The sequence below is a fragment of the Limanda limanda genome, chromosome 6 (genome assembly GCF_963576545.1).
Source record: "Limanda limanda chromosome 6, fLimLim1.1, whole genome shotgun sequence".
Classification (NCBI taxonomy): Eukaryota; Metazoa; Chordata; class Actinopteri; order Pleuronectiformes; family Pleuronectidae; genus Limanda; species Limanda limanda.
This window is the reverse complement of record NC_083641.1, coordinates 2,753,663-2,897,841: the sequence shown is the minus strand read 5'-3', so window position 1 is coordinate 2,897,841 and position 144,179 is coordinate 2,753,663. Positions and strand designations below refer to the sequence as shown.

General features: G+C 41.6%; 5 protein-coding genes, 1 non-coding gene and 1 pseudogene across 7 annotated transcripts in view; 3 read left to right on the top strand and 4 right to left on the bottom strand.

Annotated features, from left to right (window-relative positions):
* The window catches only part of LOC133003504 (calsyntenin-2-like), a 314,181-nt gene extending 312,055 nt beyond the window's left edge, over positions 1 to 2,126 (top strand). The window contains exons 18-19 of the mRNA XM_061073253.1: positions 1,413 to 1,597; positions 1,835 to 2,126. Of these exons, the coding sequence (XP_060929236.1) occupies positions 1,413 to 1,597; positions 1,835 to 2,038 (389 nt within the window). The 3' untranslated portion in view covers positions 2,039 to 2,126. The remainder of the gene's footprint in view (positions 1 to 1,412; positions 1,598 to 1,834) is intronic.
* Positions 2,127 to 18,349: 16,223 nt separating this feature from the next.
* Positions 18,350 to 67,723, bottom strand: LOC133003502 (SPRY domain-containing SOCS box protein 4-like). Of its 2 annotated transcripts, XM_061073252.1 has the most exons (5): positions 67,440 to 67,723; positions 46,110 to 46,203; positions 30,392 to 31,278; positions 19,439 to 19,604; positions 18,350 to 18,437 (listed from the first exon to the last, which is right to left on the bottom strand). In XM_061073252.1, the coding sequence occupies exons 3-4, from the start codon at positions 31,098 to 31,100 to the stop codon at positions 19,477 to 19,479; spliced, it is 837 nt and encodes a 278-aa protein (XP_060929235.1). In that variant the 5' UTR covers positions 31,101 to 31,278; positions 46,110 to 46,203; positions 67,440 to 67,723; the 3' UTR covers positions 18,350 to 18,437; positions 19,439 to 19,476. The 2 variants fall into 2 exon arrangements, with proteins under 2 accessions (XP_060929235.1, XP_060929234.1); XM_061073251.1 differs by having other exon boundaries at positions 18,350 to 19,604.
* A 7,204-nt stretch (positions 67,724 to 74,927) lies between these two features.
* Positions 74,928 to 85,697, bottom strand: LOC133002857 (solute carrier family 25 member 36-A-like). Its single transcript, XM_061072438.1, has 7 exons — positions 85,286 to 85,697; positions 83,314 to 83,478; positions 82,754 to 82,831; positions 81,139 to 81,239; positions 78,729 to 78,795; positions 77,924 to 78,213; positions 74,928 to 77,834 (listed from the first exon to the last, which is right to left on the bottom strand). The coding sequence occupies exons 1-7, from the start codon at positions 85,324 to 85,326 to the stop codon at positions 77,641 to 77,643; spliced, it is 936 nt and encodes a 311-aa protein (XP_060928421.1). The 5' UTR covers positions 85,327 to 85,697; the 3' UTR covers positions 74,928 to 77,640.
* A 1,958-nt stretch (positions 85,698 to 87,655) lies between these two features.
* LOC133003626 (uncharacterized) lies at positions 87,656 to 90,706 on the bottom strand (annotated as a pseudogene).
* A 1,343-nt stretch (positions 90,707 to 92,049) lies between these two features.
* On the bottom strand, positions 92,050 to 92,122 carry trnak-uuu (transfer RNA lysine (anticodon UUU)). The gene has a single exon. It is a non-coding gene; the product is annotated as a tRNA-Lys (tRNA).
* Positions 92,123 to 100,689: 8,567 nt separating this feature from the next.
* Positions 100,690 to 122,241, top strand: pxylp1 (2-phosphoxylose phosphatase 1). The gene is made up of 6 exons (XM_061072806.1): positions 100,690 to 100,791; positions 103,185 to 103,327; positions 111,248 to 111,436; positions 112,522 to 112,648; positions 118,727 to 118,866; positions 119,705 to 122,241. Exons 2-6 carry the CDS (start codon positions 103,246 to 103,248, stop codon positions 120,715 to 120,717), a joined length of 1,551 nt encoding a protein of 516 aa, XP_060928789.1. The 5' UTR covers positions 100,690 to 100,791; positions 103,185 to 103,245; the 3' UTR covers positions 120,718 to 122,241.
* A 12,731-nt stretch (positions 122,242 to 134,972) lies between these two features.
* Positions 134,973 to 141,514, top strand: LOC133003625 (E3 ubiquitin-protein ligase TRIM35-like). The gene is made up of 4 exons (XM_061073414.1): positions 134,973 to 135,767; positions 138,659 to 138,695; positions 139,058 to 139,126; positions 141,450 to 141,514. The coding sequence occupies exons 1-4, from the start codon at positions 134,973 to 134,975 to the stop codon at positions 141,512 to 141,514; spliced, it is 966 nt and encodes a 321-aa protein (XP_060929397.1).
* The last annotated feature ends 2,665 nt before the right edge of the window (positions 141,515 to 144,179 follow it).

Here is a 144,179-nt window from a genome sequence, read left to right as displayed (position 1 = left end):
CTGAGCACTAAACACAAAAATATTATACAAAATTCAAACTTTGACGTGATGAGATGATCAGAGAATCATCAAAGTCATAACAATTCAACCTGCATATACACATCAATTTGAATGGCAGTCCACTTGTCCAAAAGTTCCTTAGACATATTCAAAACAACAAATGAGAACCTCATCACGGTGCTACCACAGTCAGGAGGCTTCATGTGCTGAGCACCATGAACCTCTGTACAAGATTTCCTGGCAGTGATTAAAGATCACAATCATCAATAGAGGACCCATCTCATATAATGGTTGAAGAGGCCTCTCCAACAATAGCATGAGAAAACATTTAAAAATCAATAGGCTATTACAAAAGGCAATCCCTGTCGAAGAGACCAGAGAACCATGATAACAGCTTAAGAATCGTCAGCCCCAACAACACAAGACAAACACCAGTATTGCAGACACAATGTAGATACTGTTTTTCACTCCTGACCGATGTGTTGGACTCGCTGACATCGCCATCACTAGAGCCATATGCTGCTGGCAAGGCTGATAAACAATACAGTGACAAGATAACGTCACTTCAAGGTCCATTTAGCTCTTGATGGTATCACCATGTCGCTGGAAAATGTCCAGATATAAGCAATTGAAATCATTACTTTTAGTATGATCTTTTTTTCTTATAATTTTGATGAATGAGACAAAATGATCATAAAACATTGTAATTACATGAAGTAAGGAAATATCTAATTAGCAATTACAGGACTCAAAGGAGCTTGACTGTAAAATTGGATGGAGGGATGAATGATGGGCTCTATTCTAACAATCTATCTGTCGAAGTGTCTCAACTACATGGCCCATGTGCATTTAAGATGTATCCAAATCCACTTTCTTCATAATTCAAAAGTGTTTTACATTTAAATAAACCAATCAGATTGCCCTCTTCCATTCCCTTTAGAAGACAAGTGGGTTAGCACTTCTGGAGATTGCTGTTATGGTGGAGCTATTGAGAGAATGCGTCAATGCAGTGGAGTTTGGCCAGTTTATGTATTTTCTGTTTAAAAATGTGGGCGCTGTAAGGGAAACACTGACAACTGCATCAGTCTGAAACTACCATAGACTCTTGGATTAACTTGCTGCTGTTTTTGCGCCGGGTGTAAAATAATAAATGATAAAATCTTAACTGATGAAGACCTTCTTATGGCTCAGGTCCAGGTTTGTGTCATCAGCCTGGCAACCTGTATCTTTTCTATCCTCCCTGGCAGACAGAGAGAGAAAATGACATTTGAAAGTAACAAAACAAGTGCTGGAATGAAATCTCCTGAACCCAACACAAACCCCCCTGATCCAACATATGCAGTTTTCTCTCAAGAGACTTATCTTTCCGTTTTTTTATCTCACCTCTCTTTGTGCTCTCCTCTTGTTTTCAGGCGTACCGAGTGCTGCCACAGTAGTAATTGTGATGTGTATCGCTGCCCTGGTGGTTGTTGTGGTGCTGGGCATCTATCGCATTCACCTGAACCACCAGCAGGAGGTCAGGCTGGAGGACACGGCCAGAGAGGCGGATATGACCTGGACCGACTCAGCCCTGACGATCACCATCAACCCAATGGAGGTAGGTGGACTAAAGGAATGTGGAGAGATACTGTGAGGGGGGGAGTGGAATATATATATGGAGGCAAATAGGAGGTGAAGAGGATGAAGTGGGTGTTGAAATATCTGCGGAGGGTGAAATGGTACAGAAATGCTTTGTTTAGTCATTAAGAATTAAAAGGAAACTGATGATGATTTCTTGCTTTTAAAACTAAGTTCTGATCATTTAGTTTCTGAAACTGAATATTTCTCACCACAGAAGCACGAGCAGCCCCAGGCTGCTGAGGAGGAGGCCAGCGAGGAGGAAGAGGAAGATGACGAGGAGGAAGATGGCGAGGAAGAAGACGACATCACCAGTGCAGAGTCAGACGACAGCGAGGAGGAAGTGGACGTCCAGCTACCCAGGATGCAACGCTCGAGCAAGAAGGGCCAAAACTGGGACAATACAACAATATCTTATTAAAACACACTCACAGTCCCTCACACACACATCCTGCAACACGGCCATACACAAACCTCCAATCTGATGGTTGAGACAAAAAGACTTTATGTGATGTTGATTATCTAAAAATGAGTTAATATGTGCTACTACTGGAAGACACTACACTGAAACACACACACAGACACACAGACACACAAACACACACACACACACACACACAGTGCAACAATTTAACCATCTCCTTGTCAGAAAAATCCCATTTTCTACACTACACTAAAACTGACTTTCCTTCTTCTTAAAGGGACAGTTCGCCAAATTTAGGTGACGTCTTTCCTCTCTCATACCGTCTCCACCACAACTACAGTCTTTAGTGAAATAAAGTTGTCTGATTCCTATTCTGTCGATTAAAGCCCCTGCACCACACATTCAGTTTGACGCTGATGTCCCGCAAAAAAATGCAAAACAGTTTTTATTTAAGCAAACTGAGTTGCAAAAAATCAAAGAAACTCACTATTTTTTTGGTTTGTATACTTCATGTTATTTACCAGTCTTTATTCCAGCCTACGTGGCAAAGCCAGGTGATTTTACAGAAATAGCATATTTTCAATGGTACACAAAAACAAAGCAAAAGAGAAAAAAAAGATAATCTGTAGTCCTGTCGCCGACGTCATGTTGAGATAGCTGAGGGGTCTGAGTTCTGGGAGAGACAGAGGAGTCTCCTTGTACATTTTTATACGCTCCTTTCTTGTAAATACTGAGTATAGTAGGTGACCCTCCCACCCCTCCTCCACCCCACGTTCTCCACCCGGAGAGCCTCCTCCACCTGTACACAACACACATGCCACCATCTTCATATATGTATATGTACACCCCCCCCCCCTCAACCCCTTAGTCTGCAGGAGTCTCAGACACGACCCCTCAGTCCTCTGTGTGTGTGTGAGCTCAGTGTTCAAATCATTCCAGCTGACGGGGACTTGGGTTTGTTAGGATGGATGTGTCACCACCTCTGCATGTAGGCTACATGCAACAGGGGGACAGAGTCCTCTCACCATATGTTAGCAGAGCATAAGATTAGCTCAAATTAAATGTCTCTCTCAGGTGTGTCTCATCACTCTGTGAGGGAAACCTGTCCTGTTTCAATTAATCCCACAATCTCCCAAATAGTCGTCATTAATGCTGCATTGCAAAGATGGTGGAACGTCACAAATCTGTATTTTCTATAATCGGGAATGCAGTGAAATAATTAGGAAGGACACACTCATATCTGATATTGTTGGAAGTCTACTGCAACAATACTGATATTTAACGTTTAAAGATAAAAAAAAGTACATTCAAGATAATATTAGTTTTTCATATGATGAAATTGTGACCAAGCAACGATCAGATCATTGTAACAACAGGTAGATGAGTACATTTTAAACCGTTTACTGGAAAAGCAACTACAGAGTAAATATTAAATATCAAATATTTAAATTTTTTTTTTTCCTAAAAGTTTTATTTATTGAATAGAACTATGAACATTTTGTGAAGTAAGAGTGTATGCGAAACAGCCTGGTGCACTAAAGCTAAATTAATAAATATGTTTTATATTAACAATAGATATAATGACTTAATGTAATGTAAACCCGTGGGGAACTGTCCACACAGTTTCTCTCAACACTACAAAATAGTTTAGCTTGTAAAGTTATCGTTTTGGTTCCCACGACAGGTTCAGCACCAAACAGTTACTAGCTTGTGAACATAGTGGAGCATTTAGCAACTTATGAGACGTTGGTGAAGACAACCTTGATACCAACAAGAGACAGAATACGATTCTGACATTCATCAGATGGACACACACAGGACTCTGGATGATGTGTAAATAGGCAGCTGTTTGCTGATAAATTCACCATATTGGGTGTATGTGGACATTGTCAATGATGTTGTGCTCATATTGTCAGGCTGCTCCCAACTGATTCTGATATATGTGAGGCCTAGCTGAAAGCCTGACTGTTAAATCAGTCAGACTCCAGCATGTGTTTTTTGCCCATAATCCAACATTAATGATGTATTCTGTGGCCAGACTTAACTGACTCAAGTTGTGCTGTCTCATGTGTGGAGAAAAAGTTCAAGAAAACTTTGCTCTCCTGAGTTTCTCAATGTTGAATCACCAGAATGCGCAAAGAGTGCGTTAACATCTCACCTGCAGGAGGCCGACAACTTTCCCAAACTTCTAACTCTGAGTGAAGTGCAGCATTAAACAAAGAAATCTGGGTCCTGGGGGAAAGAAGTCACATTACATAAATCCCACTTCATTAGAAGCACCTGGGGCCACTGAGTTGTGAAGTTGCCTGGTGCAACTTTTGGATTAAAAGGAGAGAAAGAGAGAGAGAGAGAGGTGAAAACATTTGGCAGTGTCACATTTGACATAATTAGAAAAACCCAGTCCTTGAAGTGAACAGGCATTAATCTGTTGCTGTGGCCATCCTCATCCCAGCCTGTCTGTGTGTCGTTTGACAGAGAAGAGTCCACAACTGGCAGAAAAGTTTGCTTATAAGAAAATTATAAGTGTTGACTGTGCGACCGCCGCCGACAGTTACTTCAGGTGTCGCTGGGAGAACTTACTGTATGTGTTCGCTGTAGCTCTGTGTTCATGTAAAGATCTCATAATGTTGTTTAGGAGTTTTCCTCATCTTCTGTGACACCTGGTCTTGTGACGTCACCTCCTCACTTGCGACCCCCCCCCCACACCCACCCCTTTAGGTGGATTTTGCAGCGGCCCGAGCCCTAATGTTGTCCTGATGTTTGTTTTAGCAGAGGAGGGCGGTGACATTAACATGGAAACCTTGTATGATGTGACTTTTTATTTTATTTTATTAGTTTTCTCTCCTGTTTTTTTTTTCCCTCTGGACTCTTTGGTCTGTTTTACTTTGGAATGGTCACTACAGCACTTTCTGTAAGTTGGCCAATAAAAACTTGTTTTGGAATCTAGCTGTGCATCTCGTATGTGTGTGATCGTGTGTAAATTCTTATGGTTCGTTGTTTGATGGAGGAATTCTATAATCTGCAACCAGTGTGGTGTAAAATATTGCAATCTTATACTACTATATTACTGATGCAGATATTAAAGTTAGGGTTTGTACTTTGGTGAAGATGGAAATTCCTTTGCTGAGAATCTCTAAAATACTGTCCTGGGGCTTGCTCAAGTTAAAACCTTATTTTGCTTTTACTTTACTCGGAAAATGTATGACCTCGTTTTAGAAAGCTAGGTGAAAAGAAAAAAATATTCCTGAAAATGACATTACAGCTGCTGTTTTAACTAGAACTGTTTGCAATAACAAAAGTGTTTAATTTCATGTAAGGCCACAGGCAGTTTTTGTTAATCCCTCTTAAGACATCGGTTTAGAAAGTGATCATCCGCTCATTTTCCAAACTATTTATCCTCTTCAGGGGAAGATGCAGCACTGATCCCCACTGGATTACTTTTTATTCTTGACTCGGTGCTGTATCAAATAGGCAATAAAAGCAATGATGAGGGCAGCACAGATGAGAAAGTTGTACAAAATGCCACCATTAGTATGCAGGTTTCCTCTCTACCCTTCTACACCCAGGTCCCACAGCGGTCTTTTGATTTCAGTGAGCTGGTATTCAATCTTTTTGGGGATGCAGCCATACCACTAGTCCTGATTCTGCTATGTTATAGAAGAAATGTGCACGCTGTCAAGCCGGGGGTGGTTATTGTTATTATTTATATGCCACAGCAGGAGGCCGCCCCCCTTAAGAGAAGCAGCACAGTCAACGTACTGGTTGGACAGATAAATGGATGTTTCACTGAAAATGAAGACACAGGAGTCAACAGTGTCTTCTGTTCAGTAAGGTCACGGTTTAATAAGATCAGTTTGGAGACAGAGACTCGTGGAGCAATGGGGCTCAGACTCGTCTGCACTGAAAAAAGCCATCCTCAATCAAGCTTGGGTTCACCGTGGCAACAGGTAAATAAAGATTAAACAAGTGAATAAAAGTATTAATATGCAGACAATAGTCAAAAGCCTGTCTTTTAAGTCCTATACAGTCACCCTCTTTTACGAAAGTGTGATCAGAATCTATCGTGTGTGACCAATCAGAACACAAGGAATACTTCTTCATTGATCAGCCTCTTTTGTGTCTAAAGCACCACACAAATTGAATTTTACTGAAATAAATGAGGTTGTCATCAAACCCACTTCCTATTATATATACATATATATATATATATATATAAACTTTAATACAGGCTCAGGGCCCACAGAGAAAAACAACAACAATACATACAATCATATATAATATAATATATAATAAACACTCTGCTTCATCTGGGCAGTGGCAACTGAGGAATCTAGGTTTTTGTCCTCAGTGTCCCTAACTCTATCCAGATTAAAAAAGAAAGCTCTGACACAAACTATGCTCTACACCACAACCCAACTGTACTGACTTTACTGTATATACCAGTATTCACAGTGCATGCATACTGCAGTTACTTACAACAGAGGCTTTCAAGCTGTGCGGTGCACATCCCTCAGGGGGCTGTGGGGGGGCTGAAGGGTGGGGGGCACAAAGGGAGACACATGCTGTCGCAATTTGCAGCAAAAATTGCACGACTCCTTTATGGACTTAAAACTCAGTCCAGTCTGAGACTTACACAAAGACATGATTCTCCCATTTTTACAGATTCAGTGTATCGTTATCTTCAATGTCCATTACAAGCAAACGCCCGAGAACCCACCTTGAAATAAATACAAAGAAATGTGCTTTCAGGACAGGGACCTTGACCTGTGGTTAGTCAGAATGCATGTTTTTACCAAATCTATAGACACTCCAGCTGAAGCTTATCTTAAGATATCCCATTCAAGACAAATATATAAAAATATACATAGTGTGAGGCCACTGTGACCTTGACCTTTGATTAACCAAAATCAATTTATCCTTGTGTCCAAGTGAAAGTTTGTGCCAAATGGTAAATGGTTTTGTATTATATAGCTTTTCTAATCTTGATGACCACACAAAGCGCTTAACATTACAGTTTGCCATTCACACACTCATTCATACAGTGCATCTATTAGCAGCACATTTATTTTTCTATGAGGGGCAATTCGGAAACTTCGGCATGCAGGTGGGGAAGACTGAGATTTAACTGCCGACCTGCGTTCTTAACGTATTACGTTAACAAGGATGGAAGGGACAGAAGGGCGGACATACAGACGGATGGACAAGCAGAAAACATCATGCCTCCTCCCACTGGCTGTCGCCGACGTGAAGGCATGAAAACACAAAATGTGCTGTATAACTCCAGAACGCGTCTTGAAGTTTTCTTCAGTGTCACATTAAAGTCATTCTCATCAGTCCATCCGTAGATCAGTGACAGACAGGGATGGCAAATGGCTAAGTAGGCATGATTTACACGTTGATGCCAATTTATGTGAACACATATAGAGGTGAGGGGAGTGATGTCATGTTTTGTCAACTCCTTGTGTTCCATGCATCAATATGATTCATTCTGTGAATGAAACCGGACACAACACTTGCCAATCAGTAAATATAACATGAGTCAATTATGACTTCAGCCAGCGACTGTCGCTCAATCATAACAAGAGAAAATTGTTGTTTTATTGTTTGATGTGGAGCTTTTTTCATCACTGTCCACAATTAGTTTGTATTTTCTCCAGCTTCCGTCATTTCCTTTGTGTATTGCTTTGTGAAGCATCACCCAGAACACACTTCAATCAGCCCTTTGTAGAAGTGATACTGTTTTAACTGCACTTCATTTTGTCACCGGTCTAGTGCGACTACAAGACCTACTTGGAATTCAGGTGGGGTACGGATTTGGGACACACATGATGAGGAAGTGAAGCTGAATGAAGAGCAGATCTGTTACATTTGTTTGCTGATAATCGTATCACACATATACCATCTTTAATTCATGAATAGATTAAACACATACAGCGGAATGATGTCATGTTAGAAAGACGGATGTTATGAGAGCAATTAATAATAAATTATATGAAATGTTTTGTCAGGCGGACACTAAAGCCGGTGTATGTCTTTAAAAATAAACCAGAATACTTACTTTATATGGAGTTTCAAAATCACATAAAAAAATTACTTGATATTTATTTCATTTTAATTTATAACATAAAGTACATCTCGTCCTATCGTGCACTTGTAACTGTTCCACATTCTTGGTTCAGGACTAGGTGACTCAGGACTCTTTTAGAATCAAAGCTTAAACCCTACATTTTTGTAGGTTGTTGTTTCTTTATTTGTCTTTATTTTATATTATTTTATGTATGCAGTAATTGTGGGTGTTTTATATGTGGAAGACTTTGTAACTACTTTGTAACTGTAACTGTGAAATATAGAATGAATTCTCTCATAGCGAGGATTGTCTTAATCACGAGTCTATGGCCAATAGACTGTCTCCATCTAGTGGATGTCGACTATACTGCACAACTACGTCCCATCACCCTTTAAGCTGTGGTGAATCCCATTGTTTCACGGCCCCTTGTGTCCTGCCCTTTGCCTCTCACACAATCTGTCCCAACCTGCTGAGGACCATCTCATTCATTGTTTCAGCCTCGAGACAATTAAGGATTAGCCTGATTATTCAGTCATTTTAAAACTAGTGTTATTAAAACATGACTAGATGTTCTAAAATAAGTGGGAATCAGAGCCCCAGAGGCTTTCTGCGTTGGCAGGAACACACCAACTCAGTATAAAATAATTTAAATTAAACAGTCATAAAACTTTGAGCAGAGCAGGGGAAGCCTGAGGCTCCGTTATCCTAATTCTCCACAGACAAACACTAATTCATTCTTCTAAAGCCCTGCTACCTGCCACACGACACCTGCACACGGGCTGTAGACTATGTATATCTGTAATTATCACCTCTGTCCTTATAGCAGAGTGTGAATAACACACTCGCCTCAAACAGAAACAGACTACACTTATACCCATGTATGTTATTTGATATGTTCCTTTCAGGCAGCGAGGGAACACAAATGTTAAATCCTTCATTACGACCTTGAAGAACTAAAATCAGCAGTGATGAGAGTAGCTACAAGGGAACTCAGGGATCGAACAGCTTGCACACACATGTGCTCTCTGAGAAAACCTCACAGTTATTTATACGTGGAAAAGGGCGAGCATGAGGCATGAGCAGGGAAATTAAACAAGGTCGGTTATCCAAGCTGCTTCTCCAACTCCAAAACACAAGCAGTCAAGATATTTCAGAGACACAGCAGATTGTCGTCCACTGGTGGCTGCTGTGCACAGGGTCTGACAGACTGAAGCCAATGCAGCATGGATATTTGTATGCGTGTGTGAGAGCGAATTAACACTTGTTTCCAAGGCAAAGAGTCGCCTTGAAAATAACCTTAGAAAATAATATTGGTTTAGATCTGGTCATTAAAAAGAAAATCAAGAATTATGCATGTCAGTGTGTTTTAATATATTTTACACCAGAGTTTCGACTCCAAACCCTTGAACTTGTTCTACTCTGTTTCTAAATTTCCAGGTTTGAAATGAAATGCTACTTGACATGTCAAAGGAAACATATGCTCATATTCAGGTATATAATATTAATTTGCTCTTTTATTTGAAAAGCTTGACATGCTATAATGTTGAGAAAACATCACTTTCCTCCTGTCGACCTCTGCCCTCGCTGAGGAGCAGTGTTTGTCCTGGTTGTTAAACTTTGCAGACCTTTTGGATCCCACTATAGCCCACCATCCATCCATCTAATTATTAACTATACTCTTTATCCTTTGAGGGTCGCAGGGGGAGATGGAGCCAAGTCAGTTGATGTTGGGTGTAAGGCAGGGTACAACCTGAGCAGGTCAATGCAGGGCCTCTACAACACTAGATGAAAAAACACCTTCATCCACAATTATATCAGTGTCATACGTTTCCTTTAGGAACAAGCTAAATGCTCAAAGCAGCCAAAACTAGTAGATGGTTTTTACCATTACTGATATTTGGAGGATCTGCTCCTCCTTGGCCCACTCCCACTGCTGCCGTGTGCCCAGCGCTGGACTTCTCTGCCGGTCGTGAGTGTGAAATTTACATGGGGAAGCATGTTTTTACCTCATCCATGTTTGTGATGACTCCGGCCTTGCTCTTGTTAGAGACCCTGTTCAGGACGTTGTAAACCTGAAAACCAGTCAGCACTTTTGAGCTGGATGATAAGTTAGAATCACTCAGGGAATCAAAGCCACATGTCTGTTAATGTCCTGTTTGCACTACTTGTAAAACCCGTCCAGGGGAAGTTACCTCATTATCGATGGAAAACCTGAAGCTAAATCATGGTCTGGCACAGAAATCAAGACCAAAAAAAACTGCTTAATGCCCTCGTCAAAATTGACCCTAAACTCATTGAAATTGAGAGAGCACATCGCAGAGCGAAGTACGGTCCCACCAGACGTCGGATCAATAGTGCTGAGGCTTCTGTGATTCAAGGACAAAGAGGACTCTTTCAAACAAGCAAAGTGTCTGAAGGCTACTAACTTTAAAAAAAAAAAAAAAAAAAATCGATGAAGACTTCTGTGAAAGTGATGGAGGATCTGCTGCTCCAGCTCAATGTGTGAAAGGAATATTGCCTTTTTAAAGTATAATAAGTTGGTTGTTCGCCCTCCTCGCCTTAACCAGAAAAGTTCCTGCTGCTTGTGCATCAATTGTCATTTGTTTAGTTAGTCCACTTACATGTTTATACTATTTGAATTGATAACTTCTTACAACATTGATGAAGAGTTTCTGAATTATTCAACTTCAACTCTTTGATTTATGTAATGTCAATGTTGAATCATGATATTTGAAAACATGGGTCGATCACGAGTTACAATCATTTTGTCAGCTGTAATCAGCTGTAGTTTCAATATAGTTTAAGTTATAACATATTTCTTGCTTGGCCACTTGAGGGCATCATTACCACCTTCTTGTTTTATGTTGATAGCCAATAGTATCTAGACATCCAGCAGATAATTTAGCATTGTGATGATCAAAAGTCCAACATTCGCTTATCTTCTTCTTTGATTGTCTCCACTGACTGCTGAGGCTTAACATCCAACCACTGTCTGTCATTGAGTGCTGAGAAAGCTAAGTACAAGGCTTCTGGTGACAACAGCTGCTTGCAACTAGAACGGCGAGGATCAAGAAAAACAGATAGGTTGCCTGCCCGTAAAAAACAAATCAATAAAATGAAAGACAATAAAATGCCCTGTTGAGCTCAAGGGAACTGGCAGGTAGACTAAGATTCGATCCCTCTGGGTTCAGAGGATGAACTGCACATAGAGGTCGACAACATGTCTCCACTTCCTCCCACTAGCCAGAGATCAAGTCACAATACAGTCGCTTAGTAACGAAAGTTGCCGTTTTGCAAACTAGGAGCCAGAGTCTGCTCAGTGGAGATCAAGGTGTGGAGTCGTGGTACCTGCTCGACCAATCGCAAGTCAATCTCAGCTGTCAATCACGACATTTCACCCAATTTCTTATAGTATCAAATAACCAATTGAAACCAATATCACCAGAAAAACGAACAATTGAACAAACATCAGTGTGATAAGAACTAAAATGACAAAAAAAATCTTCGGGAAAACATTTTTTGATGCCTTTTACTCAATTTTTCTGTTTGGTTCAAGTCCCCTCATTTAACCTTGAGTAGGTGGAATTTACTGCAGCAAGCCACTTGGCCTTTACTTTTGTAAGTAATTTCCTAAGTTGCTAAAATATAAACGACTTAAAGGATGACATGTAAAGTCACTGCTGGTAAGAAGTATTAACGGAATCATGAGAAGCTCCACCAAAGTTTACTGAGCAAACTAAGTCTACAGATTAAGTGTGTGATATGGTGAAAAGCTCTTAAAAAAGCCAGTAAATTTACTTTGAGACAAGATGGTGTCAACATGTCTGACATATTTTCTTCCTCCTCTGAAGTAGTATTTTCTGATATATTTACAGTTTTCCAGCACAGTGAATCCCTTTCATGACCTCATAAACAAACCCTCTCTGGCCTGGGAGAACACATCTGCTGTCTGGTGAGCTGCAGTTACAGCGCCGCACAGCAGCAGCACCACGCCACTTCACTGTCAAGGACACACTAATCCACTTTGCTCTCATTATGAGGCCACCATGAGAGCGGTGTGAAGGAAAGGCCATTGTCATGAGAAGAAGCTAATCAAATTTTCAACAGCTTCAGCTCGCGGAGCTCAGGGAATTCAAGAGGAACTTGAATCATTCCACATTTTTAAGGTCAGTTGTGCAACAGCATGAGTTTGGAGACCAATGATTATCATCAGAAAGCCAGAGGCAGAAATGTTATTTTCCATGCAAGGAACAGGTTTTGTGTATGGACCTAAAAAGTCTACAAACGTTAAATAGAGAAATCTGAATTTTTGGAATTAAAAACTCTTAAATGCGTTAAAGTATTACACAGTAGGTATCGAATAGGTTTAAGTAGATTTTATTTATTTCAAGGCTTATTTAAATCTGCTTATGTCGCAATCTAAAACAGTTTTTTCCCTTTGTTTTAGAGAAGAACAGTACAGATAGAGCACACTGTAAAAAAACTACAAACAAAACTACCAAGGAACTAAATACAACTGAAGGTGGGAATGTTTATGGAAACCTATCCCCTTTGCCCGTAGTTTATAACGTGGTGTTTCCAGAGTTATTATCCACTTGGCTTAGTGTTAGGTGGCAGTTATTCTGGAACTGATATTCCTTAATATCTGTCGCAATTGATGTAGGTCATAAATTCTATTCATTCTGGTCTTAAAAAGCTGTTAAACGTTTTAAAAGTTTAACTTGGAGCCTGCAAAGACCATGAAGGAAGATCTCATAAATATGAGCTTGATTGCATCATGGGAAATGATGATTTTTATACTAGACTTTAACCTACAGGATACAGGATGCCTCTGTTGCTTACATTTTCTTTAGTTGATAACAGTAAATTAGTCTTATTATAAAATTATTAATAATTGTTGTTTGTTTCAATCTTCTCCAAAACTATGACATGTTGCTTCTCTCTGTTTTTAGCCTTGCATTGTAAATTGAACAGTTTTGAGATTGAACCACTGACTCTTTGATTAGGGTATGACCCACTCTACCTCCTGAGCCACAGCCTCCCAATCAAAATGACCAACAACTGCCCAAGTTTGGGCTTTTGTCAAATCTCTCTGCTGTGATCCTGCGACCTTACAGTACTATAAAATTTGCTGGAATGGCCCTTAAAAAACGTATAACAATAACGATACTCTCTTTGCATCCTCTCATGCACATTTGTGCTGTAGTAACTGCAGATGACCAAAAGGTGGCAGCATTGATGTAGCAAATACTAAATCCATCATCATCACTTTGTCTAGTCAAAGTCACATGAGGGGAAGCAGATACTCAGATAAGGTTCAGAAGAATCTTCTGACCGAGTTCATGTTTGATCTGTTATTCTTTTAAAATTAAAAACAGATTAAACATTTTTTCCAATTAAAAACATTAAAACATTTTTACATAACAACCCTTTCTAGCGAGTTTTTTCAGTGAATCACGCATTGGCAAACTTAAATGAGCAGGACAATTTGCAGAGCTGGATGGACCAGACCAGAATGTGAGCATCCTCTACCCCATTCAATAGCATGGACCTCTTTGTTAAAGAAAATCTGGGAGAGCTTTCATTAAACTAAAACCGTAAAACATATTTAATTTATTTATTTATTAAAAAATAGCCACCAGAACTAGGATAACAACATTCAAGGTCATTAACTCTAATAGCTGCAAGTCATTGGCTGGTTGTTTGTTTACATAAGGTGTGATGGGCACAATGCTGAGGAAACAGAACAGGCCAGTGGGCACAGATGACATTGCACAGTTACGCTGACGTCACACAGTGCATGCATGTGTGTGTGTGTGTGTGTCTGTGTGCACATACGTGTTACCGTTTTGCATAGAGTCTGTTGCAACAGTGGCCGTCAAGACTATAATGTCAGAGGTTTCATGAAACTGTTGTCACACTCACACAAACACACACACACACACACACACACACACACACACACACACACACACACACACACACACACACACACACACACACACACACTAATAATGAGTTTTTTAATTTTTAGGTACTCAAATGTGACGCACAGATGAGACACAGTTGGACTGCCTGTAGGCTGTAGCCAGTAATTAACCAAGGTATGTGTGTGCGCCTCTGGATATGTTATCACTAATTTTAGACGTCCCTGTGCGGTAAGGTGGTTTATTTTAGCCTAATAGGCAGCGGGTGACATTTGAAAAGGTTGAGATAGTAGGCAGGAGGTCCGACTGGGACCCCTGGAAAATATTAACTAGCACAATGGATGGGAAATTCATATCAGCTTGTTTTAATTTTTACTTACACTCCTCAACAAAATAAGGAGGAAAAAGAAGGCAAAGGAAATATGACACATCGCTTGCTATTTCTGGGGTTTTGCTCAACTACAAATGTATACAAATAAAAAATAACTGTGTTCAGAGGGAGAGAATGATGAAAGCGAGGAGACAGACGGAGAAAAGATGAAGTGTGGATAAGAAAAGGTACCACACTGTTCTTATTGGGCCTCACACTGGGCCCTCCTGCTGTGAGAGTGACTGTGTGTGCCACTGAGATAAGAGTATGACTCATGCATATACCTCCACATAGCAAAGAAAGGTAACAAAATTAGTGTTGCTGAAATTAGAACTCAATGTTCTGACCGTTTACGTGCTCATTAAGCTGCTGTTTACAAAACTGTACATCTGTGCATTTTATTGTTATTCCTCTGAAGCTTTGCTCCAGTTCTGCTGGAGTCGAATGTTATCTCCACTCAGATGCTGAAGAAAAGCAGGACATGGCGCAGATGAAAAAGGCCCTCATTCCTTCACTTGTTCCACCATCACCTTCTTCTATTTTCCACCTACTTTTTCTTTTTCATTTTCCCTCTCTGCCACTCCAGTGTACCCATCTCAGCCCATCTCTTCCTCCTCTCATTCACTAATCCCCCTCTCTCCTACCTTTACCGGCGCCTTTTGTTCGTTTTTTTCCTCTTTACCTTTCCTGCAGTTATCGGCACCATGTTCCAGCCGGGAGAACAGTGTGTTCAAGCAGCATTTTCAGGAGTGTTTGGTGTGATGGTTGAGAGAGTGCTGTCACCGAGGCTGAGCTATTACTGCAGATATACTATCTTTAGATTGAATCTACCAGTGAAACAATACGCACCATAAGTAGATTCATCACAAGACAATTTAATTACAATCATACTATACTATTTTTGATTGTTTGGTTATTAAATTAATCTTTGGCTCTTGGAAAATTGAGAAAAAAATCATCCATATTGTCAAAATATATGATATATTAGTGTAAGTTGATGACTCATCTATTATAATGGGTGTTTATGTGCCTGCAATGTGCTTCCAGTCTCATTCCAGGTCATCACCCTCTCTCTCCTTATGTGTCTGTTTTTATCTGTAAGAAAACTACGTCAGTCTGTGGGAGGTCACAAAAAAATAAAATTATTTCTGAGAAAGGCTATATCTATTTAAGCCAAAACAAACCATATAAAGACTATGACGCACACTATCACACTGTTGAGTAAAAGAGGACGGGTAGCCTGTGTTTAATGGATTGTCTGTACAAGAGTACACAAAGTGACAGTATATTGTAGAACATTTTGACGAGGACTCACTAATGACAAGGAATAATTTTGATGTAGCGCCAGAGCATTAAAAAGATAGTTCACCCAAAAATGAAAATTATTCAATATCTACTCACCAGTACGCCGATGGAGGGGTGGGTGAAATGTTGGAGTCCACAAAAATACTTTTGGAGTTTCAGGGGTAAACAGTGCTTCAGTCGAATCCGGTTCAACTGAGGTCAATGGTGACCACTTTTTCAAACAGAAAAAAAAACAGAACATGCATACTGCTCCTGAAAAAAAGAATCCTGCTACAAAAATAAAAAAATGAGTAAATACATTAATATTTGTATTTATTTTTTCTTAATATTAGCAGGTTTGGTAAAATACAGCCCAACACTCAACCACACTGCAGGTAGTTTATTTGATGGTGGTGGACATACATTGGACATAACTGTGGTACAGTCACATCCACAATTAGGTCAAAAAATCATCCTTCAGTTTGAGGAATTTTGTCTCTGGAGAAATAGCCATGTGCGATTCTGAGTAGAGACACAAAGAAATATGAAATGTTAGCTTTTACTTGACTTACATAGCAAAGCTGGCGTATGCTTTTTTTTTTCTTCATAAATTATGGATCTCTGGCCATCTCTAGCAGACAACCAGGCTCCAACCATCCATCTCTTCCTCAGCTCCTAAAGCCGCTCTACATACAACGTATAACATGTATGCAAAGAAGAGAAGAAAAGCAGGAAGCTTTGTAATAGGATTATAGAGGTTTATAGCAGACATTACTTTTTCACAAAAGGTTCTTATAGCTCACGTTTTACTCACCTTCAGTCAAAGCAGGTACAGTAGAAGTTAAGCTCTGCGAAGGACTAATTGTGCTTTTGAGCAAAGACACCGGGGAGAATTGAAAGAGCCCGAGCAGAGTGAAAGAAAGGAGACAGGAGAGTAAGTTCACAGGATGTGGAGGCGACGGAGGAAAAGACAGCGAGATAAATTGAAGTGAAGCCTCACTGTCAAGAGGCAAATATGGATGTAGCAAAGCCAAGTCCCTTTTAACCAGATCAAACAAGACATTAGCTCCAACTTTCAGGCTTGTTCAATAATCCTTTAGAGGGCTGCTCCCTGCATTATTGAGCAGCTCTGTAGCTGAGCAGCAGACACACGCTACAGTTGGCTATCAATTGCAAATCTCTTCTCTCCGGAGTAACTCGTATTTCAGTATCTTATTCTCATCTGTTTATTTTGATGTCGAATTACTAATAAAACATGTACCCTGGCATGGCGTCCAACTGGTTGTCATTACTTAAGTCAATCTTGTGCAAAACATTATCATTATTAAAGCATTGAAACTTCCATGTCCATCCTGTGTGTAATGGGTAACTTGTAGTTGTAGACAGCATCGGTGCTGATAAAGTTCACATTCAAAATAACAGACTGTACACTAAGCAACACTCCCTTTAGCTACTGTTATGCTTTTTCACAGACACACACACACAGTCGTTTTTGAAATTGTTTCAGACTTCACATAGATGTGACAAAAAAATAGAAATACAGGCCTCTCATCAGTTGAAACTAGCATAACTTACGATGAGGATAAAACTCCTTGAGTTGGTTCCATTTGAAGCTTTCAACTTTTTATTTTTGGCTGGTTTCTTTTTGGAAAATGAAAAGCCTATTTAAACATCTCATATTACAAACAGTGCCATATTTACCAATATGATAATGTTCTACATTACTGAAGTTAACGCTACATACTGCACTTAACAGCACATGATATATGAAGGCAATACATATACAGTACAAATCAATATTTTTTTGTATTGCAGTCTAGAGCTTTGTTGTGTCAAAGCACAGTATTAAGAAAAATGTTAATTTTATTAAACATCCTTGGGGAATTTGGAGTTTTCCTACAGAAAATGTATACTTAAATGTTTCATTTTAAAATTCTACACTTTATTTTTTCTTAAGAAAAGACAGAGGATGAGGAATACATTCATACACACGTATCCCCTGTGTGTAAGTGGTCCTTGACCTCCAGCATACCCTTGAAGCCTTGAAATGTTGATTAGATTAGATTGAAAACGTACACATCAAAGGCAGGTACTTACTTAGAAACTGAAATCACCTTCCATAATAATTTCCGAGTTTAAAAACACACTAGCAATAGTCATTACATTCAGTTAAAGTGGCTGTTGTGGTTTGGAGGAAGGTTGGTAGAGCCACAGAACCTATTCGCTCTGAATAAATAAAGAAAATCAAAGCCTCTAAAATTATTTCTGAAAACAATTTTACGTCATCCCTGAGAAACAGTTGCAGACTCCTGTTATTAACAGACATACAGGTACCTTGGTTTGCTCCCATCCCACATAACTATTTTCCAGCATTAATGTAACTCTCCTTAGCAATATAATCAGCTAATGAGTTTTTTTAAAATAATGCCATAATAATGTTAATATTGTGGTAAGCAAACATTTAATATTTTACAGCTATCGTAAGAGCAGGTACGTGCTCCGCTGAATCCATTATTTACAAGTTAGCTGTTTTTGTTTTGAACAAGCTATGATTTGACAACCCCTGTTCGAAGGTGAGAGAATGATCGATGAACACAGCACAGCTTTGAAGGTACATTTACAATTATGTTATTGACAGTTAAAAACATACAGATACAAAGTGAGTGTTTAGCTGACTTTATTCTTATTCACATTTAAAAGATTCTCGTGGCAGCACATTCTTCCACCATAGGTGCAAAACATCCAGTCCTGCAGAAAAAAACAAAAAAACAATCTCATAAGACCATGATTTTAAAACCATCTCAGATAAAAACCCACATGAGAGTAAGACAGCAGAAAAAATATGAAAAAGCAGCATTTAAAACTTGTTTGGGCGGTGGGGTTGATGTGCTGTGTGTGCTGTTTCAGAGCAGGCACATTAACAGTCGAAGACAAAGCTTCACCTTCGGGTCAATCTCCATCAGCGTTACAGAGCCGGCTACAGCAGATGTGGTCCTTCGAGTTTGTCAAACATGATGGACGGTTCAAATCAAACTGGAGTGAATGGCGGAGCGACAGAGAGAGAGAAGCTGGCAGAGGAGGGGTTCAAAATGCCTGTTTAGCCTGTAGGTGGGAACTGCTTACTTGTCACTGAGTTGCCTACTTAGTACACAAAGTGTGGGCTTTGTTTCTATACACTCGTGACAGACACTGTACATATGTAAGCAGTGTGCGCTACACATTTAACACGCCAACAGAAGACAAGAGCTGCTTGCTCTCTCTCCTTCTCTCGCTCTCTCTCCCTCTCTCGTGGCCTAAATGAACTGTTGCATCTCCACAGAGCCTGCTGTGTTCCTGGAAGTATACATACCAACATGTTTCTGAGGAAGTTTCCATATATTGTCACCCAAATCACAGCATAGAAGGCCTGTCTGACTGGGAACATGCTTATGTATAAATATACATACATGATTAGCAGTAAACTGAATTGCAATAATCTCTTTTAATCTCTCTTCAACCGTCCAGGAGGAAAACAGCAGTCGGAAGCAACAAAATCAGAAAGAAAAACAGAAAGAAGCTAAAAACAACATCCAAAATAAAAAATCCCCAGCTTGTGTAAACAGAACCCCCATCGCAGCGCCGTCTTCAACACCTGTTCCAAGTCAGAGTCGTAGTCCACATCCACAGCAGATGTCTGATGGTTATGACTAACCTCCTCAGTTTGGAGGCTGGTTACAATAGCAACAAATGGGGTTCAAGTTTCTTCCCACCTGTGCATATGTCTGCATCTGTCTGAATATGTGTGCGGTCACTGGTACTGGAGGTAGTTCTTTAGAGTCTGTGGCAGTGGGAGTGTGTCGATGTGATGTATGCGCTCTCTGCCCAGCGTCAGTCGAGCTACTCGTCTGCACAAGTCCATGAGGGGCAGGGGCTCCGCTGTGAAGGACGAGAGAGACGAGACAAAGGGTTAGCTTACAACCAATGAGCACAAGCACATCACCAACACTGAGGAGATGAACGTAGTACAATACAAGGTGCAGGGGAGTATTGTAGAATTAGAATTAAGAGACAGCAGATCAATTTCTTCACTGTAGAAGTGTAGATAATATCAATGTTTATAAAACTGAAATACAATTCCCCTTAACGCCTGAATCGGCCACTGGCATAAAAACTGAAAACCATTTTCTCCCCCACTCAACTAAACAAACACTGACAGTAAGGGCACAACTTCTCCATCCATGATTATTCTGACAGTCTCATAATACTTGTACAGGTCCATATACGATAAATAGAGGTTTTTGTGGTTTCTATACATGGACTTATTGCTTGTAGTTACTGAGGCTGAAGGTCAATGACCTTGTTAACCAAACATGGTAAAAGAAAAAGAGTGTCAACATAATGTACGATTTCCTCTTTCAGCTGTTTATTTTATTCACTGCAACAACAATTAAACAGCAATCACATGGTTCCATTCTCATGTTAATGGCAGGGGGCAAAAAGTTCAGCAGCTGATAACAAAATTAAAATATTCACACTGCTCAGACATATTAGTGTGTGCCAGTGGAACGTGACATTTTCCCTCCCACCAATTTTTGGAGGCAATTGTTGTCTACGCATGTCAAACGGACAGACTCTTAACTGCTGCCCCTCTATAGATGTCAAGCTGCTCCACCTGGAAGCAGCATCTGGTGAAGCAGAACTCCTGCTGCTCAGTCTATCTACACAATGTGAAGGACATGAGCACGGACATGCAAACATAATACACACGCTAATTGACAGGCTACAGATTGAAAAAGAGATATTTGTTTTAGTTTCCATGGAGTAGCCTGACCACAACATTCAAAAGACGTCAATCGTAATGCAGACTTGATGCTTTGATTTATTGATCGAACTTACATTTTAACAGTTTCTTTTCTAGGCAAACACCTTGACATGACTGAATCAATAAATCATAGCCTCAAAGCTATAAGTGGGATATTGCCGGCAGTCAGATCCTCATCAACACTGGTCCCATGTGCTATAATCTTTTTAATCACCACTTTAATTCGTTTTTTCCCCCCATCTTTATTCAAGTCTTTTGCTTTCAAGTTGTAATGCTTTGACTCAAAACCCAGTTCTCCCCCACATAAACCTCTTGCCTGTGCTTGTTTGCTCTGCTTGTGCTCAAACTGTGCACTTGCATTAAGAAAAGAGCTGAAGTGCAGGAAATCATACAATCAACAAAATATCTGAAAAGCTAGGCACAAGCAGGGGTTATTTGAGGGTGACAGAAGGGTTTTGGGTGAAAGCAATTTCAAATCCTGAACATGAAATCAATGTCATGCAGTCATACTGACAGACCATGCTCATGAATAAAGATGGGGAAAAAAACAGACTACAAGATGGAAAAGACAGCCACTATCACTTACCACTAGTGGGATTTTGGCTGCAGTCAGCTTTTTCTCAACAATGGTGTAAGCCCCATGTGCAACAGAGTCTTTTTCATCACTTTTTTAATATTTATTTATGTTTTTTATGATTCTGTTATTTTGCTTGTGACCATCACAACAAAGTATTTTGCATTTTCTCCTGCAAAAATGAGGGGTTGTTGAAAAACACTCAACACACCTTACATTTGTATGTACAGAGACAACCACACCAAGCCAAACAAGCCCCCTCTATGACAGTCATTTCACTTTGCAGTTTACGAAAAAAGTGTACCACATTACCACAAACCATTAGCTTAAAAACGACTAAAGCTGGTCGTACGGCTGTACACACACACAATTGGTGCATGGCACACGGATTCTCTCTGGTGCAAAGGAACCCCCAAAGATGGATGTGTTTTCTGTTTTGACTTGACAGCACCTATCAATCAGTCCACCCTCGTATCACTTGCTCATCAACGTGGCCCCCGCATTTATGTAGTTTCCATAGTAACCAGCTCGTGTCACTGCACTGGGAGCGTAGCCACAGATGCACACATTACATGCATTGTATGCGTCCAGAAGTGCTGCCTTTTTGCCAATTTAAACTGTCAAACAAATGTTGCCGTTTAGTCGAAAGATATGAAACAGATAGCTGTACATCCAACCAGATTACAGAGAAAATAACAACTGGAGTTAGAAGAGGATCATCAGTCAATCTTCTGCAAAAATAAATACATTAACTGTATATTTAATTCCACCCACATTTATATGATACTTGTTTTCTGCTCCAGTGCTGAACCTCTGGCTGTCATCAGTACTAGGAACGGAAGGTGATAATCAGCTGCCTGGTCCAAGTGCAACACTTTCATTATGTCAAGAGTGACACATGACTGATGGCACTAACAAGACGAAACTCACCAGAGACGGTAGAATCACTCTCTGACAGTGATCTCCTAAGAAAGGTGATGCTGTGATTTTACAAACTTCCCGACAACCAACCAATACCTGCCGGCACAGACAGGTCTCCATGGTAAGGGTTGCCCAGGGCGAAAAGTGGTCCTGTCAAGGAAGTACTCACTGTCAACCATCAACCAGTACTGCAGACACACACTGTTAAGTGCCCATGTTGTGGTTAATACATAAAAAAAATGCAGGATAGTTCTGCCTAGATGAGTTAAAAATAAGTAAGCAATTTATTAAGACCTTTTATGTGGCTGTTCTACCCGTCAAAGAAATGTAGTAATCTACTAATTCCAATATGCATAGTGTCGTGTCAGATTTGTTCAATTTGGACAACCAATACGTTAAATATTAATAAGCAGTAAACAACACACATGTGAACAGTGCTCTGTTGCAGCAGTGGCTGGCACTCATCTACATAAGAGACCATGTAGATGATGACATCAGCGCATTCACGAATGACAACAGATTCTACAGTTTGGGGTTCTGCATACCAAGTTGAGCTTCTGAAACTTGAATAAATAGGTGACCTGCTCTTTATGCAGCTCGACTACTGCACTTCCACAGTTTCAGAAAGAAAGCTGCAACCAACGTTTCCACAGGCAAAGTAAAAAGGCCATTCTAAACAGGTTTACAATGGGTACTGCATTAGTTTACAAAAAATACAATTACTTCTCTTAAGGCAACCTAAAATAATATACCATAATTAATACCAATTCAAATGTTGGTGTGTGTGTTTATAGAAGTTGGTGAAGTTATTATGTTCTTTAGAGATATTCCTGCACTAACTTGATATACATAACTTACATACTGTTTACATTATATGTAATTTCAAGTCCAAATATTGTTGCACAGAGAAACCAAAGCCTATGAAAAGCAGCCTGCATGTCACATCAAAAACCTCAATGTTTGAAAATAAAAAGGCAGGTTAAATAATTAATTCATACTCATTAGCTTGGGAGCGTTTTGCTAATATTCATCATCTCCATTTAATCCGTCATGTGATTCCATTTAATCCCTTTCTTTTCTAGCACATACCTTTTTTAATGGCCACAGAACTATTTTCTGATAGACATATGAAAGAGTAGAGAGGATAGAGTGTCAGCTGAGCGCCTGGCGGTGCGCACACCTACCTGACACTTAATCGAGAACAAAGTGAGGGAAGAGGAGGGGTGGAGTTCCGGGATGTCGGCGCGTCAGTTAGTCTGCCCTCACTGAGGTGAGATGGTTTATGGGCAGCAGGCATCAATGAATCTGTGAGGGTATGTGTGCACTGCATAGATGTCAGTTCACCATGAGACATCACGGCCCAGCTATGTCCTACTCAGAGTAAGTGGTAAGATGTGTCTATCTTTCTGGCACGAGTTCCAGTAAACTCCACCTCCCCACTTTAAGTACCTTTCATTACACATAATGTATCCAAGTCACACGCAAGGGCTGCAGACTCCCAGCCATCAATATCTAATAGATTAACATAACATTGGTGGGCTGTCTGACCTAGTTTTTTAAATGACAAGTGTATGTGTCTACATATACACCCCTAAGGCGCAGACACACCTCCAGTGCCAATATGTTGTTCACTGACAGGTCACAACAGAAAAAATGGGGAGGAGATGAATGTATTTCAGGATGGACAGAATAAGATAAATGATGTATGAGAAAAAAGAAAATTGGAGCAGAACGATGAGGTGAGCAGGAGACAGGACGCAACAGAGCACATTGTCAGCATGTAACTTAATTCTGAAACTGATCAGATTTTTTTCCAGCATGAATATCATTATCAGTTAATATCTGACTTTTGTTTCCTTACACCTGCTATTTAAGTTCCAGAAAGAGGCACAGATTGACCACAATTTGGCATTTGCTGCATGATGCCTTCTCCCAGTAGTTCTACCTAAAATAAGGCTTACTACTCAGTCACACATGCACACAAACACACTTGCAAGGATGACCCGAGATGCAAATATCAGAATATATTCAGTCTAGAAGTGACCTTGACCCAGTGCCTGCCTTAAGCCCTTTTCAGACGTGAAATTCAGAAGATGTCCACAGAATTGGGTCCGGCCCAGAGGTCACCTTTTCACACAACTACATAGCAGGAGATTCTCTGTTCAGACGGGTTCACAACAACACAGAAAACTTCAAAAGGATTCGATTGGGGGCATTCCCAACAGAGCTATTGTCGATTATCACACATTATTCATTATTGTCGGTGTCTTCTTCATTTATGGCACCTTTTGTTTTGTTTAATTGCGGTACATTCGTTTTTATTGTTTTTTTGTATTTGCATATATGATCGCGTGTTTGAAAAAATTATCAACATGCCCACTCAGCTGGCTCCTTCTGACATTCTGCAGACTTTTTACTAGACAGAAACTCCACAGTAAGTCCAGAGGCTTTTACTCGGCTCTCACATACAGACCATCGAGGGAATGTCAGGAGGCAGCTATATTGACATATCAAAATAAATAAAAATTACTCTTAAGGAAGGTTGGCGAATGAGGCCCATTATTCTTTTTGGGTATTTGAAGGATTGACGATGTGTAGACTGTATCACCTATCGACTAGCATGCTTGTTTGAGCATTTCTATTCATTATTTTGTTCTGTCTGGATGGAGATATTTTGTATACCAAATGTCATGTGGACAGCAAATATTATTATATATTTTTTTAAATGTGGAAAATATCAGTTAAAAAGTATCCACAGTTGTGTAGACAAGGGCTTACAGTCACAATGCCAATGATAGGATTGGGGAGATCCTCACTAAATGTGCACACATTCCAACCCATTCACTCATAATAACTGATGTGTAACAACACAACATATAAAAATAAGTACGCAAGAATGCTAAAATAAAATGAGATGCGTGTCCTAGTCTATATTGCCCTAATGAATGCTGGGGATGTTTCATATGCAGTCAACACTAACACTAACCTGAGGATTGATTATGGTTTTTACTAAGCATTGACATATTTCTAAACGAGATCACACAATTAACAAATAAACCCTGTAAATGTGTTTGAACCAAATTAGCCAGATGATCATCATATGTAATGGTTTTTGCTACTAAGATGTATGGACATGTGTTGAAATAGTGCATCATGTTCTTTTTAACAAGCCAAACACCAGCTTAGTCTTATTTCAAGACCTTGAGTAAAGCAGGGCAGCAGGTTTCCCATGAAGATGCTTTAATACATAACATTACCTATCACTAAAGGCCGATATATGCTTCTCCTTTTTGCTGACACGGACTGACACGGACAGAGGAACGCCCTCTCCGATCACCTCGGAGAGCTTTTCGAGTACCTCTGATTTTTCAAACTATCCGTGTGTATTACGGAGAGCCTAGGTACAGCCCTTGGCTGTGATTGGTCTGCTAACGACATAATTTCCGCACAACGTAATTTCCTGGAATCTCACATTACCGGATCTCAAACTTGTTTCATAAAATAAGTTACAAGCAAGTCCTCTTCAATGTCAAGCAGCTCCAGCTCCATCAACAGCCTTTGTCTGTTAGTTGCCATCGTTCACTGTGTGTGAGGCAAGCCGGGAGGAGGTAAATAAACAAACGTAGACTTCTTCTACTTACAAAAAGAGGTAGGCTTCTCTAAGCTCGTCATCTGTTGCGCCACCTACTGTTCTGGTGGTGAAATGCTTTTAGCACCTACAGTTTTCGGAGAAGCATAAATGAAAAAGAGTCCGTGGGATCCGTGCGTCCCTCCGCGCGCAACGTAGTCGGAGTAGCATATTTCGGCCTTTAGCTGACACTCTTATCCAAAGCCTCTTCCAATTAGTGCATTCAACCATGAGGGTACAAACCCAGAACAGCAAGAATCACTGATACACACTGAACTCCACAGGTCCTCCTTGGCTGCTGTCCACCAGTTAGCACACATGCAAGACATCTCATTTGCATAGGGCAAGCCCTTGGCTGACAAACTAGTGAGCAAGCTGCCTGGTCAACAATTAACCACCCACCCACCAATAAGTCAGCTTAACTGTTTCCACAGCAACTACCACCACAACTCATTGTGCAAACACTGGAAGAAAAGGAAGAGGAGGAAAAGGAGAGAGACAGTAGAAAGGAGAGCAGGACAGGGGGGCGGGGGGGAGATTATACACAACAAGAGCTGGAGTCAAATAGGGTTCATTTGCAAAAGTGGAGATCAGCGGTGCCAGTAGTGTGTGAGACCCTTCCTCTGCTCTGTCTCGTTCACGTGTAAATTAGTTTGGCTCAGCTTGTTGCCACTAGACTGTCAGAGGCCACTGTGGTGACATGAAACTTGTGGTGAATATAAAGGGATTGTTTTTCAAAGAATAGAAGGAGGACGACAAGATCCAGCAGACATTGGTTAGTGATGGTAAAAAACAAACAATGTATCTGCAGAGTTGGCCTCCAAGTGGCTCTGGGACTTTAAGCCACAGGATTTGAAATGAAATTCAGGAAAGAAACTAAAAATGCATTGATAAAGGATATTAAGGAACGATACAGACAGAAAAAGGAAGTTTGAGTAAACTAATATCTTCTTGCTTCTCAGGATGTACAATGTGGAGAATAAATGGGTACAATCAAAATTGAGCTGAGGAACTACAAGATAAACCACAAAATGAACAAAGCGAATCCTTAGTTACAATAAGAAGTAACACAAGGAAGATGTTAGAATAGGGGAGCACTATCATCTGCGACCACATTTTGATGCGATTTTATATCATATGGAGAAGAGCTGTAGACCTCATATCACACACTGAGCTCAATTACATTTTGTCTGAACTAAAGCCTCAAAGATATAATTTACATTGTTTTTACTGGGTTTGTGGATTGGATAAAAGGGAATCTGACTCATTATCTATCATCCTTTCTGTCTATCTCTCTCTCTCTCTCTCACAACCCATCTTTCCCTCCGTTTTTGCTCACATTTACTGATCTGACCAACTTCAAACATGGTAGGTAATAACACAAGAGGGAAGGAAATGTAGTGTCGAAGGGAGTTTTGTGATGAGAAGTTCTTGAGAAAATCAAATTATGCTCATTATTGCTCACCAAGGCCATTTCTACTCATCACAGGAAAAAGAGGGAAGCTTCGACCATATTTTGTGCAACTTGACTGGTAGATGAACAACACCATGAGGCAGAGATTCTAGTTTATTTCACTGTTGTTACAATAAAAGCTTATGCTTCCTCTCGCCAATTCCCCCAGTAAATCCAAAACAATAAGACAAGATTCATACAACGAAGATGACAATGGTCACTCAAATTTGTGTGAAATTTTGTATTGTTTGAGCCTTTAAACATCAATCTGGCATGTCTACAATGCAAGGCCAGATGGTGAGCTCAAGAGGCACATTGGGATATCCTCCACAATTCCTCCTCTATTGGCTGCTGTCCACAAGCAGGCACACACAGACACAGACGTGCACACAGAGAGAGACCTCACAGCCATGGACATGCCTTCCATGACCCACTAGCTGCTTTCGGAGCTGCACTGGACACCACAGTCCTTCCATATTTTCTCTGGAGGAGTTGCATGTGTCAGCGCAAATGTCAGAGTGAGACGCCCTGCAGTTTCTATAGACTTTATCCGTCTGGCCTTCTAGTATATAGACGGTAGAAATCATGGAAAAGTCGATGTGAACACAGCAGGGTGTCCCCGCTGGATTCAATGCGAGCGAGTGGGGGGTGGATGGCACTGCTAGCATGGGACAAATGCAAAAATGAACAAATGAACAAAAACAAAACAAGTATCTCCCAGCGACAAAGGGGACACACACGTGGATGACACTGACGAAGAGTTTGTGGTGATAAGAGCTGACGGTGTCAGGTGCTGTAAATATGATCACGTGATCTATATAGCGGAGTAAATACATTACTTCATGCCTCTGCCTGCTGCACTAGGCTGCTTCACCTCTCGCCCGAATAATGCAGAGGATTTGATGCTGTTGCAAAACGCGTCTGTGCAGAGCATCTCCCGCTGTGTTGTGCATTTGGGAAGGGCAAACTGTGGGTAAACTTATATGGAAATTCTCTGGATTTACCCAGAGGTCATGTCTGAAAGCGGCTACTGTCTGCGACAGCCCCAGCCTGGTTTAGATCCTTTCGCAATTAGACTCAGCTCCTTTATCCATTATCTGAATAATGAGGTGGGATGAGCTGACAGCATCACGTCATGGTACTCTGGATTGCGCCATAAAGAAAGTTATCGACAATAGGGCAGACAGGGGAAACTTCACTGTATTTAAGTAGCACTTTTCTTAGCTAATGACAACTTTACAATGTAGGTCTCTTACACTCACATTAACATGCAGGATTAGGAGCAATTAGTGGTTCAGCATCTTTCTCATGGACACTTTGACTTAAGGCCGATATATGCTACTCCGTTTTGACGGACACATGGGAACGCCTTCGCCGACGTGGAACGCCCTCTCCGAGCACCTCGGAGAGCTCCATGTGCACCTCTAGTTTTTCTAACTATACGTCGGCATGTCGGAGAGCCTAGGGATACCCCTTGGCTGTGATTGGTCCGCTAACATCATTTCCGGAATCTCACATTTCTGGACCTTACACTTCCTGTTTCATTCCCTATATCACAATAAATCCAAACACAACTACGATTCTACGATTTATGTGACAAGTGTGTTAAGCCAGAGGAGTTGTCCGGCTTACGGTGGCTGGTGAGAGCACTAACGGCAGGTGTGCACGGTCACATGCGGTTATAATGCCCTGTCATACCGGCGCTAGTGTGCTAGCCACCATGCTCACTGCGGTGGTAGCAGCGCAAAAACCCACTTTGATGACTTTAATTCCACGGGTATCATGACACTGTTTCTCAAATACCGTCAGGCTAGAAGCAAACACTTGGTAGTAGTTAGTATCGGGAGTCCCTGCTGACTGTGTGTGGAAACTCGAGGGGAAGCTAGCTACCTCCGTGTAGCTTCAAGCCGTGGAATTACCAACGCAGATCGGAAACAAGACCGGGGAACCACTGCGCTAAGAAACGATAACATCAGCATTTTTACCTGTTGGGTGTCACTTTATTTCAGCTAAAACGGTCCTTTCTACGCGTGTTTAGAGTCAACTACGATTCTCTAAGCTCGTGCCAAGCAAGTCCTCTTCCATGTCAAGAAGCTCCAGCTCCATCAACAGCCTTTGTCTGTTAGTTGCAATATTTCACTGTGTGTGAGGAAAGCCGGGACGAGGTAAATAAACAATCAACGACTTCTACATACAAAGATGTCATGAGGTAGGCTTCTCTTAGCTCGTCTTCTGTTGCGCCACCTACTGTTCTGGCGGTGAATTATTTTCAGCACCCACAGCCTTCAGAGAACCATGAATGAAAAAGAGTCCTTCGTATCAGTCCGTCCGTACCCACTGTCACCTATAAGGACTTACTGTAGGTCACACAGTTTAAATTTATCTCACTGCATATGTTTGAGTATGGCTGTCTTAAGACTTGGGTGAACTAAAAATGATACAGGGAAGCAGCATATAAAAGCTGCTTAATATTAGTCAACAAACAGCAGTCTCTCTCATCGCCTTTTATAGACCAGCACAGACAGAAATAGGCATGTATCATGTTCTGATGAAAACAGGAAAAATCTGTCAGGAATATCGTTTCAGCTTTGCCTTGTTAAGGATACACTGGTTTGATATCACTTCTACTACAACATTAAGAACTGCACGAGTGAGACTTCTCCGGGGTTAGGGGTTGGGTGAAGGACTTAGCTGCCTGATTCTCTGTCTATTTTCAATACAAGTGCAAAAAGACACAGACAGATGACGGACCATAGCCCATAACTGAATACTCATGCGTCTTTCCAAAACTTTGTTTTCCCTCCCCTCCTCCTCACTTAAGTTCAAACCCTGCGTTTTCTTTCTGGATTCATGCAAGTAATGTCTGAAAATAAACGTCTTTACAATTCCACGTTTCTGCAATGTAAACAGCAGCACCAAAACAGGTAGTCTAGATTTTATATAGAGTGTATATAATATATTCAGATCTTATGTAGTTTAAATTATTATTTATAAATAGAATGTAGACCTGCATGTGCAGGTTTACTACAAATCAGGTTCAGTTAACTGTTTCTCATGCAATTGTACAAGGGGATCCCCGCCAAGTAAAAACAAGTGCTAGAAGATTGTACAGAGTTGTAGTGAAATTTGTCGTTTATGTCACAACATAAACCTTATATATTTCTATATTATTATTTTCCTTTCATATTTGATAGTTAACAGTTTTGTCAACCAATCGATAGGTTTGTTGTAGTAGCTTCAGAAGTTGTACAAGTGTGCACAAGCACGTAGTCACTTGTGTGTGTGTGTGTGTGTGTGTGTGTGTGTGTGTGTGCGCGCCACTTACGATCTAGTCCGTTGACGTAGCGAATAGAAACCTCACAGTGCCCCCACACAGCACTGACGATGGGATACAGTCTCTTGCCCTTTAGCCCTCTAAAAGCCACTCCCAGATACTGTCCATCTACCATGAAGCTCAGCGTTCCTTCATCCATGTCTAGTATTACTGCCAGAGAGTCTGGGAGAACAAAGGACTCGTCTGGCTCCAGAAAGCAGGGGTAGGTGGGCGCAGATGTGGAAGCCGGTCGGTTTTTCCCATCATGGTAGAGTCTGTTCCGACCCAGGTCCCAGCCCCAGGACTCAGAGTCCGAGCCCACCAGGGCCAAATAACCCACTGAATGTAAAGGCGCTTCAGCAGTGGCCACGCCCACGACAGCATGGGTGCCTCTCTGTCTGGCAGGCCAGTGAATCCGCCAAACATGGAGGCCCCTGGTGTAACCCACTTTGCCCCTGATACAGTCTGTGCTCTGTGCTACGGGGTGTCGGTGGAACGTCAGCTTGTCATCCTCCTTAACAAAGACATTGAGGGACCTGTCATCGGCGTTCCAAGTGTGGCGAAGTTGATTCTCAGGACTGGCCGGCGGCATGTCCAGCAGTAAATCCAACCTGGGGGGCCGACAGAAATCTGGTCCCCGCAGCTCGTGGCGCACAGGCTGATATGAAGGCTCCCCACGTACATCCACAGACTTAATACTGCCTGAGATCTTCTGGCCCATGGCTGGGTAGGTCCAATAGAGGACGGGACAGAGGGGAGGGAGATGGACGGACCAAGGGTGGTAATGAGGGGGGGGTAGGTCCTGACGTTACCTCATGGGCGCAGACGCAACACAGTGGGTCCTGGGTGGAACAATGCCGTTTGACACACGCTCCCGTCAGCTGGGGGAAACCCCACTCCTGAAACAAAACAGAATACACTAAATTATTGGCTCCTTGTTAATCAGCAAGCGACAGAACTGATTCACAGATTTGTGTTCATACAATTCTCTGGCCTAATGGCAAACTAATGTGATTCTGAAATTGATACACAACACAAGTATTTTAATGCAAAACATGCATTATTTAGAATAATTTTGTCCAATAATAGTATTAATACTATTCACTTTTTTTTTTACTACGACTTCCCAGAAACATTTTGGCAATTAAGAAATCATCATACTTCACTCAATTTTGGAACTACAGCAAATAGTTGATAATTACATCTATCAACTTGTTTATCGTCAAAAAATATCGTCAAAATTGAATAGATCCATGGTCTAAAAGGGGATAGTTTGATACCTAATTTACACAATAAAGAAACACTCAAACCAGGACAATCTGTTTAAACAACTTTGTTTTTCACTGATAAACCCAAATTAAACTAAGTGATTGTTGGGTTTTGGTCAACTGGTTGCCTAAAACATTCAAAAGATGCCACCAAAGATATAAAGTAAAAGTGTTGATTCATGTGCCTGTACATAAAAAATAGACAAAATATGGCAACAGTATTGGCTGGCAACACCTAAGCGATATGATAAGAAGAAATTAATGATAACATTCATTTCATTTCCATTTCTGTAGAAAACTAATACTGTAGCAAATGTGTCAGTGATACAAAATCCTTTGAGTTTTGTGTCCAAAAGTATGTCACTTTACGTTGCCAGTAAAATGAACAGAGAAACTGAACTAAAAGATTGGAGCAATCAAGACGTGCGTGTTCGCACACAGTGACACAGGGAGGATTTGCTGAAACACACTGCAGACTTCCTCTGAATAAAGTAATGCAGTGTGTACTCCCCCTCTTCTTAGCCAATCCCTTCTTCTCCAAGCAAAAAAATGTGATGCAATTCATATTTTTAAGTCTTTATAGGATAATGTATCCTGAACTGAAAGCTCTGAGATATTTCCAAACATGTGCGTAGTTACCCTGTGTGACCAGGTCAAAAGAGCCTGGCCGACATCAGTTCTTCCAAGGAATCACTCATTTGTTTTTTCTTACTCCCCTATAGTTTCTTAGAAAACATCTCCACATGAATTTTCCATGGAAAGTACAGAAAGTGTTTCACCCGGGGAGCCATACACAAACCCCCACATGTGTGTGCGTTTGTGTGTGTGTGCAAGAGTGAGTACAATATACAGAAACAGATGTCGCAATCAAAACAAAACAAATGTTTTAAACTTTTAAATTTAAATTTCAGTAAAAGACAACCCATGAAAACAGCAAGTCCATACAGAGCTCACAAAGTAAGAATAATGTCAGAGTGAGCCCATATAAGAATACAGCAAGAGATTATCCAAAGGATTCACCATGACCATGTTGATGACGTTTCTGAAACACAATGGATATAAAACTGACAAGATAGAATTCAGAGATGGAAAAGAGGTGCCATATACGCAGATGACACAGACAAAGATGTCACCTTGGAAAGACAACCAGATTCGAGAGCTTATGGTGATGTGGGGAGCTGCAGGAGTTCATGGGCTGTAAAGAAAAACGTGTGTTCTCCATAATGGAGTTAATATCTTATGTCCTGCCTCCTGTATGCTGCACTATCCCTCGCCTGAAAGCTCCAGAGTTTTGTCTCTGTTAAAATACCCATTAGCTGCAGCCCTAATCAATTAACTTGGTGACATAAAATGCATGCCCTGTATAAAGGAAGCGTATTCACTTCTTATGCACGCAGACAGCCCTCCCCTTAGCAAGGAGAAATCTCTGCTAAAAATGTCTGTGGACACCCCACAGTTTTTTAAAGTATTTCCTAAAAATACGCAGCACATTTGTTGAGTCGTTCTGCTGCCATGCAACAGCATTTATGATGCTTAAGACAAAGCCAGGAGGAGTCATTCATTTTAAATGAGCACAGGGAAATAGAAAGAGACATTTCAGGGATGAGGAGCTGAGGTCATGATGTGGCAAACAAAGTAGACGATGATTTCACACTCACAATCAGAAACATGAAGTGACTCAATGAAAGCACTGAAGTAACACTCTCCAAAAAATTATTACGACTAAATAAACTTCAAGAGCAGGCTATCACCAACTGTTACTGTAGTTTCCATTACCACATCCAGGTGTTTGGAATGATCTCATGCTTTCACCTAGCATCACCTGGGGTTGTATTGTTGCAACTGCTTTCTTTAAATTAAATTGGTTAGTGAAGGGACTGAAGAAAAGCTGTCTGGGAGGAAGGTCAGAGCTGATTAGGAGTCAAGAAATGAGGCGAGCACAAGCCAGAGAAGGATGTGATGGAGTGGAAAGCTGATTAGAGGAAGAAGTGATTAAGGAGGAGGGACAACACTGATAGGACAGGTGAGTGATGGGTCAAAGTGGGAAACCTGAGTGGGGGAAAATAGTTTAAGAAAATGCGGATATAAGGTGCAGTTTATTCCAACACTTCTCTAGGTTAAGAAAGCCCTGTTTAGTGGAAGAGATTATCCAGTACAAAACCCAAGGACAATCTCTGCACCATCTCCAACATGTTTGACTTCAATTTATCTGCCCCACTTCTTTAAAAAATAAATAAATAAAAAGGATCAGCCTAGTGATTTTACTAAGCTCTGGGAGTAGATGTGCGAGGCGGAGCTGCGACTGTTGAATATGCAACTTGACCAGAATCCATGGCACAAACTTGTTATCTCGAGCAAGGGAGCAGTGACATGAAGAAGGCCGCTGGGAGCGTGACAACCATTGTTAGCATATCAAACACGCACAGCCAGTCTTAACACAAGCAAAACTCACACACTCACGGCTTTAGGGCACACAAATTCAGACTCGTAATATGGTGACTTTGAAGTATCAGTCAAACGCACACGCTCTTATCTGCACACCGGCACCAGAAAAATCAGCTGGCGGCAATGACGACATGGGTATGAGCGTGTACACAACCTCTCACTGGAACAACGACAAACTGGCAGGCGAGCATGGCAACAATTACTGACAATCAATGGGCAGATAAACAGATGGCAATATGTATGCTAACTGAACAATAAGTGTGACCTTTAAACACCGATTTTTATTCCAGTTACGTTTTCCTTGGTGTGAAAATAGTATTACTATACTCAACTGCTCTACATATCCTTGTTATAAAGGAGAAAAAGTATAGATACATGTCTAGTCATGGGTAAATTGGACTGAGTGGATGGGACAGTTTGTTTAACAGGTGACAGAGCTAATATTCCTTATTGGCCACAACACTGATGAAGGGAAAGGAGCCAAAGAAGCCCTGATTAAAATTCAAAATTAATAGTGGTTTGACTCTTGACGATGATGTTGAGGTTGTGCAGTGAATTTTAATCTTCTCAAGCTCTGGGAGCATCCTGAATCTTGCATATTTTGTGTTCTACAAGCATAAAACATGAGTGGACTACATGGTTGCAAAGCAACAATGACTGCTTCCCTCAAATATTGTATTCAGAAATGCTCAATCTGAGCATCTGAGCGGCATTTCACATTTACAATTAAGATAAAGTGGTAATATTTATGAGCATGCAAGTGGTCAGCTGGCTGTACAGTGGGGTTAGGTTTAAGAGCAACATTTAGCTTAAGAGTAAAGGCAATGTGAGACAGCACTTATCAGTCAGCCTTGGAATTCATTTGTCTTAAGAGGGAGACTTCAGCAGTTTTTTTTCTAGAAAGGAGTTCCGAGAATGTCTGTACAAGTGGGTCCAAACATGAACACAGCAGATTGTCAGGGATAAATAAAAAGAAAATTTCTGACAGTCGCTAAGAACTGTATAAAAAAATACTTTTAAGCCCAAACACATATGAAAATACCCTAACTGAACACTATAGATAGACTTAGAAGATCTGTTCATGGATCCGTGGTGTCTGCCCCGACTTAGCACGATGCAGCGGCTGTTCGACTTCTCCTGGCTGCGGAGCGGTCCATTGTCTCTACATCCTTAGCCAGGAACTGTTTGTATATTTATCGCATGTCATATCGTCATCTTGATATTAGACTAAGTTAGCACATATCGTATGTTTTAATAAAATCGTCCAGTGTATCATATGCTGAAGGAGAAAAGAAAGGAATCTCCTGTCCTTAGCATTTAGAGAATTCCAACAGTCCTAATCATGGTTGCAATTTAGATACTATGGTTGACTTCAGGTAACACACACTGTGTAACACAGAGAAAAGGTTCTCTAGAAGCCGTGCTGGGTTTTATCCATTCAGGGCCACAGTAGAAACATGGTGGTATGGTGGACTCCATGTAGGCAGACACATTACCAAAGTTGGAAAAAATAAATTGTATGGTTAAAAAAAATAAATAAATCTTGGATAAATATCTTGGTGAGAACATAATTATGAATACTATTGTGCATTTCTACATACTGGAACTAGGAAATGAGTGCTACTCTTTATCCTCCACTGCTTTTCCATGTTCGCAACCGGCTATACAATCTCTCCCTTTTCTGTGAAAGCAACATCTGCTTGTTTCTTGTATTGTTAATTTTATGAAAACATGGCTGACGCAAGCCAATGACAATGTCATTTGGTCTGAATGAAATGGTTGGTTGTGTTTATTGTAATGGTCACAGAGACCAGCTTATTTCTTTTTTTTCCCTCTGCAATTTATTGATGGCTATGGTGACTAGAGTTGTGATATGTCTTGATTCTTAGATGCGATGTTCGGCGACTCTGCATCGATGCAGCTACAGAACATAATCGGTTTGTGTTTTCTGCTACATTCATAACGCCGCTGATTCAGGATTAGACAGACGCTCATTAAAAAAGGTCCGGTCGTCCTGTGTCAGCATTTGTCAGAGTTCGTTTCCTCCTCTGACCTGCGCTCACATTACACTTCAACAATAAACACCATCACTGATAACAAATTATTAGGAGACGTACAGGACTGATGTTTACTTTGTGTTTGTTTGATTCGCTGCAGTTTATTAGACACATGTAACGTGACACAAGTCAGGACATCAGTCATGATCCAACATCATTGATAAGTGATTATCAGTTCTTTTGAAGAGTAACAGAAATGTGCAGAAAGACACACACAAACTCCTGCAGACAGAAGTTATTTCTGCACTTATGACGCAGTGCAGCGTTTTAACTTCATTGTTGCAGAAGAAGCGACACCCTGTTTATCCAGGAACATAAATATGAATTCAGCAGGATTTTATAAAGAGCAGTTCTAAGTGTGAATGATTAGAAAACATCAGAGGAGCAGAGCCACTTGTTGACCAGCGGAGTAATGTGCCTCAGTGCAATGGTGCTGCCAAGGGGGCCAGGCGGTGTGCCACATTGCTGCACAAAGCCTTAGGTGCAGCACACCAGTCTAAACTGAACGAATGTGATATCATCGTGGAGAGCATTGACCACTGTCATACACTTACTGTTGTAGTCGGATTAATGAATTGAAAACCTTATTTTGTAAATTACGAAACAATTGAAATAACAGTAGATAACATTTTCTAAGCACATTTTTAATAAAATGGGAGCTCATGTTTGTCTGTGTGATTTTATTAATTGATGAAAAAGCATTTTTGTGCAGTAGTATAGACAATTGTGGATGGGATACATTGAAATGCATCAATGTTCGAATCGTTGACTGCTGAATCGTAATCGTATCGTGAGGCTAGTGAAGATGCACACCTCTAATAGTGACGTGAAGACGATTGACAAATACTTAAAAAATATTTCAGAACCAAATTACCAACCCTTTCTTGAAGTGCTGTTGCCTTTGCACATATTATTTAGCAGGTTAAATCTAGTAGACTGCAGCATGTGTATTTGAGAGGAACATTATTAGCCATTATGAAATGACAGTCTTATCGATTGGGATTTGTACAAAACTTGATATGTTGTTACGGGCAGTAGATTTATAATAAATTTATATAATATAATAGATAAGGTCAACCACAGTTTTTTAAGTTTTTATTCACATGTAATTAGCACAGGCTTCATGTTTAAGCAGAGTGATACAAAACAGAAAGTTTTCAGTTATGACTCACTCTCCCACCTCTCAGACACTCACGTGTGTGAAACACTACACTGGAGGTCTAATGCTGGCTATAGCCGTGCTGAGGAGGACCGGCTGGACGAACTGTGGCTGAACACCCAGTTCGTACTTTATACATGCCGACCCAAACATGGAAAATGTCACTACAAACAAGTAGACACTACACAGAAGAAGCCACTTTTCTAAGTATGGAAAATAGGGGCCTTTAAAATCTAAATATCACTACACTTTAACTCCATCAAAAACCTATATTTCCTAACAAAAAAATAGCAGCTTTGAGGTTGTCATTCATTTCGAGACTTTTCTGGGACACTGAAACTGCCTGACAACAAGGAAGAACCCAGACAAAAAGACTTTGATAAACTGTCGGTATGGGATAAGCCCAGCAACAGTCCTGCCAATAGAGAGACGGGAAACCAGAGAAAATGTCAGACTGAAGGAAATCACAAGAGGTCAGGAGACAGACATGGCCTGTGAGAAGAGAGACATCTTACCATGAAAGCATTTCCCCAAACAGTCAGGCGGCTCTCACACAGCAATGTGAACACGCAATCTCAGCCGCCAAGTAGAGGAGTGGGAATACTTGCTCCTCAGTCTCTCGTCCAAAATGAGGTTGGTACACAGTAAACAGCCATATGAGTGTGGGACAGGGCACAGACGGACAAGAAAGAAAAAGAAAAAAAGAAGAGTGTGTGTCGGTTTGTGTTTGTTGGTAGGTCGGTGAGTTCCTGCTTGTGACGCGAGGATGGGGAAAAACAGCTTGGCTCCAGTTCTCAGCTAAGACTGGAAAACAGCTGCTGGAGGGAGGGAGGAGGGAAGAGAGGGTGAGAAAGAGAGGAGGGAGGAGGGGAGGGCTTAGTATGGAGCACGCTCAAAGTCTTTCCCGAGCAGCACAAAACCACCCACTCTCACAGACGCACCGACTGTGTGCCTCTAGAAAACGGTGGAAAGAAACGTTGACACACACCAAATTTGAAAACCAACAGCTAATGACCAATTTTCTCTGCTGACTTGGAGTCGACAGAGGACCAGTCAAGAAAGAGAGCTGCAGAAAACACCAGCGCTTTAAAAATCTTTCCTGTTTTGTACTAAATCTATAGCACAGCAACCTTAGGCACGCGTGCCAATGCGCCATAATCATTGGCAGTGGCACACAGGCGATTTCTTATTAAAGAAATGATCAAAGGTCTTGCCGTCACGCAGCCTGTATCATTTAGCTTGACTGATGTTAACACCTCCTAGCCACTAGGTGCCAGTAATGCACCATAGGCTCGATTACAATCGCCATTAAATAACAAGCCTCCCAGCCTACGCTGCTTGCATTTTCCCTACATTAATCTCAGTGAAGTGCAGCCCTTCAGGTGTATTGATGACAGCAACCTCGCTAGCTAAAACGGGCATTTCAGCCCTCATGGGCAGAAGACTATGGCTTTGTTTTTCATAAAGACCGTGCTGTGTGCACGTTATTTTTTTGAAAATATTGTTTGCCGAACAACCAGTGTTAAGTGCCACTTTGAAACAACGCACAAAAGAAGTTACAAAGATCAGGCAGACAAGGGAGAATCAAAAGTGCAGTGTCCAGGTATGGGAGTCTTTGCCACTGCTAAGAACAATGTAGAAGCAAGCTTTCGCAATTCTGAATACGAGTATGGTTGGTGGGGTTAATGACAAACGTATTATTGCAATCATAATGAGAGAAACATGTTTCTTTAAAATTGTTGTTCTATATATGGCCAATGTGGATGGAATAAAATGACATGTCTGTTGGAAATATTAATGTGGTTCAATAATAAAACTTAATGCTAAAAATTATGTTGATATGGCACTAGGGCTGCTCAATTAATCGAAATATAATCGTGATTACGATTATTGGGTCAAACGATCTCCAAACTACTATAATCGAGTTGAAACGATTATTTGGCATTTTTTTCTAAAGAGACGCGCATGCGCAATTCAGTCCCTCCCCCAAAGCATTCAGCGCGGCCCCGCTGACCAGCACTCACTCTCAAGCAGCTGTGAAGTGAAGGAGGCGAGTTGTGTGTGTGTTGACCGGAGGTATTTAAAAAACAGCGCGAGTGGAAAACGGCAGAGTGAGGGCAGCCCCGTCTGATCGACTCTTCGAATCCGACGAGCAGCAGCACCACACAGTGTAGCGGCCGCGGCACGTCTATTCTCCAGCGCGCAGCCGCCGGCTGTTCTCACCGGACCAGCGCGGGTCAGCTCGCGATTCTCCGCTTGTTGTTGTATGGAACCCGTTCAATGTCGGGGTTCGGGGGTAAATGATGATGGTCCTCATAGCCCCCCCCCCCCACCCCTCTTTCTCTCTCTCTCTCTCTCTCTCTGTGTGTGTGTGCGCTTGTAGTGGGGGGGGGGGGCAGATGGGGACATTTAATAATGAGAGGAAATTTCAAGGTTCTCAGTTACAAAGTGTTTTTATGGAGAATGTTGCCATCATTAAGGGTTTGAATAACAAGGCACCGATATCCTGCATGGTTTCACGGAGGAATAAGACACGCAGCCGTAATCGGTGTTTACCGGAACCGGAAGTGACTGGTACTTCCGGTTAGTCATTAAAAAAAATAAGGGCACATATTAGGGGTGCAACGATTAGTCGACGTCGTCGACAAAAATCGATGACCAAAATAGTCGCCGACGAATTTACTAGTCGATGATTCGTTGGTTACGTCATAACACGTGTTTCTCGTGCCGCGCAGCGGTACTAAACAGCGTTTTACCGGAGGTGCTAATGGAAGTAGCTGAGGAGTGAGCCATCTCGCTCCCTTCCTATCTCTGAAAGTCGCGCATGTGCAATAGCGACAAAACATGGACCAACGTCGGCGTCCGCTGCCGCGCGCCGTCGCACACCAGGAAGTAAAAAGTTCAGGAGAACTTCACCCGTAACATGGCCCGAGAAAAACGACCTGCAGTATCTGTTGCGGCGGACCTGCTCTCCATGGAAGCAGAACACGCACATGTGAGGAGGAGGCACGTGTGACTTCGTAATGGAGACGATGCGGACTCGCCTCTGTCAGATGTTTTATTTAAACGTATAAACCTGCGCGCAGGATTCTAGCATCCATTACAAAAATATGGTTTAAGCTTTTTTTTAACGAGTTTAAAAGCGAAATGTTATCCTATTGCCTGACAAATGTCTTGTTTTAATCAAAATGATTTATTCTGAAGACTGTAGTTTCGTTTGTTGATGTTTTTATTAATGTTATTTTCCCTGTCCTTTTTTGTTAACACGAAAAATGGATACTTGAATTTTAATTTATTTTTAGTACCAGCACTTGGCCTGTTCTTGGTTCACAGTAAAAAGGGAAACTTAAATTTAAATTAATATTTTTTATTAGCACTTTGCCTGTCCTTGGTTTTAAATGGACAAACTTGATTTCTTTGCTTTTGTGTCAACAGTACCCTTATATGCAGCAAAGTTTATTAAAAGACATTTTTGTTAATTAAGTATCAATCTTTATTGTCTTTATTTTCAGTCATCACATGCCTTGAACAACCTCAAGCTAAATTTAAAAGCAGCTTGCCAAATAATAGCAATTGAGAATTTGTGTCATTCATAATCCGATTAGTCGATTAATCGTTTCAATAATCGGTGACTAATCGACTATCAGAATAGTCGTTAGTTGCAGCCCTAGCACATATTAATAATCGTTTGAATAATCGTGATTTAGTTTTTGTCCAAAATAATCGTGATTATGATTTTTTCCATAATCGAGCAGCCCTATATGGCACACTAATTAACAAGAAGATTTTACATTGGCACTTTTTCAAAAAGGTTGCCGGCCCCTGATCTATAGTCTTGGTTCTCTGTCTAAAATCCAGCGTGTGATATTTTTTTTGCAAGTATATGGGATTAAGGTTTTAACCTTTACATAGTACACACGTACCGAGTAAACACTAGCTCATTTTACTGACATCTGATTACAGTGAACATAGTTTAATTATATACCATTTAATATATAATATATATATTTCACTTCACAAAAATCGATCTAATCAAGCCGTGAAGTAGATTGGGTAAATTATGTGGTCTGATCTCTTCAGCTAATGAACCTCTACCTGCTAATGAACAGACAAGGCTAATGATAATTTATTTATAATAATCTTGTAGGCTTTTGTCCAGAATAGTATCTGTACGTTGTCACTAATGGGTAAATGATGTCTAATTACTGGAGCCAAAAGTGGCTGAGGTCATGACACAGCAATTACATAGTGATACTGAAGCAGAAGTTGACATATTACATTTAATTGTTTGAGAAAATTAAACAATGTGCTGGTTTTAAGCATTTATGTCAACACATTATCAGTAACAACGCCGATTACAGCGGCTGACGTCAGCTCTAAATGAGTTAAGCCCCGCAGAAAGATGCAGTTTTTGAGAAAAAGATATGCTTGTGTGATACAAGGTACCCCCCCCCCCCACCAAAGCCTTCTTTCTCTTCCTCTCTCTTCAGCTCTGACACCATCCCCCACTCTTTTCTGATGTATAAATGCTATCCCTCTCATCTTTCTCCCATGGGAGACAAGAAAGCCCTCCTCTTACTTGTTATCCCCTTCTCAGCAAACAACAGCATTCCTCTGTGCATGCTTGCACTCTTCAGACTTGGAAGTGTTGCACGCTGAAATCCATGCACATTAACTCAATATGACTTTGCTCAAATTAACTCAAGCGGGAAAAACCACACTGGAGCTTTCGCTGTACAAAACTGCACACTCATCACATTCATAATTGATTCAACAACAGTCATCCATGCTGAAGGCTGCTGCTTTCCCGAGGACTACCTTGTTTTGATGTGGCCTGGTATTGATATGGAGTGCAGAAAGAAGCGGAGTGACCTCAAGAAGGGATCAGAAAGAGTACACCCAAACAAAGCATTCAATACATGTCTACGTGTTTGTGGGAAGGTACACGGCAAAGTCATTCAAGGATAAAAAGCATTGTGAGAACACCACTAACAGCTTACACAGGACAGACAGGCAGCCAATCGATTGTTAGGTCACAGAAAAGTTGATAAATTGGCAAGAAAACAGCAACAGGATGATAAGGATAAATTTCACTCATGAATAACTGGAAAGAAACAGACAGGGGGAGTGTAAATTTAAGTTATATTGCCGTGCGAGTGGCTAAAATAAATGTCCTTAAGAGAACTCCGTAGCTATGTTTTGAAAAGTCCATTCATCCCCGTCTACTTTATGGAGAGGGTCAATCAGTTATGGTTAACGGATTAAAAATATTAAAAATAAAAAAACCTTCATCGTACCCGTTTTCCACCCCAACACTCCATCCCCCAAAAAAAATCAACGACCAAACTAATTAGCCAACCTGTGACGCATGCAAATTAGGTAAACCAAAGCTAATTAACATGTGACATAATTACACAACCTAACAAGTTTGACCTACATTTCAGAGAGCCAATTAATACATCTGGTGAGATTTGTTTGGCAAAAGTTAACCCTTGACAGAAATTAGAGATGTTCTGATTCCAGAACCAGAAATGCCTCCAATACTGCAAAAAATGCCTGGTTGGGCATTAGCATACAAGTCTATGTACTGATACCACGTTACAATGTCTTTAAGTATGTAAGCAATTTTATTTTTCCGAAAATCACGTCTTCACCGCACCAAAACATCAGTTGTGCTGCACCGCCACTGAACAGTACTGTTTATAGAGTAGCAAAGAAAGATGTATTATCAGTAGTTATTTTCAGTAGTTTTAGCCGGAACTAGCTAAACTGTCAACAATTTGACAATATTTCACGCTGGAAAGTGCCACAAGTATCACAGAATGTACTTATACAATACTTCAGTTTCAGGGTGTGACACTGGTGTTGCCAAATGCGTCACATTTATTTTTGTTCTTTTTCAGTCATGACTGTCAAACTAAATAATAAAAGAAAACCAGTGTGTATGCATATGTTTGTCAAAGGGTTTAGCCTGAGACGGGTCATACAATGATACAATTGGTCATACAGGGTTAGTAGCATAAAGCTGTTGCATATCTTATACAAGTTGATTTTTTTTAAAGCACTGGTATGGAATCTGTAAATGGTATCAGCTTATACACAAAGTCCAGATGAGGAATCGGTATGGAAACTGTATAAACATTAACTGCATTGTGATGAAAATATATCCATCCTCCTTTTGTCTGAAGTCGACCTAAAAGTGTGCAGATCAAAGAGTCTAGTCAGCTGAGGCAGTGAAGCTTGTCAATAACAGACCTATTTGTCCAAATGACTTCCTGCTCCTCAGACAAAGACACGCCCAGCGGCTGTGGATCAGCAGCAGTTGGCTGTCTCCATGTCTGCATTTACCCTGGGAAGAATCTGTTGGCAACCACGTGTTGGAAGTATAGAGGCCAAAGCTAACCGTCTGAGAATCCATTTCTTATACACACTGTGAGAATACATATTTACATTGTGACGTGTGATCTGAAAGTAAACCAAGCAATTTTTACACAGCAACCAAATTGGAATTCCAAACAATTATGATATTCCCATTCATGGTTAACTTATCTAAATTTTAAGACTTCAACATTGACTTGCACCCACACCTTTCTGTTTAGCGTTTATGTTGACATTATGGTTTCCATAGATTGTATGAATCCTCAGGTTTCCTCCCACAGTCCATTAATAAGCATTGCTGATAGGTGTTTACAGCCTCATGTTTCTATATTTCCTTCTTTATCTCAGTGCACTTTGGGATATGCAGCTGCCTCTCTGCTTACCTTTAACATCACTAAGGAAGATCGTCCTTATAGACTATTGCCATTGATGATATTATTATGAATGTGACAGCAAAGATTAATACTTTATGTTTTAGATTCAATGAACAGATCAGAAATAGAACACTTGCTCTATCCCAAGTACTCACTCACAATACAACTTCAAATTACTATATCATTAAATATACAGAGAAACTAGATGAACATCTCTATTAGAAACTGAAATCATTCAGTGTAAGCAGTGTACAAGACTAATGCTTTGTGAAATTCAGTACATAGACTGCTCCCTTGAATAATTGATTATCTGTTAACATTTATATGTAAAACATCTAAATAACTGCAACCTTAAAACCAATTAAAGAGTTGTACAATGTTAAGTTTTGTTGATTTGCTTAAGTTTTATATTATTGGGGGCATAACATGACATACTTGTGCAACAAGTCTGATGCTATTCTGGTTATCACGATAGCTGCAGGGTCTGTTGTGTGCTCTCCAATCAATTAATATGGAAATTAAGGAGACCGTAGCAAGGGTCAGTGAGTTCACCTTAACTCAACTGAGTTTCCAGAGAAGGAAATTCTAGTTGTAGGGCTATTCACAGAGTCATTTCATTTACAGAGACAAGACCTGTTGTTGCTGCACGGTGTTGACTAGAGCTGCAGACAGAGTAAATAATCACACAAAAGGAAAAAAAAGTACAATAAAAGAATAGAAAAACTACCTTATCTAGAAAGTTATATTCTATATTAACTTTAGTTATAATAACCAATAATATCTGGCTTTTGTGTGCAATGATAATAGATTAAATCAGCATTCGCCCCTCGGTAAAATTACTGCGGGTGACATGGGATATATTCAGCTGTGGCTCCAAACGGCAGTGATGGAAACATGACATACAGGCAAAAAAGCCTATTTGGCAAGACAACGAGAGGGAGAATACATTTTCGGTGTGCTCGAGACATCGCTCATGACGCACTAGGGGAAAAGACCGAGGGCCCAACTCCTCTGCTGGTAATAGATAAGGAGTCAACCGACTTTTTAGAAGGTTTAACCGCATTTCAAGAACCTACATGTATCTACTAGTTTTGGTGTAAAAGATTTAGATTTGACATTGTATTCTGGGGTTGTGTTGCAATACAATGAAGAAATGTATTATGACACAACCATTAAATATAATTCTGACATACAGACATTTTTTATAAAAAAACTGAGATTTTGCAACCGAGTTGAATCAGCGCCTCTTTCACAAGCTCAAAAACAAATACAATTCTAGGGTGATCATGTACAGTATGTTCACGTAAGAGAAGGTGAAAAAATAAATCCCTGGATCCGCACCAAATTTTATGAGTTCTTTCCCGACTCAATCTGCATCCTTCAATCAAGTATCATGTTAATCTATGGAGTAGATTTAGTATTATCCTGCTAACCAACAGACATATAAACGCAGACAAAAATATAGCCTCCTTGGCAGAGCTAACTATTTAAAATTCTGAAGCTTTCATTCTCACACAAATACAAAGACACGGCTCAACCTGCACCTGGGTGATGCTGCATTACAATTCTAAAGTTTGGCACTTAGGTTAGTGTTGTATGCTTCCACGAGTTGTAACCTTAGCCAAAACTCTCCAAGCCTGGCCTACATATCAGCTTATTTTTTCTAGGACCTGATGAAATATTTAGCAACTGCTTAGGATCAGTTTCTCTACGTCTACAGGTAACCCAAAACCATGATCAGGTTTCCACAGCAGGGTTCAGAATGTGAGGTAGATCATGGAAATCAGTCAGATCTGTCCTCACATCATTTACCATCCACTACCTCTCATCACCTGTGGGACACTTCATTATCACTTTCCTTTGCTGTGGTCACTGTGTATTCAAGTCTTCACTGAATGAAGACAAAGTCATCCTTCTGTCCACACCAATATCCTTTAACACAATGTTTAGCTTTGACCAACTTCTGAAGCTTGAGTGTACAGGAAAAGGCAAGGCTGGAGTTTGTAATGATGTGGATGAGCACAGTTGGGTGCGTGATCGAAGGCTAACCTCTTAATCCATCTGAGTGCAGGTGTCTTGAGAAAAGTGCATCTCTGTCGATTGAACAGTGCGCAGGTCACAGAATCAAGGCTCTGGGTGTTTCCTGTGGAGAAAAACAGTGAATGTTCGATCAGGGTGATGCAGGGACACATGAGGAAGAGTGTTGTATAATTTAACTAGTTGAGTTAACCAGTTATTTTGAGAGATAGATGCAAAGGAGCCTTAATGATCTCCAGCACTGAACACTCAACGGCACAATTAAAAACGTGTTCTGACATTATGTTTTGCATTATACATGTTAAGTGCCACTACAACTGGAGGTTGTTCTCCAGAGGGAACCCGATTGTTTTGGTCCAGTTGAAATGCAGGCCAAAATGAAACAACTCAAAATAGGAAAGTCACTAAGGAAGACAAGAAAAGAAGGAACAGAAAGACAAGAAGGATAGGGGAGGGGTTCTTCACTTCTGAATATTCATGAGCCTGTGTAATCTTAATGTTCATCAAATTTTCAGATGACTTCTCTTCAAACATTAAAATGTCAGTGGGGGGGGGGGGGGGGGGGGCAGTCTGTCATTGGCAACTTTAGTTGGTGATGAGAAGAAAAATTGATGCAACAATTCTCGTGGGTTCCGAGAACTGTGGAGTATAAGTTGCTTTTGAGTCACTTGCCTAAGCACTCACACACTACTCTACTTGATAAATACACTCATAGTAGGTCTGTGCGATATGGAAAAACATTTTTATCACTGTTATTGTTTTAATATCAGTCAATATCGATATAGATTGTGATATATATCAAATCAGCGACACTTCATCAAGGGAGCATTACTCCGCTGGTCAACAAGTGACTCTGCTCCTCTGATGATCACTGACATGTAGAACTGATCTTGTAAAAACCTGCTGAATTCATATTCATGGTCCTGGATAAATGGGGCGTCACTTCCTCAGCAACAATGAAGTTAAAACAGTGTGTTGAGTCAAAATCTGCAGGAAGAACTTCTGTCTGCTGGAGTGTGTGTCCTTACAGTGTGCGTCACTTTACGTCTTGTGTAGCAGGTTTCAAAATATGCCTCATAGCCTCCAGAGCAACTCAAACAAAGTCAGTCCTGTACACGTCCTAATAACTTGTGATCGTGATGGTGTTTATTGTTAAAGTGTAAAGTGAGCACAGGTCAGAAAAGGGGTGAGAAGGAAACAGACTCCGACAAAGACTCTGATACAGGACGACCAGACCTTTAATGAGCCTCTGTCCTAAAGCAGCGCTGGTTATAATTATTCAGCGGTGGAAAACAACTAAAACAATGAACGTAGCGGAAATAATGAATCGATAATGGTCAGTCAATCCATTGATGCAGAGTCGTCTACCTCTATGCATGAGCCCAAACATTAGCATTTGTGCTGCTGCTCCTCCTACACTCTGCTGTGCGAGTCAACCTAACCTGACATGGCTGTAACTCTATTCCAGCCACATGACTGGTCCGGCGTGTCGTTATCATCATTGCCATTGGCTGTTCATGTTGTCGGTCAAAAAATGGATGGAATGATTTCTATCGACCACGTCTTAAATTTCCCTAAAGGAAAAGTTTTATTGCACTAATTATCTTAAATGTTTTATTGCCACGCCCTATCTCATAGTAGAATATATGTAGGCTGCAAGTAAGTTTGATGTATTGAATAATAAAAAAAGAATAACTCAAAAGATAGGCTATACATGTACATGCAAATATTTTCAAAGGGACAACTATGATTTATGTGATCCGCCAGTCTTAAGTTCTTCTCTTTACTCCTTTTTTAAAAAACAGGTACAGTTGTTCAATACTGCATTTAATCAAAGACTTGATAATTATACTCTCAAATTATCAACTGGGGGATGTTTGGCAAAGAGAGCAGTGCTGGGCTTTTGCCAGGCGAGTTTGGATAGAAGTTGTAAAAATAATTTGTTATCAATGGGGCTTTGTGGATTCTCACGCTGATTAAATGAAAAGCAGAACACCAAAGCATCAGCTCCTCAAAAACCCTTAAGGTATCGAGTTCATTAGGGAACTTTACGTGATATAAAAAAAAGTGTCAAATTTAACTAATGAATGCATATGGTCTATAATCCCAGGAGCACCCATGACAACATTTGTGTGGCAACAAACTATAGTTCAAATAGGAACCCCTTTTTTCTTACAGAGATGTAAATATAATGTCTGTGAAAGTGATCCACTGTTTTAGATATGGTGACAGCAGAGTGCATTCCAAATTACCACCCCCTGAAAAAAGGTACACATGTAGACTATTTCACGCAGCCAAACACACCTAACTAACTAATATCCAGGCCCTGATAGTGTGTGGTCTAACAAGACAGCAGGATGGCTTACACAGTAGTCTTCTCTCCAGTGCCCATCGCAACTAATCTCCTCCCACTCTGCCCACACACATCCAGTGACAGTCAGTGAGCTACTGTAGTGAGCTGGCATGGAAACAAAAAAATCTGAAAGTAGAAATCACCATACTAACAGATAACCACAGAGGAAGTGCTCCTAAGTATCTCTGTAAATTCCTTTGCAATAAACACGTTATATCTTTATTTAAATACAAGTAGTGCAGTGCCTGTTGCAGACCTGCCCATTTGGAATGGTCTGCTTGCTTAGCCTGTGGTATTGCAGATTGCAACTTTCTATTCTTTAACTTTAAACTGATCTGCAGTAAATGAGCCGGTTAAGATGGGCTGATGGAATCATCCACCAGTGATCCAAAAAGAGCTGTTCACCTGTTTATTTAAAACTCGCTGCAGCTCATCTCATTATGCAGCACCCAGTTGCTATGTCTTGGATCGACTTCGTCACGATGGTCAACGTTACTTCGGTTGATTAGTTGCAGCTGCCAGATCACGTGTCCAAATCACACCAAATTCAACACTGCACTTCCATGGGCCTTTAGCAATATACATGCCAAGTAGCCGATTAAATCAATGGTTCTTAAGATATGTATTCTACAGTCAGACAGAGATTTCTGGAATATGCAGATATTAAAAGATAAGAGAAAAATTGTAAGGTTAACCAAGGTCACTTAATATCAGCCAGTATGCTCCATTAGAAGTGCTCGTCAGATGGTCAAATAGCTATTGTAGAATGTGTGCCATCAAACGATATCACTTCTTTCTCCTCTTTACAATGGTCAGTTTTCACCCCGTCTTCCAGTGTGACCAATTGCAAAAGGCATAAAACATTTTGCCTTCCGGTGTGAGCAACACACATGCACATTGTAATAGTCTATTTAGCTTAGGATTCTTTCTAACGGAGTGAAACAAAAATACAGAAGTACTTGAGCTGCCTCCCTATATATTAGCTGTAAGGATAAGAAAAGGAGCTGCACTGCTTCCTAACTTCTCTCCTTTAGCATAGGACACATTGGACCATCCTTTATGAAAGGAAATTACAACATGCCGCCCCACAATTCTTAGCGGCAGCCATATTTAAACCTCAAAGTCACACCTGGACACACCCTTGGATGTACAAAAACAAACAGCCGTTACATTCTCATGACATGTCCAGACCTGATGTTCATCTACACATGATCGTCTGAGCTCCTGACTTGTCACATCCGTCCAGTCTGTCAGTGAACAACAAGCAGAGTGAACTTATATTGACTGATAGACCTAATTAGAATAACATTTGAATATAAAAAGTTATTTAAACCCCCTGACTGTGGAATGGACACTTGTGTGCATCCTCTTTTATAAAGTAGTTTTTTTTTTTAAATAAATGCATAGTGTAAGTGGAGTTGGATTTTCTATTCACAGTAGTTCTCCTTTCCCGACCCCTTCACAGCTTTCCTTGATCCCGTGACTTATTCCATCGGGGTCAGGGAATAGTGGTTAGGAAAGGAGATTATTTGGACTTTCCGAACGCAGCTACTGTATTATCTGACCCTACTGCTCTTTTTCAAATGGAGCACCCAGCCCTCATTCAAGGCCTTAACCCCTCAGGCACACACTTCTTTAAATGAGAGCACAACTATTAAGTTGAATCGGCTGTACTGCCAATACAACTCTGCTGTGCCTTCTCGTTTTGTATCCACTGTTATGGAAAGGATAATCAGTTGGCGGAAAATGAGGTGCAATTCCAATTTAGCTCGCAGACACTTGGGAGTGCAGTTCAACATGTTCAACACGATGAAAAAAAAGAGGCCAACTGAGCTGGAAGAAGATGTCCCATCAGTGACAGAGGAGTATAGAGGGGGATTATGAACAGCAGCTTTTAATCATTTGACATTTTTAATGATGGTTAGAGGGAAGAGGGGGTGAACCATTTATCAGGAGGAGGCCCTTGGGAGACTACAGCCCTCGATCATTTCTGCCTCATCTACCTTCTCTTCTTCCAACTGTGTTTCAATCCACACACATTCTTCAGCATCCAATCACTTCTGTCTGAGGCTGTTGTATTTTGGCCCAGGTTTAAAACAGCTGCCAACAGAAAAGCCATTAAATTGCACAATAAAGACTTCAGTTGGATGTAAATAAAGCAGCAATAGGATAAAACTGATTTATGTAGAAACCATCAAAAAACACAGCAGGAATTTGTTCTTGATCCCTCCTTTCTCTGTGCTACTTTGAATCCTATCCAATTCACAGCAGGGTTTCCCCCAGAAAACTTGCTAAGCCTGGTGGTAGGGCTGCTAGAAGGCACCCGCAGGGGGGTGGGTGTTGAGTCGGATTTTGAGCTGGACACCATTGTTTCTTATACTCTAAACATGTTGCACTTTGTTTAATATGCACACCTAACTTTTTTATTTTGATAAGGGGTTAAATAGATACTTTGATATCTTTTTGAGTTGCACTGCTGACTTAACTTATAAGCCCTCTTTTTTATTTATTTTTATCACGTTGGAGTTGCTAGTTTAAACCTACAGTTTTGCACTTTAATATTTGAGCCTTTGTTTACATTTTGTTTTGTGCTGCATTATATGGTGACATACAGTTTGTTGTTATCAAAATAAAATTAACTGAATTGAAATGGTCAATTTGATTTTTTTGGAGGAAAATTAATCGTTTAGATTAATCGACTAATCGATAAAATAGTCGTCAGATTAATCGATAGAAAAATAGTCGTTAGTGGCAGCCCTACTTAATATTAAAAAAAATTCAAGTTTGCTGTGAACATAGCAGTCAGGCCTCTTATTTCAGAAACAATGAACCGTAACAGTTTGGTTACCAATAAAAGATAAGCGTACTACTTCTTTGCTTTCAGCCAGCTACTCAAACAGACAAGCAACAAAATAACAAACAAACAAAATACACAGGCAAGTGTCGGCCTACTTTGAAATAAATTAAACACAGAACTTTGTACGGTTGATGTGCGCGAGTGACGGATTTTTTTTTTTTTTTTAAATTAAAAAAACATGCGACGCTTAGCCTGGCGGGGGGGGGGGGGGGGGGGTAAAGCCTGGCGGCCCGCCAGGCCTATACAGCACTGGGGGAAACCCTGCACAGGTTGTTATTCTGATCACATATCAATGCATAACCTGTTTTTATATAATCCTGTCTTTTAAATACTCAGCAGGTGTTCCAAGCTGCAATGGTTTATTATGTTGTGATATTTTTTTAGAACTTCAATGTCAAGTAGGAGTTTTCATGTGAAGCAGCAATCAGCAACTCACCCGCCTCAAAACCAGTCAAAATTGCAGAGTTTACAGCCTTGAGTCCTGGCTGTAACCTGCACTCTCAGTGGAGAAAGATGGACAGAAAGTGCCTCATTCCCTGACCTATTTCCTCCATTAAATCAGCCAATGAGCAGCACTTTTTGACAGTGCAACTGATCTGCTGAAAAATGACTTGACAGACTCAAAGTAGGCCACAGGATGGTTCTGATGACATGGAGCTTAGCTTGGAGGCACGTTAGCTCATCATAAGTGCCATGTCATTTGTGCGGCTGATTTAGCTCAACGTGCCGGAGCAGAGCTTGTGGCCTCATCTACCTGAGGTGAACCCAAGTCATTAGCCCCAGTCAAACATGGTGTTAATTAACTTGGATAATTAATGGGTTGCTGTGCTCATGAATTTAACTTGAGTTAAACTGAAAAATGTTAAAGATGATACGTAAATTATGGAAAAACAGCAGTGTGAAAACTGCGCCTCATCACCACCGTTTCAACAACCCTGAAAAACTCAAACTCAAAAGACATATTTGTTTGTCTCTTTAGGTATGTTTAGATCAAACACAAAGCTACTGCAGCCAAAGTCAAGAGTAACACAATACGCAATTTTGCTTTGTATTTTGTCTGAAAGCGCCATTGCACTGTACATAAAGATGGAGAAAGTGACAGCTCCCTAAAACAACCTAGTGTCATAATATCCACTTCCCACGAAAAGGAGACGCTAGCCCGAAGACAACCCAGAGCAATAGACAGTGGCTGGCATTTAGAGGGGCTCTTTTCAACACAAGTAATAAATCTCTTTCCACTTACTATCTCAAATGGATTGCAGATGGGATATTTATGCAAGCCCCACAATCATTTTTACCTAAAAGAAAATTTGAGTCAAGTTACCATTGTAATCATGCACAACAAAAACATTGAAGCATAAAGTAATACTGTAACGGACTGGGGTTATTGTTCAAGTATGTGTTGTGTTATTTAATAGTAGATTGTTGTGTTTAAGGAGTGTTCTGATGTCCTGGGCGACAGTGAAGGGGTCGGGGGCGGGACATGTGATGGTTTTGACTAATAGGATGGGTCCTATGGTAAAGAGGCTCTCTCATTGGCTGGTTTTACGGGGGATTGGGCGGCAGTGAGGAAGTGGTTTTTGTTGTTGATGTGCGCGACTGACGAAGTGAATGGAAAAAGGCACTTGCTCGTGTAAAAGTTAATAAAGTGAAAAACGAAGAAAGAAGCCTCCTGTCCTCTCTACGGGAGGACGGTACATTGGTGTCAGAAGTAAAAAGAGTCGCCTCCGGATTCCGCTACGAGCTCAGAGCGACCTACGATGAGTTTAAAGAAGATCAAAAAGGAAGCCGACCGTCCGGATGAAAGCAGCGCTGACGAGGGACGGGGTGCAGCCGCGCACATAGAGAGGGTGAGAGACATGACCCGGAGGATGGCCGGAGGGGCCGGCTTCAGTCGGAAACGGCAGGCCGCAGCTCGCGGGTGGAGCCACACAGAGAGGCCCTCGCACCGTCAATGAAAACCCCCAGATACGACGGGAAAGCTAACTGGGAAGCATTCCATGCACAATTTGAACTGTTAGCCCAGGCTGGAAGATGGTGTGTGGAGAAGAAAGCCCTTCAGCTTGCTATGTGCCTTACTGGAGATGCTCTGACAAGCCTGTTGCTGTTAAGCCCCGCTGAGAGGAGTGACTATGATGCATTAGTGGGGGGCGCTAAAGAGACGGTTCGGATTGTGTTCAACAGCCAGCCTGCTTCGCTCTGAACTGTGCAGTAGACAGCGTCGGCCTGGGGAGCTGCTGAGGGATCTCGCCAACGACATTGAGGGGCTGGTCCACCGCACCTATACTCACATGCCTCCGGTCATCCAGAGTGAGTTGGCCCGCGACCATTTCCTGAGGCCTTATTACCAGCTGACCTGCGTATCCAGACATTGCTAGCCCACCCGGGTCCCTCCAGGCGACTTTGGAATTAGCCACAGAAAGAGAGATGCTGTGTGCAGGGACATGGGAAACTGCGGTGGATATTACTGCACAAGTGAGAGCTGCACGTGGAGCCGAGCTAACTACAGCAGAGCCTGCCTGGGTGGAAAAGCTAACGCAGCTCGTGCGGGCCACCACACTGCGAGAGGAGCGGTCTCCAAGACCTCATGCAAGGGTCTGCTGGGGGTGTGGACAGCCTGGCCACCTGGTTCGACAATGCCCTCGCAACCCAGCTAACCAGGGAAACGAGCCAGGGACTGCATAATCGGGACGATGCGGACCCCTACTGCTGTTTCCCGGCTCCCTACAAATAAAGAGACATTAAGCTGCACTGATAAGGTGGGAGTGCTTCCAGCAGCAGTTGAGGTTGACAGCCAGCTGGAACGACTCATCATGCTGGGTCAAACGTGGATCGGAGAATGCTGGTATGCACCATTGACTATTGGGGGGACAGAGTGTTTTGCACTGGTGGACACAGGCTCTTCAGCGACGCTGGTGAAACCAGAGATGGTGAAGAAGAAAACAGATATTTTCCCCACCATAGTGAAACTGCAGACAGTCACCGGGGAGCGAACACCTATGGTGGGGGAAACATTAGTGACTCTGGGGTTGGGGAGGAGATCTGCCCGCTGTCCAGTGTGGGTGGCGAACCTCGAAGATTGTATACTGGGGCTGGATGTTCTTGGGGCATTGGACTGTGTCATTAGTACAAGGAGGGGGACCCTCACTTTTCCAGATGGACACACTATCCAGATGCATCGACGACCGCCCCAGCCAGGCTGTCTTGTGGCTCACAACATTACGACAGAGACGCTACCTGCACCATCTCCCGCACAGCAACCACTGCCGTCTATCCACGACCAGCCCCCGCCACACTAGGGATGTCACGAGAACCGATACCTACGATACTAAGATAACAAAACGATGCCGATGCCCAAGTTTTTGAAGTACCGTAGGCACCGTCAGCTTCGATGCTAGCAGCTGTTAGCAATTTAGCATTAGCATTGGTGCTGCCGGCCGCTGCTACTCCGGTCACAGTTACAATCAGAAAACAAAGATGGCAGCTGTACCCCCCACCGCCCCCGCGATCGCGACACCTCGTCTTATAGACAAAAAAGGCACAAAGAGTCGGGTCTGGGAGCATTTCGGGTTTGAGGCTGATGACCGTGGCGTGATAATAAATCCGCAGAAGCCAATATGCAAAAGGTGCTTCCGTGGACTTCAGACGAAGGGAGGCAACACTTCAAATTTAGCTAAGCACCTGAAGGACCGTCATCCCGATTTGTTTAAGGACTTCAAGGTGAGTTCTGATTCATATTAACAACATCCAGAGAATGCACTCTCTGTTTTTTTAATCTGTCATACTGAAATACACGTGACGTTATATGATGTTTGAGATGGTGAGCACGTGTGTTACAATGGCTTGTGTTATGCACGTAGTTAGGTTAGCTTAGCTATGCTGTCGTTTTAACGTTAGCCTATAGCCTGCCTTGGTTAGAAGGAGAGAGAGAGAAAGAGAGCATGTGCGTCTTGCAAGTATCATGTCAAAACTAGCGAAATTCACTGAATGTTTAATATAGTCTGTCTGACTTCAAATGGCTGCATCTATTACTATTAATATTTAGGTGTGTGCGTGCGTGGGCTGGAGCGAATGTGCTAAAGTATTTTTTTATCATAATCCACTTGGTGATATTAATTAATACTGAAAAAAGGAATGATAACAAATGACATTAGATCATCAGTGTGGATACACTTCTATCAGGTCTTACAGTAGCATGAGGCCTGTGCTCTTTCTTTAGTCAATTAACTATATGAACTGAAATGTCAATTTTCCTTTTCCAGTTTCATCAAGAGGACAACGTCCGGGAGACAACTCAGCCAACTCGGAGTCAACCATCACAGCCAACCATAACCGAGGCTCTACAGAAGCAAACAAAATATGACAGAAATTCAAATGAGGCCAGGAGATTGAATAGAAGTGTAGCAGAATTCATATGTATGGACCAACTCCCTGTGTACATTGTTGAAAAAACAGGATTTCAGCAAATGCTCCATCAATTCAATCCAAGATATAAACTGCCTAGTAGAAATTATTTCATGTACACAGAAATACCCAAAATCTACAGTGAAACAAGGGACCTGATCACAAAATACCTCAAAGAGAAGCCATTCTATTTATGCACAACTGATCTGTGGACAAGCAGAGCTGCAGACACGTTCATGTCCATAACTGTACAGTACATTACACAGTCATGGGAGTTGCACTCCTGGTGTTTAGGCTGTAGTGGCCTGAACTCAGACCACACAGGTGACAGTTTGAGGGAGGCATTTGATGAGGTTGTTACTGAGGAGTGGAAGTTGGACATTGAGAAACTAGCAGGCATCACAACAGACAATGCATCCAACAACCAAAAGGCCTTTAAAGATGACTACACATGGATCCCTTGTTTTGGCCACAACTTGCACCTGGCCGTTAACAAAGCCATCAACATCGACAGGGTATCTGCAGCCCTGTCAAGGCTGCGCAGAACCATATCTGCCTTCACCAGGTCATCGAAGCTGTCGCGACAACTCAAAACAAAACAAAAACAACTTGGACTCCCAGAACACAATTTGATACATGATGCACCCACCCGTTGGAATTCCTCATATGACATGGTGGAGAAATTTTTGGAGCAGCAGCAAGCTCTGTGTGCAGTCCTGGCAGAGGACAGAAAAAAATGGCATCTGATGCCAAAAGACAATGACATCAGTCTTAGAAACACTAAAAGAAGTCCTTGAGCCTCTTAGTCCTTTTACAGATGCACTCAGTGGTGAGAAGCACACTACTCTCTCCTCTGTTTTACCGCTGCTATGGAAGATGCTCTCTTGTCTCGGGGATAAGGAGGATGACTCTCTCCTTACTGGAGAGATGAAGAGCTTAGTAAGGGAAAGCATCAACACACGTTATGAGAATAGGGAGGTGCAGCTTCTGCTCAACACTGCCACCTACCTAGATCCAAGATTTAAGGCCAGTTTTGTTGCTCTGGAGGATGACGTGAAGCAAAGTCTCCGGGAGCAAGTGGGAAATTCCGATGATGGAGCTGGTACATCTGAAACCCCCACGGCAACAGGAGCAGAGGCCTCGAGCCAGAGGAGGCCATCTAAAAAGTCAAAGACTGATTTGAAGCATCTGCTTTCAGCCATTCAAGGAGAGAAGAAGGGCCGGGATGATGACACATCATCTCAAGCAGGGCTCTCCACACAAGAGAAGTTAGATTGTGAGTTCCTGGTATATAGCAATATGCCAGAACTGAGCGCAGACGAAGATCCCCTCATCTGGTGGAAAGTGAATGAAGGCACAATACCTCAACTTGCAGAATTTGCAAGGAGGTATCTCTGCATTGCAGCTTCAAGCTGTGCTTCCGAAAGGGTTTTCAGTGTCTCAGGAATCATTGTCAGTCCAAGACGTTCCCGACTTACCCAAGACAATGTTGACATGTTAGTTTTCCTCAGTAAAAACCTTGAACTAGCCAAGAAAAGATGTGAAATGCTGTGAAAAATTATGCAAGTTTGCCAAAACTCAGGTTCATCTTGTTAGCTGAATGGCTGCACTGTTATATCCACTGTTTTGTTTTGCACTGTTGTTTTTGCACAGAACCTTTTGAAAAGATGCCTGGAAGTCTGGAATGTTTCTGGGGACACTAGTTGTTGCATTCATTGCACTTTATTATGTTGTGCTGTGCTTTATTGCACAGTTTTTGTATGTCTGATGACATTTTGCTGTTTTTCAAATATTTTAAGACAGAAGTTCATGTTTCAAGTTCAAGTACATGGAATCTGAGTGTTGATATGTTAATTTTCCTCAGTAAAAACCTTGAACTAGCCAAGAAAAGGTGTGAAATGCTGTGAAAAATTATGCAATTTTGCCAAAACTCAGGTTCATCTTGTTAGCTGAATGGCTGCACTGTTATATCCACTGTTTTGTTTTGCACTGTTGTTGTTTTTGCACAGTACCTTTTGAAAATATGTCTGGAATGTGTCTGGGGACACTAGTTAACTTTATTATGTTGTGTTATGCTATATTGCACATGTTTTGTATTTCTGATGACATTTTGCTGTTTTTCAAATATTTTAATAAAGAAGTTCATGTTTCAAGTTCAAGTATATGGAATCTGAGAATATCCTTTTTTTTTACCGTGGTATCGAAATTGGTATCGAGAATCGTGTTATTTTACTGGTATTGGCATCGACTACTGAATGTTTGGTATCGTGACACCCCTACGCCACACAGCCGGAGGGAGAAGAGAGAACACTGGCGGTGTAGGGGGTCTGGCAAAACAACTGTGAAGGACTGACCCGAAACGAACAGAGTCGACTATAACAGCTTCTGCTGGAGTTAAAGGACTGTTTTTCTTTGTCAGAGAACGATGTTGGTCGGACTGATCTCATCGAACACGACATCGACACGGGAGAGGCACAGCCCATCAGGATGAGACCATGACGCCTTCCCCTGGCCAGACAAGTAGCCGCCGACAAAACGCTGCGGGAGTTACAACAGGCTGGACTCATTGAGCCCTCCTCCAGCTCATGGGCCTCGCAGTAGTTATGGTCCCCAAAAAGCAGAAGGACGACTTTCGATTCTGTGTGGACTTCAGGCCCCTCAACAAAGTGACCAAGAAGGATTCCTATCCCCTTCCGCGCATCGATGAGGCCCTTGATGCAGTGGCAGGGTCATCCTGGTTCTCCTCGCTGGATCTGCGCAGCGGATATTGGCAGGTCCCCCTCGCCCCTGATGCCAGACCCAAAGCTGCCTTCATCACTAACGGAGGTTTGTGGCAGTTTAAGGTTCTCCCATTTGGCCTCTGCAATGCCCCCGCCACGTTCAAGAGGCTGATGGACAAGGTGCTGGCTGATATTCCCCGCCGAGAGTGTGTCGTATATCTGGACGATATCCTGGTACATGGGAAATCCTTCGAGTCTTCTCTCAGGTCCCTCAAACGTGTGTTAGAGAGGGTGGCAGCAGCAGGACTAAAACTACATCCCCAGAAGTGCTGCTTCATGAGACGGGAAGTGACTTTCCTTCGTCACACGGTTGGTGAGGGCGGTGTTGGCACCATGGAAGCGAAAGTGCAAGGAGTGAAGGACTGGCCCACCCCCGGCTCTGTCCAAGACTTAAAGAGTTTCCTCGGACTGTCCTATTACAGAAGGTTCGTGAAGGGGTTTTCCTGCATAGCTGCGCCCTTGTTCTGCTTCTCCGCTTTACAGTGGTTAATGTCCTTCAAGGAGCCGGAAGGCCAGCTGGCACACTGGATCGAGGAACTACAGGCGTATGGCTTCACAGTGGTACACAGACCAGGTACGCAGCATGGCAACGCAGATGCACTCTCCTGGCGGCCCTGCCAGAGCAACGGCTGCCGTTACTGCGACAAAAGGGAGGCACAGGAGTGCGAATGCATAAGGACTGCGGTGAAATGTGCAGCGGTGGGACCTGGGGGTCCGTCTGCCGATCAGCGACTGGTGGCTGTGGATACAGGGGAGTGGAGGAAGAACCAAGAGGAGGATGGCGACATCAAGCCAGTATGCATGTGGGTGGCAGCACGACACAAACCACGGTGGGAGGAAATATCTGTGTTTTCTCGGGCCACAAAAGGACTAAGAGGCCATAGTGACGGCTAAGCACCAAAAAGGACTGGGACACCCATCTCCCCCTCGTGCTGATGGCATACAGGTCTGCTGCCCAAGACTCCACATCCTGCTCCCCCGCCCTACTCATGCTAGGCAGAGAAATCCGAACTCCGGGCGAGATGATGATGGGCAGACCTCCAGACGGACTGGATCCTCCGGGGCCTGAATATGCCAGGAAGTTACAGGATCGACTGGAGTCCGCTCACAAGTTTGCCAGGGGACAGCTGCAGAGTGCAGGGCCGAGGCAGAAGAGGAACTACGACGTACACACCAGAGGACGACATTTCGAAGCCGGCGAGTTGGTCTGGGTGTTCAACCCACAGAGGAAGAAAGGCAGGTGCCCAAAGCTGGACAGCAAATGGATGGGGCCCTGCACGGTCCTAGAGAGGGTGAGTGAAGTCGTGTACAGGGTCCAAATGCCGCTGAGAGATAGGAAAGTTGCCCTCCACAGAGACAGACTGGCTCCCTATCAAGGCACCGCGACCCCACTGCGAGGAGAGACTAGAACACGAGGCGTCGGGGACACTGTTCGAGCTCCTCCACAAGATCTCTCTGAGGTTCCGGTCCATGCCCCAGATTCCACGTTGGCAGGACCCCCCTCTGCTGCACGGCCGCAGAGGGAACGGAGGCCCCCTGACCGCCTGGGAGTCTTTGTTGTTCCCTCGGGGACGAGGGACTTTGATGGGGGGAGGTAGTGTAACGGACTGGGGTTATTGTTCAAGTATGTGTTGTGTTATTTAATAGTAGATTGTTGTGTTTAAGGAGTGTTCTGATGTCCTGGGCGACAGTGAAGGGGTCGGGGGCGGGACATGTGATGGTTTTGACTAATAGGATGGGTCCTATGGTAAAGAGGCTCTCTCATTGGCTGGTTTTACGGGGGATTGGGCGGCAATGAGGAAGTGGTTTTTGTTGTTGATGTGCGCGACTGACGAAGTGAATGGAAAAAGGCACTTGCTCGTGTAAAAGTTAATAAAGTGAAAAACGAAGAAAGAAGCCTCCTGTCCTCTCTACGGGAGGACGTTACAATACTTTACTTAATTTTAACAGCAAAGCATCGTATTCAGTTATTAAAACACTCCAGATATTACTCTACCCCAGTACATTGACGTGCACATACAGTATATTGCGCTGCTTCTATCCTTGTTTCTGTTTCACAACACTGACTGCAAGCAGTCTCACATAACTGCAGTGGTTCGCCAGCTATACATTGCCGCAACAGGCGATAGTTTGAATGATTCACAGTGTTGTGTGTGCACAGAGTCTGCCCTCACAAAGACCCTGTGGTGTAGGCACACTGTTTTGCATGGTATATTGTTATGGCATGAAAAACGATGAGGGCGTAGAGGAGAAGGCCTACAGTGAGGGGCGGAGGATGTCAGGTATTAAACATTTAAAAGAGGGAACATTATGCTTCCAGGTCAGGCTCTACCTCCGTTTTTCAACAGAGCTGAATACGCCTGGGTCTCCTATGTACAGAGTAATACACCTGCACAAAGTATTGCAATTATTATTATTATTTTTTTTTTAATACTTTATTTACAATTATATATGTAACAGCCCCTGGCTGGCAAAGCATGACAAGGAGAGTTTCAGAGTTTGAAAGATACCTAGTGTGTCTGCTGAAAGGGTGTTCTCCACTGCAGGAGATATAGTAACGGCCCAGAGGAGCCCTTTAACATCTGAGCATGTTGACCAACTCTTTTCTCAACAAAAATGCCAATATTCCCAAATGAATTTAACATTTTGGGTCATGACCTTGCAGCAAACTGGACTGGACTCTAGTAGTACACATTTGTTTAATTCTCAAATTGATTGAAGCTCTAAGTTACTCTTATTTATATGATTATTCTCAGGTTTATGTTACTCTATTATGTCTACTTTACGTTACTGTATTGTATTTAAATAATTTTAAGTTATATGCTAGGAGCTCAGTGTTCATGTGAGAGGTCTCCTATTCAGAAAATAATTACAAAGGTCCCGTGTCCTGAATGTTCCAGGACAAAGATTTTGCACTACTCTCTTAGTTTTTGCACTTCAGTTAATGTGTAGAAGACAGTGTTGTTCACAGAATTAAATGTAACATTTGAAGTGAGTTGAGCAATCTTATTTTCCTAATTTTTTGTAATGCCTTTGAATAATATGGGGGATATGAATCCCAATATATCGCAGAATCGAATCGCAATACTTGCAGTATCGCAATATGTTAAGAATCGCAACACTAATGAATCATGGCCCAAATATCGCAATACTATTGAATAGTCACTTTTTTGCCAATTCCCACCCCTACTGTTAACTCCGCCACCACTACCCCTCTACCAGCTAATGATCACTCAGCTATTCCGCCGATCTCCTCAATCTTTTCTCCATAAATGCCATGTGAGTCAGTCACACGTCAGCTTACCGTCCAGATTTTCTATCTATGAGAATCAATGACCTCACTCCTTTTATTGTCGTTGTACCATGAAAGCTCCTTTCATTGACAGGAGTTTGTCACAGAGGTTCAGTGTGGTGGTATAAAATAATTGAATTGAAAGCTTCTTACAGGAGAAAGGGTTTACTTCTCATCCTTCTCAGATGTGAAAGATAACAGGACCAGTAACTTGTGATACATCCCTCTTGTTACTGCGAGCAACATCCATCATCAGTGAAAATCCCATCTTCAGCACCGTCAGTCCCCCTGCAGCGACAGGCAGAACTGGCAAACATGGGCAGTATCCTACTCTTTTGTTATCACACACACACCATGCCTAGGAGGAAAACGATGAGTGGGAGTTGGTAGATCTGCGCAATTAATTGTTTTTGATCGGTGACCTTGATTCACACCCTTCTTCAATCTCATTTCTACATAACAACAATTAGAAGATAGATCGCTGCATCAAACTAAGCACTCCCTTCTCTGCCAGTACTTCACAAAAAATGAGATCTGTGAACACCACATGATAAACTATATAGAGAAAGAAGACAGAAAAGACAGAAAATATCTGAGAACAGACCCAATGTTTGCGTGTGTCTGTCATTGTGAGCCAAAAACAAAAACCCGATTTAATATCGATTCACATTTTGGGTTTGCAGTTTTTTGGGGGTTTTTTTGATAAAAGGTTTTTGAGTCCCAATACAGACAGTCCGAGACCAGTGGCAATGTGCTGCTAACGTGCGATGTTGTGCCTTGTTCAAAACACAATTTCAGCCCAATTTTCTGCTTGTCTATAGTGTTGCACGGTATACTGATACTAAAAAGGTATTGAGATACCCAGTCGTTAAAAACGATACAATACCAAATTTGACTAGTATCAGTACTTTATGAATGACATCCGGGGAACCACGGATGTGGAAAATCTGCGCCACGTACAGCCGCACGTCACGATTTTCAGTTCACACTGGCTGCTGATCAGCCTCGGTTCTGCAGCGGAGGTGCTACTGCAGCTTTATGTATTTAAGAAGGCCTTATACTGAAAATGACCATAAATGTGTGGGTGTATGAAAGAGGGAGAAGGAGTGAGATAGAGACTACTGCCCATGACCTGAAGTACTTTACGTTAACTTTTATTGCAACTACAAATACCAGTGCTAGACACTATGAAGCTGCTTATTTTCCTCTCCTGCAAATATTTCACTATAAAAACCTTTTAAAAACAAATTAACGATTAGGTCAACAAAAACGATCTGCTTGTATTTTTTGAAAGAAAAAAAAATACCCGCTAGATTCTCGAATCTCTAGGAGGAACAGCACGGCCGAACCGCAGCCAGTGATCAGCTGTAATCTGTTGCATTTTTCCGGGAGAATGACTGTGCGCATTTGGTACTGTATAGGTGACAGGAAACATGGGGTCTGTTAGCACTGTGGATTGACTAAACAAACCAGACATTGTTATAAACTTCACTTTAAGGAGATCATGCATTGCACAACAGTGGCGTGTAACTTGGTGAGGACTGACTGCACGAGTCTCAGAGAAAGAGAGAAGCGGGCCGTGACAATGTACATCTGTAATTTATGTCAAATTAATGTTATTTCTGAGAATAAATATAACAGTTTTGTACCTTCATCCTTCCTTTAAATTAAGTTTGTTATGAAATTAGACACTTATTTGAAACATCTCAATCTCTGCCTGTTTCTAGATGGGACAGGTGCACCCTGTCACCAAAATAGCAGATGTACACAAAAATAGGTGCATTTGTTTAAATTGCAAATGTTACAAGAGTGGGTGTTTGTCAATCTAAACCTCATTATAGAGGCTAAATCATGCGGGTGAAATGTTTCATCTCTCATCCAAGAGGCGTCTTTACTTACCAGTTCCACAGGTCTTGTTAGCAAAGAACATATTCATATTTCGTGGACAAGAGCTATTTATATCATTCCCAGGCGTTATGTCGTGGCCATGATATATATTCTTTCCCAAATGTGACCGGGGGGCTCCATAACTTACATTCAAGCAGAGATTTTTTACCCGTTTCTTGTAGCCTGGATAATGTGTTTATTCTCCTCCAAAGTAGCAGTTTGATCCTCATTTGTGAAATATGTGTGAGTTCAATTGTCCATGTCGGTGATTGCACATATGCAGTAAACACTGACATCTGATGTGCATGCGCTCAGAACTTGATGAGGCAACCCTGGGTTGACTTACTGAGTTGATAACCCGATTTGTGTGACCGCTTAGCCGGTTTGTTTGGTTAAGTTCACCTGGATATAGGAAAAAGATAACATGGGTATGTTGAACTTGCTTTGTAGTACAGGCACAAGGACATCATGCATTTGTTTACCATCACCCTGTTGAGCATCACAGGGCCAAACTCTGAAGTTAAAAAAAATGTAAAATAGTACCAAAGTGCAGCTGCAGCTCTCAAAACAACTACTCTCAACAACTAGCCCATTCTAAATCATTTCCATGATCTTCAAGAACACCTCAACATGAGTTGCACAGATTTTCGTATCAGGGTGACCCACTCTAGTGATTAGTCTCTATTACACCATGCAAATACAGCCACAGGCCACCGATGGCCTCTTAAAATGACCTGCTGTCTAGTAAAACCCAGACGAAGCTACGCTCAGCACCAGACTGCTTTTAATGGGATTTCACAACATTAACATTGTACTAAGTCAGCAAGAGTGCCCCTCTGCTGGATCAGCCTCAGCTCTGGCTGTGTGTGCATGTGTACGTATGCACATCCATCAGTGAGAGACAGTGTGAGATGGTGGGGAGCAACTGCACACAGTGTATACAAGGTGGACATTGCAGACAAGGTTTGACTTCAAGGAATCTCCCAAGATATAACTGGAGTATTGAGATCCTAAGACAGACAAAACAGAATATTTCTACTTCTGTAAACTTGATTCAATTCATCAGATGTATTTATATCAGACGGACCAAATATATGAACAGCCAGGTGGGAAAGAGCTTTTGAGTCATCTTCTTAGGACAGTGGTTGCCAACCAGTCAATGGCGATCTACCGGTCGATCTCTAAAACCTTCACTGTCGATCTCCAAACACTCATTCTTTTGTTTAAAAAGGTTTTTTTTTTATTGTGAAATATTTGTAGGAGCGCAAGATGCACAGCTTTATACTGTTCAGTACTGATATTTTTTCAAGTACAAGGGATTTCTTTCATTAAAGGAAATAGTCATATTTATGGCTATATTCTAGGGAAAGCCTATATGTGAAAACATTGTTCAGCAGTAGCAGCTCTTCTGTAGAACATATTGTTGAACTGAGAAGCTAAATATTTTGCATTGAACAGATGCTGTTAATATAAATTAAAATGAATGTGAATTTTGTGCATTGAATAGATAAAGTTGCACAACTGCCTTTTTTTGTGTATAATTATGCTCCTCCATTAAGCTTTTAAAAGAAATAAAAAAAAAATAATAAATATGACCCTCCTAAATGGGTTTTTGGAATATATCAGGGTGGTAGATCTCGGCTTACGTCTGGTATCAAAAGGTTCATGACCACTGTCTTAGGAGATATCAACAATTATTTGATCACTCTGCCAAACAAAGGCAATTCATTTCCAATTAATATAATAATTTCATCTCCATTTAATATTATTTTTGGGGCATTGTCAAGCAATTTAAAGGGTCCGTTTCCCGAAACTTGTGTGTAAAATGAGAATCAGTATGTTGCTGTACTTTTGAAGTCTCTAAATCCTGGTGCAGTATCATGATCAGTAAACCTGTAGTAGCCTACATGGGTCACAAGTGCCACTTTTAAACCATTTGAATGTTTGGCAAGGGAATTAGTTTTTTTTTGTTGACAGACAACTGCATTACAGATTCTCTTATGATTTATGTTTGCACACACCCAAAACAACTGATTATTTGATGTATAGCTCGGATTATATCATTTTTTTCGGAAGCAGGAGAATATGAGTGGAAACAGAATAAAACCAGATTTTTTTTCTCTCAGCAAGATTTAGAGCAGGAAATCAAAATTTAAGGTAGCCTTTTTATTTCTCCGGTTGCATTACACCTCTCAGTCTTGTTACAACAGACATGAACAAACAGACATCAATGACTGGGTTGCAATTAGCTGAAATCTGCAGGGTGAATTAAACATGAACTCCACTGTTGACTTCTGAATGCTGTGAAGCCTGCCGTGTTCATGCCACCCACCCGTGCTGTAACACAGAGGTTAACAGATGTCACGTCGGTCACAGGGTCAAACCCCAGATGGTAGGAAATGGGAGTGCAGGGGTCAATTGTTCTTAAATGGTGGAAGCATACGAGCACACGTTCAATGGTATAAGCAAGCTAATTAACATTCAAACAATCTTTAATTACCGACTAAAAGAAACGGATTATGTGTTAAAAGGTTGTGGTTTTTCCCTTCATCAGACTCACAGCTGAGAACAAGAGCAACCATCACACCAGTTACCCGAGCTTCCAGCTATGATCAGCCTCACCAGCTCCCCATCTCACCATCTGCTGTGGTCCACCCACACGCTTCTCTCACAACACTTGATATGGACAGTGGCCTGCCAATGCCCAGGAGGGCAAAGCAGATGGCGTGGCTACAGGCAAAACATTTAGCCTTTGAATAGCAGGAAAACCGCAAATCAAATGGGCACTGAATGAAGTTAAATAACGCTGTGGGGATATTGGGCTGCCTTGTTGCTTCCCTGGAATACTGTCAGCCTCTGCTTAGTCAGAGGTAAGAATAAGAGGCCCACTACTTCTGCAGAGTTCAAAATATGCTCAAAACAAAACTACTGCCAAGAAAACCACATTGACTCTTTCAGCAAACATAAGAGATGGCTCAAGAGTAATCGATGAAGAAGACATGAATGAAAGTGTTCCTGGAGGTACCTATTGCCACAACTGATATTAGGGATATTGGAAAATAAGACAATAATCAGTAATTACTACCATACAATTTTTGTAAATTAAAAGTATTCTGTTTGTTATCCTGTGACAAGAGTTTAAAATCCCAACCTTCACACAGGAGCAAAAATCTGTCAAAGTTTAGGGAAATAATGTGTCATTTATCATGATAGTTATCGACATCGAGTGATATGCCAAGTTCTATCGTAAAATATTTGTCCATATCTCCCACAGATGGAGCAAACCCGTCACTTCTATCCGGTTCTATGTTGTATAATTTGACAGAATTTAATTTTTTTCAATGAGTCAATGACTTTCTAACAACCTCTTAGCTGCTTATTCACAGCGTGACTCCACAAGTCAACTCGTTCTGAACAGGTAAAACAAGCGACCAGCTTTGATTGCAACATGCCGGGATTATGAATAAACTGAATAAAAATAAATATAAAAATGTCATGTGTGGAGTTTTTCTTTGCGCGTCTCTGGTTCAAACCGGCAGAATAAGCCCTTATACTGCTGCCTGTGTGAAGGAGCTCGGGAGCCGCTCTGCTCTGCGGCGCTGCCTCGGAGGAGACGTGGGAGAAAGTTTGCGGGAGAAGTTTTTCACTTTCACGACACATACAGAGACAGTGAAACACTGGAGTCACGACGCGCTCACTGATGGGCTCGACACAGCAACACGGTGCGAAGCAAGCGGGTTCAAAACAAAAAGACAAAAGACAAACTCACCGCCAGACACCTTCCAGTCTGCCCGGCCGCGACCTGGAGAAAAGCGACCCGGGGAGAAAATACCTCCGCGACGCCAAGTTGCCTCTTGCCCTCCGCACAACACGACCGGCCGCGGGTGAAGAGTGCTCCTCCCGGGGAGAGTGAGAGGCTGGCGGGGAGACAAAGAGCGAGGAACGTGTCCACGGAGTCGCTGCCTGCCTGAGGAGACGCTTCACCGGCAGCGGGAGGGATCTCTTCCTTTGTTCCTGCCGTGGCCGCAGCCTGCTCCGCGGGTCTGATCACCGTTCGTGTGTCCCCAGACTGCCGCTGATTGGCTGCAGCGCCGGGATCAGGCAAAGGTGACTGGAGTCAAGCTGGCCCTCACACCAACGCGTCTTCCCACCATCACCTCCACCAGGAAACGCGGTTTATAAAAACACGCCTTTCCATGTAGTCTTGTGGTGTCCAGCAGCTGCACCGTCATTTATTTAGCGACCGCGCGGATTTTGTTTAGTGGGTTTTGTGTTGCTGTAAGGTTATTTTTCTCGGACACGACACGTTCTGTGCTTTTATTTTGTACCATGACCATATTTCCTGTTCAACTGCCCCGTTCAGCAGTTCTTGACGCAGGGTGGAGGCCACTTCATGCCTAACATAGTTTTATCCTGAGCATAATCACCGTCTGTCTCATTTATAAACACTTGTGTAACGTTAAGGTTCTGATTTTTAAAAAGGACATTATTTCCCATTTCATATCTGACACTCGTACTCGTTTTAATGTTGTATAAATTATAACAAAATATACTTTATACAAATGGAATGGCACTCTGCCCAGCACTCCCCTTATGAAACCACATTTAAATTCACTAGATCCAGATTTTTATTTGGATCTGAATCAAATAACATGTCCCCTAAACAAGCATGTTTTTTTTCAGCAAAATCCAATAATTCTTCTCTGAGACATCAAGGGGGAAAAAATGCTGAAAAATGCTGTCTAACATATCGTGTAATGTTAAAGAAAGCAAAAAAGAATTCCTTGATACGCCCAAGGGCCAAAATGTAATGGCATGTATTCAATTGTTTTTTTCTTGATTGATGACCTTTATATACAGTCTAGGGTGATGACCAACCCTCCCACACAATTCAATGGAGGTCAGTTGTGTAGGTTTTTGCGTAATCGTTCTAACAGACAAACAAACAAACACAGATTAAAACATGACCTCCTTAGTGGAGGTATTTATACTTTGTTATACTTAATCGAACTTTCTTCACCTCACCAATAACAATATCAGCTGCTGGTGTCAACATGAGTAAGCAGAATGAGAGAAATAAAGAAGGATGAAATTAGGCTCCTTGTGAAAACTAGACCATTTGCTCCCTGAGCAACCAGCCTCAAGTCAAATCCAAAGAGAACTGCAGATTTGAAGTTGATGGGTTTAACTCAGCAGAGATCAGTTGCCTTGTCAGTATGAAACACAGTTGATTTTCTTTGCTGCTCTGCAGTTGAATCATTTAAAGAATATTTTGACATTTTGGGAATGTTTCACTTTCCTGCTGAAAGTTAAATGAGAATATTAACAACGTTGTCATGTCTGTCTGTTGAAGGGATAGTTAGTTTTAACTTTGCATAAAGACTGGAAACGGCCAAACTTCTGGACCGCTTTGGTCCAAAGGTGGTGGGAAAAAAGTCTGTCCTCCTGCACGTCTAATTAACACATCATATCGTATATAGGTTGTGTTATCCGAACAAAAGGGTAAAAACAACTAGTTGTGGTTTATAATGGATAAGGCACCGGAAAGTTACTGGTACTGGCCAAGAAATATGCTAATGCAGCACATGACCCATAAAGCCTCAACTAAATAAGCAAGTGAGGCACATAATATAACAAAAATTAAACCATAAGTTTTTTCTGCCCTTTTTTCAGTGTTTGTGCTAAGCTAAGCTTACTAGCTCACTGGATGTATACATTTATGTACTTCATATTTAAAAACAGATATGAGAGAAGTGTTGATCTTCTCATCTAAACCACAGCAAGAGTGCAGACAAGTGTTTTCCCAAAATGTTGAAATATTTCTGTCTATACCTCTTCTGGTAAATGTTACTTCAGATAGTGAAATATCTGTTACTCATCAAGTCAGAAAGTCGAGACAGACTCATTTTTGACTGAAAATGACTCAGAGATCCCATGCTGTGTGTCCCTGAAATGGATTTGTATTGGTATAACTTACTGTCTATGAATTGGGCTGTGTGTGAGTGTGTGTATGCGTGTGTGAGTCCTGTCTGCCTGAAGTCGACTTCAGACAAAGCGGCCATGGCTGTTCTCGCCAGCATGACTGAATCCTCCCCAAGTTCCACGACACTCTTAGAATCAGATGTTTTTATCCTCTGTCTTTCACTATGTCCTCTACCCTGTATCTACCCTTCTTTATGTCCCTTTTCCTTTCAGTGTTCATTTCTCTGCATGCCTGTCTCTATTCAATCCTCTCATGTCATTTCTTCATCCTGTGGGTCTGTCTCTCTCTGGACTGGGCTGTTGAGCTGGCACTAACTGGATAGTGTACTGACAGTCAAACAATGTCGCTGAATCACCATGGGGACTTCTGCTTGTTAGGAAATACAGGGAGTAGTTTGTCTAGACTTGGACCAACTTCGATTCACTTTGCCTACCATTTGTAGATGTTGTGTGACAGTTTGTGCACGGGCCTTTGATTGGTACTCATAATTATATCTTTGTGAGGACGTTTTTTTTGCATAGACGTATAGACCAATAAGGACACGGGACGAGTGAACCTTATGGGGACAAAAGTCTGGTCCAAATTAAATGTAATTTCTGCCTTACCTGCAGAGTTAGGGGTAAGGTTTGGTTTGACTTGTTGAGAGTTAGGGCTTTGTGTTAGGGTTGGGTTCAGGGTAAAGATTATGGTATGGATTAGGTATTTAGTTGTGATGGGTAAGGATAGGGTATGGGACTGGGACTGGGAAGGCATCATGCCAGTAAATGTCCTCGGAAAGATAGAAATAAAAGGTTGTGTGTGTGTGTGTGTGTGTGTGCGTGTGTGCGTGTGTGTGTGTGCGTGTGTTTGTAACAGACAGACAGCTGTCCCTGAATTCACCCAAGCTTGTGTGCTTGTCACAGTGGGCGGTGGGTCCAAACTGTTAGATATGCTCATGTGTTTGATATGGTTTATCATGTGTGTTGATACCATCCTGTCTGTCCATTGAATATTAAGCTGGAGCAGGTAGTTTCGCTTAGCATGAAGGCTCAGAGCGGGAGAGAATAGCTAGCATGGCTCTGCCTAAACAGAAATACACCAGTCTACCAGCATAGCTCATAGATAATTGACTCATGCTTTGTTTCGTTTTCCACCATGAGCGAGAACTGGTTGGCCAAGTCTGGAGTTGAGCTGCTCACTAATCCCAGCCACGGAGTTTTTCATCCGCCTCTAGAGCTGAAGCTGACAGACCTGCTGCTCTGCACAGACTGCTCTGTGTGAAGTGGAGCCAGTCGGTGACTCACCTGCAGGACACGGTCTCTAGGCACCACTGAGAACCTCCAAATACTGGTGGTAAGGACGAGCTATTACACAACACAATATAGACAAACAGAGTCTTCAAGGGTGTAGAAGGACAGAGATTTCAGACAGGAAATTGAAGTTCTCTGGTTAATTTGATTCTAAATTTAGCTTTGACACAACTATAATTAAAAGACATCAAGGTTACAAATGGAAAAATAGATACTTTCAAATTCTACATAAAAACATCAATCTCAAACATCAACTGAATTGACAAGGCATGCCACTTCCGCAAGAAAAATTGTTTACTTGTCAAATACTGTACAAAATATCTTTCTTGGCTCTGAAGAGAGCTCTTTAAGGTGAGAATATGTAATTTGTGAAGCAGCAACACATTCTTGATTTGATCAAATGTTAAATTATGATATAATGCCCCGGCTCGCTTGAATGTTGACTACAGACTCTATATAACGATGGAGGACACGTCTACACTTCCTCCCTCTATCGTTAAATGAAACCAAAATATACCAAATACTGATGCTTCCATCTTGAACATTGGCAGCCAGAGTCTGCACAGTAGCCAATACACGTACGTGTCTAATCGCGAGTCAGTCATATTTATAGCATCAAATAATTCATTAATACATTCTACACTTTTGCTACTGATATAATCTGTTTTAAAATGTAAAACAATTCCTTCTCGTCAGTTGTGGCCACATCGCCAAGTGTTTTTAGCTAAGCTAACCAATCTAGCTTTATCACGGGGAAATGGTAGATAGTTATTCTTTACCATCCACAATGGGACAAATTTCAGAGGGAAAGCATGTGGGGGGAAATCAAATCCATTCCTTATGGACTGCTCAAAAAATATGCTCAGGTAAATGGATACAGGACTGTTGGCTACCACCTACACCTGCCTCACATGTGTTAAAGCTTGAGGGACAAAATACTCATTCAGAGCACAGCTACTGTAATTTCTCTGCTGACTAAGACCCAAACACACCTCTGACCCACGATATCCTACTGCTAGCTTAAACCTGTTAGCTAATGTGTGGATGTTTGTACATAGCTGGTTAGCCTAAATCAAACTTGATTAGACATAACAAGTTCCCAGGGTTGAAGATGCGTCGTAAAACGATTTTGTCTGACAGGAAGCGAAAAGAAATGGATTTTAAAGCACTCATTCTTATCTTATTAATTATTTAGCATATATTTGGTTCAGTTGAGGGGGTAACTGAACAAGTAACATATGGACACAGGATGAAAAAACAATGAAAGAATGTGTCTTTAAAAAAAATAAGAAAAGACATTTTATCACATGACCTGCGGGTAAAGTCTGGACAATTGGGTCCAAACACGTTCACAACAGCAACAAATCATCCCCCCAGACTGTATAATAGGAGGCTATAGGTGGAGAAGGTCCGCAGATAATCCGGAGGCCCACACATAAACCTCCCGTGGAGAAGATGCAGAGAGTCTTCGGAGTTCAGTGCACGTCTGAGATCAGCTAAAGTAATCCTCACGATGTCAACAGACTTCAAATTTATAGCAAAAAGCCTGTTGTATTTGGGTGTGAACTATGAATTGTTCATGTCTTGAAATCGTAATAGAAATGTCAATAAGTTGCTTTATGGCATAGATTAGTGCCCAGATTCCTTGATTTTAGATCAAACCAGACAAACAGTAAAATACTACAACACAGAAGTGTCCATCAGAGCTGAAGTAAATAAAAAACAGTAACAGTCTGTCTTTCTTTCCACTCTACTCCCTCCACAGTTCAGAGGCAAACAAGGTGCCAGTCATTACACCCCACTGCTGTCGTTTCACAGTGTGTCCCCAAAGCTCAATTTAGCAAAGCACAAGCAACACCCAGAGGCACTTTGTATTATTATGGAGAACACCAGCGCTCTGTGGCAGATTGTCGACGAGTATGTTGTGTTGAACACATTCCTCCGTCCTTTCAGCCTTACAGAAAATAAATACATGTGTTGTGTGAGTCAGCCCGGTCTTGCTGGGGCTAATGTGATGATGTGATGCTGTTGTGCAGGCAGGGAAATGAGCTGTGAATCAGGTAAGTGTGTTTCTCTGCTCAGACTTTGTCATCATTCACCTGGCATCGCTCTGTTGGAGCCACACTCATTATTGTTTGTCACAGTTGTGTCTCTGCTTCAGAATAAAGTTAAACATGTTTTTTTTTCATCTTGCCATCTTTTGGATTGAGCAATCAGGCAGCAGCAGGCTGTCACCTCTCAGTGTCTGCTCCACGGAGCTGATGATGTACTGGAAGTCTCAGTAAACACCACCACCTGGTGGCTCGAAACGTACTTACACCAAACAAATTTTTCAGTTGCTTTTTCTGAGACATGGTTACAGTTATCAAAACAATGAGAACAACCACTCAACACCTCATTTAATAAACCTATAACCATAAACCGTATTTATACAGCACTTTTATTTACAATGTTACAACGTTACAACTATGAGAATAAAACATTGGAACATGAACAGAGAAAATAGAACAATAAAGTAGATGAATTTACACTAGTCAGGGTAAATAAGAGCCAACTGCAACCCTCTGTAAAAGCTTTAACACAAATAAAAGATTTGTGAAGGGATTTAAAAGAAGCAAAAATAATTAGTCTAAGATTAATGGGAGAGACTTCCATGATGTGGGGGCTACAGTATATCACTCCCTCAATATTTGTTGTGTCATAGGTTAATAATGTCATTAATGGAATAACCACTGCCACCAAAATGTTATCCACCAAGGCACATATGTAAGCAGCTGAGTTAATATAGTAAAACAACATACATGTAATTCTTTTCATTGAGACTTATTCAGTGACAAAACAAACTCATATTTCTTGTAGCCCACAATTCACTGTCTGTGTCTCTGACGTGGTGTTTTTATTCTTGTCTCTGACCAAGCAGAATACAGCGAGTGTACCTTTACATCGTCTCTCTGTATGAACTGTGGAGTTGTGTCTGAAAACCAAATTACACAACATGTGATATGTTGTACCAAAATCTGAGGATTAACATTGTACTAATTGATTTTTTTAAAGAATCATTCAACATTTAATCATTTTATTAATTATATCAGCTACATTCCACTGGCAACATTGGCAGCTGATATTTTTTGGTTTTGATTCACTCTGCCTGCCTTCATCAGCACTGATTCTGTATTTTCAGCAACAAGGCTGCCCCGCCTACAAGAATCAGATGGTTTTAGCATTACTGGCTTTTTACCATCATGGATGGACTACATAATAGGCCTTGACAATCACACAATAACAAAGGGACAGCGTGTGACAAGACAAAATTATATTAAATTATGTTTGGAGATGCAACAGGTGGCAGTTGTTTTTGTTTGTGGTTGTTTTTCATCAGTTTCAGTCAGGGTGTTGCTAGGTTAGGGGCCAATATTCACATAACCTTGTATAAATTCATGAATGAGAGTTTTTCAAATAACAAATGACAGTTATTTATTTGTTGTCAGAAAACATAAAGTCTCTTGCTGTGAATGTGTTAATAATGCATGTATTGCAGAAAACGATAGGGCTGGAAAAGCAAGGTGTTTACCATCATTTTAACTGTGCCTCTCTCTTCAGGCTCCACATTGAAATGGGACCCAGGCAGAGCTAAAAGGAAAAGTCAATATTGAATTGCCATCAGGCCTGATCACGTGTGCCAGTAGCCAGTTTGTGGCAGATGACTGAACATTTTTGAAAGATTCCTGTTGAAAATGTTCTCTGCAAGTTAAGATCACACTGCAGATATGTTGACAACCACACCTGAGATAGAGTTTGAAACAAGCAGTGTGAACCAACAGGGTCTTTATGCACTACTGAGTCAGATATTTGTACTCTTGTGCGTCAAAGCAACATAAAATGTGTTACAAACAACAACTGTCAATGGGTTTTTCCCTGTTTGGAGAAACATGATTTGGATTTGTGAGAACAACCGTCAGGCACACAATCATTCCTGGACACTTACTTACTTGCACTCTTTCCATTTTATTGACTTTTTGTTTTACAAAAACAGGTATGAGAGAATGCATAGACTGAGCCACACTCACAATCGGCTCATCAAAGACAACATGAGATAACAAAACAAAGGAAAGGCAACAAAAGGCAACAATTTATTTATAGAGCTAAAAACAACACTTTTGCAGTTATTCTTCTGAGTGCATTCATACTCCTATGGTCTCTTGCACAAACTACACAGCTGGATGACATTGACATGCGATTGTCACTTAAGCGTGAACGCACACACTCAAACTAACACACAGTCACCAGACAATGCAAAAGAGTGGATGCAACAGAATAAGTGTAGAATGCAGGGAAGAATGCATCCGCTGACAAATAACCAACACTGATACGAGTGAAAGAGATGCATAGAAATGTACAGTATAAAAGGGTCAGTTCACCCAAATAAGGAATACCAACTGAATGGGTTTGAGTCCAACAGCAGTGGAACATTTAACAGTGTGAGCACCGCAAACAAATTTCAAATTGTTCCTTTCACTGAGCGAACAGATATCAGATATCCCATGACCTGTAAAATAGTAATATAAAACTATCAGCAGGACTAAAACATAAGAGAAAATGATTTGTTATTGTCGTTATTTGGGTTAACTGACCCTTTCATCACGTTTTGTACAATCAACTCACACTATCTGTCCGGTTTTAAACCAATAGGAGTGTTGCCAGCACCCTGATACACAACGTCCAGTAACTACTAGTAGCGAAGGAATCAATGATGGACCCACATCTGACTTAGACAATAGTGTGCGTTGACAGCACTGTGTGCAAACATGAACCCACCTCTGTTTAGATTTGTACAATGAGGCTAATCTAATGCATCCTTCATGTGTTCTGTAAAGCTGTTCACTGTTCACATTGAGGATCACACCAGTTATTTTACTGGGGGAAAGCATCTGGGGAGACGCACTGGGGCTGCAATCTCAAGTACAACAGGCACTGAGAGAGTGATCATAGCCGAGCTATAGGATACACCGGATATACACCTACTGCTGCACACCAGCACGCTGACCCAGGAAGCAGTAAAGTATCAGGATACGTTATTAATCCAAGTTCATATACACTGCGGGGGGCGAAGCCAGGCCCATTTTTACTTGTTAGACAAAGTCGTCAACAGGCTGGGCCCTCGTGTGATGTGACTACTGGAGGAAAGTTACTTCTGTGAGGTCACAGCAAATCGCTACTTCTGTCGGATGAGTAAGTTTGAAACATGAAAAAATAAGCAGAGCGCAAGCATCTTTCTATTGCATGAGAAGGACAGCCACAAATACATTAAACAAAATCAAAGCTGTTCTGCGTTTCTAAACCAGTTGAAATGCACTGATTGTTTCCTTACATGACAACTTAACAAGAAGGAATCAAGAAAACAGTTAGTTTGTTTCGTTAGTTTTTTTACTGGTCTGCGTTTAATTAATGTGCATTTATAAGAACATTACTGGCCACCTCCTTCACATGCTGGTTTTAGCTCTACACATTTTCCAGAACAAACTCTTGGATTTGTCCTCGCCTGAAAACTAAACTGAATAAGAAAAAAAGAGACATTGAAAAGTGCAATAAGAACAAACACTCCTGTTTGGATCCATCAACATTACAATTAGTTTAAATGTGTTAATTATATTCTTTTTTTAAATTCACAATATGGATCAGTATTGTGTTGATATTCCAGTAGTTAGAACAGTGGATTAATTTCTGGTTTAGCTTGGGGATTTTCTATCCTCTATCAAACCTTAGTGCACTCAAGTGTAGTCACTCTTCTTCCACACATGTACAGGTTCATAGGTCAATGTCATTATGGAGACTTGTAATAAGATATCCATCATGTATGTAGTGTAACGAGCAGCAGACACATGTTAAGTCCTGCATCATGAGGATGTCACCACCAGTTTTAACCCCCGATATGTAAAAGGTCACCTGAAATCACACAATACCAGTGTACAACTACATTTCTACATCCACTGTAACAGGTCAACCAGAGCTCCGCCTCCTCCTACAGCCTCTGTGCATCATGGTCCAAGTCCTGTAATCACACAAGGCACATCTCCCATTAACCTCCCTCCCCTCAGCCACCCCTTTCTCTTCAGTTTCCTCAACAAGCCACAGCACTGATTTCTCCTTTTTCTTACTTACTACTGAAACCTTTTCAACTCACTCTTGAGTCTGGGCGTCTCTGTATTCTGGACCTCTAGGAATGCAGGAAATACGGTTATTTTACCATCTGATCAAGCTGGAGAACTTGCATTCTCTATTTCCTTAGGATTACAGTTACTGTATTTCGCTTTCATCATTCGATGCAGAATACAATGTAACTGGGGCTTTCTTCAGTACTCTGAGTCTGAGCTTACACAAGCAACATAAATGTAAGCATAGGGGGAAAAAAATGGAATAAAAATAGGGAAACCGTTTATTTGCAAAACTGATGCAAGTATTTTTTCAATCCTCCTCCTTGTGCCAGACCCTTTGGTTATACAACAATGCTCCCGACTTATTTTTTAAAAACCACTCGCTGCATCACTGAGACGATGGTCGTCATGGCGCTGTCCCCGTCCTCTTCTTGTGAGGTGGTTGCGCTAACTGGTGTGCAGTTTCTCTCGTTTTCTTTTCTCCATCTCTGAACAGGGGCAGGGTTACATATACTGTCTGATAAGCTGTAGGTGTGGGGGGATGGTTTAACCACTGAGGAGGTAGACCACCAACTCGTAGGTGCACATCATGATGGCGGTGTTGGGAATCTGTCGTACCAGGTGAGTCAAGAGGCCGCGGTAAAGGGCACGGTAGCCCTCCTCTTTGGGCACTGTCGTTAGAGTCTGGAAGAAAGAGCGATACTTGGTGCCCTCCTCACGTAGCCTGGTCCGGATCACTTCTGCAGAAGAGAAAAGAAGTTGGAAAAGGTTATAGGGAACAGAAGCACTAAAGTAGCCTTTGTTAGCTCATTGCTAATCTGACTCTCACCATGAGGATAAGCCATAGTTGTGGCACAGGTCTTAGAGGTGGCAGCAGCAAGCATCATTCCCACAAAGTCTGAAACATCTTTAGATGTCTCCTCCTCCTCGTCCATGTTTTGCGTCGCCTTGGCCTCCAAGAGGCGGCGTTTGATGTTTTCATAAATCACAAAGTGGATCACAGTCTCTGAGATGCCGGCATAGGATGCGGACATTCCCCTGTAGAAGCCTCGCAGGCCGTCTGTCTGATAGACTCGCCGCACACACTCAAACGCACTCATCTTGCGCTCTCCCCGATTCCTGGGAACAAAAGGAGACATTTTGAAATGTCCCACTTACAAGGAGGCCATCAACAACAACGATTATAAAATCTGTCGTCATATCAGGGAAAAAGTCTCATGTAAAACTCATGTAAAGATAAAATGCTTGATAGCACTGGTGAGCTGTCTGTGTCTTTCTAGATTCTACCATTAGGAGACTGAAAAGACACTTAAAATTCAACAAATCGAGGATATAAAGCTATGGAAAGTGTATGATAAGGTTTATGGTTAGCAAAAAAACACGCGGTAGATGGAACACAACCTTTCTCAAATATCTTAAAAACAGGCTGATTTTGAAAATAAAGAATTTGGAATAAAAATAAATGTGTGTCTCTTTAAAAGCACAAAATAGACATTTAAAACATCCTGCTGATTTATAAATAATTCGCACAAAAAAAGAAAGTACATAATTTTATACCAGATCGAGTTTCATTACCTCCATATGGAACCTGACATGTACAATATGTAACACACAAACTCAAGTGTCATATTTACCTCGCATCAAGTTGTAGGCGGGTCTTTATCAACCATACTGGATTGGTTGCTGTGATAGCTGTAAAACCTAGTGAAAACAAGATTAATGGCATTAGATTTTGGGCAAAATCTTGAAATGTGTTAAACTGCCTGTACCACATAAATAAAATACTCAAAGTAACACTCTACATAATATACATTTTCTCTTTAAATGTGTTTATGTCTTTTAACAAAACATAAAGTCACATGGGCAGCTCAGAGAGAGAGAATGCTAGCCCCTCTACAGATTAACCTATGTGTGCTAGTGGGGGAAAAAAAATAAAATCAATGTCATCAAAATTGTATGATTTAATCAAACAGTTTAAAAACTTTTTCTCATCCAAAGACCTAGATAAGGCAGAAGAGTATAGAAGTGCATAGAGAGGGATAGAACAAGCAGATATTTTGAAAACAAAAAGCACAGATCTGTGGTGAGTACTCACGCAGACCCAAGTAACTCCTCACAGATGCAGCTAGAGACCCCTGGTGGTGAGGGGGTCTCCCGCCCTTGCAAGAGGAGAGCTACGGTAGAGTTAAAGCCTAGAACAGACACAGGCTTGTGTATAGCGAAATGACTGGCATGTAACCATTTAACTTAAACCCATTCCCCCAGGATTTAACCCACTACCAAGACAGCAAAAGGGACATTAGGGAAGAGTACAGCTAAAAAACACAATAAGCAATACAGTGACAATAATAAACTACTGTGGAGCTAAAACTGATGATCAAAATCATCTCCTGACCCCTATGATTAATGATGAGACCCTTTGGAGAAACCTGTCTTGAGGAGTTGAAACTTGAAGAGTTCTGCTTAAACATTAATGCATCAGTGCAGAGAGAGAGAAGAAAAACAAAACTTTAGTAATTGGGTTTATGTATCTAATTTGCCAAATGGCGTATTTTTAGTGTTAGTGTATGGTTGGAATAAAAAAAAATCAAATATTGTTATTTTATCAATATTTAAACTAATCTGACACCTTACATGAACACAATTGTCCATGAGCCGGAGTAATTGACAGAATAAACACAAGACTCCACAGAGGAGGTGAGAGGAGGTCCACGGTTAGTTAACCAATGTCAGAAGGACACCGAGGACTGAATGCTGAACAGGTGTTCACACAGTAGAGATTTGACTAGAAAGTTGAAGAGCGTTTTGTGAGTTTTCTGGATGTAGATGAAACCAAGTTGTATCCACACTGCTACGCTTTCTTCATGCATCATTGTTTTACCCTGTTTAAAAATCACAAATTTCACTTTCTTAAAGAAACTGCTGTAGTTGATGGTGATTTGTCTTTGAAGACGAAGATAACCTTCAGGAACATGGAACATAATTTTTCCACATAGATTAGTTAAAGACATGAAAGAGATGCTAGGCCAGGCTGTATAAAATAACATATCAGTCACAGCGGAAACATATGTGTTAATGCTGTGACTTACGTACAGTACTTTTACATAGATATATTGGTTCTTTTACTTGGATACAGAACAGCAAATAGCCTGTTGTGGCCTGGAGGGTGAATACTCAGTACTCAGTACACAGTATACAGAAAATCCTCAGCGCAACACAGTCATGTGAGTAATGTGATATTTTTTGTCTAAATGGGATATATGTTTTGTGCTTGTATCAAATACATTTTTGTTTACGTAAGATTTTACTAGCTCCATATTTACATTCATGTTTGTCCACATTCATATTATACATGTAGTGATAAAAGAATTTGATAAAATATACTATTATATTACTGAGCAATGTTTTGAAGAAGCTGACCTTGATCGAGTTGTGGAAAAGTCTGTGTCGTGATGAGATAAAAGAGGCACCACCATAAACCTGTCAGACTCACCTATGTATATATATACACACACACACACACATATACATACACACAAACCTACCGCGCAGCTGCTTGTCTGACCCACATTGTAATAGTCCCACACTCCAAGCAGGATCACATTGACACAAGAGCAGATTACCTACTCTTGACATACAAAACTTTGGAGAATAATGATGTCAAATTTAAACGTGGCCTTGTTACATGAGATGTTTTAATTAAACAACCTGAAGATTGCTGTAGCACCTACGAATAAAATGACGGAAAGCTGTTAACCTATGGCAGGAGTGTAAGGGGTATTCCAAAAGAGTAGTCCTTCAAATCAAACATATCACAAACTGGTTCTATCACTGCGTGCTTTCTACAGAGGGATCAATGGCATTACCAATGCAGACAGCACCTATATGACACAAGTCTGTTTCTGCATGTACCACCTCATGTACCACCTAACAGCACTGAAACAGGTCTGTTTACTCAGCTTTTCTCATAAGTACGCTGCAAATGTTTACTAGGTTACAATATATTGAAAAATATTACATGGTGGTGCTCAGATGTATAGTTACCTGCCGATCCAGCCGACACCATGTGTACCTGTGTGGAGTCAGGTTCAAACACACCGTTCAATTTCTCTTTGGCAGTAGAGTAAGCAGCAAAGTAGATTGCTCTGTTGTAGGTAAAAGAAAAAAAAGAAAGGTCAGTGCATGTTACACATGTTCAAATGATATTTTTTGGTTATTTCATGTAAGGCTGATGAGTCCCAGTCCGTTATTAGCTCCTGTAGGAGTGTGGCTTATTAATTACACTTCATTAAATAATAAAACTGTCAGGTTAACCTTTATAATCAGTCAATGCCCACAACCCTAATAAGACCAAAAGGCTATTTAGCATAAAAGCACATCAAATTCACAAAATAAGCTGCCTCTACCTTTCCCCTACTAGCTTTAATATAACTGTTTAATGTCATAAATCATATTAATTCCAGCTAAATGTGTTTTAAGGGTGTTAATGGAGTTGATCTTTAAATCTATGTCACAGTTCAGAGAGGCCTTGTTGACTTCACTTGCGCTGATCTGCAACAGCATTCACATAGCAAGAAAACACTCTACAAATGCCTAGCGCTGGCACCTGCTTGCTCCAGCATTTAGTGTAGCCCGCGGCCATTACCCACCACTTTGTTCCAAACACTGACACCAAGGATAATTGAAGATCATGAATGTTATAACTTATTACCTAGCTGTAGTCAGCTCAGAGTATTTCCCAGACATGGACTCAAAACTGTTCTCAAAAAGCTGAGGCTGTTGCCAAGTTTCCCAGGAAGCACATCACCAGCACACAAACTGATGAAGATGAATGGGACATAAATGGCCATGGACCCCTAATGCCTCTTTGTCACTAAGCGACCTCAAAGATACAATTGGTGGTGGTTACATAACACCAATGTTCCTCCCCGTAAAACAACCAATGAGTCCATAAAGGCGTATTTATCACCCTCATGTGAAATAAGACATTAGGTATTTTTTAGGGGGATAAGTGTTGGTAAATGTAATTGAACAGAAACGTCTAGAGACCATGACAGGGACGGGTAAAAGTTTCTCATGACAGCCAACAAGTTTTCTTCTGTGATAAAAAGAAACAAAAGTGAATGTCCTGTCCAAATTCCTCTCCCTTTGCCCTACCCCTAGATATGAATGTCCCCTTGCTGGGTAGTGCCCCACTTCATACAGAGACACAAGGAGTAGGGATAGAAAATCTTCCCCTAGTTATTGGGGAAGCTACATCATCACTATGTCATCAGCAGCCAACAAACGTTATGGCTTCTCCGCAGATGCTTGAGATATATATATATATATATAAGTGTTGAGGTAGTCATAGTGATGTTTTGGTGTATGTAATGGAGGTTGAGGTATCAGCATCAAATTAATATTAAAAATATGTGATGTTATTTAGACAAAACCCTAGAAATCCAACAGCTTACAGCTATATTCATTATTGATAATCTTTTAAATAGTTTTCATCTAGTTCAACCATTATTTTGACAATTCAATTACTTGAAGTGGTCAAAGAAATCCAATGACTGTCAATTAATGACAACTCTAACAGTCTTTTTGAAGTCATACTCAAAAGTGGTGCACATTGTTAAGAATATGATCAAGATAAAGTTGATAGGAGTCATCTTACCTGGAAGGTGCCACGCCCACCAAGGTTGGCCCCAAGCCCCTGAAGAGAGAGCGAGGTCCTTCTTTCTCCAGTATCAATCTGACACAAACAAAAAGCATAAATCCAAATAACAAATCGAGGACAACTCTGCCTGTCCTGGAACCACTCATCTGATCGACTTCAAACATAGCAGGTGTGTTGCTGAGGGCCCAGTTGCATTACACTTTGAATGTAAATAAAAATGTATTCGAATATCATGATTCTACCAACAAAATAAAGCATGCTTTACTGGTGTTAGCCCCATTTTGTCTAATTAAAACATTTTCCTCAACAGTTTTTCATCACAAAATGATATCAGAATGTTGTGTGTAACTTGGTATTAAATCTAGTGAACACATTTATTTAACCAACATGATTATTCCTTCCCATTTTTAAGACTGTCTGGCCTTTTCCTCTCCTTCCTCCCTCAACAGGAACATAAGCCCACATCCAATGCTCTAAACTTGTGTAAAAATATGCAACTGGTATTAATGTTGTGGCGAGTCGTTGTTCGTCTGCAGAGATAAATGTTGAGTACCCACTTGAGACAGTGCAGGGGCCCTGGAGGGGTCATGCGGGCCACACTGGCCCCATTGAGTGTACTGAGCTGAACCTCAGACACGTAGAGGGTGATGGCGGATGACTGCAGACGTGTCTTCACTACTTCTAGTGGACACGTTAATATGGCTCCTACCGTGCCCCCACATCTGACAGAAACACAGAGATGGAAAAGGTGGAGGTGAGAAAGCGAACATTCTCCAACAGATTGATACCAAGCATGCTTAGATGGCAAAAACACTCCGATTCATCACAGTGTTGTTTTCATCCTTAAATACATCAGCCAATGGTGTGATTAATGGAATTCTGAATCTCCCAGGCATGTAGACAGGAAAAAACTGTGTGGGAACACAGAGAGCCAGTCAGGAATGCTTTGTGTTTCTTGGGGAAGACAGCCACCTTCTGTTCTGTACCACCACGCCACATTCCGGAATCACAGATGTTTATATTTTCATACAAGGAATATTCAAATAGGGCCAAGACAACACCTTAAAACAGTTTCTGTCTTTTGATCAAGCAAAGCGTTCAAATTGGTTTCTCGTCTTGTTTCCCACATTTATAAAAACCAGCCCTTTGACAAGTTGTGAATAGTAAAATAAATCATTTACATGTTTTAACACTTACAGACTCGCAAACTGTGAGCCAAGATCTTTAGACATGTATTACGTGACGGCCTGCAGAAACACAGCTACACCCAGGGTGTCACTTTATGACCACCTCAGGTATTTCAGGTCACCTGTGCTTAAAACTGAATATATGCTCTATGATTAAGCAGAAATTAGCTTATCATCTTGGAGAGTGTGCTTTACTATGCACTTATATGAATATCTTGAATAAGTACATATGCATATCATGTTCATAATGGGACCAAAACTTCCTGCAACAAGAAAATGTTTTTCCTGACTGCAGTTGTCTGGGACTGTGACATTTTAACTTTCCATGGCCACTACCTGCTTATGCATAAACATACTGCAAATTGCTTGTATGTGTTAAGATGCATTGCAATAAACCCATATCCTGATTAAGGCTAATAAAACTATAAGTGTACTTTGTTTTGCTGTAATTTGTAATGAGTGTAATTGTGCAATAAAACAATAAAGGCTCCATGCGGACAGCATGAGTCACTGCTTTGGAAACGTTATAAAGAGCTTATTTATCCTGACAGGAATCAAATGCGCTAAAATCAATCACTCAATACATTTCTTGGATAATCTGCCAAGAAATGGCAAGATGGAGTAATGCTACAAAATCTATTTTAATATTGATCTAATGCAACACCAGTATGTTGTTCCACTCACTTTCACAGGGGGTGTGTCTATAAAGAATAACAACAGTCCCATCAGTCAAATCAGACTGGGCCACAAGTCGTGCCATTATCATACTGAGCAGACGAGAGATATGGGCAGACTGCGTTCCTCTGTGCACCCAGTGTTTACATGTTGCATCAGACACACGCGTGTTGTCTGTGTGTTTGAAACCCTGTTCTCTCAGTGACCTTTGGTGGCAGCTTGCTCACATTTGTTTGGATGCACTCGTGACACGGAGAGTAGGTTACACTCACGTTATTTAACAGCGGCGTCCTTTCAAGCACACCCTCATGTTCTGCGTTTTATGTAACATTGATTAATCTACTACGAAAACTAAGGACGAGAACAGATCACCCACGCATGAAGAGATTAGCATTCAAACATTGAAATGTCATTGCAGCGTATGACATTGAGCTCAACTATGGGAACACATGCGCAAGCCCGACACGCTAGCTGACCTGACACCTGACACACGGGTGCTAACAAGGGTCTCCATGCTAACACATTGTTCCACTAACCGTCGTCAACACAGCAACACAAGCACCCCAGTGTTGCGTGGACCTACACCGGCTAGTAACCCCAGTTAGCCCCGAGTGTGTGGAGCTAGCTAGCGACGTCTGGTCAATATGACACGGGAACATGTACTCACCCTCCAGCAAACAGATGAACTAAAGTATCTCGTTGACTCATTGTGGATCATATTCGAGAGCAGTCCACGGGACACCACACAGGGGACGACGGGGGCGGACGTGGGAAAACAGCGGGGGGGGGAGTGACGACCCCCAACCTAGCAAGCGAATGGTACTCAGCTGTGCTGTGGTGGAGGTCAGCTGCATGGGAAGAAACGTCGCTATGTAACTGCTAACTGAGCTAGCTGTTAGCTGCTGAGCTAACGGGTTTCCGCTGGTAAAGGTCGATGTGAGAGCGACGGGGCTGCGGCGTTTCCACTCTTGTGAGACGGGAAAGGGCTTCACCACAGCGTGCGGGTCCTCGGTGGGGGGGAATAGGTCCAGTGGTGCTGGAATGACACCGACCGCAGAACACACGACTCGGCCTCGCTCACGTTGACGCACCTTGACTAACTGACGTTGACCGTGCGCCAGGTCCCACTGTTTATCATCGAATGGGAACCCGCAAAACACAGGCGCTGATTGGCTGAGGCGCCCTGTAGGCCCGCCCTGCCACTACTCGTTCACGTGATAGCGCTTTTATTCTGAAGGGCAGAGCTCGTCTCTCAGGAGAGGGCGGGAGGGAGGAGAGTTAGTTTCCCCTGAAGCTGGAACGTCAGACTGTGGGGAAGGAGACAAATGAAGATGGAGATAGGAGTGAAAGTTAAATAAGGAAGAGATTTGAAACTGATCCAGCAGATGTTACAGGATGCCGTTTTTATTGTATTATTTTGAGTAGTATGGCCAAGTATAGTATAACCAAAAATTTTCTGGAGTATGTTATAAGCCGCTGGGAATCCAAAGGTCGACATGTCTCTGTTAACCAAAAATGTTTGCTAGTATTATGAATCTTTCAAATATCAACGAATATTTCATGCAGCAGGGATAGTGTCCCATTGAGAATGCCATGGAGCACATTTCGTTTTTGGTGCTTAAACAGAGATGTGATTAATAATTTTAAGATACCAACTACCATGAGGTGTTATCAGTTATTAGTTGCCACCAGTGGATGTTAGTGTAATCAATCAACGATACAGGCCGGGCTTGAGGGTACGCTGAGGCTAAAGGTAAATCTGACTGGCGACCGGCTTGTATGGCAGCACCATGAAAGCCATGTGGGCCACTCAGTAGATCAAATATCATTACCTCTATGCTTTTTTAAACTAAATAGTGTCCCATTTTAGAACATAGGACAACATGGAGAATATCCCTTGTATGTCGTACCACACTAATTAATGCCCAACACTATTAAGGAAATATGAATAAATCTTATTAATATAGCAATGTATAACATATAACAATAACTAGTTACACCTAAACGCAAATGTTTGACTAGACTGTTCTTTTCTCATTGAATAAATTTAATAATTTTAAAGCAATATTTATATACAAAATGTGTAATAAATTGTATAGACAAGACTGCAACAATTAAATTGTCTACTAGAACTGTTTTGCAATAGTGTTCCATTCCTTTACATACTCCGTTTGTAAAAAGCTAAAATTAGCTTCACTAGATTTTTTACGGATATTTTGGTAGAAAACAGTTAAAATACTGATGTAGAAATATAGCGCAAATTTATTACAAAGTATACTGTTATCTTTAATTATGTCTCACACTTATACAGACAGACACTGTATACACTAACCAAACAAAAACAGAACCTCCTTGGTGGAGGTAGTAAATAAATTAAATACAAAGAATGAAAGAAATGCTCCTGTACAAAACACATGAAAAAACTAATCTCAACAAACTTACCAAGATAAAACATAGCTTGTATACTGATCAAATTAAACAGAACAAAAATGTAAGCAACAAACTATTACAGCAAGGATAAAATATAACAAACATAACATATATTCAAAGAATGACATCAATATTTTTTTCCTCCCTCTTCTTCCACATCTCTTCGAGACCACTGGTCAAGTGGCAGATTGGCATTTAAAGGACAATATGTCCATATATTGACTTCGGCCATTCTCTTGATGGGGGGAATTGTCTCCATTTACTTTTGTCAGTTGTCAGATTGTACAGAAATTGTTACGTTCAATGTAGCGAGTAAAAGTAAAAAGTCGTCAGTAAAATAAATACTTAAGTAAAGTACAGATATGTGAAAAAATCTACTTAAGTACAGTAACGAACACCACTGACTGTATACTTGGACTGTGTACTTGATAAACATGCACAAATGAAGCCTTGTGTCCCGACAAGTGCAGAACCTGAACACAACACGAATCTCATATTCTGTGGCACAATATAGTGCATAACTGTGTACATACATCTACTGATGCCTAATCTGGACACATCTTCAGTGATGTTCCTGGAATCATTGCACGTTTCGGGTCTTTCAACATCATACGCCCTCCTCCAGGTGACCCAGCCGGGGCTGATCAGACCCCAGCTTGTGTCCAGATGACTAGCTAGCTACCATGACTCCATGGCTCCCCTCTTTTGAGCCACAGCCATCTTGAGGCTCTCTCTGCCGCATCGGTGGTACTGCGGATGGCTCTCCTCTTTCTCTTACCCTCGATGCCTAAACTACTGAAGGCTCTGGCCAAGGAACAGGCTGCAAATCCTCTACATCCAACCTCCACAGGGAAACACCTTGCTCTCCAGCCAGCCTGCTGGCAGTCACTGACCAGTCCTGCGTACTTGGAGAGCTTCCTCTCAAAGGCTTCTTCCAAGCGATCATCCCACGGGACTGTCAGCTCCAGCAGCACTGCTTGCTTGGTGGATTCAGACACAAGGACAATGTCTGGTCGCAGGGTGGTGACTGCAATATGGCTGGGGAACTTCAGCTGATGTTCAAGGTCCACCAACAACTGCCAGTCTCTTGCAGACGTCAGGATGCCTGCAGATGATGTTCTTCTGGCAGGAGTTGGCTTGTCCCCAGCTCTGACAAAGGCGATGGTTATCTTGGAGGGTCGGAATTGCTTTGCCCACGCCAGTCCTGCGCTGATGGCTTCAGCAATGCTCTTGAGGACTTGGTCATGCCTCCACCTGTACCGACCATCTCCAAGTGCCCTTGTACAGCAACTGAGGATGTGTTCCAGGGTTCCTCGCTTGGAATACAGTGGGCATGCTGGTGTCTCTGCTATGCCCCATATGTGCAGATTTGACAGGCTTGGAAGCACGTCATGCACTGCCTGGATGAGGAATTTGATGCGGTGAGGCTCGGCTTTCCAAAGCTCAGCCCAGGTCACTTTCCTTTCAACCGCATTCTCCCACCTCGTCCAAGCTCCCTGTTGCTTCATTCCCACTGCCTTGCAGGTTCTCGTCTCCTCCACTGCTGCTCTCACCTCCTCCTGAACAAGTCGTCGCCTTTCCTTCCCCCTGGTGTTCATTTGGGGAGTTGGAAAGGATCCTAGCCCTGCTCGACTTCGTGTGACCACTCCCACCAGGCTCCTGTGACGCAGCCTTGCATCTGCCTCTTGAACCGCATCCTCTGCCCTCCATTTCCTGCCAGTCCTCACTTGGATCCCTGCTTTAGCCACCTTCGGATCACTTGAATCCCTGTACTGAACCACTTCTCTGGCTCTAGTTACCTTGAATTCCTCCTCCAAGGATTTGAAAGGCAGTCGCAGTTTGTTGGTGTTCCCGTAGAGTGCAATGCTGCTCAGGCTCCAAGCCATCTCCGGAGGTGTTTGCTGACTTTCCTCTCCAAGGTCTCAACTGTTGAGATAGGGACCGCATAGACAAGGAGGGGCCACAGGATCCTGGGAAGAATGCCATGTTGGTAGACCCAGGCTTTAAACTTCCCAGGTAGGCCTGACTTGTCCACGGATTTCAGCCAGCCATCCAACTCAGTGCAGGTCGACTGGATAGATGTTGTGTCTCTCAGAGAGCAGTCAAAAACCTTGCCCAAGCTCTTGACTGGCTTCTCTGTGATAGTTGGAATGGCTGTGCCTGTGATGTTAAACCGGAACTTGTCCTCCACCTTCCCTTTCCTCAGCACCATTGATCTGGATTTGGCGGGTTTGAAACGCATCCGGGCCCACTCCACCAGCTTTTCAAGTCCCTTCAGAATCCACCGGCAGCCTGGGACTGATTCTGTCATGACTGTGAGGTCATCCATGAATGCCCTGATGGGTGGTTGCCGTTGTCCGGAATTCGTGCGGGGCCCTCTGCACTCTGGCTCAGCAGACTTAGTGAGCATGTTCATGGCTAGGGAGAACAATGTCACAGAGATAGTACACCCTGTGATGATACCGATCTCCACCTTGTGCCAACTGGATGTTATTGCTCCTGAAGAGACCCTCATCCTGAAATTGCTGTAATAATCAGCGATGAGGTCTCTACACCTGCTGGGTACATGATGTTTTCTCAAGGTGAGCTGAACCAGCTTGTGTGGAATGGAACCGAATGCATTTGCCAGGTCAAGCCACAACACTGACAGGTTGCCCTTGTTCTCTCTGGCCTCCCGAATGAGCTGTGTCACCACACCAGTATGCTCCACACATCCTGACATTCCTGGAATGCCGCCTTTCTGGACAGATGTATCGATGTAGGTGTTCTTTGCCAGGTAGGTACACAGCCGTTTGGAAACAGCACTGAAGAAAATCTTTGCCTCAACACACAGCAGGGAGATGATGCGGAACTGGTCCAGCTGAGTGGAGTTTTCCTCCTTCGGGATCCATACCCCTTCAGCCACTCTCCATTGTTCAGGGATCCTCCCTCTTCTCCAGAAGACTCGCAGGATTTTCCACAGACGCAGCAGGAGTTTGGGACAGTTCTTGTACACTTTGTATGAAGTGCCACTCGGTCCTGGTGCAGAGCTTGCCCTAGCTTTGCAGACAACCTCCCTGACTTCCTTTAGCTGCAGCTCCGACATGTCAAACTGCACTTCTGGTTCAGGGGGTTCTATGAGGTTGTTACACTCTCCCAACTCCTGCTCTCTTACTGGGTCGCTGTACGTCTGCTTCAGATGTTGGTCTATGTCTTCCTGCGAGGAGGCCAGTTTGCCACTGCGCTTCTGCCCCAGCAAGTCCTTAGTGAACTTGAAGGGGTTAGCGATGAAAGCAGCACGTTTACGTGCCCTCTCGCGCCGCCGCCTCCGATGCCACTCAGCCCGGCAGAGAACTCTGATGTTTTTTCGAAGGATGCACATTAGCTGGGCCAGGCCAATGCGTTCCTCTTGTCCTGCCGCCATGTACTGGGATTTGAGCGCTTTCATCTCCTGCCTGATGTTGTGGATCCTTACAGAACTTTGATTCTTTGAGTAAGATGATCCGGAGCTTTTCTTCTCCTCCTCGCCAAACCGCTCAGCTGCGATGCTGACAATGATTGTAGTCATAGCTCGTAGCTTCCTGTCGGCCTCTCCTTTCGCCATTGCCTCCAGAAGTTGGTCGACATCGCCATCGAACTGTTTCCAGAGTGAGGTCATGCTAGCTGCAGGCCATTTGATCCGCCTCCTGTCAGACTTGATGCTTGAGGGATTAGTTTGCAACACTTGGAGGTTCTGGGCACTGTGGGCTGACTCCGGGCCTGGCCCCTCCTGCGTCTCACCAGGTGTAACACCTGTGCGTTGTGTTGCTTCTGCTCCCAACCGGCACTTCATCCTCGCTCGGTGGATCTTTAAGCCATGGATGTTCTTGCAGATTTTACCGCATGTACACTGCTTGCTCATAGTCGTTTGTCCGTTGCCTGGGTCTGTTACCGTTGTATCCGTCCGACTAGGCTCATCCTCCCCCCCTCTCGGGCACCCCTGGGGGTATTTTTCCATTAAGTTCATCGTAGCTTGGTTGGGTTCCTCCTCTCAGAGGAAGCAGATTGGGTTGCTGACCCGTTCTGCCCCGGTTGCCGTCTCTCCGGGCTGTCACTGCCTCTCCAGTAGTCACCACACTCTTCATGGTTGTCATCCAGTCTTTCCTGGCTGTCACTGATTACTCAGGGTATTCACTGTGTACATACATCTACTGATGCCTAATCTGGACACATCTTCAGTGATGTTCCTGGAATCATTGCACGTTTCGGGTCTTTCAACATCATACGCCCTCCTCCAGGTGACCCAGCCCGGGCTGATCAGACCCCAGCTTGTGTCCAGATGACTAGCTAGCTACCATGACTCCCCTCTTTTGAGCGCATCGGTGGTACTGCGGATGGCTCTCCTCTTTCTCTCACCCTCGATGCCTAAACTACTGAAGGCTCTGGCCAAGGAACGGGCTGCAAATCCTCTGCATCCAACCTCCACAGGGAAACACCTTGCTCTCCAGCCAGCCTGCTGGCAGTCACTGACCAGTCCTGCGTACTTGGAGAGCTTCCTCTCAAAGGCTTCTTCCAAGCGATCTTCCCACGGGACTGTCAGCTCCAGCAGCACTGCTCTAAGAATAGGCTCTAACATTAAAATGATCTTATTCTGTGCTGGAAGTTGAATGAGGCTCTACAGTAACGTTATGATAAAAAAAAAAAAATCAATAGGAAAAACTATATTCACACTCTATGTAAAATTGGAGCTAAGACAGGTTCAAATGATTAAGTATACTTATTTTTTCACGCAATGCGCTGACTGTTCTAGACGGGCCATGGTGATTAGCTCCCAGTGACGGTGACGTCACGTCAAAGATGGAGAAGGGACTTACTGATTGGTTGATCAGAAATGATAAAGCTGAGACGTGATTTGCCGACTCAACCAAAAATGGGCATTTAGCTCCCTGATTGGCTGTGACGAAAAAGGTCACTATTGTCTTTGAGAAAAATCCGAGAGATAAACAAGAGACTTCCTGATATTGAAAACTTTAAAAATACTACCGCCCGAACAGGGACTTGAACCCTGGACCCTCAGATTAAAAGTCTGATGCTCTACCGACTGAGCTATCCGGGCTCTGAAAGCATGTACCAGTGGACAAGAATTTTGAAATAAAACGATACTATATGTATCGATAATCATGTTAAAACGTGTATCGCTTGTGATTCTTAAAGTCAATGTACGAATGTTAAGTCACTAGCTGCTACTTCCTCATGGAACGTAGTGGAAGAGGGAGCAGCTGTGTCGCTCAATCATGTGCCATGTAATCATGTGACTGTCTGACTGTGCAGCAAAAAGATAGACTTTGTCTAAAATACTTTTCCTAAAATACTTTGAGTGAAATACTTGAAGTTAACTGTCATAATTTCTAGTTTTTTGAGATTAAGTGAGATCGTTTAGGTTTAAATGTAATACTTAGTTTTGACGTTATCTTAAATATATTTTGACGAGAGAAGTAAATATGACAAAGATCATTATCATTACTGTAAATCTGGCAAAAAAATATGCACCACTTCTGAGAAAATATTTCTGAGCTAAATATGGGGAAATGTAGCTGTTTTTCTTCAGCATGCGCAGATTTACCATCTGCGTCTTATAAAAGACTCTTTCTCCTTCTGAACCCCGACACTCTGTGCGCCCTTAACTTCACCTGCACAAACATTGATGTCCAATCTCAATGCTTCCTCTAGCTTTAATTTTTCACCAATACACTCTGTACTGTTTGTTTTAATTTCCAATGTACTATTGTAATATACTCATGATTTCAATAAGTTTTTCACTTAAATGTTGTAGTAATATAAATGTGCAAGCATTAGAAGCAAGCACGCCCACTGTGAAGCATTACAGCAACACATAGCTGTGACTGCACGGTAAAGATAAGCCAGGCACGGACTTTTGATCACTTGAAAAAGTAAATTGTGAGATAAAGGGTATCATGAACTCTGAGTACATGTTCTGTGTGTGTTTGTAAAGGAATAGTAATTTTGGTCTGTTTGCTTTTGGTGGAGAGGCAGAGGCCAACATCTCTGTGTCAGGTCTGTCTGGAAATAGTTAAATAAAAAGTGAGTTTGACCTTTGAGAGCAAACATTTGTTCAGGGGCTCTGGGTTGACTAAAATTTAGTCAAAGTTGGCCTTTGGCCAGTCAGCAATCATGCAAGACTTATCCGGCAAGGTTTGTTGATTGCTTTTTTAAGAATGGAAATTCTAAACATCATAGCCAACAAACACTTGCAACAAATAGGTCACTACTGAAAGAACAAATAATAATATATTCTTTTTGCAAATATAGTGGTGTTAATGACAAAACAAAAAAGACAAATCACTGTTGTTATTTTGCTACTACAGCAACAGAGGTAAACAGTAAATTATGGTGGTTCATGTTAACTATTGTTAGCAAACTTTATCTGACAACTCCTGTGTTATGAAGTTCTCTGCTGTCAATCATTACATTTCATCCTGTTTGTATAGATTCAAATAACAAATTAAAACCAAACTTACCAGAAAAAAAATACACCTAAATGTGTGTCTTTACTCAAAACTATAGCTAACAAACAGGTGACAAATTATGACTTTTATGAGTAAGGAATTATTCAGGGGTGTTGGACAAATACTTCACCCTCCTCTGTAAAATGTGGCCCTTTTCTGGCCCCTGAGTCCGAGCACTGCCTCTGATATGGGGAATCCCTCAATGTGACCAAATACCTGGCAAGTTTCTTGTTTGTCACAGTCCCCTTATTAGGAGATTCATTTATATACCTGTAGCCAGGAAACACCTTCTATCATGTTAAGCATGGATGAATACAGTATGTATGTGAAAAGACCCACAAGATCACATTTATGGAAAAACACACATTTCAATAGACATAATATGTGATTTATTTTTTTGTTTTTGTTATTGTTAAAAATGGTGAAGAACGACTATTCCATTACTCATTTGAAACTAGGTCAACACAACACCATGATTAATGATTGTTGGGCTACCAAACTTTTTACTCTGTCAATAAAAATAAAACATTGACTAATTTCCAGGTAGGCCCATGCCTGTAAAAGTCATTATTTAGCATTCTTTAATCTTGGGAAAGTGTTTTGGGAGAATACAAATTGATACTTCTTGATGTTCACCAGTTAGGAAAATCCATCAGGAAAATACCAGTTAAACTTTAACTATTTACCAGGCATTGGGTTTATGTCTGTAACACAGTTGACAATGGAGCTGACAGGCCCCCAGGCTTATCGTGCACCCTGGCATCGTGACAGCACCCACTCAGGACAAGCTTTCCCTCTCTGCTCACATTGAACTCTGAACTCCTTTAGCTCCAACATGCTGTCTCTGTGGTCATTTTCAATATTGGTAAATAGTGCAGTAAATAAATAATAGAGTAAGAGAGGTTGCAGAGCAAACTATTTGTACCTCAAAGCTGATGTAATATATATTTTTTTATTATGGGTCAAAATTTTATTTTTCCCTTTTCGCATCAATGAAATAAATCAATTGCAGCAGCTTATACCTTCTTTATTTGTATGACTACTGATAGCAGTTTAAAAAACGTCATCAACACAGTCAATTGTACATCATCTCTGTTTAAACTAAGTAGTATAATGTAACACTCCTAAAAATGATCACACATATTGTATTTATTGTAAATGTAGAATTTTAAATGTTGTTACTGTCCACCAAAGCTAGTCCATATTCACTACTAAGTTTATGAAATAAATGTCTTCAGTAGCTAAAACAATATTTTTTGCAAATGCACCATTTTATGACCCACTTATCTGTTCACATGAAGCTAACATAGTGTACAATGTTCATTGACAGCTAGGTTAATAACATGTTATATGGATATAAAAGTTAGAAATTAGACACTCATATTAATAAAGTACCCTCGCTGAGATGATACAGGTTAGTGGGAATACAGTGCTTTTATCTAAATGCAAACATCACTATGCTAACACACTCACAAAGGCTAATGAGGCATGCTAATGTGTTGACGACTAGTGAGTACAATGTTTCCCATGTCCACCACTCTTAACAAACGGCACAGTAGATGTTGATGGAAATGTCATCAGTTTATCAGGTATTGGTCATAACCCTTCAGGGGGTGGTGTTAAAAAGTTAAAGACCTTTAATCAACTTTATTGTAATATTGAGAAGTAATAAGAGAAAAATAGTAAAAGTACAGATCGTCAGTGTCTTTATCAATACACACTGTTATTAAAACACTGTGAAAGACAAGATGAGTGCAAATTTTTTGTTACATAATCATCACTGTTTGCATGAGAGATAACGTTCATCATTATTTGAGATCAGAATCAGGGCAGCTGCCAGACATGCACTCACAGCAGACTGTTACTCAGTACCTCATGATGTTCACATATACACAACTGGCTGCCAAGCGTAATTTGAATTCCCTGAAAATTATATCAACAAAGCTTTTAGAATAAGGTTGAATTTACTTACACAGATGGCTTTATACAGGACAAACTTTGGTTTTACACACAGACATATTAAAAGCACATTTTTTAATCATCAGTTTCAGGTTTTCACATGGCAACATAAACACACACACTCAAGGACACACATCCATCCCAAATCACCCACATCACCCACATCCTCCCTCGTCATCCCGGTCCCATGACTATGTGAGAAGGGAAAAGGCCACCTTAAGTGGTTCACTGTGGTTGCAAGTTCAGCAGCTCGGCTCATATGACTGCCATACCTTCGGATATTACTGCAGCAGAGGAGTGAGGAAGCCACAGACAATGATCTACTGAAGGCCCAGCTTCATCTGGGAGGCCTAGATTCAATTATCAACAATGTCAAACTTGGTCAAGTTTGGCCGAGGAACCTACCGCTGATGCAGACGCAGCAGGAGACTGTGTTGAAGTCTTTGCAAATATATGATAATCATATGATAATCTGAGTGACATCCCACCTGTATTGAAAAAAACATGAAGCATAAAAGCATGTAAGTCACTGAGCTGCAATAATTAACTGCAGTTTCTGAAGGCTGGTGAAGTACCCTGTTCTTGTTAGTTTTAGTCGATTCATTGACCATATGCAGAGATGTGGACAAAAGCGCATGTAGGCAATACAATATACTCTATTGCTTTCATGCAGAGAGCTTGATATATACAATACTTATGTCTGTACCATATACCGTATATAAAGATGGATGGTGGGTCTCCTTACTTACTCTAGCTCTCTACATGTATCTATCAAATGGGAGACAGAGCCACTATAGCAAGGTACGACTGATAAACGCACTTGACCAATCGTGAGTCAGTCTCAGCTGTCAATCATGTCTGTATTTATTGCATCAAATATTGAGTTAAAACCAAGCTTACTGAAAAATAAACAGTATCACATAAATCGGTGTGATAACAACTTTCTTAAATTACAGAAATAATCTTTGGGAATAATTGATTTGACGTGTTCGTTGACTTTTTAGTTTGGATTATGTCCCACAAACTTACCGGTTAGGGTTTCTGCAGCCAGCCACCGGGTGGTAATGTTTGGTTTTACTTTTGGAGAGCAATCATGTAGTCCATCTATCAATGGCCTGTACGGTAATAAAAAAAGCAACAGTCACTAAGCTTAGCTCAGCAGAAAGAACTGGGAAACAGGCAAAGTTGTACATTTGTCCAACATAGAAAATAACGTCTCCGAACATAAAAAATTATCAGAACTTTTCAGGGAAAAAGCTCTGAAAAGAAAACAACTAGCTGGGGAACATAATGTAGTGTTTAGAAGTGAGCTAGAGAGACAGAGAGTTCCCTCCTGCATGTGAAGAGACCAAAGTAAAGGGTAATGTCAGCGGTTTAATAAAGGCTACACCTAAGACGGAGGAGACAAAGGAAACTACTCAATGTGTCTGCAGGGCCCATCAGGTGGTCTCTGGGCTGTTGGCCCAACACTCCTCTGCTGCTCTGCATCAATAACATTTAGTCCACACATTGTGCTAATGAGAAGCCTTCTGTAAACCATGAACACGTTCAGTCAATCAATGAAACATCATAGGTGCTGAACTGAGCTGATTTTCAGAAGATGAGCAATTTAGGTTTTCAGTTATAATATATATATATATATATATATATATATATATATATATATATATATATATATATATATATATATATATATATATATATATATATCATGTATACCTTTTATTTAATTTCTTTGAATTCGTTTTAAGAAGAAAGATTAATTACTGTAATAACCTCACAATGAATAGACCTTTTAAACACATCCAGCATTGAGTCAACTAATGTCTGAAAAAAGTTAACATGAAGAATTGATGTTTGTATCCACATCGAGCTGCAAATGAACCAGGTGAACTGATAAAGAATGCATTGTGTCATGCTGTTATGTTCTCTTGGTAACCGAGCACCAATGTGGGCTTGTTTTTCTCCCGACATTTAAGGCCTGTCTTCATGTGTCTTGCGCTGGCAGAGGCTGGATGTGACTAAACTCTGTGTCCCTTTGCAGAATTCACCAACCACATGAGCAGATAGGGCTGTGTCACTGCAGACATGACAATGATTAGTGGCAACCACACAGCAGCAGTAAAGGATGCAGGCAGTAGTCATCTAGCTGTTAATTTTGCATCTTGCATCTTGTTTTAAAATCACAAATCTAAAGCTAAAGGACAGAAAAAGGACGGAAAATCATCAGAGACAACCAATGAAATGTCGATACATAGTAGATACATAGTAAGGAGGCACAGTTTAGAAATACATAACACTATATGAACAGGAAGTTCAGTGCAGAAACACCACAGCTTCAGAGATGTTACACAAATAGAAATAGCTTGCAGATGCCATTTACACTCACAGGTTGGTGTTGGCGAATGCAGTACCAAACCTTAGGATTCATTTGATCTAAAAGTGATGCTGCCCACATTTTCTCGCACTGTTTAATGTACTGCTACTGTAGCAATTATTCATACTGAAATAAGAGACGGGCAGGAATTCCCACAGAGACGCTCAGACTTTAGTCAGAGTAAATCGTAGCCTCAGGAAATATGTCGATTCCCCCTCTACAGTTCCTTCATCTTTCATGACTTTAATTTAGGTCAGCAGCAGTTTAGGAGAAGGAAATAATATTTGTTATTTCAGAAGACTTTCCAAAATAGCCATCACTTTTCATCTCTTATAGGAGGTAGACAGAAGTGAGAAAAATAAATCTACCCCCTTTACTTTACTTAATCAATATTTGTAATACACTGCCTTATAAATCTTTATTTTTTCTTGATGTAATATTCCAAGTCTGCACCATGTCTCTGGATTTCTGTGAAGCATTCAGCTCTATGCCTGTAATGTCACGATGAGCTCTGTTCCCTTTCTGCTCCCTCGTGTGTGTAATGATATCTCTTATGAAGTCGTTCTCAGGTCCTTCATCAGTTTGTCTGTCAGCAGTGAAATGCAGGTTTAATACACTTCACAATCAACCAGCAGGGAAAATCCCCCCCCCCCCCCAATCCTGTACAAGGTCATACCAGTGATGCAGATGTGACATAAGTGGAGGAGATTATACATAATATAGTGTCAACAGGCTGCAAGCTGCTGATTAAATTTGGTAACACGCTTCAAGGCTACATCCCAGTCCCCCTGTGGCCTGTGTTCAGACTGGGATGAAAGCTACTGTGTGGGTGGTTTGAAAACATCAAGAGGCTTAAAGCTACGGTGGCTGAGAGAACTCCACGCACTGCATTGTTGTTATCAACAATCAAAAGTATTTGAATACACAACATTTGTGTCACAGCCGAAGCCTTGAAGGCCACATGTGCATCTGTCTATAGTCCAGTAGGTGGCGCAGTGAGGTTGGGATTTGGCAGCGCTGAACCAGCCAGCTATACGCTTTCCCACAACTGTCAAGTTTGAAAGAAAAAGCCAAAGCATAACACTCTACCCGAATATAAAATATATCTTGCTTTAAAAATAAAAGCACATCATTGACTCGTTTTTCAATGAAAACCGGATTTAGCCTGAATCAAGCGGCAGTTGTTAGTTTTTCCTTAATCAGGAGACACAATTTGTACAGAGAGTACAATCTTATGTTCAAACTTCCATACTCAATTCCTGATTCAGTAAGGTGCACGTCGAAATCATTCCATGTTCATTGTTAGCTCCATAGCTTTGATTCAAAGCCACACATCATTGAACATATCTGGACATTTTTCCTTGTTAAAGCACATTGTATAATTCAAAGAAGCTTACAAAAATAAAAACTCTTAAATGTTTTTGTTATTGCTAGTATTGTTGGTTAGTGACTTCAGAATTCAATCAGATTTCAGCCGTCCAGTGTCCCCCGGTCCTGAGCTTGGATCTGCCACTATCTGTTAAAGAATTATCTCAATATATTTCACATAGGGCCATAGCAAGGGTTAGAAAAGCAGTGAGGGTTGGAAGGGTAAGATGTTTGTGAGTCAATTAGATAACACATAATACAAACATATGAGGCCTATTGCTACATTCAAAAAACACATTTTATTGGTGTGTGAATTGCAATTCTGATTTGAGGGTGCATCTGTAAATAAAGTTGATTTTAGACATGACCTCTGGAGGAAGTCTGGAGAATTGTGTCCGGACTTTCTCCAGAGGTTTTCTTTCACACATGAATAACAGAGCAGGAGATTCGACACGCAGACGTGTTAACAACAACACAGGAATCTCCTGTAGTGTCCTGCTGCAGAGATTTTGCATTTATAGACACAGCACATAGACAATGGCATTGGTCCTTATCACCAAAAGCTCTCTTGACGTCCTTGTCTGTGATTCCTACATGGCACCACTTGTTCATGCTGAGATATTATTTTTATTTTTGTTATCTTTTGCATCGGTCGATGTTAGAAATCATCACGCCGCGGACATTGTCCTGCTGTTTTCTCACACCAACTCCATCTGACTCTCTGTGGACTTCATACTAGGGGACTGTCTGGAGAGAGTCTGAGGAGTCACACACTCTCACTCAGAAATTTGCTTTCACACATGCAGCCCCTCAGGATAATGTGCAGAGGCTTCCTGGAGTTCAGCACATGTCTTAAAGCAGCTTTAATCAAATAGTTTAACATGTATTATTTACATATGAGGCCTTTTGCTATGTGCAAAAAATACATTTCTCTAATGTGAAACCATTGTCATGGTCCGGGACCTCAGACTCCTCACAGTTGGCTATGGGCATGATTGCACATCCAATAACATCCCACATGGCTTGATGGGGTGTTTGCCAGATCTGGGCCACAAAAATGGTCTATATATAAAATAACCTTCAACTTGTGGGATAGGGTAGACTGGAATTGAGTCATTGACCTACTGGGTAGTGGACGATCCACTCTACCTCCTGAGCCACAGTCACATTGTTAGGCCACTCATCTCAACTAAAGGTGCTCAAGGTGAATATTTTTTTTTTTAACTATGTGGGCCATAGTTTCCATTTACCATTATAGGTTCACATCCAGATGACACTTTGCAGAGAGCACCGCATATTTCCCCCCCAAAAAAGCTCTTGTCTGTTTTGGGATATTTGTGCCACAATAACTACTTTACAAGGGGACTCGCATCCATTTCTTCCTGGCCACAAGAACTGTCTTATTTTGAAAGGTGGGACAGGAAGTCCCTCCTCGTGTCGTGTGAGGCTTAACCCCGGGCTGCAGCGCTGTGTCGGTGGTACCGGAGGAACCGGAGCGCTGGTTTCAAGTGTGGGAGCAGACCGCCGGCGGCTCGGACCCTCACTCCTCCTCAGGTAGGAAGCGTTCACCTCTCCCCCCCTGTCCGTGCCCCCCCCCCCTTCAGCCCTTGCTGCTGCCTCCTGCTCCGCTGTGGATGTGTCGTTTGAGCCGCGGAGACTCGGTTTGCTCCGAGAGACGCGACTCACACAAAAAGCTCCACGTGAATCCTCCGGTGACTCGTCTGGACCCGGAGGAGATGGCAGCAACAAGTAGAGACACACACGGACACACACACACACGGGAAGAGGGTAACGACACCTGTGTGATAGCACTGTGTGTGTTCGCGAGGGTCTCTGGGGCTGTTCAGCTCACAGGACTCTCGGGTGTAAGTAGCTAGCTAACCGGTGGCTAACTAGTTAACTAGCTGGAGCAGACCCAAGCTGCAGACCTGGTTAAAGTACTGCTCATTCAGTTCGATTTGACTTCTTGACAAAATCGGGTAACACTTGAATCTTCCCTGCACCGTGTGTCACACTCAATAGAGTCCACTCTTAAATTCGGGCATTCAAATGACATGTAAAGGGCAGTCGTAATCATATTAATCAATAATTAATGTGTAATAGACTTACTATTAATCCCTCCACGTTAAATGGCAATAACAAAGTTAGACACGGTTAGTTGTTAGTTCACCTACATGCATATTTTGTATTTGCATAGAAACCAACCTGCACTCCCTTTATCCATGAAAAATACAAGACACGTTATTGATATATATATCTACTGATAAGTAATCCAGGCCTGTGTTTTGACTGGAGTTCTGTGCATCCTGAAGCTCAGTGTGTGTGTCTGCAGCCACTGAATGGGGCAGACTTGTTGGAGTCGTTCTGCCTGTAGAGTCAGTTTGCTGCACCTCGGTCAGATGGAGGCTGGAGCAGGGAGGGTTTCTAGACAGCCTAATGGTAGGGTTCACTGTGCAGGGCTGCATTTACTGCAGCTAGAGTCAGTCCCTCCCCTGGTTTCCAGCCCTGCACTGACTAGTCACAGTTCTGTATGACTTGTGGGTTTGGGAAATGGTACAGACTGTCTGTACATGTCCTCCTGTACGTGTGTGCCAGTGGAAAGAGCATGTGGGCCATGTGTAACACTTGGAATGCATGTTTTCATTTGAGTTGGATTTAATCGGTCTTTGCTTGAAATTTGAACCAACATGTGTGTTTTCCTTTTATTTCTCTTTTTAATTTACACCACTACTCATATAAAAGCTCTTAGTTTAATGAAATCTGAGCAGAGGCAGAATGGAGTTCTCACTTCCACTGTTGGATAAAGCCTTAAATAGACATGGTATATGTGTATATTATTGATTACTGGTATGATCTTAATATAAGTCTAGTGACAGTTTGATGATGTCGTATTTGGTTGTAGTTTCTTAGACGTCAACAATTTCTCATGGAACAAGAAGACTCTTTATATTGTCCAGTGATTGTACACAGTAACAACACAGCCACTCAGGGAGGTCAGTGGAGTTTTGAAATGTACAACAGGAGACAAAGGATCGAACTGATATTGGCTTGAAGTAGCAAAGGGGCTTTGGGAAAGGTACACCACTAGTACTTCTAATATTATTGGCTCTTGAGATGTATCGAATATCAGATTATGATGATATCAAGAAGTATTAGAGCATCAGAGGGTCATTTAAAAACACTTGATTGTTACTTTAAATAGAATCCATTGATACATTATGAATAATGTATCCAAGGCTAGCATTAAACTCTTAACGTCAGACTTAACGACCTAACTTTATGTTGAATTGTTCATACAGCAGGATGCATGTTTCCACCTATAGCTGTGCATGGCTCTGCATTTTCCCTGAACAAAACCAAACCATTTTCATTGTGTTTGCAGTACTAACTAATCTAATTTGTGTGTGTGAACACCTCAGATTCTTGCAGTGATCCAATTTCTCAGGTCTGCTGCCATGTCTTTGTTGCGGTGTTCAAATAATGAATTCCCCACACCTTGTTTCTGCCGGTTGAGCAGATGTTTAGCAGACATTGTCAAACACTAGGCAAAGATACTGCATGAGATAAAAAGGGAAAGGTGCGGGCCGCTGTTTCAGAAACTAGAGAAAGTTCCTTAATAGTTTGCATTCAAAATTTCACTCCATCTCCCTTTATAACTTTATGAAAATCTGAATTTCAGTCTGGATTAAAAAAATTCAAAGGCCAGACTTTGAAAAGTCTCCAAGGACTGTGTCTAGATAGTATTTCCATAATCTATAGTTAACAGCTTTTTTCAATTAATCATTCACTTTAATATAGGAAGTAAAATACAGCTGCTTATCACAAGCACCAGTTCTTTTTACTTATTGTGTCGAACAAAACAACTTAAGATAATAATTTTGTAATAATATATTTTTTATATAAAATGTTCTATTCCAATAGTCAACTAACTGTTTGTTTCTTGGCAGCTGGGATGGGCCGTGCTCTGGATGGCTGACAGACAGGGTCGCGGACCAATCACATGATAAAATGCTGGCTCGCAACCGCTTCCTCCTCCTGGTGGTGGTGGGCGGGGCAGCGCTGGCCATCATCAGTCTGAGCCTTCAGTTCTGTAAGTGCACTTTTATTTGTGCTTGTGCTAAACTCAACTGCTACACTTATCTTCTCTCTCCTGAGCCTTGGCCTAGTGCTCAGGTTCGAGGGTGAGAAACAATCATGTGCCGGTGAACTTCTTTTTGCAGGTGTGTTTATGTTCATACACACATTTCCTCTAATTGATTTCCCATTCCAGGGACTGCATTCATAGTGAAACAAAGAAGAATCCCCTAAAGACTCCCTGTAATATTCAGCACCATCTGCTGTGGTATGCTTAGGTGTACAGAATCAGGTCTTTTCCCCATTGAGTCATTGTTTGGCACCTCCTGTATAGGTTTTGTCTAGACAGCGTTTCCCTCTCAGCCCCAGTGAATGCAAGGAAATCACCTCTCAGTAATAGATACAGTGTCCCCTTCACTAGAGGTGATTTGCATTTCTTACAGATCTGATATGAAAAATATTGCCTGTTGTGGCAGACCTGGCATGCAGTACGAATGAAAACCCGTATAGAAATTTGAGGGTAAAATGTATAAGATTGATCTACGCTGTGCTGGATTCCCAAAAATCCCAATGCTGTGCAAGCTGAACGAAAGCTTGTGTCTGCATAAGCGTATAGGATCAGACTTGCATAAGTCATGCTCTTGCTCACACGCAGGATTAAAGTGGAAAGTATTTTGGACGGCATCTTAGCCAGAAGTTCCTGAGCTGTCCTTGATCTACTTTTTTTATTTTTAAATGTATTGTTCCCTCAAAAGGTGTTTCAGTGTAAGCTATTTTCAATGGCTCATTATCACAAAACCCCTCTCATCTCCTCTTCAGCAATCTTCTTCTTTTGTAAAACGCTCAAAGCAAAGTCCTTCACAGGTCTATTTTTACAAACCCGCCCCCACCTGCACTAGCAAAGCTCCGTACTGGACCCAACTAGTTACATGCAATTATCTCCAAGTCAAATCCGTATATGACCCGTGACCCAAACTCTCGCCCATGATTTCACACAAATGCTACAAACACAGTCACACACATTAAATGGGCTATGGCCTCCTTGTCCTCCTATTCTGGTGGTTGAAATGTGTTTTTATGTTCAGTTGTCACAACACCTGGGCTCCTGCAGCTGTCATTGTGTTTCCTAATCGACAATGAGCCTAGCACGCGGCTATCAAAGCTAATACTCTGTGGCACTTTTTACATGCAGCGAAGCCACTGAGAATGCACTTAGCACTGGCTATATTGATTTTCTAGCTAGTTTGCTGTTGGTAGTTATTTTGAGCAAAGGTGAGGGGGTCAAAGGTTGTTACATTGGCTTTCACAATGAAACAAATCCTTGCGGCTGACTAAGATTAATTTGAGCTGATCTAGATGTTAAAAATACTGCGCAATCATTATACTCTATGATTTCTACAGAAGAATGTGTTTTTCAGTTTTCGCTTGATATTTATTGATATAACTTCACGTTTGTCTGTGAGGCTATAACTATTTCTGAGATGTGATACTCTCCTGTTGCACAGGAAATCTACTTGATTAGGTGATTTCTCAATCAAGGGAAATTGTTTCTTGTAGGTACATGCTCTTTCAAAACTGGCCTCCCTTTATTTTTCTCGATAAGTCCTACAGTCAGAGTAAAGCTGCAGCCATCATTTATTCATCACACAAAGAGAAGGATTTGAGCCATTATCCAGCAGACGCACAGGATAAAAGCATGTGGGGTTTGTCCTCATGTTTAATATATGGACAGCTTCTGTTTTCGTTCTTCCTTTCTGCTATTGCTCTCTCTCTCTAAATAGTTTTATGTCGTCTGCTATCTATTCTGGTCTTCTCCCTCACCCCCTTCCTGCGCTTAAAAAAAGCTCATCCATGTGTTTATTGTTTGTTGACCATTAACATGAGGGACTGAGTGACGGATGGTGATCAGTGGTGCAGCAAATGCATCTCTCTGGCTCCTGGCAGCTGCAAAGTAAAACGTGGATGGCTGCGACGGGTGCGATTGCTGTGCTGATTGACACACGGGGGACGTCCAGGGAGATAGTGACGACAATGAGAGGACCACTGCAGTAGTGGGAATTCAAACACAGGGAAAATAAGCCAATTTTATTGTGTGGTAGTCAAAGGAAAGATGAGTCAGCCTGATGGGAGTTGGTTGCGTGGGTAGATTCAGAGTGAGAGGGGAATATGATGGGAGGATATGAACAGAGAAAAAGAAAGGCATTGCCTTTGAGGATTGAGAGAGGTGAAGACATAAAGAGATGGAATGAAACAAATATGATTCAGCACGTTTGGAAGAGAAACCATAATAAAGGGAACACTTCAGGCCCATGCATTCTTCAAATGAAAAGCTGTTTGAACCTGTATGACAGTTAAATAGGGGTGACATTTTATCACCTAATTTTTGTAACTGTTCCAAAACCACAATCTACTAGTAAGTGTTAAATAGGCAGAGTTCCAAGCACTTAGCAAATTCTTTTCCCCGCATTCCTCCCATACCTGTTTCCATTAATGTTGGCACTCACTGTTGAACTTGAATGCCATCCTTGTGTAGCCAGTGCCAGAGATAGTCTGTTTTAATGAGAAGATTTGGGATTATAATATAAATCTGGAAATTGGATACTCTCTTGAGCAACACAGTGGCAGATACACATTAAAAGACAAAGCTTAACCCTGGAGCAGATAGGGCTGCATACTGAACAAATTGCTCAAATACCATTGAGTGTGGGAAAATGCCTTGTCATTCAGTATCAAATTTTATAAACGCTCTGAAAGGCAAGCAAGGTTTTTTTCTTAGGATAACTTGACCCCATAACATTTTTTCTACACTTTTTTACATGAAAAGGACTGATTAAGATAACAAATTATTAAGAAACAGCATTTCTGACTAAGCTGATATAGATGATATGTGTGGAATGTGTGGGGGCTACTATTACCTGCATAAAATCAAGTCAATATAAATATTTTACAGGTTCTCTAAGTATTTAATTTCCTGGCTCCAGGTTGTAATGTCCCAGTGGTGAAAAATACCTAGGCAAGGCATCTTTCTATATGATAACTTTGTATTCTGAATGTTAATGCACTGTATCTTGTTTGTGGCCGATCGATGTGTGGTTGCAGATTAGCGTGAGCAGAAATCCAAGAGAACTAGGGAGGCTGTTCAGACCTTCGTGGCTTTCTTCACTGTGGATATTGCACAAAACACTATTTGACACTTTAAAAGATATTATAGATAAACATCAAACTGTGAAGCATGTTGTGTTTCACAGTATGTGGAGCGATCAGCTGACAAACACTCGGTTCTGTTTTCTGCATGAGCTTATCCTGTGCCAGATCGTTTGGGCGGAAGCCTCCGTATACATTTGGCAAACATTAGGGTACTAGGCAAGTTGCCAGTCTATCATAGCAGAAACATACTGACTAACACAATGTGGTTGCTGGCACACCTTACATTTTTCATATGGATCAAACAAACTGTTGTGTGTTTACCAATGGTGTAAAAGCTGTCACATGAATTCAGGTGAGACTCAAACAACTGGACTGACTTTCCCTCTGGTGGACGGTGCAGTTTATTGGTGATGTGAGGAAGAAGCAGACCAATACTAGGATTTCATTCTACTAGATAAAAGTGGGTTGGCAATATGGCCACCTTCCACCAAGTTTTGTGGTAATCTATCCACACATTTTCTAATCCTGCAAATAATCAAGCAATTAAACACAGACCAAAATTACTGTACACTTGAACGATTTGCAGAAAAATTGGCTCCTGAATCCTGAATCCTGAAATTATGTGATGTTGAAGCAGGATGAATCCTGCTTCAACATCACATAATTTCAGCTCTTAAGCAAAAACATCCCACTTGTAATGCAGGTCAGCAAAGCTGTCACTATTTATAGAAACTAGAAAAGTGTCAAAGAATGAATACAGTAAACTGCAGCCGCCTTGCTCCTTTTAATGTTATATGACATGGTGAAATTCTGCAGCACCAGCTAAAGTCAGACTGTCATGCATCACATTAAGTCAGAGTTGTACAGCAACACATGTATTCAAAGAGCTTGTTTCCTGTGTTTGAGCTGTTGGTGTGTCATACGGGTTAATCAGGTGTTGGGAAGCAGGTCTCCCTCTGGCGTGTGTGTTTTGCATTATTAATGCAGGGATTCTCTTCCAAATGCTGTAAGTCATCACAAATAATTTCCCCACATTAGTCCATGCAGAGCTCATGATTCAGTCTGACACTCACCAAAACTACCCAATGGATGAATGAGCTTGCCTTTCAACTCAGCTGTGATCAGTCAGTGTGAGCATTAAACAAATTAAATAATAGGCATCTGAGGAGTGATGCATATCCTGTGCGCACATTTTGCCCCGCTCTCACTATGCCAACTTATGTATATTGTCATAATAATAATAACGCCGTAATTTTCTGAATTCATATATTGACATCGTGGATACCTACCATATGATCAGTAACTTTTTTCGATGTGTCTGTGGTCCAATACGATTCAGTGATTCTGCAAAAAATACATATCTGAGCTATACATGACGTGATTATCTGACTCAACTGACTGGGGTGGAGTGGTCTCCCTCCAACCAGAATGTCGTGGGTGGGATTGTGGGATTGTGCAGCTATCCGTATTTGGACAGCCCAAAAAAAAGTAATTCCTAACTTTAACCTAACCACAATTCACATCGAACACTAACAACACTAACCTCAACTAGGACTTTCAAATTAAGTTTGACCTCATTACTACCAGGCTTTGGTCCCCATGAGGTCAGGTTTATGCTGGAAAAGGTCCTAAAGAGCTAACAAAAACATGTACACAAATGCGTATACACACCCAGACACACAAACAGGGGAAAATAATAAAACCCTGCCATTGTGCGGAGTAAATATATAATATTAAATTCGAAAACGAATATCGCATCACATTCTGTATGAGTTGAAACTTTGACCCTCAATCAACATTGAGGGTCATCAGGAGTGTATCAGTACTCAGCTTTGGCTGCATTAGTGAGCATCAGTGCTTAATTAAATGTGCTGAGGAGGATCTTAATCTCTACTTAGATAAGATTAGTGTCCATGCGGATTGTTTATAAAGCCACATACTGTATTTTGATTTGTGTGCTTCTATTAGTGTACATCTGCTTTAAAAAGCCAGGATGTAGGTTGTTCTATATGATGAACCGCTTTAAGTAGCTGTGTCCATCTGTACACATACAGCAGTTAGTCTGTGTCAATATTTGTTCCAATGGCTTCCACAGTGCTACCAGTTCACATCACTGTGGAGTCAGGTAGTATGAGTGGGGACGCACCTTTTACGTTCAGGCCAAACCGCATTGATTGAGGAGCTGTTCACCCGTTACTGACTGTGGTGCTATAGAAGACACACATTAGTTTGTGTGCATTTTTGAGGCAGAGCACTCTCATTGCCTTCAGGTAGAAGTCAAGCTGCTGATGATTTCACACCAACAAACAGGTGAAAGATTTACAGGGTTTGGTGGGTTTAGCTCTGGGTTTGTACATACACACATTAACACTGCATATTCACTGAATGGAGATAGATTTATGATCTTTCTTATGTCGAATTAGATTGTCCACTTTGTTGAAAGTGCTCTCAGACAGCCTCCTGCTGGGTTCTAGATTTCATGTGGCAGATGGAAAGCTGGAAACATATTCTGAAGTCTTATTACTCCAGCCACATTTAGCGTGGGTGTACGAAACTTGTGTGTGTGTGTGTGTACCACAGTATGCTCTGTGTGCCAGTGCTGTGTATGCACTTGGTAGTGTTGGGCAGCCACTTACAAAAGCTCCATTGTGTAGGCAACTGGGACTGGACTGGCCTCTGAAAGTTTGGTTAGTTCAGGCAGCGTGTGCGTGTGTGCGTGTGTGAGGGGGTGGCAGTGAAACGGGCACACAGCAGTAAGGGGGACAGGTTATGGTAATGAATGAGCCCCAGTGTGTGTGTCGCTGGACCTCAAGCTACAGAGTCATCGTCAAAATGGTCTCTGCCGTCGCTGCACACCTTTTCCTCTTCCTCGTCAGTGGTGAGTCTTTTGCAGAAATCTACATTTAAAAAATCTAAACTGTTTTTAATCTAAGACTTAACAGCTTGCTTAGTAATAGAGACGACATTTACACGTATTTAACTTGAAAGATAACTTAATACAGAAGATAGTTTGAACATTGGCCTGTAGGACTCTCAATATGCTTGTTTTTCTGCCCAGTTGATCCGGATTGAATCTTTAAACATATGAAGTTTGCTATAAAAAGTCACTGCTCCTATTTGTTTTATGACTAGTCCTGATTGAGATCACTTTGACCAGCATTAATCTATTAGTTTTTTATGATAATTAACATAGAGAAGCCTCTTTAAAGCTTTGCAGCCCTGAGTGGATCAGCTGATTCTAGTTTTCGGATTACTCTTTTTCACAGCAAGGTCCTTAATTTGCCCTCGAGATTCTTTGCATAAAAGTTGGTCATGTATCACCATCGTAAAACTTAATTGGATTTTGTAGAAGTTTTATGTTTACAGTTTTGTGTCTTCAGCTATATGGTAGCTGATGGTTTGATAGTATAATTTATTTGGCATTTCTTGTTATTTTTACACTCAGTTAATATGTTGATTATTCATTTCAATAATTTGAAATTATTTGGGGCTATGAAATGCCAGAGCTTTGTGACAATGCCCATCACAGTTGTCTAAAGCACAAGGTGACATTGTGAATTTGGGTAGTAGATGATTGGTTGGACAAAACATGGAAAGATATTTAATGTGCTAAAATGTAATACAAAGGAAAGCAGCACATCCTGTCACTGGTGAAGCTGAAAATATCTAAATCATTTATCACTTGAATGTTTACAGTTCAGATTAGTCTGTTATTATTTTTTGGTATAAGCTGACCTGAAACTTGTACCTTTAGTATATCAGCACACAGTGTTCCTGTCAGGAGAGGCAACATGGCTGCGACTGTTCAGGCAGAGATGTGCTGTCGGAAAGGATGTGGGAATATGCTGCCAAAGGGGCATCTGGGTTCAACTTGTCTTTCTTCAGAGATGGATATTTGTGAATGGACCTTCCAGTTCCCACAACACCTCTACCCCCATTGGACCATTTCACTGAGGGGTCACAGGTCACTGGTGTCCAGGCAACACACTGGTAACAGTGAGGAGTTTGAGGGAATAGAGCTGTTGACATGGAGATGAACTACGGTTGCACTGGTTCACTTCATTTTGAGCACTCTGCCACTGCCTTCATGGTCAGTTGGCTTTTTTGAATTTCCGTGTTCCAAACTGTGAATTACTGCCTGTGAATCGATCTTGGATTCGTGCCTTTACCAGGTTTTAGGTTATTAACACTATCAGCTCCAAAAATGACTCTCTTTCATTTTAGCAGCAGTTTTGCTCCAAGGACAACCATGTTGATCCGTCTGTTTTTATTTTACCATATTCCTGACCACTAATGAATGGATTGGCCGGAGATCTGGTACAGATGTCCACGGTGTCCAGAAGATGAAGCCAAATGATCAAGATGATTCTCTAATTTTTTTTTAAATTTCACTTGAATTAGTTGGGTTGTCATGAAATGTAAAGGTAATGTAATCAGGTCAGACTTAGCCAACACTTAATTATATGAACAAAAATCTGCAAAACGAATGACATCAGCCTGTGCTTTGTGGCAATTCCCATATATTAGCATGCTGAATAATATATAATAAATATTAGGCCTGTCGAATATATAACCCTAACCCTGCTGTGTTTTGTCAGGAGGCGTGATACTGATTGATTGGGTCAAGGCTTGAATACCAAATACTAAAGAGCCAATTATCAATAGATGGGCTGGCCTTTTTTTGCATACCTTAGTGGGTTTTTCTCTCTGTTTTATCAGTTGCCCATCTCTTTATTCCATTTCATCTTCTTTATAACTCTTTCTCCTCTGTTAATCTCTTTTTCTCCAGTGAACCTGATCCCCGTCACCCCCACAGTGGAGGAGCGACCATTCCAGGCTGAAGATGGAGGCAATGGGGTGGCGCTTGGGAAGAGTAGAAAGAGGGTGTTCCCGGTGCCTCACACCCAGGAACCCAACCCTATATCTGAGGCCTATGGCTACTGCAACACCCCCAACCACACTGAACAGGCCTGGGAGGGTGAGACCAGCACACTGACCAACTCAATATCGACCTTATCTTAGCACCAATGGCCTTCATTAACATGTTATTTACATGTATAATTTGTATTTCTGAAAGACCTCAATCTGAACTAATGCGAAACCATCGTCAATGAACTTAGTTAATCAAGCGAATTCTTTCCAATTTGGCCGCATCACTATTTCAGAGCATTAAAAACAGATTTGGACGAACTCTGTCACTGGTAGAAACTGATGACCTAATGGATAACGCATAAATACTTAATATTGTAATAATGTCAGATTTAGTGTGTCAGGACGGGATGTGTTAATTGTACAAAAGTAATTTCCACTAGATTGCATCATCTATAAAGCTGCAGTGTGCTCTCGCTCTCCAGCTTTGCAACATCGAACCTTGTGTTTCGTTTTTACTCCTCCACTGAAAAGTCATACAAATATTTGCCTATAAGCAAATATGCAGTGGCATCTTAGACTTAGATCCAGTAAGTCAGTGAAATGGCTCCATCCCTCTCGAAAGTCCAGCCCCAGTATGCAACGTAAAACACAGTATGGGATCTCACCGCATTTGTGTCATGTTAAGTCCATTCGACTCTGAAGTGCATCTTGGATCTGGAAAACAAAAATCCTTCCTCTGATCCTTCCCAGGATACGTACGTAGGGATATAACATTTAAGTCTCCCAGTGGATTTGAGTATCAAGCAATTACCAGTAACTGTGAGTTGGTGGAAGCATCGGAACTAATTGTCCACTTCCTCCTTTAAGTTTTCTTTAGCTGGGGCTGTGTGGATCTTTATTTGAGAGTTTTCTTTATCTTCACTTTCAGGGGAACTGAAGCAGGATGTTTGGTGTTTGGTGAAAACAGTGAAATCCAAACGAGATTTTTTTGTTATGCTTTACAAACTAAACTAACTGAATATATGGAAGGGGACTTAAAAAAGAACAAAATGAACTCTTATTTTATCTACCATTGGAACCACTACACTATGACTACATAGACTCCTACCTTTGAGTTATCTCAAACGCGTTCTTTTAATTAACCAGTGTAATATGGATTTTATTATGATGCTGATGAAAGTCTCCTCACAGGTCACAGTCCTGCCGACTACAAGCTGCTGTCTGTCCAGGTGATGATTCGGCATGGAGACCGTTACCCACTCTACTATATCCCCAAGACCAAGCGACCAGCCATCGACTGCACCCTGTCCCCCAGCAGGTACACACACAGTTCCACCAAAAATCTAATAACGCACTAAATGTCACTTTTTCAGAATGAGTATGTAATGGTCATATTTTAAGTGGATGAATATATGTTGAAAGGACTCTTGAGCCTGTTTACTTGGTTTTGTGAAACCATGAAAGGGACTGGGTGTTTTGAGAATTATGTGCACATTGTTGAATTGGTATTCAATTTATTCTATGATCTCAAATAGCACCAAGGTAAACATTGCAAATGCATAAATACAGAAATACCGTACCTTAGAATAAAATGTAATATATCACGCTGCAGTAAAGCTTGTGAAGCTTATCTTGCTCACACACCAGAGTTTTTATGGTTTGTCAGGAACTACTTCATACAACAGTTTTTATTTAAACCAATTTCACATGATGAAGTTGAGCTAGAATTACTCTTGAAGCTTTGAAGCTGAACAATATAAATGTAAATAAACTTCAAATGTTTTAGAAAATACAATGAAAACAAGACATAGAAGACTTGACAGTAACATCGACGAGCAGAAACTGTATGCATGTACGTGCGCTGGGGCAAATCTGATTTACTTTCACAATCCCTTGGTTCTGCAGTCTCTTCGTGTGTCAGCGACAGCTGGTACATTTGTTTTGCTACATCTGTTCTGCTGTGCTTTCATTCAGATGGATATGTACACATAAACATTATGGTCTTTTGACACAGAGTTGACGATTTAGGCAACATCCTCACTGAGCAGAACAGAACTGTTACTACAGCAGAGAGTCTGGAAAAGGCACAAATCAAATGCTTGATTTACTATTGTTTCCTCATTTTATTCATATGCTGTATTTTGTCAACTGTAACTAGACTTTTTTTCTGGTTGCCACCGTCTCTTCTCATTGGTTCTGCTGCCCATTTAGAGGCTTGATGAGCCGGCTTGCTTCAGCACCTCAGCTTCAGAAATCTGAAATCAGCACTTTTGCACTTGGTGTGAGTACATTACCTTAAATTTATGTTAACTCTGCATGTGGATAACAGCTTTTAAATCCAGAAAATGTGGTTTGGTCAGATGGTTTTGACGCGTTCGCCCACATCCTCCAGGATGATTTATTTCCACCATGTGGTCATTAAATTCCCTGCGGCCTCTCACTTCTTTTTTTTCTGGGGTTGTGTACCTGAGTTCAGACTGAGCCAACGACTTAACTTTGCACGAGGCTTTCACTTCAGCCTCATCAGCTTTGCACATCTGGACAAGGACAGGCACGCTGTAATCTTACGAGCTGGCACAGGCAGCTGCGTTTCAGATTGATAGGATGCAGTTGATCTGTCATGTTCATTTGATTATTAGATATTTTCGATACCTTTGGTCTTTAAACTGGAGTTGAAAGTGGGTCATCCTTCACAAAAGCCGCTTAGTATGGAGGTCGGGATGCTTTCATTGCTGACATTTACATTTTGTTGTTTGTACTTACTGAGAAAGTTAAAGTTAAAGCAGAGATGACCGTTACCATCAAATCATCATGGTGTCATTATGCACTGTAGCTTCGGGCTGTGTTACTCAACTTCCAAGAACAATATACTGTGAGTCATGATCAGTCATGCTGCACACCTATTTCTCTGTCTCAGTAGTAAGATGTGAAATTAGATCCAGAACACATTAGTTGACAATGTGGTGCCTGTTACACTTCCAGTATACTATACCTGCATCTCAAGCTACATCCACACTATCACTGTTGATACGTTTACGCCTATAACCACAAAACCTTTTCAAGCACCGAAATTAGTGAAGTTTGGAAATGCTGCTGGCCCCAGAAGCTGCGATGTTGTTTGGAGTCTGGACAGAAGAAAACTGAAACATTTGGAAACGATGATCCATTCAGCCTCATTTGCTTCAGTCATTACTCTACTACCAGTGCTGAATGAAAATCGTCAACACTTACTGTCAGTTACAGTTCCACTGCGTTGTTTTTACCAAGCAAAGAAACCTGTGCTCTTAATTTTCACCATTGTTGTTTCTAGTCAGTTTCATTTTCTATAAGTCAGCCGACTGTGAGTAGACAAACTACTTCCTGTTTGCGCACTTAAACGGTTATGTGATATGCATATTACTTTAAAACCAATTGTGAAAAGCCACATCTCACACACAAAGACACAATGACATGCGTGTTGTTCATTGTGTCTTTGTGTGAAAGGTAACAAGAGAACATCCAGCATCCATAACACCCTGATTTTCAATGAGGAAACAGAAAGCAGAGACAGACGATATCTAGATACCATCATTCATTTTGGCAGGTCTATACATGCATTTGGTTTTAATGTTTTTTTCCATGGGCTGGGGTTTGTTCTCTTTAGCCGAGCTTTGCCAATCCAAGCCTCCAGGACATGTGTTTCCACTTAGGCGTCCCAGCAGGGGGCAGTCGCTCTCTGGAGTGTGGTCCTGGTAACCTGTGCCGGTCTACTCTCAGTCTGTACAGCTGCTTACTGTATGTGCTCTGCCAGTCATGAAAGAAACTTCAGTTTTAAAAGTCTCTCTATGTTCAGGTCTCTGTGATTTTAGACCTTTCTATCTGAATTTGTGTGATTTGAGACAACATTAGTGTTTACTAATGCTTTCAGATGCTAAATGTGTTTGTCAGCAGATTAGTAGAGCTTCATTAGCAGCGTTATCCCTCAGTACAAACAAGTCTAATGAACCAGATGCAAATATGTTCTGCACCGTTTGGTCTGTAGATCAGCTGAAAATCTTTGAGTGAGGAATACAACCATACCATGTGAGACCGGCTCTTACTGTGGTTTGTGACCTGCATACTTCCAACATGTCATCGGTGCACACAACTTAACATGACTGTGCGTCCCACTGAGCAAACAAATCCTGACAAATCGCCCCATGATAGAAAAAAACCCTATGTTATGTTATTTAGCTCTCTCTCTTAACACAGAGTTCATCTGACTGATGAGGAAATTATGAATTCAGCAGGTTTTTAATCATAATCAAAGTACTGGACAATTGAAATATTATCATCAATGAAATATCAGTAACCAGAGTTATTACAATTCATCTTGTGGGGAACATGAATGTGTGGCAGTTTATTCAGTGGCTGACCATTTCACTCAAAATCCCCCAAAAAACAAAAGAGTCTCAATCTATTATCACAAAAATAGTTTAAAGATGAATTCACTAGGCAGCACTACACGGAAATCAAAGGGTAATCAAGGTCTTTAGGGATCATCTTATGGAGGCTATTATCTGAACCAAATTTCAACGTGACATCACAAGCACCTTTGGCATATTTAGTTTTTTTTTTAAATAGCTTTCATTATTTGTTCATATATTCTGTCACATTTTAGAACCAGGAGAACTTCAGAATAAATACATTGTCTCCCACGTGATGTTCCAACTTGTTAAGATGTTAACCATCCTGCTCACTCTGTCGAAGAATATCAATAATCGTCCAAACATGCACTGAATCGTGAGCTGACAATACACAGGTTTTGTACATGTGATATCCTGTAACAGATAATCACCAGCCCTCCAACTGAGCAGTAAACTATGCTGCAACCTGGTGTGACCCGAGAGTGGAAAACTCCACCATGTGGTTTTTTAATGGGGGATAAGAATTCCACATCTTTTATTCATTAACCATCAAGAAAGCTCTTTATATTAGAAAATAATCTATTATTGCACAGTTCAGAATCATAAGTAAGATTTAAGCTGTTCATGTCCACAGCGCACTGAACACTTTACATTTACTTTCACATCAGGCTTCAAGTGTCTCAAAACAAATCCCTCATCTTCGTCCGGACTCCAGATGTTCTGTCTGAACTTTGGCCTACTTACTTCTCATCTTCATGACATCATGTCCCACAATCGCTCCTCTCCTCTTTTCCCTTTCTGTTTGAGATGAGCAGTCTTGTGTTTTTTTACTAGCTCCTTTTTGTCCTTTAATACAGTTTCATTTATGTCAAATGAAAGAAAGCTGTAAACATGTTTAAACCCTTCATATGCATTAGAAGGTTTTTTCCCTGAGACACCACAGGGAGGCTGTGTGGGTTCAGCACACAGTTAAAGTGTGTTACTGGATTATTTGTGGGTTAAATGTGCTCATGTTGGAGGCAGATGGAACATTAAATTACTGTTTCAAATGTCTGTGTCCTGGTAATAATGTAGGTACTTCTCTTTTTATGTAGACCAGAGTGTAATTACAGGGATCTCATCGAGCATATGCCCTGGGCTGGACCCTTACAGAGCGTTCAGTCACTGTGTGTGTGTGTGTGTGTGTGTGTGCATGCCTGTGAGTGCCTGCCTGCCTGTGTGTGTGCTGGCACCAGCTTCCTGACCCACTGTCTCCGTCTGCGGTTAACTGAGCTCTCTCTCCAGCAGGCCACATCTCTTCTCTCTTTCCGCTTCTTTTTTTCCTTTCTCCCTCAGTTTAGAGAGCACCATCACATCCTATTCTGTTTATTCATTTCGTTAATTTATCTCAACTCTGTTTCCTCATCTCTCCATCCCCTCCTCACTAATCCCTCTCCCTAACCTATTCAGTGATAATAATCCATGCTTAATGTAATTGGGATCTGTAATCTTTGGTAAGCAACAATCAGCTGTATAGACAGCCCGGCTGGCTCTTTGTCCACATCGCAGTCCCCGGCCGCTGACATCCCGTCTCCCAGTGTAATCCAGATTGTTCCCCACTCGTCAGCAAACTCATCTGCTGACGACAGAACAGAGTAGAGCAGCGCCGGGCACCTAATTCCACTTCACCACTCCCATGTGTTCATGTGGTTTTAGTCTGATAATGCAGAGAGAGGATAGATGGGGATGACAGATGCTGATGCAAACCGACATAAAAAGGAAACTATGTCCTTAAAATAGAAAATCTAGGCTTATATTTCCACATGAGCTCTGAAATCAGAGTTTGTCTTTAAAGCCTTAATTTAAGAAAAATAACAACTTAGAAAAAAACAATATATACATATCCCATAGTAATGTATTGATTTAAGGGTAATGACAGAGGGTTGTGATTTTAATGCCGTCTTGCTGAACCACTTCATGATCACTATGGAAACTGTGTGCGTGTGTGCGTGCGTGTGTGTGTGTGAGAGTACGTGCGTATGCTTCTGTTAATCTGAGTGATCTGGTGCTGCTCTCGCAGATTTGTTATATTAAACTGTAATCTTCAATCATCTCTAATCTATGAGATCACTGACTGCTCCTCTCACTGCCCTCAACCCTGGGTGGGATTGTGGCTGTGGTTGTGTGTGTGTGTGTGTGTGTGTGTGTGTGTGTGTGTGTGTGTGTGTGTGTGTGTGTGTGTGTGTGTGTGTGTGTGTGTGTGTGTGTGTGTGTGTGTGTGTGTGTGTGTGTGTGTGTGTGTGTGTGTGTGTGTGTGTGTGTGTGTGTGTGTGTGTGTGTGTGTGTGTGTGTGTGTGTGTGTGTGTGTGTGTGTGTGTGTGAGAGTGAGAGTGAGAGTGTGTGTGACAGTGTTTGTGAGTGTGTCAAAATGCTTTCATCTTTTTTTTTATCTCTATCTCCCATATTCCCACCCACACATATTGAACACGTTTTGTAGCTCAACTGTGTTAGAGAGACCCCTGGTGGTGGATATTGCGAGTTACATACTGAGCCCAGAGATCCCATTCTAACCAGAATAATATTTTTTGGTATATCGAAAAAACATAAGAAACTGTCTCCTTACTGATATTGGCTCCCAAGTTTTATTCTGAAGTTGGATGAAGATCGGAACTCTAGGCCAGTAGAAACCAGCATACATATGTACATGCAGGTTAACAAGGTATCATTTTAAAATTAGATATGTATCAATAGTGAGGAATTTTCCTTGTATTGGCCAAAATGACTGACAGTTTGTTTTCCTGTCTACAATGATAGTGTTTTAAAACAGAGACAATTTAAGACTGTAATTTGTTATGCACTCTAACAACTCTTATAAGTAAAACCATTTTTGTCAGCATCCCAATGACATCACAATGACATCACAATATTTCATCAACAATAAGAATAACATTAGCAGCCATGAGTGTAAATGTAAAACCAAGCCATGTCCCATTATGTGGTTCTTACTTCTGGTTGTCCCTCACCTCCCTTAGGCAGCCATCCCACCCCATGCTGAACGCCTTCATCAGCCACATGGGCCAAGGAAGCCGAGGCCACTGGGAATCCTCACTGGGCTCTGCTCCCCGTCTGCCCAACCACAGTGTCTGTGAGATGGGAGAGCTCACACAGACAGGTAGGGAAGGAAGGTCTCATCCCCACAAGATCTCATCTACTCTCATGAACCAAAACTGTACTTATTGACCAATATTACAGGTTTATTTTGGGGCTTCCCCCTGGCAGTCAACGATTTGGAATTATCAGTCTGAGACCACTCAGTCGACAGAGACTCTACAAGTCCAGCATTCAGTGTGCAGTGTACTTTTGGGAACATTTCGGTCCTCAGAAAAAGCTGCAGAGTGAACAATCCTTCCAAGTCATCTCAAGTGATCTCAAGTCGATCATCACAGCTGCCCCAATAATTGGGTTTGATATTTAGGCTTTAACCTCAGGAAGATTTCTGAGCAAAATCACAACCGCCAATGAGAGGGACAGCGAGAGCTGCTATCATGCTACTGTTGATATTCTAAATATTTTAAATCTAACCGAAAGGATATTTTCTCATCCAGCCTCGTTTACCATACTCGACTGCATACATTGGAGCAAGTTGTGGCTCCACGCCAGCCTCCATTTTGTTTACGTTGGCTTTCCACCTGAGAGACGTGATATCAATATCCTATGTGATGTGCCAATATTTTCTAATCTTTGGATGTTGGCATGTTTAAGATTATAGAGATAAATTCTCCTTATGTTCATGATGCAACTCGTCTTTAAAATATATTAGGTTTTTAGAAGTCCTGTTCTCTAATCCTAGCTTCAGAGTCTTGTGTTTTGTACAGGGTTATTGTTGGTAAAGTCAGTTCACCTGATAATGATAAATCTTTCCATCAAGTTAATTGACACTTAAATGTCTCTGTTCTTATGAGAATTAATCAGATATATTTAAAAAATATTTTGTCCTTGTCCTATTCCAGGTGTGGTGCAGCACTTACACAATGGGCAGCTCCTCCATCAAGCCTACAAGCACCACAATCTACTCCCCTCCAATTGGACGCCTCGCCAGTTGTGGGTGGAGACCACAGGAAAGAGCCGGACTCTCCAGAGCGGACTGGCCTTCCTCTACGGCTTCCTCCCGGATTTTGATTGGTCGAAGCTGACCATGCGTCACCAGTGGAGCACGTTGTTCTGCGGTTCGACCTGTGACTGCCCGGCCAGGAACCGATACCTCGAGGAGGAGCAGAGAAGGCAGTATCGTCTGCGGGTGGCCGACACCGAGCTGGAGAGGAACTACGCCGACATGGCACGGACTCTGGGTCTGCCTACTCGCCAGCTCAGAGCTTCTAACCCTATAGACTCCCTGCTGTGCCACCTGTGCCACGGCCTGTCTTTCCCATGTGTTCGCGTGGGGGAGAGCGGCAGTGGTGGATGTCTGACAATGGCACAGTTTGCTGTGATCCGTCGGCAGCAGTTAGATGATGAGGTGGATCGGCGAAGAGTGGGGCTGTACCGTAAATATGCCATCCTGGCTATGTACCCCTACCTGAACCGAACGGCTGCCAAGATGGAGCGTGTTGCCAAGAGCAGCGAGGCTGGAAGGCAGCCTCGAGCAGGCGGCGAGGAGGTCTTCACGGTCTCTTCAGCTCATGACGTCACCATGGCCCCGCTGCTGAGCGCCCTCGGCCTGGAGGAGGCCAGGTTCCCACGTTTCGCAGCCAGAGTGGTGTTTGAACTGTGGAAGAGTCCCCCAACAGTGCAAGGGCAGCTGAAAAAAAAAGCTGGCAAAGCAAAAGACGGGGAACTGTTCATCAGGGTGCTGTACAACGGCGAGGATGTAACATTTCATACCACCTTCTGTCGCTCCCACAACCGTCATGCCGGCCAGCCCCTCTGCCCTCTGAAGAAATTCCTGTCTTTTGTCAGGAGAGACATATTTAGTATTTTCAACGCCACTACTTACCAAGGCGCCTGCTACAGACGCCCCGGGTGACAGATGGACAGATTTACATGAGGGTGAAAGAGAAAGGATGGATGTACTCTTTTGTTTTCCACTTTTGAAGATGGTGCACTTATAGGCTGCTCACAGTGTCTTAACTTTCTACATGTTTTGAAATGTAGTCTTTTAACATGTTAGTGTTCGGTACTGAACATTTTCTGCTCAGAGGTCTTCAGATTCTAACATTTTTACAAACTTTCAGAAAGACTTTTTTTGAATCTTTTAAATCTTCTCAAGCAAATGTGTGAGAGATAAACAATTCAACGGGAGTTCTGGTGGGGCTGTGCGATACGACCAAAATCTCCTATCCAGACAACATAACATAACAATTCATATTATTACTTGTCATACCTTTTCTTGACTGTGTATATTTGGTAAATGTCATCACAGATGTTAAGTTACAACATCGGCTGTTATCTCCATCCATCATTATGATTTATTTAGGAAGTCTTAAAGTTTAGGGTTTGTTTTAATAATAATAAAAACTTGAATTTATATAGCACCTTTCAAGAGACCCAAGAACACTTTACATGTGTGTTCTGAGCACGACTGCCCTGATGTGGCTTTTATCCATCGTACGTCTCCATAATGTTGATGATTCATGAATCTTATGAAGGTGCTGAAAAAGGTTAGTGGGTTTGTCGCGGGGACAATTCTGCTCCATCATGTGAGAACTGTTTTCTGTTCCATGTATGATTTCTCATACCTTGTCCACATCCATGCTCCAGAGGTCACAACTACTCTTTTAGGTGTGCGCTCCTTTTTTTTAATTCTTGGCTGGAAGTCCTCCTCCTTCTCCTGTCCACAATCACCCCGCTCTGCGTCATGATCACTCTCCTCCATGTTTGTTTGTGTTGCCTTTGTTCAGATTTCCTGCCTGCATCCGTGCAGTTAAAAACAATTGAGCATAATATAATATGATAGATGTTTTTCTCATGTCACACAGTATTTATCGTCACATCGCACAGCCTAGTCGTACGGCACTTAGCCACTTTATTCCTACATTCCATAATACCATGGAATTGTAAAGGTATTCCCAAACGCCTGCAAGAAATAAGGGAATATCCAAGCTGGAAATACTATGCTGGAAAAAACATTTTTGGGAAATATTTTATGATATAATAATCTTTTCAATGAAAATAAACGTTTGGCTAATTTGGGTCAAATTACTTAGTTTTAGTGACTTCTATGTTACTTCATTTGTCAATTTAGTATTTCTTTGAGTATTCATTTTCATTGCAGTAGCTGTCTTAACAGTATTGTTTATTTCTTTCACTTATTGATATGGATATTTTTTCTTAATTTTCTTCAAATTGGTTACGGTGCTGTCACATGATCAGTGTTTTACGTGCATTAATTTGCTGCTGCAGAACATCTGTGTTATGATATTTTTGATAGAACTGTTCACATTCCGATGTGGTTGTTTGTTGGGTACTAAATCTGACCGTGATCCACGGTTCATTTTGAATTCTACTGTAAAGCACATACAGTCAAATAAATACTTGTGTTTTCATTGTATATGATACAGCAGTCTTTTTTATCAATTGTGATTGCTTTGCTGGTGACAGTTCATGCCTGTTTGGAATGTACCATAATCTATATATAGATGGATGTCATGACTGCTCCCAATATCAAGTGAAGCTCAAGTTTCAACCACCACCTGGTGGCTGACTGCAGTATAGATAATAAACCCCATCTTCTCCATGTTAGTGAAGGGGACATGGACCAAACAGGTACTAGTCAAATACATTTTCCTCAAAGATGGTTTCTGTCGTTTTAGTTTGTTTGTTTAAGGGTTTATTTGACCAGCCAGTTTGTTTTAATTCGTTATTTAATGCTATAAAGGGTGAAACGTGTGATTCACTTCTGGGCAGAATGTTTCTGAATACACTGTGTGTTGTAAGCAGGATATTTTAGCTTCATTTCAAGATTGTGGGAGGAAGTGGATACATGTCGTCCATCTTTATTTTCAGTCTATGGTCTATACTGTACATTACAGTGACTTCAAAAAAATCGGCTTTCATTCCATTTTTTATTTTGTTAGACAAAAATTTACAAAATATAAGTGAAACTATTCAGACCCTTTGTGTTAATTATGTAGAAGCTTTTCACAAAGACGCTCCAGACTTGTGACTGCTGCATGATTTAAGTCCCTGTCGTAAGGAAAGACCCATTGACCCATTCTCAGGTCACATGTACTCTGGAGCAGGTTTTCTTCTCTGTATCTTGTATTCGTTCTCTCTTGATTCTGACTAGTCTCCCTGTCCCTGCTGCTGAGAACCACCACCATAACGTGATGCTTCCACCACCAATGCATTATCACAGGGACGGTATGATGTTTGTTTTTCTTAATGCCAAAGTTCAACTCTCCTGTTTACTCGGTTTGGCTTGATTACAGAAGGCATCCTCGTGTTTCCAAACTCACCTCCAAATCTTCCATTTCACAATAATAACGTGGCCCTGAGAACTCACAGAGCTGTGCAAACTATTTTATAACCCAAGGTCTGTGCCTAGCCAGTTTTATTGCTCAGAGTTAATCAGACTTCATGACTTTCTTTTTGCCCTGAAATGCAGTGTTTATTGTGAGACCTTACATGCATGCATACATGTCTAATGAATTCAGCTTGTCACAGGTAGGTAGAGTCCAGTCACATAAAAGTTACAACTCAAGGATGATTCCAGCAGAGAGGATGCACCTGAAATAACTAGAGTGAAACAGCAAAGCGTCTGAACTCCCTTGTGGATGAGAGATTGTAATTTTGATGTAAATGATTTTACATTTTGTATTTGAAGTATTTTCAGCTATATGACTAAATATTCGTGTGTTATATGTGTGATATCAATATTACCTCCACCCAGACGTTTTGGCCCCTGTTATTTGGTTTGTTTTTCAGGGAATAAAATAAAGACTCTACGAGTAGGAAGGTTGCATCGTGTGCCAGAAAAGAGCCCGATGAATTTCCATGTGAATTTGGACAAAGGGTGGGATCCAATCGATTTTTTTTAATCACTTTCTTTTTCCACATTTGAAAAACAATTTCAGGGGCTAAATTCTGAAACTTGATGAAACATGTAGAGGAATGTTTGGAGATATGCACTCCACTATGACGAATATTGCATTTTGATATAATCTTTATGATATTTTATATTAATAGACTGATGTTTCTATATGACATATTAATATTTGTTAAGTAACTATTGACAGTAGCTGGCAGTTAAATGTCATAGAGTAAAAGGTCAGTTTTAATAACAATTGATTTCACTAAATTACTATGGGAATACAAAGTAAATAACCGTAACCTCAAATCCATGCTTGTACAAGAATATAAAGTAAAGTGCTGGTTATTTTCCTCCTGGGTGTCTATAAATAACAACTCTGCAGGGAAATAACTATGTTAGATTGACATCTCCTCCCAGTAACACTAGATGGCGTATTAGTTCCACAGAACTCACCAAACCCCAGTCTGGCCCATCTGCTCCCATCAGTTATCCATTTTGTCAACAGTGCTACAGGGGCACAGCACATAGTCAATACATTTATATAAATGTAAAGACCTTGAGTGCCTGTTCCCCCACCGCGAGACAAGTCGTGTGTCATCATCATTAGGAACATAATACAACGCTGACAAGATATCAATTGTACATGTCATTTTCAAAAGTGCCTGAGCATACTCCGCCTGCCTTTTCCCTCTTAGAATCATCAGAATCAGGAGACTATTGACTGGAAAAATGCAATAACAAGAGTGAGTCGGGTAAATTACATTTGCAGTATATGGATGTTATATTTGTCCTGGTAGTTAAGATCCATTTGCTAGTGAATAAAACGGGGACGCAATTGATGCCGTAGACAGATTAGAAATGTCATCTGCTCAGCCAGGAGATTTGTTGTGCTATAAATCAGGCAGGGTTGCCAGATTTCCGTAGGAAGTTGTGAATTGTATGAGTTTAAATTCCTTTTAATGAACACTTGGGTTACCAAAAGTCCAATATACATTTTCATAGAGTCAGTGAATTTAATTGTTTGACATGAGCATCATGGAAATGATGTATGAAAAGATTTAAAACTCCACGACCAGTGGATTCAAAATAGATTCTCCTTAGTTGCTGAGTTACACCCAAAACTTCAGGTCACGTCTCGGCCCCGAGTCCAACTGGACAAGTCCATGCAAATTTATTCCCCAACTTTCTCTGGTCCCATCCAAACCTTCTCCGAGGCCAATGCCAGTGTTGTGCCGTGACGTCAGAGTGGTTAATGATAGGTGCTAGCCCTCCCAGTACGGTTTGATTCCGCCCCCTTTTGTCCCACTTTCTCCCACCAGGGCCCCGACATCCCTCCGCCACCCACGCCTCTGATAACATCCTGCCAAACTGAGGTGGAGCAGCAATTTCCTCACGGCGCAAACCGTTCAATCTTTGATGCTGTTATGCTGCCTCTGGCTTTGGTTTCTACACACCGGTGTCCCTCAGTGTGTGTCTGTGTGTGAGCAGAGGGCTAATGACAGATCAAGGTGAAAACACTGGCTGTCTGTTGACGCAGCTTCGTACTTTACAGTGTGTGCTTTCAGTTTGCATGGCCGCGGAACCACGTCCACTTGACACAGTCTGGCCACAAAATCCCATGTAAAGATTTCCAAACACACCCGAGCTGTCCGACATCAATAGCAGCCGCACAGTGGCTGAAGAAAACAGCCAGTATGTGTGTTGGATGGAGGGATGATGGGATGACAGAAGACTGACGGCTCAGACAGTAGTTGCAGCGTGGTTGCGGTCGACGGCGAGTCGAGGCAAAGATGGAAGAGCGGGAGAGGCTGCGGTCACGGTTCGACGTTAACCTCGTGGAAGCAGCCCCAGACTCTTCTCCCTCCAAAACCACAGTTGTAGCCAAAGGTCGGAGGAAGCGAAGAGAGAGATTAGATTTCATGTTGTGAAAAGGTTTCGCATGAGGAACAACAGCAACAGGACTCAGGGTGAACGGAGGCCAAGTGCTGGAGGAAGCAGCTCGGGTTCAGGCTCACGTCTCCATTACAGCGAGTGCAGCTTCCCACCGTGGGTTATCCAAACTCTAATGCACGTTAATTAACATTCACCTCATTTCACTGCTTTGCCATCATGTGAGAAACAGTGGGACACAAAGCACCTGGTAACAGCACTTCTTTTACAACGAGATTTTTGTTCATTTAACTAACTATACAAGGAACGGTAATAGGAAATTGGGTTGGAACTTAACACAGCCGCCTGATTCCAGTCTTTAAGCTAAGCTAACCGTGAGGTAGCTGTAGCTTCACATTTAGCACACAGCTGGCAGTACAAGAGTGGTATTTTCTCAATTAACGTTTTGCAAGAAAAACACATTTCATGAAGTGTATCCCTTTATTATTACAGCGCAGTGGTGAATCTAGGATTTTTCTTAATCAGGGGCCATACAGGGGCCACAATTTACACAGAGGGGCCAATATGCTACACATGCATGTACATTTCTTGATTCAGGAAGGTGACATTTAAGTCATTCCTTGTTTAATTTTATCTGATAGCTTTTAGTAAAGCCACACATCATTTAATTTATTCAGAAAGTGTTTCCTTGATCAAGCACAATGTGTTCTGCAAACAAGTTAAGGAAATAACAAATCTGAGCAAATTGTCAAATTTATTGTTAGCTTGTTTTAAAGACTACTGACAGGACAGGGCCACTCCAGGGGCCATTCAGATTTCAACTGGGGCCAGTGCCCCCCCTTGCCCTATCCCCGGATCTGCCCCTCGGACAAAATATTGTATGGCGATACAACAGAAAATTCTGTCATCCAAGATTTTGAGAATAATGTTATAATATTTTGAGAATAAAGTTGTAATATTACAAGAACAGACAGAGTTCCATTTCTCCGCGATCACCAATCTCATTGTTCTTAAAAAAATATGAAACCACTTTAAATATCACATGGATGTAATCCAGGATAACATTCCACTACCAAACATTTTCTCATCCACAAAGAGGGGACTTCCTCAAAGTCTGACAGTTTCTTACACAATCTTTTCAAAGTCCTGATACTTGTGATAATGTGGAGCTGATGAGACAAAACATTAAATATAAGTTATTTGTGAGACTTCTACAGCAGTATGACTTAACAAGATCCTCCACATTTCTCAGTTTGACAGACTGATACTGTATTCATAATATAATATAACTGATACAAGTTTATTCTGGTTATATTGCGACTTTATTCTCTTAATGTTACAGCTTTATTCTCGTAATATTATTACTTAAATGCCAAAATCATGTATTTGTTCCCCATGTATTTTTGTATTTGGCTCTAATAGTCCATGGTACTATAGCTTTATATAAGAAAAAGTATTTTAGGGAATAGTCCCCCAAACCTGCCAAGCATGGAAAGTGATATACTTAGCACATGATGGGTGGGGGTGGGGGTGGGGGTGGGGGGGGATATTTGGGAGATGGGGTGACAGAGGAGACGTGTGAGAGAGAAAGAGAGACCAAAGGAGTGTGTATGTAAAGTTTAGGGTCAGCTAATTGGGGTCTGCAGTGTGTGTGTGTCCTGTCTGTCAGTGTCTAGACTCGGCCACTGCTGTGTTTTCTCAGATGTGAGACTTTATTAAGCTCTTTACTTACGCAAACAACCCGGCCTCCGTACAGGTGTGTATGTTATTGTGAGTGCTCCCTGTGGGGGTGTGTGTATGTGTGCACCTCTACCTGTTTGCGATTCATCATTAGCTAAAACAATCAGGATTTATGAGTGTACACGCTGTAAGTGACGGGCCGAGGCTTGGCCCCACACAGACACACTCAGTGGAGCTAACTGAGTCGGGTCATTACTGTCTCGTTCCTCTGTCAAGGGCTCGTTCAGTCGCTCGTCCATCACAACACACTCAAGCACTGACTCCAGATAAAACTGTTTGTGCGTCTTCCAACTTGAGTTATTTGTATCTGGCTGCTGCCTTTTCTCTACACCGGTGTGCCACTTGGATGCAGACATCATGCAGACACCCGGATGTCCACCTCTCTGTCTCTTGTCTGTCTCCGGTGATATTTGTGTCTTTACTATCCACACTCGTCTCTGTCTGCCTTCTATCTTTAGTTGTCGCACGCATTGAGCGTCTGAGTGGGTATAGCAGGGATCAAGTGTATTAGTGTGTATGGCGTCCCGTGACACAACCTCTCAAATGCAAATGGCGACGAAGAAGGGACCCCCGCCCCCCCCCCACCACCACCACCTCATCATTCTGTAGGGAAAAACAACACGAGAGGGAAAATGAGACGGACAGACGAATGGAGCCAACGTACATACCAAACACAGCGGAGTGATAGAGATGCATACAAATGTACAGCCAGTCAGCGGTGGTTACTGAGAGACGGAGCGAAGGAGCAGGAGGATGAGGAGGGGGGGGATAAAAGTGTTTGGTAAATGGGTCAGGCCTGTCTGCCATCCCAGGCACATACACACAGCATGCAGCCCCCAGAGAGAGAGAGAGAGGGAGAGAGAGACCCAGGCTGTACAGCATGCTGCTGAGAGGATAGACGACAGGAGGAGAGATGAGAGGGAGATGTGATGAAGAAGAAGGTTGCAGATGGATTGCAGGAAAGGGATCGGAAAGCCAAAGGGACGCTCAAATCACACAAGCACGTGGTAATGCTCACCGCTCATGGTTATCTCGACATGTTGATCATCGATGGGTTCATCTGCAGTAGTTTAGACCATGGAGACGATCTGCTGGTTAATGAGGAACATCCACCATGACCAGTTCCAGAAAGTACTTTTCTAAAACATAATACATTAGATTGTTCATTGAACAATTTGAGGAGTCACATATCAGAGTCCACTCACTTCCACTGAAGTTTCAGCCATGCTGCACCTGCAGTTTTATTATTGCCTTCACCAAGGAGGTTACGTTTTCGTCCCTGTCCATTAGTTCGTTCTTATATCATACATTTCCTCTTAATACTGTGATATTCCATATATATTTCTTACTGTACATATCTTATTTATTTCTCACTTTAATATGCACAATACTCTGCACTTTTACTGCCTTTTTTGCACTTCTGGTTAGATGTTAAACTGCATTACGTTGTATAAGTACTTGTACTGTGCAATGACAATAAAGTTGAATCTAATCTAATCTAATTAGTTTGTTGGTTTGAATGTTTTTTTAATTTATTCAAACCCCATTACACTAAAGCAACTGAACAGATTTCTACAAAACTTGATGGAAGGATGTGGTATGGTTCAAGAAAGAATCCATATTCAAATCATGGGGCAGATCCAGAATTTTTTCTCCACTTTCTCCAGCTTTCTGAGATTAGGTACTATTCAAAATTTTCACCATTTTCCAAGGAAATAATTCATTAATATTGATGAAACAAATCTAACACATTTTAGGAACTGATGATTGGATTGTGAGGGGGACTGGTGTAGCTATGCTCTCTATTTAGTGTCCTTCTAGTTCAGATAGTATGAGCAGCATGAGCAATATTATGACACAATTTCCTAATCATATTTCGTCTATGTTGATGTGCTGTGACAGGAAGTTTTAAGCTGCTTAATCTAAACAGTCACGTTTGGCAGTGATGAGGCAAATTACCTAAGATCAATTTTACTAGATTTATATTGTCATATTGTTTGTCTGGCAGAACATATGGTGCAGTCAAGTTGTGTTACACAACATTGTATAGGAGCCAATGTATTTCCATTATACAGCCTGTTATCATTTTGTGCGACAGGTCTGACGGGTGGAGGGGAGCTTTGCTTTGACCTGAGACAAGGTCCCTGTGTCAGACTCTGACCCGTGATGCTGAATGTGGTTCAGCCTGATTGCGTGAAGGCCGCACCACTCATTTTTTATGGCGCGCTGCCGCCTGATGAAAGGACCCGGTGAGTTAGTTTGCTGGACTGGAACTGCATCAAAGAAAAGGGAGAGAAGAAAGGCGAAGGAGCACGGCTGTCACCGGCCTGAGAACTGCGCCACGGCTGCTTGGATTGAACAGATGAAAGGGTTAATCTCGTTTGACAACGCACAACAATGAGTAATGACTCCGAAGCCTCCCACTCCTTCACGTTGCCTTTGCACAGTTTCATTTGTGACTTTTTTCTCCTAAAGCGTGGCCTTATTTGCTCCGCAGCCTCTGCTACCTTGTTTGCCTCCATTGTATGCGGAGCAGCCTGCTGCTAACCGTCTGTGTGCGCCTAGGTAAACACATTTTGGGAACAGCAGCTAATCCATCATGGGGCGTCACAGTGAAATGTTTCTCCCCCGGGGCCCAGCAGTGCCACGGTATCAGGTGGAAGGGTTCCACTTCCTGTCTTTGTGGGCAGGTTCCTGGCCGAAAGGGACAATCTCTCTATGGGCCCCTGGTGGGTTGAGCGCATACAAGCCATGGGCGACACTACCTGCTCCACCACAACCCCTGACGGCGCCACTCTGGGCCCTGCTGAAGGGTGTAGGCATGCACATGCGCTCTGTTAGTATGCATCATGTGTTTACAAGGAACAAGGACATTTATTTATGCAACCCAGAATACAACCTTAAGAGTTTCCCCTCGTACAATCTGCCTGCATAACTGTACAAATTCACCACATGCAGATGTGGTGTCACATTTTGATGTGAGGAGATTGCACTGCGTTGATGGCTTTCTGTGGGTCATGAGGAAGGAAGGGTGCATGTCAGTATCTCTCTCTCACACACACACACACACACACTTGCACGGGATGAGTGTTCCTCAGTGAGCTGTACAGATTTTAAATTGAATCTCTCTTGTCCGCGTTGTGGGTGACCTTCCCATTTGGAGCTGAGGAGTGCTGCAGAAAGCCAATACAGCCGCTGTGATTTCACTTCCAGCGAGGCAGACAGTGACAAGCAGGGAGAGAGATCCAACGAGACAGAGGGAGTGAGGAGCCCAACTCCGATTCCCTGCACATTCCCTGTCACTTACTGACCTCACAAGGGGTTCTTAAGGTGGCACAGAATCCTAACCGGTTATTAGTCATGCATTAGGAAAAAATTATATTGAAGGTTAATCCTGAAAAAAAGAAAAGTATTGTGTTGGATTGTCTTCTTTAAATTTGGAAGGTCTGAAAAGACTTATGGAGCTGAAGTGCTTTGAATGAAGTTCACGTCCCAGCGTTGGCATTTGAGGGACCGTGTCTGACAACTTTTTTAACATTCTGAAAATGACATACTGACAATCCTGCCTATGCTTCAGTTTGATGGAGGTGATTAAGTTGCTCCGAACAATATTTCTCTTTTTGAGAAGACTGCTCCTGTCACTTTTTTTGTGCAAACCAATAAATGCAGCACCCTGAACGCCTTTAAGGAGAAACTGTCCAATACTGATAAAGTTCTCTCTATGACAACAGGCTTTCCAGCTTTGGAGTGTTGCCATTTGTAACTGCAAAAAAATTGCCTTCACACGCGATCGGATTAGACTTTGTACAAAGTTACTTCCATTCTTTTAAGCATTCATAAAACAATGTGGAGAGATTCTGACACACAACGCTCTTGGCATTTCACACCAACGTGGGCCCAGAGGACACATCAGAAGAACTCCCACCTTGGTGAGAAGCTGCCACAGATGGCTTTCTCAATAACAGTGCACTGACACAAAAGTTAACTTCTTTCACATTGTGTAGTGAGAGGAGGATGAATACATCAGCATCACAACATAGGTCCAGAAGGCAGGATTAATGTGTTAAGAACAAAGATGATCAAGTGTTGAAGTATGTGAAAGGCAAAGGAGGGCATGTTGATAAAAACAGAATAATAGACCTTTCATTTCTGAATGTTAAAATTAACATCTGGACAGAGGTGTAGCTATGGGTGGTAAATATCTGCTTTGCTTTTTTTGATTTTCTTTTGCTAATTTCAATATAGGCCTGCTATGATTACAACCACACCATTTCACAATCCCATTCTGATAGAGACAAAGTTATACAGGCACATGTTGTTGGAAGCAAGCTTATAGTTAAGAGGCTGAAACCTCATTCAGACTTTGTGAAGGAGTGTTGTTGCCATTGTGGAGTAGAATTATCCCAAACGTCAATGTGTCTTGAAGACGAATCTTGCAGGCTGACAGAATTAATTTTTTTTTTTTGCCATCTTATGGATAAGTATTTATTCTCAATACTGGATGCATCAGGTAGACCTGGCTGATGGGAGGCCCTAAATAAGATTTCTAGTTTTTCTCTCTGACACACCATGAAATGACAAACACAACAAAAAACTTGCTGCTTTGTGTGAGATCAGAAAAGGATGTCCTGCCTTTACAAGTCAGGAATAGCATTATTGAAGGTGATATCATCATCATTATCATCACCATCACTCCCATCTGACATCAGATAGCCTCACTAAAGAGAATCAGTTCAAGCCATTACATCAGAGAGGTTAATGAAATAGATGCATTCAGTTACATACCAAGCTTAAAAAAGGACTCCACTGGGCCATTCATATGTTTCCAGGTCCAGTCAGTAGCCATGTTATGGATCGGCCACTGCCTCTGTTGCCCTGGAGGTTTTCTAAGAGGTATCACAGTAAATAACCGTGTATTAAGATAAAACAGAAACACACATTTAAGCTTGAATAAAAAAGACAACAAGAGAACTCTCAAAAGTTCTAATCTCCCATCAAACCAGCAGGTTAATGGGGCTTTTTCAGTCTTGACTTAACAAAGCAGAGACACATTAAAGAGTCTGCCACTCACCAGGAGACAGCGTGTGTGCACTCTGAAATCACTCCCACTTTACATGCTGATGATAGTCTTACCTTGAACTTGAAACAATGTAATCATTGTTGATCCTTGTTTCTCTTTGACTTAATACTTCAGTTTACTCCTGGTTTCCATTGTTAAGAATATTTGAAACAGAGGACGCTCCAGATGATAGTACTACTTTATTCTACGCTATTCCAAAAGGATTATTGTTAATTCATTGCAAGTCTTTTAACCAGCAGGTTACTAAAAAGTGTGAAGCTGAGTTCATGTTGGCAACATACTGTAGACGTGTCAGAGTGCCATATTGAAAGAAAAGAGTGAAGGAGACAATTACAGGGAAAGTAAGGGTGAGAAGAAAGAAAGAGGTGGAATCTTAATAGCCCAGCTCTGCATGGATTGTTTCACCCACTGCTTTTCCCCTCTGAAAAACTCTGATGCTCTTTTCTGTTGCTGATGAGAAGCGCCATGGGCATAAAATCAATAAGTCTCAATTTTGCTTGTGAGCGAGGCTTTACAACAAAAATCCATGGTGCTGTTTGGAATTATTATTACAAATCCATCGCTCTTGTTTTGCCTGTCCCTGCTAAAAGAGGTGGGGAGGTCGTGAAACAATGAGAGTAAATCAATGGCAAACAAAGCTCGCCCCGCGGAGACAACAGCATAGGTCAAAGCCCCCGAAAAACAGTGTTGTGATTAGTATGATTCAATGGTTCCTCCTCTGTTTGCTCCTCGAAGAGTTTCACACTGGACCCTGAGTGGAGGAAAAGATGGAGCGATGTTTCTATCTATCTTTCAGGAAGTAATGAAGTCATCATCCCCCGATAGATGTGTCCTGGCCCTGTCCTCTCCTGATGGTGAGTCATCCGACTGTTGTGCTGGTCACACACACGCACACACACGCACACACACGCACACACAAACTCTCTCTCTAAACACCTTCCCTGCGTCCACAGCTCCTCCTCCTCTCTCAGGCCAAAGTTTACAGACCCATCATAACAAATCACTGTTAACATTAACATAGACTTACACATCAAGCTGATACAGTCAGGGAATTAAGAGTATAGGAAGGTGATGTTGAACATACACGTCCAAACACACAGGGATTACCTCTGCACACATGTTCATGTTCATAATGGGAACATGAATGGACTTTGTAAACGTTCACTGATTCGAATCTGTGTAGGTGTAAACCTACTTGGCAATAAATACCTTGGGATTCTGATTCTGATTCTGACATTTAAATACAAATGACTATTATACTAGTAAGTTAAGTCATTCTGGAAAAAAATTAGCTGACTATGTTCTTATTTGTATACAATAGTCTTAATAAATGAATAAAAATGTAGCAAATTTATAGAGATATAAGAACCTTTTTGTTTATTACTGTATATTGTTATTCATTAATGTCATCATGGTGAATTGAATAAGACTTAAAACTTTAAGACCATAAACTCCTTTGGAAAATGTTCACTGACGTTATAATCATATGAGAAATAGAGGCATTTTCTAATAGACGTCAATAGAAACTGACTATTGATTATTTTTAGGGCCCGAGCCCTGATCAAAGGTCAGGTGAGGCCCGTTTGAAATTGTAAGGATTATTATTATTATTCAGGCAAATGAATTGGCTTTTTGAGGGCTCTACCCTGCTGAAAGTGGGGAAAATGTACACATTCTGGAGGAATTTTCAATGGGCGTCGCAAAATCGCTCAACGGTGCCCCCCGAGACCCCAGGAACGTGTTGACATTGACCAATCTTCACAAAAATCGATACACAGGTGTATCATGACCAGACAAACAAAAAAGTCTTAAGTGCAATTGGAAAAACGCCACAGGAAGCCTGCTATTTTGCATTTAGTGGCCATTTTGGCCATATTTCACATTTTTACTTTGAGGTACTTGTACCAGGGCTTTCATCAGACCGACTTCAAATTGAGATGAGTGTCATCACACCAAGACAGAGATTAAAAGTTATTCACAGATCGATTTTTCGTCACACGGTGTGACCGTGGCGTGGTGTCAAAGTTTGATTACATGCCAATAAAACACGATGTTCTGTAACGCGGATACATGGACCATGAATCCTTTGATGCTGAGCCGTAAACAAACAACTCCACTCCAGCAGTGACAGTGTCAGTGGTCATAGATCAAAGGAATCTTTATATTATTAAATATGTTTCTGACAGCCACAATTACTGAATGCCCAAAGTCACACTGTATAATTGTATCACACGTAAGGTATAATAATCACGACAAAATATACAATCATTTGATGATGTCATACTTTTTACTGCACTCACACACAAATTAATGAGCAAACTTTAATTTAACTCATTTACTCATTTAACTAATGAGCTGATTTGAATTTATAAAACCATCTTTTAATTGTCTGACAATGTGTCCATTCTGTTTCTTTAAAAATACTTCAGCACGTCACAGACTCAACAAACACCTCGACTCAGACAGGAAGGGAACCTCAGAGAAGTTTGTGGAGCTGTGACTGACTGACTGTCTGTTTTCAGCTTCACCTGGAGACTCAATGGCTTCCAGATTAGAAGAGGATCTCTGTTGTGCCGTCTGCCGTGATGTCTTCACAGATCCTGTTGTTCTGTCATGTAGCCACAGCTTCTGTAAAGACTGTGTGAAGAGCTGGTGGAAAGACAAAGAAGTAAAAGAGTGTCCACTTTGTAAGAGAAGACATTCAATGATTAAACCACCTGTTAGCCTGGTGTTGAAGAACCTGTGTGAGACCTTCTTACAGGAGAGAGATCAGAGCTCTTCACATGCTCTCTGCAGTCTGCACTCAGAGAAACTCAGACTCTTCTGTCTGGACCATCAGCAGCCAGTGTGTCTCGTCTGCAGAGATTCAGAAAAACACACCGGCCACAGATTCAGACCCATCGATGAAGCTGCACAACAACACAAGAAGCAGCTGCAGGGAACTCTGGAGCCCTTGAAGAAGAAGTTACAGTGTCTTGAACGTGTTAAAGTGCTGTTTGAACAAACAGCAAAACACATTAAGGTCCAGGCCGGACTCAAAGAGACGCAGATCAAGGAGCAGTTTAAAAAGCTTCATCAGTTTCTGGAGGAGGAAGAGGAGGCCAGGATGGCTGCACTGAGGGAGGAAGAGGAGCAAAAGAGTTGGATGATGAAGGAGGAGATTGAGTCTCTGAGCAGAGACATAACGGCTCTTTCAGACACAATCAGAACCACAGAGGATGAGCTGACAGCTGAAGACGTCTCGTTCCTGCTCAACTACAAGGCTGCAGTGGAACGAGTCCAGCAGCGCCCCCTGCTGGAAAATCCACAGCTGGCCGACGAGGCCAAACATCTGGTTATTATTATTATTATTATTGCTATTGTTATTACAATTATTTGTATTGATATTAATATACCATAAGCTGTTTTCCAACCTGAAATCAATATGATCATGTGCTGCTTCATAGACTGGAAGTGTCATGAAGAGGAGACACTGGAATTAATACCACAACAACACAAAATAATTCTCTTTTCAATGGAAAGGAATTGAAATTGAACAGTGGGAAAGTGAATAGATATGTCACTACTTGCTTTTGTAAAAATGGAAACGTCTGACTTTGACTCTGAAAATGAACCACAAAAGGGGCAGAAGTACTGGGGGTATCTACTTGTTATTGAAAAAAAACATTATATGATGTGTTACTCTGTAAAGTGATAATATCCACACTGAGCAGATCTGACAATGTAAAAAGAGACACGGAGGGGACTTCCGGGAAAACTTGAGGAGTGGAGGACAGCTGTAGTTTCTGTTTGACAGATGCCCCGGCTCTCAGAGGAACAAAATGAAATAGCTGACATAGTTAGGTTGGAGGACTTTCACGCCCTTCTCACTCACACTCTCTCTCTCTCTCTCACACACACACACACACACACACACACACACACACACACACACACAAACACAAACACTCACACACACACACACACAGTTCATGGTGCAAATGGTTTGACAGAACATAAACACATATTAGCTGTATCATCTCTCATCGACACTTAATGCCAAAGCGCTGGGTGTTAACACGCCACAAGCCGTGCTAATGCAGTGTGGTGAGCACAGTTTTGTGCGCCATGAAAACACATACAGTTCGTCTCTGAGGGACCTGTATATGAGTTACACACTGAATGTGTAAAACCTGCAGCAGAAAGGCCCCAAAATGAAATGAGAAATGTGACAGGTGATGTCAGGGAGGAGGCGCTGGAATACGATTATACTGTACGCTCTACTTATGGAGTGGATATGGATATTATACAATATCCATATCCACATAATGATCGTGGCTAAGCTGCTTCCTCCAGATGGATACAGTGTGTGTGTGTGTGTGTGTGTGTGTGTGTGTGTGTGTGTGTGTGTGTGTGTGTGTGTGTGTGTGTGTGTGTGTGTGTGTGTGCGCGTGCGTGCGTGTGCGTGCGTGTGTGTGTGTGCTTTTCTAATCCTATTTCCTCTTGTCCATGGTGCATGTTAAATTGCACATTAACACAGGTTGGACAGAGGGTTTTCACAGTTTTTTCTCCATTGAGGTTAGACATCTAACAGCAATCACACACACATGCACACAGACGCACACACACACACACCTTAACTTGTGATTTATCTATGGCTCAGCCAGCTAAGTACCTCAGTAACCACATGACACAGTATCATGGGTTTATGGACATGTATCTATTCAGCTGGGATCAAAAGGCTCATTAGTGTCAAAGGGAGCGAGTATTGAGGCTCATCCCAGTATGTGTGTGTGTGTGTGTGTACAGTATGTGTGTGTGTATGTGTTTCTGTGTGCAATAGAGCTCTGCAACCTCAGTTTCTTCTGCAATAAAAACCAAGACTGACTTTTCTTTTTCTTTCTTTCTATAATTATTATTATTAGGGACAGAGTCACCGACATCAGGTGGCAAGGGCGCTATTGTAACTGATGAATTGTTATAATAACTGGTGCAGGCGGTTGTTCTAAACCTGCCTGTATGCTAAGTGCTGTTAAAGCTCTGGAGCTGTGTGAACAGTCTAGCAGTGCAGAGTGAAGTTAAAAAAAACGTATGACTTATAGCGTATAGTCAATTTTTTTCATGAAATGAAACAGAATTTGCTTTATTACTCATCACGGGCGCAGTTTATATATAAGTTTCAATGATTGACTGAACTGATGTTATTTTTTGTATCCATTGGATGGTGGCTTTTTCGGAGCTTAGCACAATCAGCACAATCTTTAGACCCAAGTTCAGAACTTTTCAAAATAAAACCCTGCAATTCTGCTCGATATAAAGCAGTACAGCAACAAAACAAATGTTGTGTTTTAACTTTGAAGACAAATTGCCAAACAGGAAGTAACTGTGAATATCGTTGCCATGACAGAGATCAGCACCCACTGCACCCACTGAAAGTCTATGTTAGTCTGATATGGTGACATAAAAATAATCAAATCATCAAAATGATCTACCTGCGCTTTCGACCTGCAGGTTGAACAACAAAGCAGCCCTGTGTTATGTGCCCCCTAATGTAACTTGGTCGGTGTATGTAGCTGCATAATGTCTTCTGCTATACACACAAGCAAGAAATTACATCTCATTCAATTGCACAGTGTTCGATGGGAGTGATCGCACACAGATGAATCGACCAGTGTCCTGCTTGTACCCCCCACATGCACAGGGCTGCAGGGGTTAACTGTCTTATTCCCAGTCTCTTGTACCTGAAAGGCCAGTTTGGATTTTCAGTAGTGCTGTTATCAGGTGATACACTTCATCCTTGTTGACCTTGGTAAATTCCTCCTCCTCCTCCATCCAGTCTCATCTCTAATCTCGCAGCTTCTTTCTCTATCGATCGCCTCTCTCTTTCAATTTCTCTCTCCCTTTGTCCCACTTCTAATATAACTGCATTTGCTGACAGTTTTTCATAGCCGTATTTACACAGTTCATATTTCTTGTCTTTTCCCATTCCTCAGCCTTACGTCTATTTCCCCAGCACCCCTCCTCTCTGTCCATTCCTCACATCATCCTTCCAGTCATGGGGCCTTATTGATGTTAATCGGATGATTATATGATGGGATACAGCTGACCATGATGCTGCTTTGATCACAGTCTGCCCTCGTGACCTTTTACTGAATGGAATCAAAAGAACAGTGACTCCTCCCCAGGAGTGGAAGTGGGCAGGATAGTTAAAGGTGTGATAGCTGAATATTTCTTCTTCTGTTACAGATCTCACAGGAATTTAAGATGCTGGTGGCTGATACAGGTATAATCCTGAACAAAACCACTGAATCAGTATCATTAAAACACGCCTTTACCACCAGTGACCACCGGTGTTGTCAGATCAACCAGGGCTGTGTTTTAAATCCCTCACCACCCTCTTTGTTGTCCATATTGTAATGCTGTTTGAATTTTGGTATCCTTGTGGACTCATAGTATCCTGTTACGAGACAAACTGAACTGTAACACCCATTAAATGCCTGTTCCCATCGGCTAGCCCTGTTCAGTCCCTGTGGCATTTGAACTTTACTTGACACGTATGTCTCACTTACTCACACCTTGGGTAGGCAGACTATCTGACGAGGGGTGTCATTGATTACTCACACTTTTCCTGACGTTTTCCACCAGTGGGCCCAAGAACCACGATGTGGCCTGTTGAGAGCCACACCAGCCACACCAGGCTCCCAGCTCTGCCAGGTCAAATGCAGTTGTTTGGTTTTATTTCATTTCCCTCTGCATAGTGAAGTAGCGTAGGGAAAAGAGTCTGTGTTCTGGGTCACTGTCTCCAGAGTCGTGTCCTGTTGCAGTCAGCTGCTGTTGCACTCCTCTGTGTATTAGGTGTGTGTTGCCACCAGGTGGATGGAGTTGTTTGATAAAAAGGGGGTTAACACCACCCCTCAGTTTGGAGAGTCTGTATTTCCCTATGACCTCGCTCTACACCTAACACTGCACCTGAACCCCAAAAATACATTAATAATCTCCTAATGGGTCATAACATTTCCCACAATGCATTGCAGATTAGTGTTACACTACTGATGGTCATTAACCAAGCAATATATACTATTATGCATTGCACTGGAGCTGAATGAAAGAGAAACAATGACAGTCGGGAGGAGAGAGAGAACTGTATGATGATGAAATCATGTCTGCATAAAAATAATTGAATAAAAATCCTCAGATGTGACTCAATAGAAGCAGAAGCATCAGAAAAGCCGTGATTGAAAAGAGCTGAAAGTTGTAGCAGACACTGAATAATTTCTAGTTAGTCCTGAGGGGAAAACACGTTCAGTATAATATGAACTAAATAACATTGATAATCCAATTTTTTTTTTAGGGAAAATGACCCAAATAGTGTCCAAAAGTTTTTTATTTTTGTATTTTGTAGATAAACTCACGTTGTCTGCCTCTACATGGAATGTGCAGGTAGCAGGGAGGATTACATTAATGATTTCTGAAATCTGAACGTTAAACTTTTGTAATTATCATAAGTGAGAGTATGTTTTTCACCAAACTTGAACTGTGAATGTTCCTCATGAATTACATAATCTCTATGAACAGATTCAGCAGAATCTGTAGCTAAGGGACAAGATGCTGATGCCGGAAGCTTCTTATGGGATGAGATCTATGTGACGAGCAAAAACAGGTGGAAGACATTGACTGAAAAGCATTTAGTATTTATGAGCATTCTAATCTTTCTACATTCATATGCAGATAGTTGTTAATAGAGATGAGCCAACATGTCATCTGGACCTAAAAGTCCTTCAAAGAGTATCATTGTTTGTGTTATGTGTGGAGAAACTTTCGACTTGTGTCATATTAGTTAATAAATAGTCAGACTGGAGACAGTGTACAGTGGCCCTGTTATCTGGTGACTACATCTGAAGCTCTGAGATATTGGCTGTTTCACCCAGAGGCTAATCTGTCATCAGATGATAGCCAATGGACCCAGAGTCTGTAAATATTTAACTTAAGATATGAAACCAAGTGCTTTGGTGTTTTAAAGTCTGGGCGTTGTCAAAAAGTGTCAATGCGTCCCCACTGTGTGTGTTTGTGCACTTTGACGTGGACATATCACAGAGACACTGCTCATGTTAACCTCCTGTGGTTCCCTGCTGATCTCGAGGTGAATTGCTTATAGAAAGTTGAAGGCAGTAATTATAAGTTTGCTCTCCTCTCCATGAGAAAGTTGCAGTTCTAGGCGGTCAAGTCATCTCAGATGGAGGGATAGAGGAGGAGGAGGAGGAGGTGGAGCAGGTGGAGGAGAAAGGGTTGATCTCAGCATACAGGAGAAATAGATGACTAACCAAACAGAAGGGCTCAGCCAGCCGTGACCACAATCAATGGGCTTTCTTTAAGTGTCTTCGATTCGGACTCTCTCTCTCTCTTTCTCTCTCTCTCTCTCTCCACACACACACATTTATACAGTATGTGTGTATATATACGTATGTAAATGGCTTTGTTTAAATAAATATCTGCATGGTTTTTCGCTTCCCTCAGTCTCTCTCTTCTCCTTTCCTCTCACTTCTCTTCTGCCTACATTTTTCTGTCCAACCCCGTCTCTTATCCTTTTCAATTCCCTCTCCCTTATGCGTTCGCTTTCTTTAAACCTCTTTCCCTCTCCTTCACCTGTCTTTCCATCCTTCTCTCTGCATTACTGCCCTTACTTTTTTTTTCTCCTCTCATTTTTCCTTCCTCTCTCGTATATTCCCACCCTGCTTCATCCCTCTCTTTCTCTCCCTCCATTCATCCCTCCCCTTTCTAACCCTTCCTCATACATCTTCCCCTCTCTCCTCTCTCTGCCTCCCTGCAGCCCCTCTCACCCCCCCACCCCCTACCCTCGAGCTAGTATTGATTGAGTCCTCACAGCTTCATTAGGATTCTCCCATTCACTTTGGTGTGTGCGGCCCCGGGGCAGTGATCCAGCGGGGGGGCTCTTGAGAGGAGCATGCTCGGGTTACACGTCAACTCTTACCATATTTCACTTTTAGCGGACTTACTTTCGCTTATCTGCTCATTCCAGACCACTCAGAGTGCGCTTCAAGGATGTTCCCGCCTCACCCCGTGTCCTGGGGTTTACTGTCATAAAGATATGTCACAGGAGGTGAGGACTTCATTTGTGCGTGTGTGATTGTGCGCATGTGTTTTACTCCTTCACTTCATTATGCTTCAATAAAGGTCACGTTCAGAGATTTCTTTTCATTACCCTCATCTGTTTTTTTTCTTCTTCTACTATGTCTGGTTCATAAGCAGGTGGCAACCATCGTCAAGCGTAATGGTTATTCATCTACTGGATCTGTTTAATTATAATAATAATTAAGTTCAGCATCAAAAATGGAGAGCAACGCCATGTTACCTCCACCAAGAGGGTTATGTTGTCATTCCTGCCCGTTTCTTTGTTGGTTTATTTGTAAGCAAGATGTCCATCAAACTTGTTGGAAGGACGTGAGTGAAGAAATCCTTACATTTTGTTCAACAATAACATTTCCGTTGTTTTCCCAGAGAATAATTCATAGACCTTTGGGCCTTGGTGGAACTTTAACATGTCTCTGTAGTAGTGCTACTCAGAGGACGTGTTATAAGCTTTATATTACAACCTGTAATGGTTGAAGCTCTTAGAAAGCACCCATCACCACCACCACTGGAACTTTCGATGGCACAGAAAAACTCACATAAAGCAATTTTATATACGAGAGGTTGTTAGGAGAAACATGGACATGAATTTTCCCCTTGCAGTACTGTTGCACAAATAAAAAATAGAAATGTCCAAAAGTCCAAATTCAACTGTCCAGTCCATTTATCAACTTTAATCAGGTGATGACAAGTGAGCAACTCCATCTATTACTGCCACAGGACCCAGGCTGTGAGTTGCAGAGATACATTCATGTGTCCATTCCTCAAGATAAGACGATGGCAGCTACATCGTTAATTAATAAAGCTACAACTGTAGCAACACAACTCATTTACAAAAAAAGACGAGACGAAAACGTAGTTTAAACAAATGCAAAACACGACAGTAATAACTACTAATGGAAAAGGTACCAGCTAGCGTCAAGGCTTGTTGTGATTTACACTTCGGGGCCAACGTAGTTTGATATAATTTGCCTAAAAGGTTTCTGTTTTTCCTTGTCTAAGACGAGAAGGAAATGACCACAGTCTCAGTCCACTATAAAAACTGGCATATAATAAAAAAAATTTTTTTAAAAGGAATAATAAACGTAGACAAGTGGAAATAATTTTCAATATGACGTCCATACTTACTGACTACTTAACAACAGGGAGCATAACAACACTCACATTGTCTTAACACAAATCCAACTCTGTATTACCGCTGCTCTGATGAATTCCCTCATTTCCCCCGTCCTTGTGTTTCCCTTGCAAGCTTTTACACCCTTTTAGCGAATGTTTCAAGCAGTCGATTAGTCACGACTTTGCCTAAATATGTCACTTTGTTGCAGAGAGACACTGAGCAGAAGCAACGGGGAGAGAGTCAGTTGTGTGGGAGTCAGACGTAGAGAAAGTAGGGACCCCCCTGACCTGAAGACACACTGATAACCTGTACATGCGAAACATACACATGTCTCCAACGCTATCAAATACATTATATAAACACAGCTGCATCAACTCTGTCACTCCCCAGGAACCTCTGTCAAGGGACGATGAGATGAAATATTCCCACGTAAAAATATCATCGCCCTGTTTTTCACTTGCTCAGAGTTACATTACTCAGCTTCAGCCACAAGCTCGGGACATTACACATGCCCCGTGTGTGAGATGTGTGTATGATTGGTTCTATTGCATGTTTTCACTGGGCAGCTGCCGTCTTCCTTTATGTGCTCTGTAAACCACAGGGTGATGTATCGTGGTGCTGATGCATTTTGGCCCCCAGGTTTGAGCCCCTTCACAATACGGCCCAGGGAGAGAAGAGAAGGAGGTGGAGGAAACGCTGCACTGTAAAAGCACATTTTAAACATAATTCTCATGAATCAATCATTAAATAGTAAATAGTCTGTACTTATAAAGCACTTTTCTAGTCTTAATTTCTTTAAACATTATCTGTATCCAGATAAGTTATTTACTTAATTTAATAATTTACTTGGCAGGAACAGTGCACATTAGTCAATAGTCTAGTTTTCATTAGTGGTCCCTGAACAGCTCTTCCATAAAAAAAAGCAAATAAAACCCTTGAGCTGCACAAGACTTTGTTTTTTATATTAACAATGGATCAAATGACTGTGTAATGTTTAAGGTGCTGTTGAAATTGACAGTCCTAAAAAGAATGATAACACAAACATGTAGTTTTCCTCAGCCCTCTGAGCCTTTTTGCTTATTCTAGCTCACTGTTATGGTTTTGGGGCCAGCAAACTGCTCTTGTTTTCAATGGCAGCAGGCGGCTTATCTCAGCAAAAAACTCTGAGAATAACAGACAAAACATGCAACATTACATAAATAAAAGTTATTGAGGAGTAAGAAAACACATTAATGTTACACAGCATTATCAAGTAATTAAATCAGCTCTGAGCACACAAACATATAACGTATACATATAAATCACACTGGAACAATTATGCAATCGAATGGGGGGTAGGGTGGGGGGCGGGGGGTATTGTCTGTATTCAAGTATCAATAAAACGATTAAAAGTGATCGTTCACCAATAAATGAAAATGCACTCATTATCTACTCACCAATATGGTGATGGAGGGGGACTTTTTTTTTAAGTCCTCCAGAAGTGGGTTAGCAATTCTGACAGTC

What these genes read in the sequence shown, in the direction of transcription:
- LOC133003502 (XM_061073251.1), bottom strand. Translation starts at nt 31,100, where the DNA reads ATGGGCCAGAAGATCTCAGGCAGTATTAAGTCTGTGGATGTACGTGGG. An exon ending in CTACGTCAACGGACTAGATC is followed by an intron (nt 19,605 to 30,391) that starts GTAAGTGGCGCG and finishes CGTCCTTCACAG; the next exon opens with CGGAGCCCCTGCCCCTCATG.
- LOC133002857 (XM_061072438.1), bottom strand. Translation starts at nt 85,326, where the DNA reads ATGAGTCAACGAGATACTTTAGTTCATCTGTTTGCTGGAGG. An exon ending in CGCCTACAACTTGATGCGAG is followed by an intron (nt 78,214 to 78,728) that starts GTAAATATGACA and finishes TTTTGTTCCCAG; the next exon opens with GAATCGGGGAGAGCGCAAGA. An exon ending in AACTATGGCTTATCCTCATG is followed by an intron (nt 77,835 to 77,923) that starts GTGAGAGTCAGA and finishes TCTCTTCTGCAG; the next exon opens with AAGTGATCCGGACCAGGCTA.
- pxylp1 (XM_061072806.1), top strand. Translation starts at nt 103,246, where the DNA reads ATGCTGGCTCGCAACCGCTTCCTCCTCCTGGTGGTGGTGGGCGGGGCA. An exon ending in CAGTCTGAGCCTTCAGTTCT is followed by an intron (nt 103,328 to 111,247) that starts GTAAGTGCACTT and finishes CTTTTTCTCCAG; the next exon opens with TGAACCTGATCCCCGTCACC. An exon ending in TGCACCCTGTCCCCCAGCAG is followed by an intron (nt 112,649 to 118,726) that starts GTACACACACAG and finishes CACCTCCCTTAG; the next exon opens with GCAGCCATCCCACCCCATGC.
- LOC133003625 (XM_061073414.1), top strand. Translation starts at nt 134,973, where the DNA reads ATGGCTTCCAGATTAGAAGAGGATCTCTGTTGTGCCGTCTGCCGTGAT. An exon ending in CCGACGAGGCCAAACATCTG is followed by an intron (nt 135,768 to 138,658) that starts GTTATTATTATT and finishes CTTCTGTTACAG; the next exon opens with ATCTCACAGGAATTTAAGAT. An exon ending in CAGGCTCCCAGCTCTGCCAG is followed by an intron (nt 139,127 to 141,449) that starts GTCAAATGCAGT and finishes TGCTCATTCCAG; the next exon opens with ACCACTCAGAGTGCGCTTCA.